This window comes from Sorex fumeus, unplaced genomic scaffold (genome assembly GCF_029834395.1).
Source record: "Sorex fumeus unplaced genomic scaffold, SorFum_2.1 ptg000063l, whole genome shotgun sequence".
NCBI lineage: Eukaryota > Metazoa > Chordata > Mammalia > Eulipotyphla > Soricidae > Sorex > Sorex fumeus.
Window position 1 is genome coordinate 9,318,332 of NW_026606120.1, and position 142,755 is coordinate 9,461,086.

Genomic DNA, 142,755 nt, shown 5'->3' on the forward strand with positions numbered 1-142,755 from the left:
GGGTTGGCAAACCAGCCCAGACAGAACTGGAGGTATTACTTGGCTGCCTCCACGTCCTTAGTGTCACTGATGTCCAGGGGCTCCCCCCAGGCGCAGCTCAATGAAATCCCCCACCAGCCGGTCAAAGAGAGAATGGAGGAGAGTGGAGGGACTAGGTGTGGCTGTGCCCCCTCCCCCACCTCCGTGGGCACCAGTCTGAGCTAGGACACCACGCTGTTTGCTGCACCAGGTGCTGTTGTAAGAATGCCAGGCTCAGGCTTGGGCCTGCAACAGGAAAAAGCACAGAGGTCTCTTCTGTGTGGTTTCACTCTTTTCCTTTTTTCTCCTTCACTCCCCTTTTTTGGTCTCATCCAGCGATGCTCAGGGCTTACTCCTGGCTCTGTACTCATTTATTACTTCTGGTGGTGCTCAGAGGACCATATGGAATGCTGGGAATCGATCGAACCCAGGTAGGCCACATGCAAGGCAAATGCCCTCCCCGCTGTGTTATCGCTCTGGACCCTTTTCTCTCTTCCCTTTCAAGCTTCCCCATTTTCTAAAGATCCCATTTCAGTCCTGTCATTCTCACACATCCCACTTGGCCCAACCCTGTTTGGTCTGGCTGCTGGAGGTGGGCACTCAAGGTCTGCCCGGGCTCAGCCGGCACAAAGGACCCTCTAACTTCGCTCGGGCTGGCTTTCTGCTTGTCTCTGAGTATTTTCTACAGGCACTCGATCGCTGGGGAAGATGTCGAGGGTCTGGAACAGTCTTGGTGTTGGAATCTAATCTTTCCTTTCTGCACAGTGTCTCCTGCTGCCCCATGGCCCTGCACAGCCCAACACCTGAGAGATTGGTGGAGGAGGAGGAAGCAGCCTCAGTTTCCCCTTGCCAAGGAGAGAGGAAGCCTCAGTTTTCTGTCTCCAGATGTTCCATCTCTCTGCCATCAGCCAGACACACATTTCACCGCCAAGGTTCTCTCTTAGCATTCCCGGGACTTCCCGGGAACATAAAACTCTGCCCTGGAGCTTAGGCTGATGGGGAAACAGAGATAATTGGCAATTAGGCCTGGAGGATTTGTTTTCCCTTGCCAGTGAAAAAGGAAGCCTCAGTTTCCCCTTGCCACATTTCCCTCACTGACCAGACACATAATTCATTGCCAATGTCCTGCCCCAGTGGTCCTGGAGATTTCCAGGACCATACAAATCTACCCTGGAGTCTAGACCGACAGGGACACTAAAATATGGGTCAAAGATGCCCAGAAAGATATAGACCGGCTAAACAGCATATACTTTTCTGGCAACTTTTCTAAAAACTTGTCAACCCCTAAGGACTGCTAGGAGCCTTTAGAGGACAAAACTCCCTTTCAACTCAGCGCTACACTAAGTTCCTCCCCACTTGGGAGCTTTTTCTTCTCTCTTCTACTTTCCATAAACTTCTACTTTCCAACTCTGAGTCTCAGCCTCATATTTTACTCAGTATTTTCATTCTTGAAAATATTTAAGAACTTGGGAGTCAAGAAGGAACACAGTGAGCCGCTGTAACCTGTCCAGTCCCACCTGGTCATCGCAAGGTGCTATAGGCGCTAAGGGGCAGTGGCTCCTGACCCAGGAGCATCACAAACCCCTGGGAGCTTGAGTGAAATGCAAATTCCTGGGCTCTAGTCTAGAGTTGAGTCAGAAACTCTAACCATGAGGCCCAGTAACCCTTTTTTTAAAGAGCTGTATTATTTCTGGGGCCGGAGTTATAGTACATGGGTGAGACACTTGCATTGCACGCGGCCAATGCTGCTTCAATCCCAGCACCCAGAAGTTCCCCAAGGCCCACCTGGAATGTGGAGTAAGCCCTGAGCACTGCTGCCTGTGGCTCCCAAATAACAAAGCTGTAATATTTTTTCAGTTACGTGTCAGGGATAGAAAATGTGCTCTTCCAGAGCTATATCTCCAGCCTTAAAAGCAACATTTTGACATGCTTCCTACATTTTTGAGAAGCACCTATGTGAGAACAGAGTATGCAGGCCACACCCCCCTCACAGAACACCCTTGTTCACTTTAGGAACCTTTCCCTCCTGGACTTTTTGCCTGTCAGAAAAAACTACCTAGACAAGTGCATCGTGCTGAAGTGGGACATCAGGGAAAGCTCTCAGGGTGCTGGGCAGGCAGTCAGCGAAGGGAGTCACACGGTTGGTGTAAACTCACAGTTGCAAAGTTAGCACTGGGATGTACTGGGCTGCTCAGGACCACAGTTAATCACGCTATATTGCGGGCGGCAGGGTGGTCCGAGGGCTGGAGCACATGAGGGACCCCAGGCTTGATCCTTGGCACCATGTAGTCCTCTGAGCACTGCCCAGGGTGACCTCCAAACACCAAAACAGAAGCAGCACTGGATCTGGCCAGAGCCAGACAGAGATGGCCGTCCTCCACCCTCACTGACGCCTCTGGCCCTGCACGCCACCCTGCTGCACCCTTGCAGGCAGACCCCGATACATTCCGCTCAAGTTGCCATACTCTTTCTCTACTTCCCACATTCCTTTGCTCCTTCCAAACCCCAGCTCTATCCAAGTGCTAGCTGCCAGCATCTGAGCGCGTGCCATTGGCGCCCTCGTTTCTGGCTCCCTCCTGGATAGAGGGACTTCACAGGTGGGTCCTCTGAGTTTCCCCCTGCATGGGATCCAGCCCCTTAGCTAGGCTGGAAGCTTTAGATCACGAGACCACACTAGCAGAGAGCGTGCGGGAGCGGACAGTTCATTAACAGCAGGAAGCCGAGGCACAGGAAGGCCAGCAGATATGCCCGGCCATGGCAGCCGACGAGTGAGAGAGTTCAATCCCTGGGACCCAGTGAGCTGGAACCAAGGTCGCTGCCCCCTCTACTCCATCTCAGCCTTCTGGACCCGGGCATCTCAGCTTTATGATGTGGTGTGTAGCCTGGTACAGGCCTGTCCCCGGCAGCATCAGACCTCGCACATGGACCCCTGTCTCATAGCCCTTTCCACCATTGTCTGCAGGGAGGGCAAATGGGCTGTGAGATGTGTGTGTTTGTGTGTGTATATGTGTGTGTGTGCATATGTGTGTTGTGTGTGTGCGTGTGTGCGTGTGTGCATCTGAGTGTGTGTGTATGTGTGTGTGTGTGTGTGTGTGTGTGCGCAGGGGAGTGAGAACAATCAGGTCCAGCTTTCCAGAGGTTCACTGAACTGATTCAGTGCTTCACCCTGTCCCCAAAGATCTCCAAGCACAGAACTGCAAAGTCATGGAAGTAGGCAGCCATGCTCACATTCTGCCAGCCACCGAATCTGGCCTGCAGCGCCTGAGAGAGTGGACAGAAGCTGGTCATTCTGTCTCCAAGAAGGACCCTGGAGCCAGCTGGCCCTGCTTGTATGAGAAACATGGGTGATGATGGTGACAGAGTGCAGCCAGAGGCACAGGCAGTGAGGTGCAGGTCTTTGGGCCTGAGATGTGAGGAGCCGTGAAAGAATGTAAATGTGGAGCTGAGGCCTGACAAGAGAGAGGCGAGGGTAGGTGCTTGCATTGCGCATGGCTGGTGCAGGCTCAATCCCTGGAACTTCATATAGTCCCTGAAGCCCACCAGGAGTGACTCCTGAACTCAGCGCCAGGAGCAAACCCTGAGCACTGTCAGGGGTGACATCAAAACAAAAATATTGAGAAAGAAACAGCAGTGGAGCTGAGTTGTGGGGGGAGTCAATGCAAATGATGGGCTGGGGAGGAGTCTATGCAAATGAGGGGCTGGGGGCTGGGGGCTGGGGTGCTGAGTAAGACTGAGGCAAAAATTTAGAAGTAACTTGGCAGGGGCCAGCAGGGAGGGTGTCTGCCTTGCACATGACTGACCCTGGTTCAATGCCTGGCATCCCACATGGTCCCGAAGCACTACCAGAAGTGATCCCTGAATGCAGAACCAGGAGTAAGCTCTGAGCACCTCATGGGCTCACAGCCCCAATCTGGGGGCACAGACAGATCCAGCTTCTGGACCAGGCGTACTGCTGCTGCCTGAAGGGGAAACGGAGGTACACAGCAGAAGTTTGATGAGGGAGGAACTAAACCCAGGCTCTGCCCCACCTGGACCAGCCCAGGAACCCAGTCCAGTGCAGCCTGTAGAGCTGAGCGCCTGGGCTGTACCTGCCCTCACATGCGGGAGGTTCCAGTGGTGGAGGGTCACTATTGGGGTGATGTTGATCCCCCGGCAGGGCATCGATGAGGTCTCTGTAGAGCCAGACCCCCTTCTCATTCACCTGCTTAACTGGTCGCGGACAAGCAGGGCTTCAAGGGCCGCAGGGCCCTGGTTCTTCCTGGGTTGAAGCTCCCCCCACTCCCTCCCTGCTGCCCCCATGGCCAGGCCCTCCCCGGGGTCTGTCACTGTTTCTCCTCCCCAAGTCACCTCGCAAAGCCAACAGGACACAGTGCGCCCCACGGACTGCAGGGATGCCGCCCTCCTCACCGCGGACACCCATGGGAAGGAATCAGGGCCAGGACACAGAGAATCGGTAATGGCCCACGCCCAGGTTCCTGAGCAGACCCACATCCTCCTGCAGAGATGGAGGGAGGAAGGAGATGGATGGAGAAGATGGGGGGGGTGGTGGGGAATGTTAGTATGGGGTGGTAGCACTGTCCACCCCACCACAGCTCACTCTGGCCGGTCTGTCCTCTTCAGGCCGGGGATGGGCTGGGCCCTGTAGGAAAGTGCCCCCCACCCTCCCTCTACCCCCAAGCACCCCCAGTCACATCCCTGAGCTTCTGGGGGCACTAACAAACCTGGCGGGATCTGCTGAGAAGTGAAGCCGGAGGGAAGCAAGACGCAGAGCAAGCAAGGTCTGGGCACTCTCGGGCCAGGTGAGGTCACCAGCAGGCAGTGGCCCAAGGCCCCAAGCAGGTGGACTCTCATCCTCCAAGGCCACACTCTGAAATCTAGGGTGAGCCCCAAAGCCACAGGAGTGGGGGTGTTGAGCAGGGCACTATGAGGGGAGTCTTAGCTGGACCACCCGAGCCTGTCTGTCCCCAGGAGTGTCATCCTCTCTCGCTCCTTCTCTCCTCCTCCTCCACCCCTCTCTCTCTGTCTTACACACACACACACACACACACACACACACACACACACACACTCATTCACCTGGGCCTTGTAGTAGCTGTCACCAGCCCCCTGGGCCTGCCCGTGTCCAGGAGGGCTCCCTGCCTTGCACCGGGTGAAATGGTCCCAGATGCTGGGCCCATCCCATCCTGGTCCCACGCGTCCTCCATCTGGAAGGCAGAACAGCCGACGCCCCAGGAGAAGCCCCAGAAGAGCAAAGACCCCACTTTGGACCCGTGGCCCCACTTACCCCCAAGGCCTGGCCCTCGGGGTGTGGCTCTCTGAGGGGGGCTGCCTATCTCCCAAAGAGGGCAGGAGAGTAAGGAAAGTGACTGTCACAGGCATGGCGTGTGCAGTGCGGGGGGGGGGGGGGCATGCCAGTGAGGGTCAGATTTGGGCATCACACATCAGCCTGTGACCCCACTGAGCCTCACACACCCCCTCTTCCTGCTGACCTGTAGCTCCAATCAGCATCTCCAGAGAGCTGCGCTGTGAGGCAGAGAGACAGACAGCAGGGAGGGCTCTGGATTCCATCCCCTGGACCCCATTTGGTCTAGTGCCCCCCCCCCTGCCAGTCTTGTCCCTGAGGACCTCTCTCCACTCTCCACAAATAAATGCATGAAAAATAAAATTGAAAAGACCTTAAGAAGCCTTTTCTTTCCTAGCCCCCACCTGGGTTTCTTTTTCCCATCCTCTCTGTCCAGAAGTTAAAATAACCAAACTCTCTAGCAAGCCGCAGATGGGACAAATGGGTGGACAGACAAGTGGACAGATGACCCAGGACGTAGAAGAAGGTCCCGTAGTAGAAGATGTCTCCTGGGGTTCCTGCCCTGGAGGTCCCCAGCCTACACACCAGCAGCAGCAGCACCCCCCAGAAGGGAGACCCCATGCTGGTTTCATGCCACCAGACCCTAGGCCACACCGGGGGAAAGCACAGCCACAACCTGGCTGCAAGGGTGGGCCCACATGGCGGCAGAGAGGACAGGTGGAGACAGGAACAAGGGGACAGGGGAACATGGCTGGGACCATTACTTCCGGTTTGGGACCCACATGCAGAGCTGAGGCTGGTGTTAGAAGGGGCTTTGGGGCTCCACATTAGGGGGAAAGCTCACGAACCCCAGGGCTGATGGAGAGTCGTCACAGAGCTGTGAAAACCCATCTCAAGGGCACTCCGGTCTGATGGCAGAGACGGCTGCACAGACATCCCCCCACCGCCCCCAGGGAAACCTGAGGGCAGGACAGAGTTGATGGACGCTTGGATTTCAGCCCTCAGCCCACCCCTCAGGTGTCAATCTGACAGTTTACCCCAGACAGCGCTGGATCCCAGGAGCCCAGACAGAGCACCCGCCTGCACTGGCCCTGACAGAAGGACCCTCAGTGCCCTGAAGTCTGTCGCCCAGGGTGTGGTCAGTGGCAGAGCCCCACAAAGAGGCCCAGGACTAGCAGGACGCTGAGTTGGCCGGCAGGGCCTGAGTCAGCAGCCCCAGACCTCACCCAGCCTAGCTGGTCATGTGTGACAAGGACAGGGTCAACTGCCTGGCTGCAGCAGCCCTGATGGGGGCTGCGGGTGTGACCTGCCTCTGAGCCCTCCACTCCGTCCCTGTCACTCCGTGCCCGCCCAGTCAGGACACCTGCTGCAGTATCTCCCCCCGGGGGTCTCAGCAGCTGCCCATAGGGCCACAGGCCTCCCCTCTCCTGTCTGCTACTCCCTGAACCTACACTCGACTCCATTTAATCAAGCTCGCCACATGGTTCTCTTACTGGGCAAGTCTTACCTCCTGGTGCTCAGTTCATTTCTTCCTACTCCTTTTTCAGGTCCTGGACAGCACCTCCTCCAGGAAGACTTCCAAGTTTCATCTTCCATCCCCACTCCCCAGCACGTTAGGTACTGCTGGCTTAGACTGGCGCCTCCAGATCAGCCACGCAGTCCCCGGAGGGCACAGACACACTTACCTTGTTCATACAGAGGCCCCAGTGCCAGGATGTAGGTGCCATCAGGAATGTGCAGCACCGTAGCACTGTCCTCCTGTTGTTCATCGATTTGCTTGAGTGGGCACCAGTAACATCTTCATTGTGAGACCTGTTGTTACTGTTTTTGGCATATGGAATACGCCATAGGGAGCTTCCAGGCTCTGCCTTGCAGGCGGGATACTCTTGGTAGTTTGTCAGACTCTTTGAGACGGACAGAGGAATCGAACCCAGGTCAGCCGAGTGCAAGGCAAATGCCCTACCCGCTGTGCTATCGCTCAGAACTTTGAGGTGAATGTCAATCATAAATCATTGCCCTGAACAGACACTTAAGGTCCAGGAGTTTGTATATGTGGATTGACAGGAAGCTCCAACACCCCCTGAGATGGAGGTGATTTCCAGCCTGAGCCTGGGCAGGTCTGCTCTGCTGTGACAGACCCCTGAGGTTGGCTACGGGCAAAGCAAACGCCCACCCATTGTAGTATCACTCCAGCACTAGCTATTTTAAGTTTTGCACTGTGGTTTACAGTGCTGCTCCTGGCAGGATTTCATAAATAACGTATTATCACCTTTCCGATGCTGGATATTTTTATCCCCTCTCCCACAAAAGTTTCCCGGTAACACATGCCATGGCCTACAGTTGTCGCTCTCACATTCTGTGGAACTCTGGAAACTCGAGGACCAGTGTCCAGGGTTGACCCCTCGAAGCTGCACAGGCCTTGATCCCTCCTGCACTCTGAATCCCTTTATTTCCCATCAGCTTGAATGGGTCTTACTCTAGAGGGGGAAAAGTCCTTAATATCTTCTGTCCTCTCCCCTCTCCTCAGCTCCAGTTTCCTTCCCTTCCCTTCCCTTCCCTTCCCTTCCCTTCCCTTCCCTTCCCTTCCCTTCCCTTCCCTTCCCTTCCCTTCCCTTCCCTTCCCTTCCCTTCCTCTCCTCTCCTGTCCCCTATTCTCTACTCTTCCCTGTGTTTGAATTATGTCAAAACTTCAGAGCATGGGGAAATTACTGAGAGTCAGCTGTAGTTTTCAGTCAGTTACAGAGCTAACTCCTGATCCAATAACTGACTTCAGTTGACAAATAGACTCTATTACTCCTCCTTCCTTTGTCTGATCCACACAGAGTCCATCCCTCCCCCACATGTGTCCACTGGCTGGCCCTGCCCTGCACCTTTCCTCTGCTTCTTCCCTCTCCACCCTATTTGACCTCCATCCCCTAAAGTCACTATTTTCTCCTACTTCACTTCTCCATAAGACATTCCCCTATATTCCTAGTTCAGGGCCCTGGGGCTCTTTTTCCTCCTTCTTCCTCCACCTCATCCTAGGGCTGAAATTTTAGAGTTGGTTCCGATGGAGTCACCAGCAGTAGAAGTGACAGAGAATGGGGATCAGTATCTCACTTCAGCACAGGGAGGGCACCGGTGTGTTTGTGTGGTTCACTCTGGGTCTGGATTGAGAACTGAAATCATGGAGTCTTTTTGTTTATTTGTATTTAAGTATTTTTTTATTAAGATCTTGTGGTTTACAATGCTATTAACAAGGATTTCTCACACACATGTTGTTTAATCTTTTTTTTTAATTTATTGAATCACCGTGAGATACAGTTACAAAGTTTTCATGATTGAGTTTCTGTCATACAATGATTGAACACACCTGCCTCCACCAGAGCGTGATATCCACCACCAAAGTCCCCGGTGTCCCTCCTGCCACCCCCACACCAACCCACCCCTGCCTCTGTGGCAGGCACCTTCCTTTCTCTCTCTCTCTCTCTCTCTCTCTCTCTCTCTCTCTCTCTCTCTCTCTCTCTCTCTCCTTTTGGGCCTTTTAATCACTCTTGAGCCAGTGCTCACGGTTAGGAATGAAGAGGAGCCCTCCAAGTGAATGTGTTTAGGGAAACTCTTCACAGCACCTGACACACGCTAGGGCTCCCCTTAGTGAGCACAGCCTGTCCTGTTGCTGAGAACCGAGAGATTCCCCTGCTGAGGGCACACCATTAACACTGAGTTTTCTTTCTCCATATGGGCACACAGGGGCGCCACTGCTCTGCTTGCTCCTATTTTGCAGGGGGAGGGCTGTGGTCTGACTCAGACTGAGACACTGACCTGGAGGAGGACATCCAGGATGAAGGTGCCTTCAGACCAGTCCTGCGGCCAAGATTTGGAGCTGGGTGGGGAGTAAAAGAAAGGAAACCTCTGGGACCTTGTGCTGTGTCTGGGATTCCAAAATGTCCTCAAAACCTCTTTCTCCAGCCCATGATGCCAAACCCAGAGATTGCAAGGGAAATTTCCTTCCACTCCCTGTTACTTTACTTAGGAACATTCTTCATTTTTTATCGCTACCACATTTCTACAGCTAATCATAGCACATCAGGAAAGTATCATGAATCTCCACACTATTTTGGATGTTACCTTATTCTTTTCTCTCCTCGGATACCATCCCAAGATCATGCACCCGGAGTGAGGTTCCAGTCATGTCTCCCAAAGGCTCCTCCAGCTGAGTTGGTCTCAGATTCTCTTTGTCTTGGATGACGTGGCATTGTAAGGAGGCTGCTCCGCTATATTGGAGAAAGCCCCTCAGTTTGGGTGTGGTGGCCAAGGCTAGGGGTATCAGAAGACCACAGACACAATGTCATTCTCAACAGCACTTCAGGGAGTGCAGGAGCCATTTGGTCATTAGTGATGATGGTCACCCTCACCCCCTGATGACGCATGTTCCTCAGTTTCTCTATATCAAGACATGTGTTTTCTTTTGTACATACAAATATATCTATTGTTGTAATTAAGGTTAAATATACCGTGTTAATATAGTTTCTGCATCTCACCACCACCAAAGTGCCTAATACCATCCACCATTTCCTTATGCTACTTATGTTATTAACATTAATTCTCCTCCTTCACCTAACCCACTCCCACAGATTACCTATGCTCTTTGTTTTCTTTCCCACACTGTTTCTTTAGAATAAATCCCTCTGTAATGCTCACAATAAGAACTGTTATTCAGGTTGTATGAAACTTTCCATTTTGTTTGTTTATTTTTGGGTCTCACCCGGCAATGCTCAGGGTTTACTCCTAGGGGGACTCAGGGAACCATATGTGGTGCCAGGAATTGAACCCCAGTCAGCTGTATGTCAGGTAAATACCCTACCTACTGCACGCTGGCCCTGACTTTAAGAATATTTTTAATTCTTCTGTATGTGATGTTTTTAAACATTACTTTAAATACCTTAAATTTTATGACACTTATAAAATATTTGTCAGATCATACTCAAAATGTAAACTTCCATTCTAGTCTATGGCCAATATTTTTTCACTAAAGTAAACTTTTATTTGTTTCTGCACAGCCAGGATGGACCCCTGCCTCCATATGTGGAAGGCCTGTGCCCTACTGTTGAGTCATATCACCAGCTCACAGAACTAGCTTAGATTTCCTGACTACAAGAGGAGGCTAGATTGAAGAACTAGTCCATTTCTATGCTAGAAAAAAAAAACTGTTGGGGACTTGATAAATAAAGGAGATGGACAAGTGGTTCTTGTGGGACTCCTTGGTTCTTTATGGGACCCTTATGAGACCTTCATGGAACCTTTCAACCCAGAATACTTGCACTATCAGTGGAATGTTGCCCTGGTGGGGGGAAGAGGGTGGTGTAGGGGAGGGTTCTGTGTCTGCTCTTTCTCTTCTTCCATTTCTGAAGAATCTCCCCTTGTGAAAGCCCATTACAAAGATGTTTTCCCCCCATGGTCTAAGGCCCTTGGATATGTAAAAGTCTATCTTGTATATTATATATAAATATTTTATTATATACAATTCTCGATATTTGCACAAAGAATGTTGTTCTGATGATCATGGATTCTAAGTAATAAATAAGATTCACAGAGAAAAGTCAGGGCTCAGTAGACAGGCTATGAATCCCTCATCGCACGCTTTTCGCTCCCATTTCTGCCTTTTTCTTAGTCCTCATGGAGTCCATGGATCAGGCCTGCTCATCTGGGGCTGGTCCCTGGAAAAAATGCAATATGGTTTTTCTTCAAAAGACTTTCTAGGACTGGTGAGATAGTATAACAGGTAAGGTGCTTGTCTTGCACCTTCCCAGAAATAGGTTCTATTGCCTGCCTCCCATCTGTTACCCTGAGCCAGGAGTAATTCCTAAGTACAGAGCCAGTGAGATTCACTGGGTATGAACCCTTGTCCCTTCCCGCCCCAAAGACTTGTTGTTAGCATTAATCTATTGTTGATATTACTCCAGTTGAAGTCATTTGCAGGCTTGAACTCTGCAGGAGATATTATAGAAGGTAAGGCACTTTGCCTTGCATGTGGCCAACACGGGTTTGATCCCAGGCACCACATATGGTCCCATGAACCTGCCAAGAGTGATCCCTGAGCACAGAGCCAGAGTTACAACAGAGCGCTGCTGGGTGTGGCCAAACCCCACCCACCCAAAAAAAAATCATCACCATCAACAATAAAAGGCTTTAACTCAGATTCCTCCCACGGCAAACCTGAACGCACAGAAGCATCTCTGGGCTCCTCAGGCATAACCTGAACGCACAGAAGCATCTCTGGGCTCCTCAGGAACTTGTAAGATTTAGCGAGATCCTGAAATGAAAACCATGGAAAATCCTGAGTCAGTCTCAGCCCTGAACACGGGGAGACAGTGTGACAGAGATCAGGTGAGGGAGCAGGTGAGAGGGCTAAGCCCCAGGCCCCAGGTGTGGCTCCCAGTGTCCCCAGGGTGGTGTTGGGGGCAGGAGATCAGTCCTGGGGATTCCTGGTCTCAGAGTTTCACTTCTCCCTCAGCAACCTGTGTCAGCGCCTTCTGCCCGGATACTCGTGACGCGTCCCCAGTCCTCACTCCCATTGAGCGTTCCTGTCTACATCAGCCAATCAGCGTTCGCGACGCTCCGGGTTCTCAACTGCCGGCAATGGCGATTGAGTCAGAATCCACTTGATTCCTTCAGTATGTGGGAGCCACGACTTCTCCTGCTGCTGCTTTCGGGGGCCCTGGCCCTGACCCAGACCCGGGCGGGTGAGTGCGGGGTCGGGAGAGTTCGTTGCGGGGAGAAGGGTGGGAACTTCCAGGTATTGATGTGCAGGACCCCCGAAAAGGAGTTTCCCCGGTTCTCTGCTCGGATGCCCCCCAAATGTTCGTCCTTGTCCCCCCAATCTTCAACTCCTCCCGCGCCCCTAAGTCTCGCCCTTCTCGGTCCCTCCCCGCTTTCCTGTCTCCCTCGCCCCCCATTCCACCTCCCCCCATCACCATGGCCCGGGGCGCGCGGGGTGGAGGGTCGGGCCGGGTCTCACCCCTTCCCCTCCCCCAGGCCCCCACTCCCTGCGCTATTTCTACACCGCCGTGTCCCGGCCCGGCCGCGGGGACTCCCGCTTCATCGCCGTCGGCTACGTGGACGACACGCAGTTCGTGCGCTTTGACAGCGACTCGGCGAGTCCGAGGATGGAGCCGCGGGCGCGGTGGGTGGAGCAGGAGGGACCCGAGTACTGGGAGGAGGAGACTCGGAGAGCCAAGGACCACGCACAGACTTTCCGAGTGAACCTGAACAACCTGCGCGGCTACTACAACCAGAGCGAGGCGGGTGAGCGCGGCCGGGCAGGGAAGAGCCAACACAGGGACGGGCCGGGTCGCCCAGAGGCGGGTCCGAGCGTCCCCGAGGCTGAAGGACCCCCCGCAGACCTTGACCCGGAGGCGCCGCGGGGACCGGCCCGGGTTTGAGTCTAATCTGTGCGGGGCGGGTCAGACTCTCACACCCTCCAGAGCATGGTCGGCTGCGACGTGGGGTCCGACATGCACCTCCAGCGCGGGTACTGGCAATACTCCTACGACGGCGCCGACTACATCGCCCTGAACGAGGACCTGCGCTCCTGGACGGCGGCGGCGGGCACGCAGGCTTGGATCAGCAGGAGCAAGTTCGAGCAGGCGGGTCAGGCTGAGTACAGCAGGAACTACCTGGAGGGGGAGTGCGTGCAGTGGGTCCGCAGATACCTGGAGAATGGGAAGGGCATGCTGCTGCGCACAGGTACTGGGGTACTGGGTCCCTGAGGGTAACGACCCCTGACCTTCCCTGGGAAGGGCGACTCCCCACAAGGGGGGAAGAAAGCGGGGTTCAGTGTCCAAATAGTGCCCCTTCCTCAGGAGAGGGACGGACCCACCTGGTTTCCATGTTCTGTACCACAGAGACCGGCCCTCCTCTCAGGCCCACCCTGTGTCCGCAGGACTGTGATGGACCCGAGTGTCCCTGGGGGAGGGGCGACCTCCTCTGAAATAACGAATGTGGGTTCCTGGACCCTGCAGCCATCTTCGAACTCGCTCAGGTCTCAGCTCTGACTCCTGCTTCTCTCAGTCTCTCACCCTCCTCCCAGGGCAGGACCAGAGTCAGTGTCTCCTGAGATACCCTAATCTCCTTCCCAAACCCTGTTCTAGAACTTTCCAAGGAATTAGGATTTTATCCAGTTTCTCCAGCCAAGTTTGTGTCTGCATTTTTACCTCCTTCTCAAACCAGTGATCCGTTCAACTCCATCAGGGAAGTGACCCAAAGTGTGAATTTTCTCATTTTTCCTCCTCAGAAGCCCCCAGAAGACACATAACCCACCACCCCTTTTCTGACCATGAGGTCACCCTGAGGTGCTGGGCCCTGGGCTTCTACCCTGCCGAGATCACCCTGACCTGGCAGCGTGATGGGGAGGACCTGACTCAGGACACAGAGCTGGTGGAGACCAGGCCTTCGGGGGATGGAACCTTCCAGAAGTGGGCGGCTGTGGTGCTGCCTTCTGGAGAGGAGCAGAGATACACGTGCCGTGTGCAGCACCAGGGACTGCCGGAGCCTGTCACCCTGAGATGGGGTAAGGAGAAGGACGGGGCACAGAGGCTGTTCTCAGGGGCATCAGGGTTGGCCCCTCTGGGAAACTGCTGAGGGTCAGGCTGAGGCTGGAGTCTGACCTTCTCTTTCTTCCTTCCAGAGCCCCCTTCTCAATCCACCATCCTCACTGTGGGCATCATTGTTGGCCTGACTCTTTTCAAGGTTGTGGTCATTGGAGCTGTGGTGGCAGTTGTGATCAGCAGGAAGAAGTGCTCAAGTAAGATAGGGAAAATGGGTGGTGGAAATCTGTTCAACCTGACAAGTCTTGAGTCTTGTCCCACTTTGGGGGTCCCCCCGTATTAGTTCTTCTGCCTCATTAGCAAGAGCACCACCCGCCCCTGTGCTGCTGCTCACACTCCTGTGTGTGCAGCTCTAAGGTTAACTCATGAAAGATACTTTCACCTCCATAACCTGGAGATGAACCAGGGTCCCAGAGTTCCAGATCACAGGGGCTGTCCCTGCTGAGTACAGACTGCCAGGAGGAGGCTGGTCAGTCCTGGGGTTCAGGCCTAGAGAGCTGCTCTGTGGCCGCAGGATCCAGTGCTCTCCCCGACTTCCCTGGATGTTTCCTTCCCGCAGGTGAGAACGGAGGACAGTACACTCAGGCTGCAAGTAAGTGTGGGCACAGCTGGGGTCCTGTAATCCTGGGGACAGAGATGGGAGCCCACGAGGAGCCCCCATACCCCTAGTTCCTCCTCTAGTCCCAACCCCTGTGGCTCTGACCTTATCCTGTTTTTTCCTCCCCAGACAGCAACAGTTCCCAGGGCTCTGATGAGTCTCTCACGAATTCTAGAGGTGAGACTCTGCAGGCTGGAATGGGCGGGATTGGGCAGAGGGGACAGGACTGGGTTTGGGGGTTCTTTGAGTGGGATGCTGGGAGCTTGCTCAGGATGTCACCACTTCTGTGACTCACCTGGGTCACTTCATTCTTCTCTCTTACAGTGTGAAACAGCTGCCCTACTGAGTTTCCTCACATCCCAGTGTTGTGACTCAAGAAATGCTGATTCTCTTTCTGCCCTGGAATCTGAGTGTGTCTGTTTTCCTGTCACACATTGTGAGGGGGAAGACTGGCCCACCCCTGCCCACTGGGCCCTCCCCACACTTACCTGCTTTCTCTTCCTGATGCTCTGGGCTGTGCCAGCAGAGACAGGACTCAGCCATCTCTATCTGCATTACCTTCTTGTTTTCCTGAATAATGTTTTTCCCTTACTGAAATAAGCCTCTGATTTGCATTTTTCTAATTCGTGTTTTGTGGGATTGAGGGTTAATAAAGGAAATCCCTGAAATTTGAGAAGGAACAAATGGAAATCCTGAGACCTTTCATGTGTTTTCTGATTTGAGTCTGTCCTAGATGTGACAGGAGAGGCTGTGAGTGGATGGGGGGTGGGTGTGGACAGACCGGTGCAAGGATGCAAACCTAGGATTTCTGACTCCTAGCCAGGTGACCTAGAAACCTAGAAACTACAGGGTAACATTTCTTCCACTCCCAGTTCCTTTTCTTAAGAACATTCTTCATCTTTTATCTCTACCATATTTCTACAGCTAATACGTTCATGTCAGGAGAGGATCACGAATCTCCCCACATTATATTTGGCTGTTACTGTTTTCTTTTCTCTCCTAGGATCCCATCCCAGGATCATGCACCCAGAGTGAAGTCCCAGTCGTGTCTCCAGAAGACACCTTCAGCTGAGTCGGGTCTCGGACTCTCCTTGTCTTGGATGACGTGGCATTGTAAGGAGGCTGCTCTGCTATACATCGGAGAAAGCCTCTCAGTTTGGGTGTGGTGGTCAAGGCTAGGGGTGTGGGAAGCCCACAGACACACAGTGTCATTCTCAACAGCACATCAGGGAGTGAAGGGGCCACTTGGTCATCACTAACAATTGTCACCCACACCCCTAGTTAGACACTTTCCTCAGTTTCTCCTTTTAAAGAAACATGTTTCATTTTATACACACAAACATTTATTGCTGTAGTTAAGGTGATATATTTAGTGTTAATGTATAGTTACTGCATCTCACCACCACCAAAGTGCCTAGTAGCATCCACCATCTCCTTATGTCATTTTTGTTTTTTACATTTTCTTCTCTTTCACCAACTTACTCCCCAAAGAGTCAAAACTTTTATTTGCCTCTTTCCCACACTGGTTCTTTAGAAAGAACACGAAGGGCTGCTCTGCAGGTTTTTGTGAAACATTCAATTTTGTTTGTTTGTTTTGATGTCACACCTGGCCATGCTCAGGGTTTACTCCTAGTGGGACTCAGAGGGACCATATGCGGTGCTGAGGATTGAAACTTGGTTAGCTGCGATGCAGGTAAACATCCTACTTGCTGTACTAATATTCTCTGGCCCTGTTCTTGAGAATATTTTCAATTTTCTTGGATGTGAATCATTTTTTTTTTTTTTTGCTTTTTGGGTCACTCCTGGCCATGCACAGGGGTTATTCCTAGTTCTGCACTCAGGAATTACTCCTGGTGGTGCTCAGGGGACCATATGGGATGCTGGAAATCGAACCCGGGTCGGCCACGTGCAAGGCAAACACCTTACCTACTATTGCTCTAGCTCCGGATGTGATTAATTTTTAAACTTTCATTTAAATACTTTAAATGTTCTGATGCTTAGAAAACACCTGTCAGATCATACTCAATTCTGATACTCCATTCTAGTCTAAGATCATCACCTATCACTTAACTAAATTGTATTTGTTATTTCACTACCAGGAGGGAACCCTGCTTGCATACATGGAAGGTGTGTAAACTCACACAAGAGGGGCGCGCGGCACCCCCAGCGGCGGCTCTATCTCTCCCGCCGCCCGCGTTCGGTAGTCTCACCCTTCTCCCACCCCGGAGAGGTCGATGGCAATGGTCAGGCAGAGGAAGGAACGAGGGCCAGGCTGGTAGGTATTAGTCGTAGTTTATTCTGATTCTCTCCTCATCTCTTCTTCTATCACTCCCCCATGCTACTTCATTCTCCTTCTCCATCCCCCTTTATCCTCCTCTTCCTTCTGATCCTCTCTGAACTCTCTTCTTCCTTCTGCCCCCTGCCCCACTCCTACAGTTAAATCCTACAGTACAGTTAAATCCTCTCTCCATGAGGAATTGGGGGAACAAATACACATAGGTGCGGTCACAATCAATAGGGGTGGAGATCAACAGGGGTAGAAATCTTAGCCTCAGGGAAGACCGCTCCTAGGACAGATCCTTCCTCAGCAGGAGGACCCACCCTAGAGCAGAATCCCATGGGCGTGCCTCTCCTCTCCTTGTCCGACAAGCGTACAAGAATATAATATAAATCATTTTGTATGGATACAGTAAAAAATATCTTAAACTTATAGAATTGCTCTCCTAGCGCCATCTTGATCTCAGACTACGGTGCTCAGGCCAGATAGTCTTTCCCACCCCTAGCAGGATCCTAGTCTTGTCGTTACCTTGGATCATGACAGCATTTGTCCATGATCAAACTCTTAACTTATAGTTAAGAATCGTGGCACTTTGGCCTGGCCCATTTCGCTGCCAGGGTAGCTCACTGCTTGCCCTGGGTCCATTCAGTCCCTCGTTGGGACCCTGCTTTTGGGGTGTTAGGAACTAAGGGCAACTGAGGCTTAAGTCGAGAAAGATGCCCGGGAGTGAATAATATTCAAGGCCAATCAAATCCTAAGTTACAAAGCATAATGTTAACGGTCTTCCTGTATCTATACAAAAAGGATATTACTTTAAGGTAAACTATTCATAAGGCATAAGGAGAGGAGAAAGGCAATATTTCACTCATACATATAAAATCATAGATTTCTTGGAAACTGATCTTACAAATTAACAAAGTCTGATTAAGGGGAAAGCTGATTAACTGGGTGGAAAGGAGAGCATAGGGAAGACTGTTTACATGTTTACATGTAAACACAATGGAAGTGGAAGTGCCTCTGGAGCACTGTGGTGGATGTAACCAGATTGATGGGTGTAACCAGATTAATGGGTGTAACCAGATAAAACCTAAGCTTCTTGAAGTACAGAGCAATGTTACCCAACAGAAGGCACATGCTTCACCACTGAGTCACATTCCCAACATCATGGAACTAGCTTCAGTTTCCTGTCTATAAGGGGATGCTAGATTGAATTTCTGGAATGTTTCTCAGTGTAGACTGCCTGTCCTGCAGATACGAGGGTATGAGCTTGACCCCTGGCACCATCTCATATGCCCGTGTGGTCCTGGTGGTACTGTCTTGTGTGATCCCGGCCTTATAACAAAGAAGGGCTCTATCTTTATTTTTTTTAATGTAGGAGTACTGCTATTTATTCAGCCACTGATTAGCTGATTGAATTGGGCATGAACTCCATCTTACTTTTTTTTTCATAATTTTATTTATTATTTTTTTCTGCTTATATTTATTTATTGAATCACTGTGGGAAAAGTTACTAAGCTTTCAGGTTTAGGTCTTGGTCACACAATGGTCAAACACCTCTCCCTTCACCAGTACTCATTTTTCACCACCAAGAGCCTCAATACAGCCCCCTCCTATCCCTCCCAATGCCTGTGAGACAAATGATTTCCACTTAACTATTCTCTACATTGATTACATTCATTATTTCGACAAAAGATGCACCATTATTGTTTAGAATTCCCCCCCCCCCCAACAATCAGAATTGCTGAAAAGGCATTGTGAAGTATTTTGTTTTCTATAGCTGGTTATGAGAATCATAGAATCTCACGTGGCCACAATAGTGGCCGTGCAATTTTGGATTTCTGCAAAGAGCCAGATAATTACGAGATTGGTTTCTGTGCGTCTTGTGTTATGGCTGTGCCAGAGAGCCGCTCGTGGGGGGCAACTCATGACCTCAGTAAGGTGCTACGGACGAGCTGGTACCGTCTCCCTTTCCATGAGACTGCAGTTGCCCCGTCACCGCCGGCTCAGACCTTGCTTTCTTATAAGCTCTGATGCAGTGGCCATCATCAGGCAGCTGATGCACTCGCCTCACAGGTACAAATTGACCTGCTGGCGGCACCACACCCCCAGAAGGGCTCTATCTTTAACACCAGAACCAAGTATGTAGGAGCACTACAACTAAATGATGTTATCTTCTGAGTACCACAACTAAAATGTGTGTGAACACTGCAAGTGTGTGACCCCAGCAAGCACCACAACCAAGTGTGTGATCACCAGTGAAGGCACCAACAGCAGTGACAACAAAGGGAAGAAAAGGGAGAGAAATAAATCAGCAAGAAGAGAATCTTGTAGACCACCTTCTTAAAAGCATCTGACCTTACAAGATGCCCAGGGGCCAGTGAGATGCCTTAGCTCAAGGGGCTGGAGCACAGACTGTGTTTGCTGCCAGCCCTGGTTCACCCAGACTGCGAGGTCCCCCGAACCCCCCTGAAAGCAGCCCCCAAGCACAGAGCCTGGAGTGGCCCTGAACACAGGAAGTTGTAATACCCCCAGCGCCAAACGACCAGACACAAAGAAAGGGAAAGATATCCCATACCAGCTCCATAGAAAATAGCGACCTGTGACATGAGGTAAAGGTCTGGTGTCCTTAGTGACAGTAACTGTATCCTCTCATCTATGGCTACTTAGTCTCACTTTCCCCTAGTCTGTCACATGTCCTCTCCAGGTGCCTCATGTGGGTGTCTAAGTCCAGCAGCATCCAGCCCTGCTCCCCCACAGGCCATTTCCCATCTGGTCACTCTCTCATCTGTAGGGACTGTCCCACCTCCCTCTTCCCTGTGCCGACCAGTAAGGTACTTCCCCATCTCCCACATTCATGAGATGAGTTTATTTCACTTTTCAGTACTTCCTTGGTTTTTGGTCACACCTGGCTGTGCTCAGGGATAACTCCTGGAGGAGCTCAGGTGACCATATGGAGTGTCAGGGATAGGACCCTGGTCAGCAGTGTGCAAGGCAAATGCCTTACCCATTTTCCTATCTGTCTATGGGCTAGAGCTATAGCACAGTGGTAGGATGTTTGCCTTGCACGCAGCCAATATGGCCGACCCGAGTTCAATTCCTTCACCCCTGTCGGAGAGCCCGGCAAGCTACCGAGAGTATCTCGCCCGCACGGCAGAGCCTGGCAAGCTACCCATGATGTATTCAATGTGCCAAATACAGTAACAACAAGTCTCACGATGGAGACGTTACTGGCACCGCTCGAGCAAATCAATGAACAACGGGAGGACCGTGACCGTGACCTGGTCCCTATATTCACTTTCACGAGAATAAACACAGAATAAACTGTGTCTCGGGAGAGAACAACTCCATTATCTCCCCACTCTCTCATCAGGACCTGGATGTTCTTTCGCAGCAGTGATTGGGCAGTACTAAGGCACATCTCATCCTTGGACAGAACTGGGACCTAAGTGTGTCAAAAGCTTCCAAGATATGGCACTGTTAATCCATGTCCTCTTCCACTTGCTGTCTCATGTCTCCATATTGGTGCCCGGATGCACCCCAGAACCCACCCATGAGAGCCTGGATCCTGCTATTCACTGTGCTGCTCTCCTAAAACAACTAGATTTTAGTCCATAGGTCACTTGATGTGTTTTTTTTTTTTTTTTTTTTTTTTTTTTTTTTTTTTGCGTCACAGCCGGCAATGCTCAGGGGTAACTCCTGGCACTGCACTCGGGAATTACTCAGGGGGACCCTATGGGATGCTGGAAATCGAACCCGGGTCGGCCATGTGCAAGGAAAACGCCCTACCCACTGTACTATTGTTCCAGCATCCAACTTCTTATTTTTTCCAATGGATATAAATAATGCTTTTAAAAGCCTAATACATCTACAAAGTTTGAGGTTCCAAATATTCATGCAACCCCCCATTTCTTGAAACAATCAGTTTTTTCTTGTATGAGATTTCTCATTGTTATCCAAGTTCACTATTTACAATTATGACACAATTATTAAAAATATCATTTGTATAAAGGGTATTGGGAGGATCCTCCCAGGATGGGAGAAGCATGCTGAAAGTAGACTATAGACCAAACATGATTGCCACTCACTGCCTTTCTTGCAAACCACAACACCCAATAGGAGAGAGAGAACAAAAGAGAATGCCCTGCCACAGAGGCAGGGTGGGATGGGGGGGGGGGGGGTGGGGTGGAAGGGATACTAGGATCCGTGGTGGTGGGAAATGGGCACTGGTGGAGGGATGGGTATTTGATCATTGTATAATTGAAACCTAAGCACAAACATTTGTAAGTCTACAACTGTATCTCATGGTGTCTCACTAATAAAAAAAATCATTTGTACATAATTTTTTCTGTATATATCAAGCAAAACAACGGATTAGAGCCAGAAGAAAATATGAAAATCCAGCTAGCTTCTGATAAGACAGAGAAGAAAGATAGTTGGAAAATGTAGCATGTACTCTTTCACAATTTATTCTCTGAATTATTTTTGTTTTTCCTTCTTATTTGGGGGTGGGATTCCTGAGCAGTGCTCAGGAGGCCTCTGAGTGAGCTCCAACGTCTCCAGCACCACACCTGGCAGTGCTCTGAGGCCCGTGGATGCCACACAGAACAAGGTTGCATTTTCCCCTTAACCCCTAAAATTAGGTTCCTTTTTTTTTTTTTTTTACTAAATCACAGTGTATTTAAACACTGCGATTTACTAAATTGCTTATGATACAGTTGTGTCAGGCAGTCAATGTCCCACACCTGTGTGTTTTTCCCTCCATCAAAGTCCCCATTTCCCACTGATCCCACAAACCTGCTCCATTAGCAGACACAAAATAGTTTACTTCATGTTGGTTGTTATAAAACACAATAAAACATAACTTTTTTTTGTTTCTTTGCTGTTTTTGGCCACACCTGGCAATGCTCAGACATTACTCCTGCTCTGCACTGAGGAATTACTCATGGGTGTGCTCAGGAGACCATATAGAATGTCGAGGATCAAAGCCAGTTGTCAGCATGTGAGGCAAATGCTCTATCTGTTGTATTATCACTTTTTATCTGCTGTATTATCACAATTTTTGACCCGCCCGAAATTTTTTTTCACAAATTATCCCGTTTGTGTGGGGGTTGTTACTAAGATGAATGGGATGGCATACACATGCTGGCTATCTGAGGTCACCCATGTTAGCTGCGATTTCAGCACACTTGGCTTCCTTGCTCATTATATTGGTTGCAGACACTTGCATCCCCATCCACTCCCAAGCACCCCCTTAGTAGGCACAAAATAATTTTATTTTATATTGCTGGCTACAATAAGAAATAATTAGCAAATAAGTCAAGAAACTCAATTTTTGATCATTGTTATATCTCACAATAGTATTACTAAGGAGTGATAGCACAGCAGGTAAGGCATTTGCCTTGCAAGTGGCCAACATGGCCAACCCGAGTTCGATTACTCCGCGCCTCTCGGAGAGCCAGGCAAGCTACCGAGAGTTATCTCGCCTTCTTGGCAAAGCCTGGCAAGCTACCCGTGACGTATTCAATATGCCAAACACAGTAACAATTGTCACAATGAAGGCATTACTGGGCCCGCTCGAGCAAATCGATGAACAACGGGGAGGACAGTGGCAGTGACAGTGACTATTACTAAAGTCATTGTCTGATGATTTACGGATCTCTCTGGTGCTGGTTGAGCATTCTATGCTATTGTGTTTGCTCATTGAGCTTGGTTGTCTTCTATGCAATTTTTTAATCAAATTTTCTGTGTTCCTATTGGGCTGTCAATATTGTAAAATTTGGAGGTGTCACTCTAGAAGCTGAAACAATTTGGTGGCTTGGCAGCTCAATGAGGTTCAGTTGTGGAGTTGATCAATTTCTATGCAGGAAAATGTTGAGTGTGGGGCAGTGGCTTCTGGAAGTTTCAGCAGGGGTGGGAAGCTGGGGGTTGGGAGGAATCTGCCCACCCCCATTCTGAGAAGGTCCCAGATTTGTGAGCCCTGACTGGTCTGCCTGGAAGATTCAGCAACTTGGCATTCTTTTCAAGATTAGTTTTGGAGCTGAGTCATTTCTAGGCTGGAAAAATAAACTAAAATCAGCTTTCTTTTCTTATTTAAGTATTTAATTTTATTCAGTAACATATTTCCAGCTGACAGTACATTTTTAAAAATTTTTCAAAGCACCATGGTTTCCAATGTTATTCATAGTGAGTTTTAGACATCCAATATTCCAGCACCAATCCCACGACCTGTGTCAGCTCTTCCCTCCACCAGTGTGCCCAGATTGCCTCCCATTCCCCTCCAGCTCACTCTCTTTACAGGCACCTTTTAAAGTGAGGTTGTCACTGGGACTAATATGGGTCCTGGATGGCACCCTAAAACCTTAAATGGATGCGAGGAAAATGAATAGAAACAAAATGTGAAATTTAGTAAAAGTCCATTACTGTTGCTTCTTCGGCCACAAGAATGCTCTACAATACATAAAATGAAACATATTGCGGAGTGAGATTGTGAGAAATATATGAGAACTCTGTGCCACCTTTGCAAGTTTTATGTAAGTGTAATATTACTAGAAAAAAATAGTCATGATATAAATAGCCTTCAGGAGAGATGTTCCAAGAGTTACAGCACCAGTTTAGCAGGTCCAGCCCCAGGTGTACAATCCCCAGAACTGCAAGTTGATCCACACACCACTAGGTGGCGCTCTCCCCCACTCATCAGATCATGAGTTTGGGCGGGGGATGTGGGTGAGATGTAGAGCACTAAAGTCAACTAGTTGTAGACTGAAGATTCTCTGCTCCATGGCAGGAAGCTTACCGGAGTCGGGGGGCTGGGGCAGAAGTTCAGTTATGACAGAGAAGGGGCCACTACGACAATGACAGTGGGATATGCTCAATGTGGGCAAGAACTGAGTGCTGAAAAAGAGACAAAGTGATTGTGCATTGTAAACCATAGTGTCCAGGGACTGGAGCAATCACAGAACCTTTGGGCATTTGCCTTGCATGTGTCTGACCCAGGTTCAATCCCTGGTACCCTATATGGTACCCCAAACACCACCAGGAGTAGTTCTTGAGTGTAGAGCCAAGAGTAAGCCCTGAGCAGTGCTCAGTGTGGCCCAACCCTCATCCCAAACATACAAACCATAGCACTGTAGCACTGTCCTTTTCTTGTTCATCGATTTTCTCGAGCGGATACCAGCAACGTCTCCATTGTGAAACTTGTTGTTACTGTTTTTGACATATTGAATATACCACGGGGAGCTTGCCAGGCTCTGCCTTGTGGGTGAGATATTATTGGTAGCTTTCTGGATTCTCCAAGAGGGGCGGAAGAATCGAACCAGGGTCAGCTGCACATGCAAGGCAAACGCCCTACATACCCGCTATGCTATCACTCCAAACTGTAATGCCTAAAAGAAAAGTGGGGTGGGTGCTGGGTGTCTACCACAGGGACAGGCTGGGAATGGGATAGGAGGAAAACTAGGGGCATTGAGGCTAGGAAGAAGGAGGAGGAGCAGGAGGAGGAAGAAGAGAAGGAGGAGGAGGATGAAGAGGAGGAGGAAGAAGAAGCAGAAGAAGCAGCAGCAGAAGAAGCAGAAACAGAAGAAGCAGAGCAAAAGAAGAAGAAGCAGAGCAGAAAGAGCAGAAGAAGAAGAAGAAGAAGAAGAAGAAGAAGAAGAAGAAGAAGAAGAGGAGGAGGAGGAGGAGGAGGAGGAGGAGGAGGAGGAAGAGGAGGAGGAGGAGCAGGAGGAGCAGGAAGAGCAGGAGGAGGAGGAGGAGGAGGAAGGGAAGACAGTGGAGGAGGAAGAAGTGGAGGAGAGGAAGAGAGGAGAGGTAGAAGAGAAAGAGGAAGAAGAGGAAAAAAGGAGGAAGAGGAGAAGGAGGAAAAGGAAGAGGATGAAAAAGAGAAGAAAGAGGAGAAGAAATAACAAGAAGCACTGACTTTATGTGAGGAAGTCCTGGACTCTGTTTCTGGAACTACAATGATCAATGAAATAAAAAAATAAAACCACAACCAAATTAATAAAAAAAACCCAAACAATTGTCCAAATAAAGGACTCACAGTGTACGTGTGGCAAACAAGAGCTGTTGTCTATAGTGTGTCAGGCTAAGGAGATGATGCGTTCAAAAGAAGTCTAATTTAGTAAGTGCCTTGAAATAGAGTGAACTAAAATTGACCGTTTTAATAAAAAAATTACCTCAGCGATTCTACAAAAAACTACATCATCTCAATGGGCCCACATCCACGGCTCCTGAAACTTTACACAGCACCACACAACATTCCATTACACAACTGACAACCCCAGGGTCTTTTTGGAATGGGGGCAGTTGAATTTCCCTCCCTTACAGCTTGTACCAACAGCCTCCACACACAAACTCTTTTTTCCCATTTATTTATTTTTTGGGCTGGAGCGATAGCACAGCGGGTAGGGCATTCGCCTTACAAGCGGCCAACATGGCCGACCCGAGTTCGATTCCTCTGCCCCTCTTGGAGAGCCCGGCAAGCTACTGAGAGTATTCGATATGCCAGACACAGTAACAACAAAGTCTCCAATGGAGACGTTACTGGGCCCGCTCGAGCAAATCGACGATCAACGGGAGGGCCTTTACCTTTTACCTTTATTTATTTTTTAAATTGAACTGCAATGATCTACATATTCGCAAACTTATTCATGATTAGATTTCACTCATGTAGTATTCCAACACCCGTCCTTTCCCCAGTGTACCTTTCCCACCAGAAGAAGAACATGTATTTGCCTAGACATTGGCTGAGGCTGAGTGGAAATGCACACTGGTGAAGGGTTGGATATTGAAACATTGTATAACTGAAATTCATTCCTAAACAGTACTGTAACTGTGTATCTCGTGGTGATTCAATAATTTTTAAAACGCAAATTAAACAAATAAGTATTTGTAATGCTTGTAAAATTGAAAAATGACAAGTTCCAGGGACAGGTGCTGAGACTCAGTTACCCATACGTGCTTCTTTACACTGACAGGAGCACGGAGAGCCTCAGCCCGTGTCCTCATCGCCTCTCTCACACGCATCCACCAATTGCCTGATGCTACAGCCACCTCAGTCTCCCCTTTGTTGCTTGTCTCAGTCACCTCAGACCCCCCAGATATCCTGTACTCTCATCTCAATCAGCTCTGCACACCCCATTCGGTTTCGGTTTCCTCTCACCCCTCCCCACTTCCTAAAGCTTCCCTAGAGGCCCTCAGATTCTGAGTTGGTGATTCACTCCTCCCTCCCCCCTCCCTGATTCTTGACTCAGGAGACTGCACACGTCAAGGCTCTGACAGAAGCCAACTGAGGCTCCTCTGAGGCTCCTCTGAAGTCCTTCCTCAGATGCTGAACCCTGAGCCTAGGGGTGGGGTGTGCCCATTCCCATTCTCACTAATCACCTTGTTTTCTACTTCCATGAGGAAACAGCACATTGAAGACACACAGGCCTACCCCACCCTCCCGTTTAGCTCCTGTGCCCTCAGGAGGAGCCTCTCTGTCCTGGCTCAGTCAGCACGTCACTGTCCCCTCTTGCCATGGTCCCCGAATCTCTTCTGCTGCACCTCCCCTCACAGTCCCTCCCAGCAAGGCTGTCATATCCTTCTTCACTTGATCATTTGACATCCCCTTACTCATTGATTTGCTTGAGCGGGCATCAGTAACGTCTCCATTTGTCCCTCTCACATGATAGTGTAGCCCAATATCCTTCTTAATGAACATTTTTCTCCCAGTTAGATTAATACAGGTAGGGCTCTGCGAATAAATGTACCAGATGCTCCTGTCTGGGTATAATTCCCATGCACAGATGTGGCTCCCCACTGCCCTGGGCCCACATTTCCATGGACTTCTTGCAGGTATTGCCAGAAACTAGGGAAGCGGGAGCAGCCAGTGACCCTTGCAGGCTACAGGGGACCCTGACACACTTGACTTCCTTTCTCTGTGATGGTGTTGGATGATTCCAGCACCTTCCATCTTGGTATCCTTAGAGACACTCAGATTTTCCTTTGCTTTGGTGAATCTTCCAACCTGGTCCTATTCCCTGCCCATTTTATTATAATCCCTGCTCATTTTATTCTAAATTGCAGATGTCTCTCCTGCTATTTGCATACTTAATTCGCCAATTTTCTGTCCCTTCCCTGTGATGCTGTGATCTTCATGCCTGAAGGGTCACACACAGGCTTGGCTGTGACGCCTGCCCCTGTGGCTGTGCTCTGGACTCGCACTCCTGACCATGGGGTCTGACAGCATTCAAGGTTTTGCTCACACACTCCTGGCCACAAAATTCCCAGGTGGGCAACGCTGTGTGAATCTGGGGTCCACAGAGCAAAGTTGTTAGGACCATGCTTGAGTCCTGGTGAAGACTCGGGATGAAACTCACAGCCTCACGTTTGCATGGCAGGTGCATTTTGCCTGTTTAATATTGTGCTGGTGTCTGCTCTTCATGGTTGTCTGAGCAGAGGCAGTGTCAGGAGAGGCCCAAACACAGGGCAAGGGTGGGGTTTGAAATTAGCTGACCTTCTGCCTGCTACACCTGGAGGGTGCTAGCCAGGTTAGTAGGCGGCCAAGGTGGCAGCTGAACTGTCTGCAGACTGGTGGTCACCTAGTCACGGCCATGGATCAGGAGGAAGCTGTGGGAAGTGTGATGTTGATGATTAGAACACGGTGCGTGGATTGGGTTCCTGCTAAGACAGTAAATTTCCTTGTGACTGCTAGGAAGCTCTCATGCCTGGAGAAGGATTCTGGGACCTGAGGGTTGTTCACAGTAGACTGTTGGCTAAGGATGAGACCCTGGGCAGCATTTTCCTGGGGGACTTTCCCAGCAGTGCTCAGCAGTCCCAGGCTGTTCCCTTGCAATTCTGACCTAATTGTTCAGAGCTCAGGTCAAATGATGAGAAGTTGGTGGGACCTTAGAGGGTTCTGGTTGGCCACCCCTGCTGATGCACTACGCAGTGCTGGGGATCAAACTTTGAGGCCGACATGCAAGGATAGTCTCCAGCCTTTGCACCATCTCTCTCAGCAGCATTGTATAGAGAGAAGTTTAGCTCTCTAGGGGAAGGCAGAGAGAATAGGTTCGCAGCTGAACACTAAATTGCGTGTGTTCCAGAACAGCAGATATATTTGGACACTCAGCTAAGAAGCAGTTATGGGCAAGACAGTTATGGGCAAGAGAGTGCAACAGTGGGAAATGTGAGGTTCTGTGAACTAGGACAGGTTATTCCAATGGATTCCCCCTCCATCCTCTGGGCACAGAGAAGCCTCATTCTTCTCCAGTTTAATCTTCATGGGGGTTGTGTCAGCTTTCCAGAATGTGCAGGGTTGGGCTGGAAGCACACCTGGTACTCCACCAACTGCAGCAGATTTTTCAACACTTAGGTTTAAACTATGAAGGTTGATAAGGTTTGGCAAGGCTGGCAATGGGTTTTCTGGAGGTAACAGAACAAAGATGGATTTTTTACTTTAATTTTTAATAAGACACCATGATGTATAAAGTTGTGAGGTTTGAATTTACCAAATACCCAACACTATAGAACCACCACTTTCCCCTTTGTAATGGGGTGCACAGTGGGACCCCTGTTCCATACATCTATCCTGACTAGCCCAATCTGAGCAGACGAAGGAAATAATAAAACTCACAGCAGAAATTAACAAGAGGGAAACCCATAAAACAATCCGAAAGATTGGTGAACCCAAGAGTTGGTTCTTTGAGAAAATAAACAAGATCGATAAATGTCTAGCAAGACTCACAAAGGGATAGAGAAAATACTAATAAATCGAATCAGAAATGAAAAGGGGAGCATCGGAACAGAAACTACAGCAATACAAAGAATCCTCAGAGATTACTTTTAGAAACATTAATGCCATGAAACAAGAGAACCTAAAGGAAATGGATACATTACTTGTCTCCTATAACCTACCGAGGCTGAACCAAGACCTGAAATACCTGAACAGACCTATCACCATCAAGGAAATTGAAACAGTGATAAAAAGTCTCCCCAAACACAAAAGTCCTGGCCCAGACCGATTCACTAGTGAATTCTTCCAAATCTTTAAAGAGGACTTATACCCAAACCTCTTTAAGCTTTTCCAGGAAATTGAAGTATCAGAAAATATCAGAAACAGTTTTCATGAAGTAAATATCACCCATACCAAAGCAGACAGGGATACCACAAAGAAAGTGAATTACAGGCTAATATCCCTGATGAACACAGATGAAAGATTCTCAACAAAATCCTAGCAAACAGAATCCAACGACTCATCAAAAAGATCATATACCATGTCCAAGTAGGATTCATCCCAGGGTTGCAAGGATGGTTAAACATTTGCAAGTCAATCAATAATTCATCATATCAATAAAAAATAATAATAAACCATATGATCATATCAATAGACGCAGAGAAAGCATTTTGCAAGGTCCAGTACCCCTTTATGATGAAAACTCTCAGCAAAATGGCTTTTGAAGGAACTTTCCTCAATATAATCGAAGTCATCTACCACAAGCCCACAGCAAGCATTGTTCTAAATGGGGTAAAACTAAAAGCCTTCTCTCTCAGATCGGGTACAAGACAAGGTTGCCCTCTTTTGCCACTCCTATTCAATATAGTACTGGAAGTTCTGGCCTTAGTAGTTAGGCAAGAAAAAGATATCAAAGACATATAGACAGGAAAGGAAGAGGTCTAGCTATCACTATTTGTTGATGTGAGGTCTTTAATCCTCTTTAATAATATACTTAGAAAACCTTAAAAACTCTACAGAAAAGCTCCGAGAAATAAGAGGTCTGTGTAGTAAAGACTACAAAACCGTAAAAACATTCAACACCTAAAATTTCCTGACTTTCTTATATACAGGTAACAACAGAGGAGAAAGAGACATTAAAAAAAAAAATCCCGTTCACAATAGTACTTCAGAAAATCAAGTACCTCAGAATCAGCTTAACCAAAGAGGTGGAGGACCTATTCAAGGAAAATTACAAAACACTACTTCAAGAAATAAAAGAGGACACTAGGAAATGGAGACACATCCCCTGCTCATGGACAGGGAGGATTTACATCATCAAAATGACAATATACTTCCCAAAGCACTATATAAATTTAATACCATCCCTATCAGGATACCCGAGACATTTTTCAAAGAAATAGATGAAACACTTTTGAAATTCATATGAAACAATAAATCCCCACAAGAGCTAAATCAATCTTTGGTAAAAAGAAGATGGGTGGCATCACCTCCTCCAACTTCAAACTGGCGTGTGCTGCTGTCTCCTGCGGAATGCTGCTTCCTCTATCGGATTCCACTCTCCAAATGTCCTGTAATTTTCTGCTCAATAGTCAGGCGAGGGGGACTGGTGCCACCAGCAGGTCAATCTGTACCTGTGAGGTGAGTGCATCAGCAGCCTGATGGCAATGTCAGACTTTCAGATACCCCAAAATTGCTGCTGTGCCTTTGGCCAGACCCCAAAAACTTGGGGCAAAGTTTACCAAGAAAGTAAATGGTCAAAAGTTAGGTATGTGGGAGACACACCCACAAACCACCTCCGGCTTAGCTATATAATTGGAGGCATGGCCTCTCTGGTTCCTGATCAATTTGCTTAATGGCATGATCCCAGAGTCTCAGAAACGAATCTCGGAACCCAAAGGCTTTTGGCAGAAATGCATCCTGTTCCTGCAGTAGGTTACTGGCGCTGGGCCACTCCAGGTGGGAATAGGTTTCATGCCTTGGTCTGTTCTCCCTGGCAGCCTGGTGACCACTATCCTCCAGAGGCCACTGGTCAGTCAGGTTTGGGCCTGCCGTGACAAGACACATGGGGCCTCACCACATGGGGGTAGAGCCGACTCTTTCTCCCCATCACAACGAGACCCCGAGTCGCCACCTACAAACGGCCTCTCTGGCTCCTGATCAAGCTGATTAAGAGCCATGATACCAGAGACTCAGAAACAAATCTTGAAACCCAGTGGCTTTTGGCAGAAATGTATCTGGACTGCATACAGGGTGGCTGCGGGCTCAGAGCTTATTGGAAAGCCAGGTATGAGCCGGCGGTGACGGGGCAACTGCAGTCTCATGGGAATGGGGTTGGTACCGGCTCATCCTTCATGTCCTACCGAGGTCACAAGTTGCCCCCCACAAGCGGATCTCTGGCACGACCATGGCCCCAGAGGCAAAAGGACTAAATCCAGAACCTGGCAGCTTGCGGCAGAAAAGTGAATGGACCATGCGTTAAACTACAGTGCCATACCTCCCCAGGAATGAAAGGGTGTTGCTCCCTTCCGCCTTTTCGCCCCCTGGCAGCAAGGTGGCCGCCACCTCAGAGCTTATTGGAAAGCCAGGTACAAGCTGGCGGGCCAGCGGTGACGGGGCAACTGCAGTCTCATGGAAAGGGGGGGGGGCGGTACCTGCACATCCTTCATGCCCTACCGAGGTCACGAGTTACCCCCCACGAGCGGCTCTTCAGCACGGCCATAACACCAGACACACAGAAACCAATCTCGTAATTATCTGGCTCTTTGCAGACATCCAAAATCGTGGCCGCATGACATTATAGGATTCTCATAACCAGCTATAGAAAACAAAATATTTCACAATGCCTTTTCAGTGATTCTGATTGTTTGGGGGGAAATTCTGAACAATAATGGTGCATCTTTTGTCGAAATAATGTAATCAATGTAGAGAAGAGTTAAGTAGAAATCATCTGCCTCACATGCATTTGGAGGGGTGGCAGGGGGGGGGGTATACTGGGGTAATTGGTGGAGAAAAATGAGTACTGGTGAAGGGAAAGGTGTTTGATCATTGTATGACTGAGACTTAAACCTGAAAGTTTAGTGATTTTTCCCACAGTGATTCAATAAATAATTATAAAAAGAAAAAAAATAAATAAAAATTTAAGGTGGAGTTCATGCCCAATTCAATCAGCTAATCAGTGGCTGAATAAATAGCAGTACACCTACAAAAAAAAAAAAAGGAGTCAGGCGAGGGGCACTGACAGACGAACCCAGGCAGGGGCTTCAGGTGCCTGCCTGGCTTGAGCTCCAGCACTAGTGATGCTTTCCTATGAAACCTACCTGTGCTTTATGGCACATCTTAGCGCCAGATGGTCTGCATATAGGAACAGAGCACACACTTTAAAAAAACCTGTTTAACTTTGTATGTGTAGTGCTGTGACTTAAACCCAGATATTCATTCGTGCAAGGCAGTTGCTCTGTCATCCAGTTGCAGCCTCAGGCCAAAAATTATAATTATTTAAAAATCAGAATGGTAGCTTAATATTTTCTCTTACTCCTGGCAGTGAGTTTCACTTCTTTGGAATGCTCCAATGCTCTTTTTTTTTTTTTTTTGCTTTTTGGGTCACACCCGGTGATGCACAGGGGTTACTCTTGGATCCCTGGCTCATGCATTCAGGAATTACTCCTGGCAGTTCTCAGGGGACCATATGGGATGCTGGGAATCGAACTTGGGTCAGCTACGTGCAAGGCAAACACCCTACCCTCTGTGCTGTTGCTCCAGCCCCTCCAATGCTCTTTTGTTGTTGTTTTTGGTCCACACCCAGCAGTGCTCAGGGGTTACTCCTGGCTCTGCACTCAGATATCATTTCTGCAGGTGCTTGGGGAACCCTATGAGATGCTGGGGATTGAGTCCTGGTCAGCTTGCAAGGCAAGCACCCTACCTGCTATACTATCACTTCTGGCCCCTAAAGCTTTTATAAAAAGATGTTTGATGCTTTCTCTATTAATAAAGTATTCATAAACAGATACTTCTTTTTCCTTTATTTTCATATTCTTGATAGTGATGACCAATTGCATCTGCAGAAACGCCTTGCAATAATGTTGAACTGGCTTGTTTCCCCAGGTGTGGTTTCTTACCAAGACCTGGTGAAATGCTTTACATTGATCATCCAGAGCCTCCAGCATGGGGACATTCAACCCTGGATAGGTGGTGGGTTCTGAAGTGTCTGAATGGTCTCACATACTGGCACAGCACATGGGCACATGGGTTTAGTCCAGCTGTTCCTGTGTGACAGGCTCCTCATCTGTAATGTCGAGGTAAGAACAGTGCATGCCCACCTCAGGGGTAAAGTAAAGAAAGTAAAGGCCCTCCCGTTGATCATCGATTTGCTCGAGCGGGCCCAGTAACGTCTCCATTGGAGACTTTGTTGTTACTGTGTCTGGCATATCGAATACTCTCGGTAGCTTGCCGGGCTCTGCGAGAGGGGCGGAGTAATCAAACTCGGGTCGGCCATGTTGGCTGCGTGCAAGGCAGACGCCCTACCCGCTGTGCTATCGCTCCAGCCAGGGGTGATGAGTGTAAAACTCTTCATGGCTGCTTAACCCTAGATGTGACACTAAGGGTTGTCTGTAACCTGGGGCATTTAAGTGATTGATAGTGTTCAAGAACTGAAATGCAAGTTTATAATTTTTTTTGCTCATCACACAATATATTTTGCTTCTTGGAAATTATTTTCATGTTGTTTTGTAATCTGACTTACAGCTTCATAGTGGGAGTACCAGTTCACTAAGTAAGCTCATCCATCAGTTTTACCATGGAGCTATGGATCCAGTGTCTCTCAGAGGGACCTTCCCCCATGCAGATGCTTCTGGAAATTGGGTTAGACAAACTAAAGAAGGATTATATCAGTTTTTTTTTAATAGGTAAGTTTCTTTACTGTTCAAAAGAAGGCATTATACTTGTCAACCATCGATACTCTCTGTTTTGTTTTTGACTGCATGGGACTGTGCTCAGGGCTTACTCCTAGCTCTGGGCTCAGGGATCACTCATGGCAGTGCTCAGGGATGCCAGATTGAACCTGGGTTGGCAGCGTGTAATGCAAATACCCTACTCTCTGTGCTATCAGTCTGGTTTTATCTTTTGATTTTCACCTAGTCATGATAGTTCTGACTTTTCTTCTTGCTCTCTGTGAAATAAGCAGTTTTCTTCTCTGAGTCCTGATTTTTCCCTCACTCAAATAATAAATTAAAGGTAACTTTATTTTCAGTTTTCAGTCAAACAATTTTTTAAATTTTATTTTTATTAAAAACACTGATTTACAAAGTTGTTCTTCATACAGTTGCTTCAGACATTTATTGTTTCAACACCACCAGTGTGACCTTCCCTCCACCAATGTTCCCATTTTCCCTCCCATCACCAATCTGCCCTCTTAGGCAAATAACAAATTTATTTTATAACAAAGGTAAAGGTAAAGGTAAAGGCCCTCCCGTTGATTGTCGATTTGCTCGAGCAAATAACGTCTCCATTGGAGACTTTGTTGTTACTGTGTCTGGCATATCGAATACTCTCGGTAGCTTGCTGGGCTCTCCGAGAGGGGCGAAGGAATCGAACTTGGGTCGGCCATAAATCTGCTTTATATTATTTGCTCCAATAAAGCTAAGAAATGGCCAATAGAATGAACAGAAAATAAATCAGTAAGAGCCAATTTGTGACTACTATATGATTTTTACCTATGTAAATAAGGAAAATAAACCCTTTGATACAATAAAATGTTCCTCCTCATTTACATAAGCAAGATTTCTGGAATCTAAGATATATTGCATTAAATCTTATTTTATATTTGGATCTCATTATGGTAATCATACCTTATCTGTCATTAACAAAACATTTTTAAAAAATCTGTGCTAATATATTTTGGAGTTTACATGAAATAGGTGAGGCCTACTTATGTAAATGCTTCTCCCACATTTTTCATAAGCACTATGTTTTGCAAACTTTGTGTAAACTCACACAAAGGGGGCACGGCACACAGCGGCAGTGGCTCTATCTCTCCCGCCGCCCGCGTTCGGTAGTCTTACCCTTCTCCCACCCTGGGGAGGTCGATGGCAATAGTCAGGTGGAGGAAGGAAGGAGGGCCAGGCTGGTTGCTATTAGTAGCAGTTTATTTCATTCCTCTCTCCATCTACACCAGTCTCTCTTGTCTGTCTCTGCTTCTGTCTCTGCTCCCCTCTGCCCAATCTACAGTCTCATTATATCTCTCTCCAAGAGGAATTGGGGGAACAATTACACATAGGTGTGGTCACAATCAATAGGGGTAGAAATCAACAGGGGTAGAAATCTTAGCCTCAGGGAAAGCCACTCCTAGGACAGATCCTTTCTCAGCAGGAGGACCCACCCTAGAGTGGAACCCCAAGGGTGTGACTCTCCTCTCCTTGTCCGACAAGCATATAAGCATATAGGATATAAATCATTTTGTATGGATACAGTAAGAAATATCTTAAACTTATAGAATTGCTCTCCTAGGGCCATCTCAATCTCAGACTACAGTGCTCAGGCCAGATAGTCTTTCCTACCCCTAGCAGGATCCTAGTCTTGTCATTACTTTTGGATCATGACAGCATTTGTCTATGATCAAACTCTTAACTTATAGTTAAGAATCGTGGCACTTTGGCCTGGCCCATTTCGATGCCAGGGTAGCTCACCGCTTGCCCTGGGTCCATTCAGTCCCTCATCGGGACCCTGCTTTTGGGGTGTTAGGAACTAAGGGCAACTGAGGCTTAAGTCAAGAAAGCAGATGCCCGGGAGTGAATAATATTCAAAGCCAATCAAATCCTAAGTTACAGAGCATAATGTTAACGGTCTTCCTGTATCTATACAAAAAGGATATTGCTTTAAAGTAAACTGTTCATAAGGCATAAGGAAAGGAGAAAGGCAATATTTCATTCATACATATAAAATCATAGATTTCTGGGAAACTGATCTTACAAATTAACAGAGTCTGATTAAGGGGAAAGCTGATTAACTGGGTGGGGAAGAGAGCATAGGGAAGACTTTACAGATAAACACAATGGAGTGGAAGTGCCTCAGGAGCACTGTGATGGGAGTAACCAGATAAACCTAAGCTTCTTGTGGAAGGACAAAGCAATGTTATCCTACAAAACTTGTTGGTGATGATTTGTTACAGGCATTCTCTATTCCAACACCAGTTCCACCACCATTGTCACTTTTGCCTCCAATTTTCCCACCACCCCTCAAGGGTGGGAAATTATACCTCCATAATAGGCCCACAGTAATTTACTTTATAGTGTTTGTTACGGATAAATTGCTAATGAAATGATCAAAATGTATTTCCTTAGAAGAAAATTAGTGTAAATTGTATCTCACCATGGAAACATTAGTCTTGTATGAGATTACTAAAATGTTGTTACAGATTAAGCCTTCTGTATTACTGTTTGGTTAGTCAAATGGGTTGCCTTCTGTGTTACATCCCATCCAATCTGGTCTGCTACTACTGGATAGTCAGTGTTGTAGAATTTGGAGATGTTGCACGGCCGCAAAGTGGCCTCACGCTCCAGGAAGTCCTGAATTTTTAACCAGGTGGATGTTTTGGGGTGTGGATGTGACTGCCTGGACTTCTGGAAGTATAGGGAGATGGGGGGAGGTAGTCCATTCCAACCTCCAGAAAGTTAGGAGATTTCAGTCACAAAGACCTGCATACCCGAATTCTCAGCAGTTTAATTTCTAGGTGAGACTTGGTTCTAAGACAGCGGAGTCTGGCCAGAGACATGGTGGAGATTTTTCAGTGTGGGAGCAAGTGGCTTGGGGGCTCTGTTTTGGTGGGGCACTGGACCAACTTGCCCCACTTCAGGGTGTCCCAGATATCTCAGCCTGATCGGGTGTCTGAGAACATTTTTTGTAGCAAGCTAATCTCTTCCAAAATTTATTTGAGTCTCTGGAGCAAGGTTGGTAGATGAGCTTACATGGTATCATAAGTGGTTCCCCAAACACTTTTAGATTTTATCAGATTATAAATTAGATTGCTTTGGGGCCATACCTGATAATACTCAGGGCTTACTCCTAACTCTGTGCCTGGGAATCACTCCTGGTAGGGCTCAGGGACCGAATGGAGTGTCAGAGATCAAACCCAGGTTGGCCAGGTTTGCCGAATACAAGGCAAGTGCCCTACCTGCCATACTATCTCTCTAGCCCCACACGTCTTATTTATATATGAACTATAAAAATTATTTCTTAGATTTCTTTATAATAGCATCTAAAACTTATTTGCATATATGTTTTTCTTGATAGGTCAAGAACTTGCCTCTTTGAATCATTTGGTGAGTATGTTTGATTTTTCTTTAGTCTTTGCATACATATATTGAAGACCTGTCATGTGGCAGCTGTGTCCTGGACCCTGGGATAGAAGTTGGACAGTCATTGTCCTTAATCACGACTATCTGGTACTCAGACAAAAGAATGGCCATTCCTTGGTCATTATGTGTACTCTACAAAAGTCTGGTACCAATATATAGTTGTACCCTGGAAAGCTGGTGGATATCTGGTCCTCAGAGTTTATTTTGTCATAGAATTGATGAGAAAGAAACACTTCCCACCAACATTCAGTTAAATGGTATTATTTCAAAACCCTTCTACTGTACTTTATACCTGGTTCTGTTCTAAGTTCATCTTCCAAGAACCTGCCAATGGTGCTGAGTGAGTCCTGATGTGCTCCCAGCAGCACTCGCCGATCTAAGGGAAGGCCTTCGTATTCTGACCCAAGTCTGTTAGATATAAAGGATTACTTACCAAAGAACCCGTTATGTTTTTTAAATGTATAATTCAAAATTTACCTCTGGGTTTTAGAGTCACAGTTCCAGAGGTGGGAATGTGTGCTCACGTGTGTAAGGATGTGTGTAGGCTTTAAGAGAGTGAGCGGAAGACTGGCCATACTGACACTGGACATTGAAAAAGGAGCTCTTTTCAGAAAACAAATTTAAGTATTAATTAATTTGACTTTATAAAACATAAGAGGGTCAGGGAGATGCTCACGGAAGGTCCAGCACCCAGTGAGCCCCTGAGCATCGCAGGGTGCAGCCTGAGACACCTGAGCATCAGACTGTGCTGCCTGGCTGAACATCACCAGCAGTGACCCCAGAGTCCATCCACCCCCACCCCACAGCACCACTGGAGGTGACGCCTTTTTTGTTTGTTTGTTTTTTGCTTTTTGGGTCACACCCAGCGATGCTCAGGGGTTATTCCTGGCTCTGCACTCAGGAATTACTCCTGGTGGTGCTTGGGGGACCATATGGGATGCCGGGGATCGAACCCAGGTGGGCTGCGTACAAGGCAAACGCCCTACTCGCTATGCTATCGCTCCGGCCCCAGTGACACCTTTTTTTAAATATTAAAATATGAAGGAGCCAGAGTACAGCAGGTAGGGCGTTGCCTTACACATGACTAATCTGGGTTCAATTCCCACCACCCCATATGCTTATGTGGTCTACTAAGCCCCGCTAGGAGTGATCCCTGGATGCAGAGCCAGGAATAAGCCCTGAGGACTGCCACCAGGTGTGACACCCCTCCAAAAGAAAAAGAAGATTGAGAGAGGTAGTACAGTATTGCCTTGTATGTGGATGGCTCCAGTTCAAGCCCCTACATCATTTAAGATCCCTTGAGCACCACCAGAAGTGATCCCTGAGCTTAGCAAGAAGCGTCTCAGCCCTGTTAGGTCTGGTCCCACCCCACAAATTTAGATGGCTACAGAGTAATTCAGAGGACCAGGCACTTGTATGTAGCCAACCCAGTTCTATTCCTGTCACCATATATGGTCCCCTTGAAATGCAGAATGAGGCTCTGGGTTTGATACCTGGCACAGTGCAGGGCTAAAGGTCGATGGATAGTGTCCCATCTATTCATAGGCCTGATGCCACTCAAGGGACAATGTGTAATGTGTGTTCCAGTGTTGGAAATCTTGAGACCATCATAGTATTCTTCCCACTAAATTCTCTAGTATTGTTTTTTGTTTGGTATTTCAGTCAGGCCTGATGGTGCCCAGGACTTACTCCTGACTGTGAGTCTCAAAAAAAAAAAATTGGTGTCCAGAGGTGAGGTAGGATTGGGGAGGAGGAGGGGAGGGCTACTGGGATCATTGATGGTGGAGAATGAGCACTGGTGGAGGGTTGGGTACTCGATCATTGTATAACTGAAACGCAAGCACAAAAGTTTCTAAGTCTACAACTGTACCTCATGGTGTTTCACTAATAAAAATTAAAAAGAAAAAAAAATCAGTGGCCAAGAGCCATTCCCTCGATAGAGGGACTAAAGACCAGTCTTTCTTAACCCCAGCAAGGTCCTTATTCAGTTACTTCCTTTTGGGTCATGGCAGAGTTTGTTCCATGACCATGTTCTTAATTTATTATACTTATAGTGCTTAGCTTGCCCCCTTTCGATGCCAGGCTAGGTTACAGCTTGCCCTGGGTCCATTCAGTCCCTTTGTCCGGACCCTCCTTTTGGGGGTGTTAGGGAGTAAGGGCAAGTGAGGCTTAAGTCAGGTAAATATGATGGATGTCCAGGAGTAAAAATTATTTGGAGTCAATTAACTCTCATGTTACAAGGCATAGTATCAACTGTCTTCCAGTGTCTATACAAAAAGGACATTGCTAAAACATGCAGGTAACATAAATCAAAGAGAAAAGCAAAAAAGCAATATAGGATTATTGGTGCCTGATGGAATTGGTGTGCCTCTGGGGCACTATTGTGGGAGTAACTCAATAAACCTAAGCTCCCTAAGGGAGGAGCAAGGACAACCCAATGTTATCCAACACTGAGCAAGCTCAGAGGGCCAGGGGTGTGGCATCCCCTAGGTCAGCCACCTGCAAGGCAAGAGCACCTCAATCCCTGCGCTCTCTCTCAGGTCCCTTTTTTTAGTGTGAGCTTTTAAAAAAAGAACTAGAAGACCTCAGCACTTTATGATCCTTAATTTAATTCGCCAAATTCCTTTTCCAAAGGGTTGTAGCCGTTTGCCAGTGATAACTGAGCGGAATATCATTGGTTACTTACTGCTCAGCTTCTTGTTACTTCGGGTTTACTCCTCTTTAGAAATAATCACTCCCAACAACCTAGCCAGAGTATGAGATGAAGAATCATCTTGTGGGTTCACTATGCATTCTTTCAGGGGTGCGATGGGCACTGGCCTGCTTGGGGCTCCTTGGTGAAGAAGTTCTGTGTTTACCAGAGAATATGTTTTACTCAAAGCGTCCTCAGGACTGGAGAGAGTCCTCAGTGGGCTGAGTGTTTGTATGCAGGATGTCCAGATTCCATTTCTGGCACCAGTAAAACTGAGCCCTGAGCACTGCTAATAAGACTGGCCCCAAAACAAACACATAATCTCTGTGAAAATTCTATTTATAGCTCACTTGAAGGATAGTATTGAAAGGTGGTAAATTCTGTCATATTTCGTCTCAGGAAATGAAGCGTCTAAAATTTTAGTGTTAGTTTTGTAGGCACCACCAGATTCTTACCAACGATTCGATTTGTTCTTTGCTTGCTTTGTTTTCGTTCCAGGAATATTTTCTTTCACCATCAGTAGATATACAAGAACAGGTTTATCATGTTCAAAAACTCCACCACATTCTAGAAATATTGGTCAGTTGCAAGCTTTTCATTCATCTTCAACATGAGCAGCTTTTTTCTTTAACACAGTAAGTACTATTTTATTCTTTAATTACATGAAAATAACTCCGGTTCTAAATCGTTACAGCTAAGGTATAAGATGTACCAGTTTTAGCACTTCCTAGCTTCCTGGAAGTTTTCTTGCACTGAATCTTGGGTTCTCGTCTATAAAGAGAATATATTGGGGCTGGATAGTACAGCAGGCACTTTCTCTGCACAGGGCTGACACTATTCCAGTCCCTGACACCCTATTATTGTCCCCCAAGCCTGCCAGGACTGTGGCCCAAAAACTAAACAGAACAATTTGAGCCAAGTTAACCATCTTGATTATATCAGTGTAGATCAAATACTGTTACTCTGTCAACAATATCGCTGTGATTGATGAATTTTCCTTTGCTGTCTTTGCGTCAGTGCCTGGGACCCCACACGTGGAGGCAGGAGTGTTGGGAATGGCCCTTATGCCTCGGGACAGTGCCAGGGACAGAAACCAAAGCCTCATGCTTGCAAAGGTGCCCTGCCATTGAGCCCCACCAAAGTTGCTATATTTGGGGGGGCAGCTGGAGTAATAATACAGTGGGTAAGCCTCTTGCCTTTCATCCAGCACCCCAGGTTCGATTGTTGGCATGCCGTAGGGTTCCCAAGCACTGCCAGGAGTGACCCCTGAGCGCTGATGAATATGGTCTCCAGAATAAGAGTTGCAGGCTCCTTCTGCCATGACTGCAGTTCGTCAGAGAAGTCTGTCTACTCCAGATTGCCAGTGTCCAGTTCCCAATGCGGATCTGGGCCTTGGCCTGGAACCCTTTATATCTAGGGAAAGAAGTCTGCCAGTCTTTTTCTAATCCAGACGTTGGCTCAGCTGTAAGGGGGAAAGCATGAAAGTCTTCCTGTTTGCAGAATCAAAAAGAACTTTTCTCCCTTAAGAAAGGGAGAGATGGGAGTGATGGCTGAGCGGGCTGAGCAGCTGCTTTCAGGAGCCCCCCAGTACTGCCGGGGAGCCAGAAACAAGACTGGAAAATTATATGTGTTGTATTACTCAGAAATCACGGAAATGTGTTTCATCTTCCTGGCCTCTTGTTTTTACACGTTTAATGTTTACTCAGGCTCACCCAAAAAAAAATTTTTGTTTGATGAATGTGCCTGTTCATTTTGAGCCAAATCATTTTGAGATCACTTGTGAAAGAAAACACGCATCTCTGGGTCCAGTAAGGGTCCGTGAGTTACTGCTTTCTTGTCTGGCCTGGAGTTTACTCTTACTGATGCGTTGGCCATTACTCAGTACAATGTTGCCCTTGTGAGCTTTAGACCACCAAAAGAGTTTGATCACCAAGTGGCTTGCTTTTCTAAAAGAAGTCTTTTCCTTTCTTTTTTTAAGATCCTGTGTAAAATATTACAAACAAAACCCTCTTGATGAGCAGCACATCTTTCAGCTACCCGTCAGACCAACCGCCGTAAAGGATTTGTACCAGAGGTAAATGGCCTGGTGACCCGTGTTTCACCTGGGCCTTGTGCGACCATTTCAGTGTTGGTTCCAGGGGGCTCTTTGTCTGGTGGGCTTCTCCTGCCTCTTCCCAGACCTTTCTCTGCTCGCCCTCTCATCTCTTGTCGTTCTCTCCCTTTGTAATCTCATCTAGACAGAACAGAAGGAATAGCAGGTTGGTAAAAGAGACAGAGAGGGAGTGATCCGGATAAGAGGGCAGAATGAGAGGTGTGCCTGTGTGGGCAGCAAGGGCCGTGATGACTCTGTCCTCCGCAGACATTGAGGAGCCACCGTGGGTGAAATCTCTCCTATTCAAATCTCTCCTTCCGGAGAAGGCAGCTGGAATAGAGAAGGGATCGCTAAGAAAAAGGTGGCTGGAGGAACCGGTCGGGATGGGAGATGTGTGCAGAAAGTAGATAAAGGACCAAACATGATAATCTCTCAGGCTCTGTATTGCAAACCATAATGCCCAAAAGTAGAGAGAGATTATGCGGAATCATGTCTGCCATGGAGGCAGGGGGAGGGTGGGAAAGGGGGGTTATACCGGAGATATTGGTGGTGGGGAATGTGCACTGGTGGAGGGATGGGTGTTTGATCATTGTGTGATTGTAACCCAAACATGAAAGCTTATAACTAACTCACGGTGATTCAATATAATTTAAAAAATAAAAAAAGAACAATAAGTAAACTTAATAAATAATAAAGTTGACAAATAAATAAATTTAAAAACCATGTGGTTTTGACCTGTATTTCTCTAATAGCTACTGTCATTAACCTTTTTTAATTTTCAGTGTAAAAAGTTTCTTAGCTAGCTATATAACCTTTTGATAGAAATGTTCCTTTAAGTCTTTAAGTACTTTGTCATTTGTCAAAGTCTTTTTTTTTGGGGGGGTCATACCTGGGGATGCACAGGGGTTACTCTTTGCTCTGCACTCAGGAGTTACTCCTGGCGGGCGGTGCCCAGGGGACCATATGGGATGCTGAGAATCCAACCCGGGTCGGCCGCGTGCAAGGCAAACACCCTACATGCTGTGCTATCTCTCCAGCCCCTGTCATTTGTCAAATTCTAATTCAGTTTTTTAAAAAATTTTTTCTTGAATTTTCTATATTCCATATACTTAAGCAGATAGATGACTTGCAAATACTTTGTCTTGTTCTGTGGGTTGGTTTTGCTTTCTTGGATGGCATCATATGAAAATACAACATTCTTGATTTTAATGAACTTTAACTGATTTTTTCCTTTAGTGTTCATACTTTGGTTGCCACATATAAGAAAAGACTGTATAACCCAAAGGAAAAATGATTTGCACCTTTGTATTTATTTTATTATTCACAATTAGTTTTTGATATATATGGAGTTAAATTTTGTATATGGCATGAGGATTTTTGTTCATATGCTTTTTTTTCTTCTGGGCATATCTAGTCATTTGAGCATCATTCTTCGACTAATGATACTTTGTAACATTTTATTAAAAATTAATCTGGGGGGAAGCGATAGCACAGCGGGTAGGGCATTCGCCTTACAAGCGGCCAACATGGCCGACCCGAGTTCGATTCCTCCGCCCCTCTTGGAGAGCCCGGCAAGCTACCGAGAGTATTCGATATGCCAAACACAGTAACAACAAAGTCTCCAGTGGAGACGTTACTGGGCCCGCTCGAGCAAATCAATGATCTACGGGAGGGCCTTTATGGGGGGAAAAAATCTCTTCTTCCTCCCTCCCTCTCTTCATTTCTCTCCTCGCTTGTCAGCACCCTCAGAGTTGCTTAGCACATGTCACCAGTGACCTTCAAGGGTGGGGAGATGGCTTCAGGGACTGATACTTAGGCTCTGTGTCTCCCAACAGCAGGTATGAGCTCTGAGCAACTCACTGGGAAGTGTTCCAGCCCTCACACCCCCACCCAAAGTGGGTTTGGTGGGGCCGAGGGGGGGGGGTAGTTCTCATGTAAGAACTAGTCCACCAATTCTCCTTCCTTTAATAAAGAGATTGTTAAGACTTCCACCATTCAACATTTGAACTTGGGCCGTCCATTATTCTGTCATGTAGACATCTCTTTGAATTCAACCTCTCACTCCACTCCCAAGACTGAGAATTCTCCTCCTCCACCTTCTCTTCCTCTTCTTCTTCCTCTTCCTCTTCTTCATCTTCTTCTCCCTCTCCCTTCTCGTCCCTCTTTCTCCTCCTCCTCCCACTTGGTACTGGACATTGAGCCAGGGCCTGGGACATGCGTGATGTGCTCTACCCCTTGAGTCACAGTCCCACTGAGAATCCCTCTCAAGTGCTTCCTTTGCCCGCCTCATCTGAGTTTTCACCGAAACTGTCCCCTCTGCTCTCTTCTCTGTGTGACTGATTACATTCCTGCTCAACACTTGACTTGCTTTGGGATTTCAATAGGTGACAACTCGCATCTCCATTGTGCTCCAGAGCTGACGGCCCAGGTCCCTGGGTGCCTGTGCAAGGTTTCAGCACCAGCACCAGTGTCCTGTAGACGTGCGGGCTCAGAACCCAAGACCCTTCCCGACACAGGCTCAGTCTCTGCTCAGGCGACCATTGCTAATCTTCACCTAATGCCCCAAACAAATTGGGGTGTGACATGTCACTCGCATTCCTTACGCCCCTGTATACAGTCGCCACTTCCTCCTTACAGACGCCTCACTCAGCGTCTCCTTACATGCCATCGTTGCCTGCTGTAGTGCCTGGTCTTTACATCTACATATGGAGGGTCAGGTGATCTTTTCTGTTTCACCTGCTCCTTGACCTTCCTGAGATCCGAATCCCCCGCTTCCTCCTATCGAAATGGCTTTCAGTTGCTTCAGTGCCCCCAGCCCTTGGGCCCCCACTACTGGCTTCTGCCCTTTTCAGTTGAGGACAGTGTCCATGCCCTCCCACGTCCACCGGGGCCTGTCCTCGCCCTGCAGTCCCCTGCTGAGCTCGGTCACCCTTGTCAGGGCCTCCTTTCCTCTGAGGCCAAGCAGGTTCCTCCCAGAATCTTCATTCCTATCCTAGTTTCCCTCCCTCTCATGACTCTGCTATTCTGTAGTTGCTGCTATTGTGGGGGTCGCTCCCAACAGTGTCTGGGTGGGAGTGGTCGGGGTTCTTGGGGTGCCCCGGCTCCCACGCAGGTCCGCAGCATGCTCTGCCCTCAAGCCTCTTCCTACGCCCTGTGACTGCGGTGGGGGGGCTTGGAGCTTTGTCACGCGGTGTAAAATGGAGGCAGTAGGGAAAGGGCATGGTTGGACCCCCCACTCCCAGCCCCAGCCCAACTTTGATCTTTTTTTCTTAGTGAGAAGCCACAGAAATGGAGAGTGGAAATAAATAGTGGTCACAAGAAGGTGAAAACTGTTTGGCAGCTGAGTGACAGCCTGCCTGTGGACCATCTGAACTCCCCCAGAGTCGGTAAGGAGGGTTTGTGGTACTGGAGGCTGGAGGTAGTGCAGCAGGTGGGGTATTTGCCTTGCATATAGCTGACCCAGGTTCCATCCCCGACACTCCATACGATCTGAGTATAGGGCCAGGAGTGAGGCCTGAACGTACCGCTGTGGCCCAAAAAAGAAAAAGGTTTTCCACTGGAAAATAAACAGTGATTATTTTTGATCATTTTTGTCACTCTCGTGCCTGGTTTTAATTAATTTTCCTGAACTCTAGGTGCACAGTGTATTTATTCGGGGTTGGGGGGAGCAGTAAATAGCACCCTCCTCATCCTGAATAGAGGGACAATCACTAGGGCCATGGGAGAGGGGTTAGCCAGCACATTACAGTAGGGCAGGGGGAGAGGTCACCCAGTGGAAATGCCACTTACTCCGTATATCCTGGTGGGCAGACTGAGCAGTGGTGAGACCCCCATCAGCTGGTTTCTAAGGCTCCCCCAACCTGGCCCATGTCAGTTAGAGATAGGTAAGGTCTTTATGTAACTAGCTCTCACCAAACTGCCCTCCTTCGGTAAGTCCCCCAAGAAGTTTAATACATATGCTGCTTCTCCATATGGAGCTGTCCTCTATGTGTAAGGGTCGAGTGAGGGCCTTCCAGTACTGCAAGGGTTACGCAAAATCAAATTTTAGCGGTTTAAGGCAAAATAGAAGACTTTAATGGCCCATACCAGTTTGCTGGGGAGTAACTGTAATTGATACTTGTAGAATTTCCAGAAAATATTTATTCTTTCTCCCCAAAAGTATATGTTGTGATATATATATGCGATCTGAAGAGAAACCAGAGTATATATGTATATATATGTATAAAACCTCCCTAAACTAGAAAGTCTGCCTCTCTGCTCAGATGGTTGAACTGTTAAGTCCTAAAGAAACTGGTGACGGTTCCATCTTTTCTATATAATAAAAAGGCAGGAAGCTCTAGAAAATTAGAAGTCAGGGCTGGAGAGATTTTAACAGCTCAAGTGCAAGTTCAGAAGGAGACCATATTCAGAAAATGATGAAACACTGATTTCGACTACCTTGTTTTGTGTCGGGGCCACACCTGGCGATGCTCAGTGGGTACTCTTGATGGTGCTGATTGAACCTGGTTTGGTTGCATGCAAGGCAAGCACCCTCCCTGCTGTGCTACCCCCAGGCCCTCAGCTGCTTTTGATTATTATAAAAGTTCATTTGTACTTGTGGTAGAAAAGCCAGTAAGTTCTGTGTTTCTTGTTACAGATTTTTCTGAGCTAACATTCAATGGTAGCTTGGAAGAGAAGATGTGCTTCACCACCATGATCACCAGCAGCCAAGTGCATTTCAAGTGAAGTTTGTGGGCGGGGCTTGTTCAAGGTAGTGTGTTCATTCTCGGGATACTGTGAGCTGTAGTCAGCACTCACGTTTGAATTCTTTCAGCAACAGAAAATCTCTAAGTTAAATCCATAAAATTTCTTTGAGGTAATTTATTGAGAAAAGGAAATTGAATTTAGCATAAGCAGGTTGGTTTTATTTTTTGTTCTTGTTTTTGTTGTTTTTGTCTTGTACCAGAGATAACAGGGGTTCAGGTATTTGCCTTGCATGTGATTGACCCATGTCCCCTGAGCACCACCAGGAGTCAGCCCTGAGCACTGCTGGGTGTGATCCCCAAAACTAAAAATGAACAAAAGTTTGTCTTAAATACAGAAATAATGAAGCTAAAGATGTATTTTTGAAAATAAGATTTGGCGATTTTTTTTTCCCCCAGCTCATCTCAGAAAAGGATCTAAGTGGATGTTCATTTACTTGGTATCCACCTAATGCTTTGCCCTGGTTGCCTGAATTTTGTCTATAGATAATTGATTGTCATGTATAGAACAGTACTGAGATGGTGATTTTTAGCTTAAGTACTGTTTCTGGGAAGATTTGGAGTGGAAAATAGTTCATAGAATAGTTTGTGACGATCCCTTTTTGCAAATTGAAAATAAATGCATAGTAGTAAAGGAGTCTAAGCAATAGTAGAGCGGGTTGCCACTTGCCTTGCACACAATGAATCCAGCTTCAATCTTGAGAATCCCATATGGTCCCCGATCTCTGATTGTAGAGCCAGGAGTAAGCCATGAGAATCACCAGGTGTGGCCCAACAACCCCCAAAAACCCCACTAAACAAAGACCCCAGGCATTGACTTTGAGAGGGGTAGTATTACAGATGACTTTAAGTTTTGGTTGCTTTTATTTTCTAATTCTTAAATCCTACTATCTGATCCCTCCTCTTCCTTCTCCTTCCCAGGAAAAAAAACAGAAAGAAAAAAAGTCACAGCAACTGAAAACAAATGTACATAAACACTCAGAGCAGAGCAGGAAATGGTGATGATTGTCCTCTACCAGCTGCCCCGAAAGCTGCCAAATGACCAACCTCTCAGGTGTGTCTCCGCAGGAGGAGCATCAAGAACACTGCAGCGAGCAGGACACAGAGGGTGCAGAGGGTCAGGATCATGATCTCAGTCACCATCTGCATGGGGCCCCGCAGAGCTTCTGAATGGGAAGAAGACCAGAGCTGAGCATCACTGCACTGCTTCATCTGCAAGCCTGACTCTGCCTGGGAAACTTAGAAGGATCCCTAAACTCTCTGCTTGGTGTTCTTTGCCATGAAAGCGAACCTGGTGGGGGCTTTGTAAAACATTTCTGAAGACAATGGGATAAAGGATGCCTGAACAGTTCTTCCTTTGATACTGTACTATAAAATCTAATGCGTGCAAGATTAGCATTTGTGTTGACCCTACATTAAACCAAGAATATTCATCTCCAGGTTCCATTCTGTACACTTTTGGTTTCCAAATTAAATTTTTTGTGGTGGTGCTAGAGACTTAGTACAGCAGGTAGAACATTTTTCTTGCACATGTAGGACCGGAGTTCAGTCCCAGCACCATATATGGTTTTCTGAACTCCTGCTAGGAGTAAGCCTTCAGCACAACTAGGGATGACCCCTCTTTTTTTTTTTTATGGTAACTCTTAACATAAGTGAGAAGAGTCACATGTGAACCTATTTTGTGCGTGTTAAGAGTGTGGACACTTAGATGCCAGGCCTGCTTTTCACTTCTGCCAGGGACCGTGTTCCCGGAACGAACAGCACTGGACCTATCCCGAGGGGTTCCTTGGCCGCGCGGTCATTCCCGCATCATGTCTGCAATAATTTCATCTTAGTTTGAGTGTAGCTCAGTTGTTTTGTTGTCTGAGTAGGGAAAAGGGGACAGTGGCCTGCTAGCCTGTGACAGTAGCCAAGTTGGCTGGATTTAGTTTAACACTTTCTACCATTGTGACATATTGAGTTAGTTGGATTTTTTTAAAAGAGAAGAAATGTTTCTGAATATCCTTAAAAGGAGGAAGCAGGGAGTATGGTGCTGCCAGCAGGTCAATCTGTTCCTGTGAGGCGAGTGCATCAGCAGCCTGATGGCGCCTTCAGACCTCCAGATACCCCAAAATTGCTGCTGTGCCTTTGGCCAGACCCCAAAAAAAGTTTACCAAGAAAGTAAATGGCCAAAAGTTAGGTATGTGGGAAACACCCACAAACCACCTCTGGCTCAGCTATATAATTGGAGGCAAGGCCTCTTTGGTTCTTGATTGAACTGCTTAATGGCCATGATCCCAGAGAGTCAGAAACGAATCTCGGAACCCAGTGGCTTTAGGTAGAAATGCATCCGGTCTCTGCAGTAGGCTACCGATGCTGGGCCAACCCAGGTGGGAATAGGTTTTGTGCTTTGGCCTATTCTGCCTGGCGGCCCAGTGGCCGCCATCCTTCAGAGGCCATCCTTCAGAGGCCACTGGATAGTCACATTTGGGCCACTGGATAGTCACATTTGGGCCCCCAGTGAAGAGACACACAGGGCCTCATGGGATGGGGGTGAAGCCGGGCTTGTCCTCCCCACCCCAACAAGACCCCAAGTCATCGCCCACGAACGGCCTCTCTGGCTCCTGATCAAGCTGCTAACGGCCTTGATCCCAGAGACTCAGAAACAAATCTTGAAACCCAGCGGCTTTTGGCAGAAATGTGTCCGGACCCCACAGTAGGTTTCTGTTGCTGGGCCACCCCAGGGGGGAAAGGGTGCTGTCCCTCTGCCTGTTTCCTTCTGCCCGGAGCCAGAGGTTCTTTGTCCTCATAGCTATTTCTTCGACGCTCTTGAAGGCGTTCCAAGCCACTCTCTTCCTCCTGCGCAGCTCGGGTGCCAGGTCATTTGTCATGTTAACTTCTCGACCTAGGTACACATAGCTGTTGCATTCGGAGATGGTCGTACCGTTGAGAGCGAATGGGGCATCAGGAACGAGGCTGTTTCTCATAAACATTGTCTTCGTGAGATTCAGCTGTAGACCAACCTTTCCACACTCAAAGTCGAAGTCGGCCAGCATTTGTGCCGCTTGGCTGAGGTTTGGTGTTATTAAAACAATGTCATCAGCAAAGCGGAGGTGGTGTAGTTGCCGACCATCTATCTTCACTCCCATTCCTTCCCATTCCAGCCGTCGCATGATGTTCTCGAGGGTGGCACTGAAGAGTTTCGGTGAAATGGTATCACCCTGCCGAACCCCTCTCTTGACACTGATGATTACTTTATTAGTTCCACTGTCGCTCAGCCGTCCGAGATGCCCCCCTCCAAATGTGCTTTAAATTGTACTAATGCCAGTATATGGACCCCTTCTGGGACATCAGAGGTCTCTCAGAGTTCATGACGTAGCTTCCCTAACTGCAAACAAGAAGCCCATGAGCCAGTCTCTGTTGCTGTTCCTAGCCCCACTGAGTTCACCCTAAAAGAATGTTTCTGAGACCTCTTAGAAAGGATTTCTATTAAGACATTCGAAATTATAATTTATATTTCTTGCTACAGCAGTAGAGAAGAAAGTTGATAGCAAACTCTGGGGGCTGGGGGCTGGAGCAGTAGTACAGCAAGTAAGGCTTTGCATGCAACTGACCTGAGTTCAATTCCTGGCACCCAATATGGTCCCCAAGCACTGTCAGGAGTAATTCCTGAGTGCAGAGTCAGGAGTCAGCCCTGAGCATTACTGGTTGTGCCCCACCCCCACAAAAAGGGGTGGGGGAAAGAGAAATACTACAGTGGGTAAGGCTGGCACACAGCCAATTTGGATTCAAGCCCTGGCACCCAATATGGTTCTCTGAACCCCACTAGGAGTGATCCCTGAGCACAGAGTAACTGAACAACACCAGGTGTGGTTCCACACCACAAAATAAAAGTTAAAAAAAAAGAAAGAAAATGTGTGGGTGTTGAAAATGGTAGGTTTTAAAGGATTATTTTAAATTATTTTTTGTTTGAGAGCCAGAGTCTGCAGTGCTCAGGCTTTTACTCCTGGCTTTGTGCTCAGGGATCACTCCTAGCAGAGGCTCTGGGAATCATATGGATGCCAGGGATTGAACCGGGGTTGAACACATGCAAGGTAAGTGCCCTATCCAGCTCAATTTTAAATTATTTTAAAATCTCAGTTTGGAACCAGTGGCATTTGTTTAGCTGTGCCTTTAGTAAGAAAAAGAGGAAAATTATATGGTCTGATTTGCTTAACTGTTTTCATATATGTTTAAAAAATAGTCTTTGTTTGCACTTAGAGTAACACTTCATTCCAAGTCTTTGTTGCCAGTATAACTAAAAGCCCACAGGCCCCCTGTGACCCAGTCATGCCCTAATGCTGTGTTGGGACTCAATTTCAAAGCCTGCTGATCCCATTCTGAACAGCAAAGGAAGAGGGGGTAGCTGGAGCAATAGCACTGCAGGTAGGGCGTTGCCTGGCATGCGGGTTCGATTCCCAGCATCCCATATGGTCCCCTGAGCACCTCTAGAAGTAATTCCTAAGTGCAGAGCCAGGAGTAACCCGGGTGTGACCCAAAAAGCAAAAAAAAAAAAAAAAAAAAAAAAAGAAGAAGAAGAAAAGAAAGAGAGGCTATGTGTTAGGGCGCAGGACCTCCAGCCAGGCTCTCACAACCCTGTCTTTCTCAGGCAGGCAGAGAAGCTGGCTGTCCAAATCAGCTCCCAGCCACCCTGCTCTCAAGCCCAGAGCCCCACCAGGCACTACCAACCCAACCTCTCTGGGGCTAGGGAAGCCGCTTACTGCGATGGTCCTCCTGTAGAATTCAACAGATGCCCGGGGGGAGCGCAGCATATTTCTGTTGTTCAAGTCAATGTAGAAGACTCTGGATCTTTCTGAGAGTCCTTTCACCCACTCCCACCAGGTCGCAATCTTTCCAGTAGCTGGGCCCGAGGTGCGAGGGGTGTTTGCGAGCAGTGATGTAGCAAGAAGGCCTAATCCCAGGAAGTCAGAGGAGCCTCTGATGAATCTCTTCTCCTGGTGCAAGAAACTCGGGAGCCTGGACGTGTCCAGCCCTTGTTCTGCACTCTTTCTCCCTAGTGGCAGGGAAACAGGAGAGGGACAGAGGGTTTCTCAGTCATTTTCTATGCCATAATCATGCCAGCATTCTGGCTAAAGCTGCTATGTCAATTCTGGGCTTTGGTATTCACTAACATGGAGAATCTTACTGATAGGTGAGCTCAGGTAGAAGGACCTGCATTGTGAAACCACCCAGGGATTTCTTAATTCCTGGAACCTCCCAAAAGCCCTGGAGCCTCCTCTAATCATGCATTTCTCCCCAGAATTCCTGTCTAGATCCACTCCAGGACACATGTTGAGTGCGTGTCCACTGTACTCCTCAGGAAGTATTTTCAATAAGCCCGTATCAGTCTGATTTCATTTTGGTCCCTGCCTTTTCTTCTAGTGAGCCCGTCCCAGACCTTGAGTTATCTTTTCCGTTCAAGTCAGTTTCACATTTGAATCCTTGGGTGGAAGGGGGCACAGCCAGCAGTGCTCAGGGCTTATCCTCTGGTTCTGTGCTCAGGGATCACTCCTGGAGGCACTGTAAAACCATCATTGGTGCTGGGGATTGAACCAGGGCCAGCTGAGTCCAAGGCATGCACCTAATCCACTGCAGTATCTCTCCGACCCTTGAATCAAACGTGATGTATTCAAGACATGCATCTAACAACTTAAGCGAAATCCCAAACTACACCTGACTCTATCCAGGAAAAAAACAATGGCAAGGGGTGGGAGTGATTGTGGAGAGATAGTAAATAGGTAGGATGTTTGCTTCTCACATAGCTGACTTGGGTTTGATCCCCAGCACCACATCTGACCCTCTGAGTCTCACCAGGAGTGATCCCTAAGTGCAGAGCCAGTATTGAGCACTGAGCATTGCTGGGTGAGGTCCAAAATAACAAAACAGAAAGTTCCATAATAGGATGTGGCTTGGCTCACCAATTTGGTCTTTTATAAGTTGGGGGTAGTCACCAGCATAAATGGGGTTGGCAAACCAGCCCAGGCAGAACTAGATGTAACGCTCGGCCACCGCCATGTCCTTAGGGTCACTGATGTTCAGGGGCTACCCCCAGGCGCAACTCAACGAAATCCCCACCAGCCCCTCAAAGAGAGAATGGAGGCGAGTGGAGGGACTAGGTGTGAGGTTGACTATGAGCAAAGCAGATGCCCCACAAATTGTAGTATCACTCCAGCACCAGCTATTTTCAGTTTTGCACTTTGATTTACAGTGCTTCTCCTGGCAGGATTTCCTAAATAACGCATTACCACCTTTCAGATGCTAGACTTTTTTTGTCCCCTCTCCCACAAAAGTTTCTCGGTAGCACATGCCATGGCCTACAGCTGTCAGTTTCACATTCTATGAAACTCTGGAAACTCAAGGACCAGTGTCCAGGGATGAGCCCTCGAGGCTGCACAGGCCTTGCTTCCTCCTGCCCTCTGGGTCCCTTTATTCTCCCATCATCGTAAATTGGTCTTACTCTAGAGGGGAAAAGTCCTTAATATCTTCTGTCCTCTCCCCTCTCCTCAACTCCAGTTTCCTTCCCTTCCTTTCCCTTCCTCTCCTCTCCTTTCCCCTATTCTCTACTCTTCCCTGTGTCTGAGTTATTTCATACTTCAAAGCATGGGGAAATGTCTGAGAGTCAACTATAGTTTTCCGTCAATTACAGAGGAAACTCCTGATCCAATAACTGACCTCAGAAGACAAACAGACTCAGTTACTCTGCCATCCTGTGTCTGATCCACACAGAGTCCATCCCTCTCCACAGGTGTCCACTAGCTGGCCCTTCCCCGCCCCTTTGCTCTGCTTCTTCCCTTTCCACCTCATTTGGCCTCCATCCCTAGGGCTGGAGCAATAGCACAGCGTGTAAGGCGTTCGCCTTACAAGTGGCCAACATGGCCGACCCGAGTTCGATTCCTCCGCCCCTCTCAGAGAGCCCGGCAAGCTACCGAGAGTATTCGGTATGCCAGACACAGTAACAACAAAGTCTCCAATGGAGACGTTACTGGGCCCGCTCAAGCAAATCGACGATCAACGGGAGGGCCTTTACCTTTACCCTAAAGTCACTGTTTCCTCGTATCTCACTTCTCCATGAGACATTCCCCTGTATTCCTAGCCCAGGGCCCTGGGGCTCTTTTTCCTCTTTCTTCCTCCACCTCATCCTAGGGATGAAATTTTAGAGTTGGTTCTGATGGAATCACCAGCAGTAGAAGTGACAGAGAATGGGAATCAATATCTCATTTCAGCACAGGAAGGGCACCAGTATGTTTTTGTAGTACACTGTGGGTTTGGGTAGAGCACTGAAGCCCTAGAGTCCTTATTTTTATTTGTATTTAAATATTTTTTATTAAGATCTTGTGGTTTACAATGCTATTAACAAGGATTTCTCACGCACATGTTGTCTTCTAATCACTTTTTTTTTCTTTTTGCTTTTTGGGTCACACCGGCTTTGCACAGGGGTTACTCCTGGCTCATGCAGTCAGGAATTACTCCTGGCAGTGCTTAGGGGACCATATGGGATGCTGGGAATTGAACCCGGGTCGGCCACATGCAAGCCAAACGCCCTACCCGCTGTGCTGTTGCTCCAGCCCTTCTTAAAAAAAAAAAATTTATTGAATCACCGTGAGATAGTTACAAAGTTTTCATGATTGAGTTTCTGTCATACAATGATTGAACAAACCTGCCTCCACCAGTGCGTGATCTCCACCAGCAAAGTCCCCAGTATCCCTCCTGCCACCCCCATCTCAACCCACGCCCTGCCTCTATGGCAGGCAACTTCCTTTCTCTCTCTCTCTCTCTCTCTCTCTCTCTCTCTCTCTCTCTCCCTCCCTCCCCTTTTGGGCCGTTTAATCACTCTTGAGCCAGTAGTCATGGTTATGAATGAAGAGGAGCCCTTCATGTGAATGTGTTTAGGGAAACTATTTCACAGCACATGACGCCTATAGGGCTCCCCCTAGTGAGCACAGCGTGTCCTGTTAAGGAGAGCCCAGATTGCCCTGCTGAGGAAGCACCATTAAAACTGAGTTTTCTTTCTCCATAAGGCCACACGGGGGCGCCACTGCTCTGCTCGCTCCTACTTCTCAGGGGCAGAGCTGTGGTCTGACTCAGGCTGAGATGCTGACCTGGAGGAGGACATCCAGGATGAAGGTGCCTTCAGAGCAGTCCTGGGGTCAGGCTCAGGAGCCAGGCGGGGAGTAGAGGAAAGGAAATCTCTGGGGCGTTGTGCTGTGTGTGGGGTTGCAAAATGTTCCCAGAACTTCTTTCTCCAGTCCATGATGCCAAACCTAGACACTAGAAGGGAACTTTCCTTCCACTTCCTGTTCCTTTTATTAGGAACATTCGTCATTTTTTTTTTATCACTACGACATTTATACAGCTAATAAGTCCATGCCAGGAAAGTATCATGAATCTCCACACTATTTGGATGTTACTGTTTTCTTTTCTCTCCTCGGATCCCATCCCAAGATCATGCACCCAGAGTGAGGTCCCTGTCATGTCTCCCAAAGGCGCCTCCAGCTGAGTTGGTCTCAGATTCACTTTGTCTTGGATGACATGGCATTGTAAGGAGACTGCTCTGCTACAATTGGAGAAAGACCCTCAGTTTGGGTGTGGTGGCCAAGGCTAGGGGTGTGGGAAGCCCACAGACACAGTGTCATTCTCAACAGCACTTCAGGCAATGCAGGAGCCATTTGGTCATCAGGGATAATGGTCACCCTCACTCCCTAATGACACACGTACCTCAGTTACTCTATTTCAAGACATGTGTTTTATTTTGCACATACAAATTATATCTATTGTTGTAATTAAGGTGACATGTACAGTGTTAATATAGTTTCTGCATCTCGCCACCACCAAAGTGCCCAATACCATCCACCATCTCCTTTCACTACTTATGTTATCCACATTAATTCTCCTCATTCACCTAACCCCCTTCTAAAGAGTACATATGTTTCTTGTTCTCTTTCCCATACTGTCTCTTTAGAATGAATCCATCTGTAACGCTCAAACTAAGAGCTATTTTTTAGGTTGTATGAAACTTTCCATTTTTTTTGGTTTATTTTTGGTCTCACCCGGCAGTGCTCAGGGCTTCATCCTAGAGGGACTCAGGGAACCATATGTGGTGCCAGGAATTGAACCCCAGTCAGCTGTATTTCGGATAAATAACCTACCTGCTGCACTCTGGCCCTGGCCTTAAGAATATTTTTAATTCTTCTGTATGTGATTTTTTTAAATACTCTAAATTTTATGACACTTATAAAATATTTGTCAGATCATACTCAAAATATAAAATTCAATTCTAGTCTATGGCCAATATTTTTTCACTAAACTAAACTTTTATTTGTCTCTGCACAGCCAGGATGGACCCCTGCCTCCGTATGTGGAAGGCCTGTGCCCTACCATTGAGCCATATCCCCATCTCACAGAACTAGCTTAGCTTTCCTGACTACAAGGGGAGACTAGATTGAAGAACTAGATCATTTCTATGCTAAAAAAAAAAACTGTTGGGGCCTACATAAATAAAGGAGATGGACAAGAGGTTCTTGTGGGACCACTTAGTTCTTTATGGGATCCTTATGATACCTTCATGGAACCTTTCAACCCAGAATACTTGCACTAGAGGTGGAATGTTGCCCTGGTGGCGGGGGGGGGGGGGGGGGGGGGGGGCGGGGCGAGGGGGGGAGGGTGGTGTACGGGAGGGTTCTGTATCTGCTCTTCCTCTACTTCCACTCCTGAAGAATCTCCATTCATGAAAGCCCATTACAAAGATGTTTTTCCCCCATGGACTAAGGTCCTTGGATGTGTAAAAGTCTATATTGTATATTATATATAAATATTTTATTATATACAATTCTTGGTATTTGCACAAAGAATGTTGTTCTGATGATCATGGATTCTAAGTAATAAATATGATTCACAAAGAAGAGTCAGGGCTCAGTGGACAGGCCGTGAATCCCTCACTGCATGCTTTTCGCTCCCATTTCTGCCTTTTTCTTAGTCCTCATGGCGTCCATGGCTCAGGCCTGCTCAGCTGGGGCTGCTACCTGGCAAAAATCTAATATGGTTTTTCTTCAAAGGACTTTCTAGGGCAGGTGAGGTAGTATAACAGTAAGGTGTTTGCCTTGCACCTTGCCAGAAGTAGGTTCTATTACCTGCATCCCATGTGTTCCCCTGAGTGCTGCCGGGAGTAATTCCTGAGCACAGAGCCAGTGAGATTCACTGGGTGTGACCCCTGGACCCCCAAAAGATATCCTGTTCACATTAATCTGTTGTTAATATTATTCCCGTTGAAGTCATTTTCAGGCTTGAACTCTGCAGGAGAGATATTACAGAAGGTTAGAAGGTAAGGCGCTTTGCCTTGCATGTGGCCAACACGGGTTTGATCCCTGGCACCACATATGTACGGTCCTGTGAACCTGCCAAGAGTGATCCCTGAGCGCAGAGCGTACAACTGAACACTGCCTGGTGTGGCCAAAAGCCAAAATAATAATAATAATAATAATAATAATAATAATAATAACAATAATAACTTCTGCCCCCGCGCCTGACTGTCCTCGCTCGCTGGGACCCCTTGGAGGGGAGCGGGTTGAGCTTTCCTCCCCGCCCCGACCAGGGCTCCGGCAGCCAAAGACTTCCAGGACCAGCTACCATCATGCTGAGACCACTCTCCGCACACATGAAGGTACTGGCAGAGGGACAAAGTCACGCGGGTTCCGGGGCCAAGATCTCCAAGCCTACTCGGATTTGGGCCGAGCATCCCCCACCCAGATCCTCCAAATTCCAGTAGGCAGGGGTCACACCCACCACCTGGCCCCCTGGCGCCGTGTAATCCCATCAACGGCCAAGACTCAGAGACTATAAAATCCAGCTCCTGGAACCGCGCGGCCGCATTTGCGGCCGCGCGACATCTTATCAGGACATCTTTTATGACATCTTATTATCTCATTCCTACTTTGGACAAACTGGCAGGTTACCGAATGTAGCCTGCCCACAGGGCAGAGTCTGGCAAACTCCCCGTGGCGTACCCAATATGCCAAATACCAGTAACAATGATGGGTCTCATTCTCCTAAAGAGCCTTGAATATAATCTCAGGGCTAGGATGAAGGAGACGTTACTGGGGCCTGCTCGAGGCAATCGACGAATAACAGGATGATTTGTGATTTGTGTGAATAATAACAATAATAATAATAATAATTCATCACCAACAACAGTAAAAGGCTTTAACTCAAATTCCTCCCACGGCAAACACTGATGGGCAAAACCTGAACGCACAGAAGCATCTCTGGGCTCTTCAGGAACTTGTAAGACTTAGCGAGATCCTGAAATGAAAACCATGGGAAATCCTGACTCAGTGTCAGCCCTGGACACGGGGAGACAGTGTGACAAAGATCAGGTGAGGGAGCAGGTGAGAGGGCGAAGTCCTAGGTCCTAGGTGTGGCTCCCAGTGTCCCCAGGTGGTGTTGGGGGCAGGAGATCAGGCCTGGGGATTCCTGGTTTCAAAGTTTCACTTCTCCCTCAGTAACCTGTGTGAGCGCCTTCTGCCCGGATACTCGTGACGCGTCCCCAGTCCTCACTCCCATTGGGCATCGCTGTCTAGATCAGCCAATCAGCCTTCGCGACGCTCCCGGATATAAACTGAGGGCAATCGCGAGGGAGTCAGAATCCACTTGATTCCTTCAGTATGTGGGAGCTGCGACCCCTCCTGCTGCTGCTCTCGGGGGCCCTGGCCCTGACCCAGACCCGGGCGGGTGAGTGCGGGGTCGGGAGGGGAGTTCGTTGCAGGGGGGAGGATGGGAACTTCCAGGCATTGCTGTGTAGGACCCCCGAAAAGGAGTTTCCCCGGTTCTCTGCCCGGATGCCCCCCAAATGTTCCTGCTTGTCCCCCCAACCTTCAACTCCGCCCGCGCCCCTAAGTTTCGCCCTTTTCGGTTCCTCCCCGCTTTCCTGCCTCCCTTCCCCCAATTCCACCTCCCCCCATCACCATGGCCCGGGGCGCGCGGGGCGGCGGGTCGGCGGGTCGGGCCGGGTCTCACCCCTTCCCCTCCCCCAGGCCCCCACTCCTTGCGCTATTTCTCCACCGCCGTGTCCCGGCCCGGCGACGGGGACTCCCGCTTCATCGACGTGGGCTACGTGGACGACACGCAGTTCGTGCGCTTCGACAGCGACTCGGCGAGTCCGAGGATGGAGCCGCGGGCGCCGTGGGTGGAGCAGGAGGGACCCGAGTACTGGGAGCGGCAGACGCGGATCTCCAAGGGCAACGCACAGACTTTCCGATTGAGCCTGAGCAACCTGCGCGGCTACTACAACCAGAGCGAGGCGGGTGAGCGCGGCCGGGCAGGGACGAGCCAACACGGGGACGGGCCGGGTCGCCCGAGGCGGGTCCGAGTATCCCGGAGGCTGAGGGACCCGCCCCGGACCCTGGACCTGGAGGCGCCGCGGGGACCGGGCTTAGTTTCGGTTTCGGTTCAGGATTAATCTGTGCCGGGCGGGTCAGACTCTCACACGTACCAGAGCATGTCCGGCTGCGACGTGGGGTCCGACGGGCGCCTCCTGCGCGGGTACCGTCAAGACGCCTACGACGGCGCCGACTACATCGCCCTGAACGAGGACCTGCGCTCCTGGACCGCGGTGGCGGGCACGCAGGCTTGGCAAACCCAGCAAAAGTGGGAGCAGGAGGGTGTGGCTGAGCACTGGAGGAACTACGTGGAGGGCAGGTGCCTAGAGTATCTCCGCAGATACCTGGAGCACGGGAAGGACACGCTGCTGCGCGCAGGTACCGGGTCCCTGAGGGTGAGGACCCCTGACCGCCCCTGGGTTGGGGGGGGGGCGACTCCCCACAAGGGAGGACATAAGGGGATTCAGTGTCAGAACAGCGCCCCTTCCTCAGTCAGGAGAGGGACAGACCTGCCTGGTTTCCATGTTCTGTACCTCAGAGACCCGCCCTCCCCTCAAGCCCACCCTGTGTCAACAGGACTGTGAAGGACCCGAGTGTCCCTGGGGGAGGGGCGACCTTCTCTGAAATGACGAATGTGGGTTCCCTGGACCCGGCAGCCATCTTCGAACTCTCTCAAAGATGGTCTTAGCTCTGACTTCTGCTTCTCTCAGTCACTCACCCTCCTCCCAGGGCAGGACCAGAGTCACTGTCTGCTGAGAGAGCTGAGCCTCCTACCCAAACTCTTTTCTAGAACTTTCCAAGGAATTAGGATTTTATCCAGTTTCTCCAGCCAAGTTTGTGTCTGGATTATTACTTCCTATTCCAAACCAATTATCCTGTTGAACCTCATCGTGGAAGTGACTAAAAGTGTGAATTTTCTCATTTTTCCTCCTCAGAACCCCCCAGGAGACACATAACCCACCACCCCTTCTCTGACCGTGAGGTCACCCTGAGGTGCTGGGCCCTGGACTTCTACCCTGCCGAGATCACCCTGAGCTGGCAGCGTGATGGGGAGGACCTGACCCAGGACACAGAGCTGGTGGAGACCAGGCCTTCAGGGGATGGAACCTTCCAGAAGTGGGCGGCTGTGGTGGTGCCTCCTGGAGAAGAGCAGAGATACACATGCCGTGTGCAGCACCAGGGGCTGCCGGAGCCTGTCACCCTGAGATGGGGTAAGGAGGGGGACAGGGCACAGAGGCTGTTCTCAGGGGAATCAGGGTTGGCCTCTCTGGGGAACTGCTGAGGGTCAGGCTGAGGCTGGTGGTCAAACCCTCTTCTTCCTTCCTTCCTTTCCAGAGCCCCCTTCTCAGTCCACCATCCTCACTGTGGGCATCACTGTTGGCCTGGTTCTCGTGGTCACTGGAGCTGTGGTGGCAGCTGTGATCTGCAGGAGGAAATGCTCAGGTAAGATGGTCGGGGACGGGGGGGCAATCTGTCCAACTTGGCAAGTCTTTAGTCTTGTCCCACTTTGGGGATCCCCCCATATTAGTTCTTCTGCCTCATTAGCAAGAGCACCACCGCCCCTGTGCTACTGCTCACACTCCCCTTGTGTGTGCCCTTCTCGAGTTTGATCATGAAAGATACTTTCACCTCCATAACCTGGGATGAACCGGGGTGCCAGGGTTCCAAATCACAGGGACTGTCCCTGCTGAGTGCACACTGCCAGGAGGAGGCTGGTCAGTCCTGGGTTTCGGGCCTAGAGAGCTGCTCTGTGGCCGCAGGATCCAGTGCTCTCCCCGACTTCCCTGGATGTTTCCTTCCCGCAGGTGAGAAAGGAGGACAGTACACTCAGGCTGCAAGTAAGTTTGGGCAAGGCTGGGGCCCTGCAATCCTGGGGACAGAGATCGAAGCCCACCGGGAGCTTCCGCACCCCTAGTTCCTTCTCTTGTCCCATCCCCTGTGGCTCTGACCTTGTCCTGTTTGTTCCTCCCCAGACAGCGACAGTTCCCAGGGCTCTGATGAATCTCTCATGAATCCTAAAGGTGAGACTCTGGAGGATGCAGTGGGCCAGATTGGGCAGAGGGGACAGGACTGGGTTTGGGGGTTCTTTGAGTGGCATGCTGGGAGCTTGCTCAGAATGTCACCACTTCTGTGACTCACTTGGGTCCCTTCATTCTTCTCTCTTACAGTGTGAGACAGCTGCCCTGCTGTGTTTCCTGACATCCTAGTGTTGTGACTCAAGAAATACTGATTCTCTTTCTGCCCTGGGATCTGAGCGTGTCTGTTTTCGTGTCACACACTGTGAGGGGGGAGACTGGCCCAGCCCTGCCCACTGGGCCCTCCCCACACTTACCTGCTTTTTCTTCCTGATGCTCTGGGCTGTAGCAGCAGAGACAGGACTTAACCATCTGTATCTGCGTTAGCTTCTTGTTTTCCTGAATAATGTTTCTCCCTTACTGAAATAAGCGTCTGATTTGCATTTTTCTAATTCCTGTTTTGTGGGATTGAGGATTAATAAAGGAAATCCCTGAAATTTGATAAGGAACAAATGGAAATCCTGAGACCTTCCATGTGTTTTCTGTTTTGATTGAGTCTGTCCCAGATGTGACAGGAGAGGCTGTGAGTGGATGGGGGAGGGAGGGGGAGGGACAGACTGGTGCAAGGATGCAAACCTAGGATTTCTGACTCCTAGCCAGGTGACCTGTCCAGTTCCAGGAGTATAAACAGAGGCTGAAAATGTGGGTAAGCAGCTGGAATGTTGTCTCTACCTGACACTTTCCATCATAGATGCATAGAGATCAAATGGAGATTCGGGCACTGGAGTGACAGGTTTCACACAGGTGGCTCCATCCTATAGTGCGTGTAAGTTGTTGGGTCACAAAGTTTAAGCTACAAATTGGCAATCACCCTAATAATCTTTCCTCAAAACCTCTTTGATAGAAATAAAATTAGAACGGCATATGGAACTAGAAAGTCCAGGACACATAGAAGACCTTTTCATCCAAGCCCACATGGTAGGATAAATGGTCACTGAGTCAATGAATCAAGTGCACAGGATAAAACAACATTTCTTAGGGTTTGCATCCTGGTAAGTGTCCCAAGGAGTAACTTTCCCACAGGGGAGAACAGCCAGGAGTCGTCGACAATGTCAACTAGGAACAGGAATTTGCGTGGGGTGATCAGTGCTCTATCTCTGCTGGGTTTGAGCAGCACAATACTTTAGAGGGTCCCTGTTCAGCACTGGGAGCTGGTTGGGTGAACCCAGTGTCTTAAGACAACCCAGAGCTGGTGGGGGCTCCTTCACTCAGTGTCACTCAGACACTGGTGTGCACATCTCCTTGTGGTTCCAGACAATGGCTGGTCAAGCATCTCTCCTCTCCAAATCTCAGTCTCCAAGCTCTATCTCGGGGCAGAGATCTGAACCCGCTCAAATAACAACTCTGTCTTCATCTGACATTTTCTAACACTGGGGGAGAGGCTCCCGAATGCTTCACCAATAACAGTCTTTGTTTATTTCCTACCTCCTGTCAATATGGTTTTAACAATAAACAAGATATATATGATTGGTCATTTATGTTCATATATTGTTATAGATATTTTTAATATTAGCATGAAATAGACGGTATAACATCATTTGGGGGCAAGAGCAGAAGGTAGGTTGTTTGTTCTGCACGCAGCTAATCTAAGTTCAATTCCTAACACCCCATATTGTCCCCCAAGCCCACCAGGAGTGATCCCTGAGTACAGAGACAGGAGAAAAGCCTGAGCATCGATGGGTGTGGCTCCCCAAAAAATGAAAAAATAGAAAGAAAGAAAGAAAGAAAGAAAGAGAGGGGCTTGAGCGGTAGCACAGCGGGTAGGTCGTTTACCTTGCACACGACCGACCCGGGTTCGATTCCCAGCATACCATATGGTCCCCTGAGCACCACCAGGAGTAATCCTGAGTGCAAAGCCAGGAGTAACCCCTGAGCATTGCCGGGTGTGACCCAAAAAGCAAAAAAAAAAAAAAAAAAGAAAGAGAAAAAAAGAAAGAAGGGAAGGGAGGGACGGAGGCGGAAGGAAGGAAGGAAGGAAGGGAGGAGAAAATCAGCATCATCTGAAATTTGAGAAAATAAGCCCCTAACTGCAATTGAGATCCTAGACTGGAATTGCTGTTCCTGCAGAGATGATAAAACTCTAGCTAAGAGAAACAAGTTCACTGTCTCTGATAATTCTCCTTTAAATATTTTTTTTCCTAAGGGGGTATAGTGCAGACAGCAGGTCAATCTGTACCTATGAGGTGAGTGCATCAGCAGCCTGATGGCGCCTTCAGATTTCCAGATACCCCAAAATTGCTGCTGTGCCTTTGGCCAGACCCTCCAAAATTGGGGCAAAGTTTACCAAGAAAGTAAACGGCCAAAAGTTAGGTATGTGGGAGACACATCCACAAACCACCTCCAGCTCAGCTATATAATTGGAGGAATGGCCTCTCTGGTTCCTGATCGAACTGCTTAACAGTCATGATCCCAGAGACTCAGAAACAAATCTCGAAACCCAGTGGCTTTTGGCAGAAAAGCATCCCGTCCCTGCAATAAGTTATAGGCCCTGGGCCATCCCAGGTGGGAATAGGTTTCGTGCCTTGGCCTGTTCCCCTAGCGGCCCAGTGGCCGCCATCCCCCAGAGGCCACTGAAAGTCAGGTTTGGGCCCACAGTGACGAGACACGCGGGGCCTCACGGGATGAGGGTGGAGCCGGCCCTTCTCTCCCTGTCCCAACAAGACCCTGAGTTGCCACCAACGAACGGCCTCTCTGGCTCCTGACAAGCTGCTTAACGGCCATGATCCCAGAGACTCAGAAACAAATCTCGAAACTCAGCAGCTTTTCACAGAAATGCGTCTGGACCGTGCAGTAGGTTACTGTTGCTGGGCCACCCCAGGGGGGAAAGGGTGCTGTCCCTCCGCCTGCTCCCCCTTGGTTGCTTAGTGGCCACTATCTGCCAGAGTCCACTGGACAGGCAGGTTTGGGCCCACAGTGATGAGAAACACAGGGCCTAACGGGATGGGGGTGGAGCCGGCGCTTTCCCCTCCATTGCAATGAAACTGCAAGTTGCCACCAACGAATGGCCTCTCTGGCTCCTGATCAAGCCGTATAATGGCCATGATCCCAGAGACTCAGAAACAAATTGGGGAACCCAGCGGCTTTTGGCAGAAAGGCGTCAGGACTGCACAGTAGGTTACTGTTGCCGGGCTACCCCAGTGGAGAAAGGGTGCTGTCCCTCCACCTGCTCCCCCTTGGTGGCTCGGTGGTCGCCATCTGCCAGAGACCAATAGACAGTCAGGTTTGGGTCTTTAGTGAGGAGACATGCGGGGCTTCATGGGATGAGGGTGGAGCCGGCCCTTTCCTTCCCACCCCAACGAGACCCCAAGTCACCACCCATAAAGACCTTTCTGCCTCCTGATCAAGGTGCTTAACGGCCATTATCCAAGAGACTTAGAAACAAATCTCGGAACCCAGCAGGTTTTGGTAGAAATCCCTCCAGATTTAATTGTTAAAATTTTGGAATTTCAAAATCGCGTGGCCACTGCTGCAGCCATGCGACATCATATGTTTTTCATAACCAGCAATAGAAAACTAATTGTCTACTGTTGCTTTTTCAGCAGATCTGAGTGTTGCAGGAACATCCCAAATAATAATGGTGGTCTGGTGTCAAAATATTGAATGTAATCAAAGTAGAGAGAGAGTAATGTGGAAACCATCTGCCCCACAGGTAGGGGAAGGGTGTGGGATGGGGGTATTCTCGAATTTTTGGGTGGAGAATTGGCACTGGTGAAGGTACGGGTGTTTCGTTGTATGACCGAGACTTAAACCCGAAAGTTTTGTAACTGCTGCTCTCACAGTGATTCAATAAATAAAATTGAATAAAATAAAAAATAAAAAATATTTGTTTCTATTTATTAAAGAAACATGATTTATAAAGTGGGCTGGAGAGATAGCACAGCGGTAGGGCGTTTGCCTTGCATGCAGCCAATATGGCCAACCTGAGTTCGATTCCTCTGCCCCTCTCGGAGAGCCCAGCAAGCTACCAAGAGTATCTCGCCCACACAGCAAAGCCTGGCAAGCTCCCTGTGATGTAATCAATATGCCAAACACAGTAACGAGTGTCACAATGGAGACGTTACTGGGCCTGCTCGAGCAAATCGAGGAACAATGGGAGGACCGTGATTTATAAAGTTACTGTAGTTAATATTTATACACCAATCTCTCCACCAATGTCAGCTATAATTCTCCTTTGGAAACAAGACACTTCTTTCTTTTGGAACTAAAACCACTGAAGATATATTTATTTATAATCTTCAGTTATAAGCTGAGATTTTAAAATAGACCCATAATCATCAGGCTATCCCTCCACTCCTTAGGTTGTTTTTCCTGTGCCCTTTAGAAATGGTGCGTGGAGAAAGGAACCATAGGGCTCCCCTCTCCTCTCCTCTCTTTCCCTTCCCTTCCCTTCCTTCCCTTCCATGCCCTTCATTTTCCTTCCCTTTCCTTCCATTCTTCTTCTCTCTTTCCTCTCTCCTCTACTCTTCCCTCTGTGTTTGAGTTATATGACACAACTTAAAGTATGGCGAATCGAAGTATGGGGAAATGCCTGAAAGTTAACTGTAATTTACCAGTGAATTACAGAGTAACTCCATTTCTCATAAGTACCCTCCAGGCAACAAATTCACCCCTACCCATTGCTTCCTGTGCCTGATCCTCACAAACCCCATCCCTCCTCAGAGGCGTCCACTAGCAGGCCCTGCCCTGCCCCTTTCCTCTGCTTCTTTCCTCTCCACTTTATTTGGCCTCAATCCCCTAAAGTCACTATTTCCTCCCTCGTTTACTTTTTAAAATGAGCCATTGCCTGTATATTCCCAGTCCAGGGCCCTGGGGCTTTTAGCCTCTTTTATTCTCCACTTCATCCAAGGACGGAAACTTAGAATTCAGAATTGATTCCAGTGGAATCAGCAGCAGCAGGAATAAGTGACAGAGGCCTGGAGGTCAATTTCTCATCTGAGCACAATGAGGGCACCAAAATGCTTCTGGGGCTCACTCTGGCTCTGGGTAGCAGCAGTTATGAACTGAAGTTGTTGTTGTTATTGTTGTTGTATATTTTTAATTTTTTAAAAAAATTTACTGATTAAGATTCGTGGTTTACAATTTTATTAACAAAGATTTGTCATGTACATGTTGCTTAATCACACTTGAAGCCAGCGCTCACATTTATATAGAGGAGGAGCCTCTGTGTTTAGGGAAACTATTCAGACACAGGGATTGATGCTTGATAGGGCGCCCCCTGGTGTACACAGCCTGTTCTGTTGCTGGGAGCCTTGGAGAGCTCCCTGCTAGGAAGCATAATTCGGAGTGAGTGTCTTTCAGCGCTATGGCCACACGGGGGCGCCGCTGCTCTGCTCCCTCCTACTTTGCAGGGGCGGGCTGTGGTCTGACTCAGGCTGAGATGCTGACCTGGAGGAGGACATCCAGGATGAAGGCGCCTTCAGAGCAGTCCTGCGGTCAGAATCGGGAGCCGGGCGGAGAGTTGCAGAAGGGAAACCTCTGGGGCCTTGTGTTGTGTCTGAGGTTCCATCATGGCCCCTTAGCCTCTTGATGCCAAACCTAGAAACTACAAGGGAACTTTTCTTCCACTCCTGGTTCCTTTTCTTAAGAACATTCTTCATATTTTATCTCTATCATATTTTAAAGCCAATAAGTCCATGTCAGGACAGGATCACGAATCTCCCCACATTATATTTGGCTGTTACTGTTTTCTTTTCTCTCCTAGGATCCCATCCCAGGATCATGCACTGAGAGAGAAGTCCCAGTCCTGTCTCCAGAAGACACCTCCAGCTGAGTCAGGTCTCGGGATCTCCTCATCTTGGATGACATGGCATTGTAAGGAGGCTGTTCTGCTATACATCGGAGAAAGCCTCTCAGTTTGTTGTGGTGGTCAAGCCTAGGGGTGGGAAGCCCACAGACACAGTGTCATTCTCAACAGCACATCAGGGAGTGGAGGGGCCACTTGGTCATCACTAACAATTGTCACCCACACCCCTAATTAGACACGTTCCTCAGTTTCTCCCTTTAAAGAAACATGTTTTATTTTATACACACAAACATTTATTGCTGTAGTTAACATGATATGTGTAGTGTTAATGTACAGTTACTGCATCTCACCACCACTGAAGTGCCTAGTAGCATCCACCATGTCCTTATGTTATTTTTGTTTTTTGCATTTTCTTCCCATTCACAAACCTATTCCCCAAAGAGTCAAAACTTTTCTTTGCCTCTTTCTCTCACTGGTTCTTTAGAAAGAATACTAAGGGCTGCTCTGCAGGTTTGTGGAAATATTTAATTTTGTTTGTTTGTTTGGTGTCACACCTGGACATGCTCAGGTGTGGGACTCAGGGGCACCTTACGCGGTGCTGAGAATTGAACCTTGTCAGCTGCATGCCAGGTAAATATCCTACTTGCTGTACTAATATTCTCTGGCCCTGCCCTTGAGAATAGTTTCAATTTTCTTGGATGTGAATAAATTTTAAACTTTACTTTAAATACTTTAAATGTTCTGATGCTTAGAAAACACCTGTCAGATCATACTCAATTCTGATACTTCATTCTAGTCTAAGATCATTACCTTTCACTGAACTAAATTTTATTTGTTTTTGCACTACCAGGAAGGAACCCTGCCTGCATCCATGGAAGGCACATGCTCCATCACTGAGTCACATCCCCAACCTCATGGAACTAGCTTCGCTTTCCTGTCTGTGGGGGAGGCTAGATTGAATGTCTGGAATGTTGCTCAGTGTAGACTGCCTGTCCTGCAGACACGTGGGCGTGGGCATGAGCTGGACCCCTGCCACCATCTCACATGCCTCGTGTGGGCCTGGTGGCACTGTCTTGTGTGATCCTGGACCCATAACAAGGAAGGGTTCTATCTTTACCACCACAACCAAGTGTGCAGGACCTGTACAACTAAATGATGTTATCTTCTGAGCACCACAACTACAATGTATATGAACACTGCAAGTGTGTGACCGCAGCAAGCACCACAACCAAGTTGTGTGTGAGCACCAGTGAAGGCACCAACAGCAATGACAACAAAGGGAAGAAAAGGGAGAGAAATAAATCAGCAATAAAAGAATCTTTTAAACCACCTTCGTAAAACCATCAGACCTTACAAGATGCCCAGGGGCCAGTGAGATGCCTTAGCTCAAGGGGCTGAAGCACAGGCTGTGTTTGCTGCCAGCCCTGGTTTACCTAAACTGTGAGGTCCCCGAGCACCCCTGGGAGCAGCCCCCAAGCACAAAGCAAGGAGTGACCCTGAACACAGCAAGGTGTAGTACCCCCAGCACCAAACGACCAGACACAAAGAAAGGGAGAGAGAGCCCACACCTGCTCCACAGAAAACAGTGACCTGAGACATGAGGGAAAGGTCTGGTGTCCTTAGTGACAGTAACTGTAGCCTCATATCTTGGCTACTTTATCTCACTTTCTTCTCTTTCTTCTAGTCTGTTCCATGTCCTCTCCTGCTGCCCCATGTGGGTCTCTAAGCCCAGCAGAGTCCAGCCCTGCTCCCCCACAGGCCATTTCCCATCAGATCACTCTCTCACCTGTAGAGGCTGTTTCACCTTCTCTACCCTGTGTCAACCAGTAAGGTACCTCCCCATTCCCCACATTCATGAGATGATTTTGTTTTATTTTTTATTTACTTTCGTGGTTTTTTAGCTTCACCTGGCTGTGCGCAGGGATCACTCCTGGCAGAGCTCAGGTCACCATATGGAGTGTCAGGGATAGAATCCTGGTCAGTGGTGTGCAAGGCATGTCCCTTACCCATTTTCCTGTCTGGTCCCTATATTCACTTTCACCCAGAATAAACTGTGTCTCAGGAGAGAACAGCTCCATCATTTCCCCACTCTCCACATCAGGATCTGGATGTTCTTCTCCTTCCCAGTGATGGGGCAGGACGGTAGTCCTGCTCGACTAAGGCACATTTCAGCTTGGGACAGGACTGGGACATAATAATTAAAATCACTGTCATCACTATCACTGTCCTCCCATTGTTCATCGATTTGCTCGAGCGGGCCCAGTAATGTCTCCATCGGAGACTTTGTTGTTACTGTGTTTGGCACATCAAATACATCACGTGTAGCTTGCCAGGGTCTGCCGTGGGGGGCGAGAGACTCTCGGTAGCTTGCCGGGTTCTCCGAGAGGGGTGGAGGAATCGAATTGGGTCGGCCATGTTGGCTGCGTGCAAGGCAAATGCCCTACCACTGTGCTATCGCTCTAGTCCAATAATTAAAATAAATAAGTCAAAAACTTCCAAGACTGGTCACTGTCAGTTTATGTCCTCTTCCTCCTGCTGTTTCATGCCTCCCATACTGGTGCCCGGGTATCCCCAGGGTCCAACCATGAAAGCCTGGATCCTGCTGTCCACTGTGCTATTCTCCTAAGACAACCAGTTTTTAGTCCATATCTCACTTAATTGACTTCTGATGTTTTACAGAGGATGTAAAGAATGCTTTTAAAAGCCTAATACATCTACAAAGCTTGAGGTTCAAATGTTCATGCACACCCTCCCTTTTCTTGAAACTACCAGTTTTTTCCTTTTATGAAATCTCTCATCATTATCCAAGTTGAATATTTATTTTGACACAATGATTAAACATACCATTCCTACATACTTAATTTTTTCTGTATATGTCAAACAAAACAATAGATTAAAGGCAGAAGAAAATATGAAAATCCAGCTAGCTTCTGATGAGACAGAGAAGAAAGATACTTGGAAAATGTTGCATGCGCTCTTTCACAATTTATTCTCTGAATAAGTTTTGTTTTTCCTTCTCATTTGGGGGTGGGGACTCCAGAACAGTGCTCAGGAGGCCTCTGAGTGAGCTCCAAGGTCTCCAGCGCCACACCTGGTAGTGCTCTGAGACCCGTGTGTGCCGCACAGAACAAGGTTGCATTTGCCCTATAACCCCTGAAATAGATTTCTAATCTTTTTTTTAAACTTTATTTAAGCACCATGATTTACAAAATTGCTTATAATACAGTTGCATCAGGCAGTCAATGTCCCACCACCTGTGTGTCCGTCTCTCCATCAAAGTCCCCAGTTTCCCACTGACCCCACAAGGCTGCTCCACTAGCAGGCCAAAATAGTTTACTTCATGTTGGTTGTTATAAAGCACACTAAAACATATTTTTTTGTTTTTTCTGTTGTTTTTGGCTACATCTGGCAATGCTCAGACATTACTCCTGGCTCTGCATTCAGGATTTACTCTTGGGTGTGCTCAGGAGACCATATAGGATGCCAAGGATAAAAGCTAGTTGTCAGCATGCGAGGCAAATGCCCTATCTGCTGTATTATCACTTTGGTCCCCCCAAAATTTTTTGCACAAATTATTCCATTTGTGTGGGGGTTGTTACTGAGATGAATGGGATGGCATACACATGCTGCCTCTCTGAGGCCCCACATGTTAGCTGTGATGTCAGCACACTTGGTTGCACTGCTCACTATTTTGGTTGCAGGCACTAGCATTCCCACTCACTTGTAAGCATCCCCTTAGTAGAGAGAAAATAATTTTATTTTATATTGCTTGTTATAAAAAGAAATTATCAACAAATAAGTCAAAAAAGTCAATTTGTGATAACTGTTATATCTCACAATGGTATTACTAAAGTCATTGACGATTTATGGATCTCTCTGGTGCTGGTTGAGCATTCTGTATTAGTGTGTTTGTTCATTTAGCTTGGTTGTCTTCTATACAATTTTCCTATCAATTTTTCTGTGTTCCTACTGGACTGTCAGTACTACGAAATTTGAAGGTGTCGCTCTAGGAACTGGAACAATTTGATGGCATGTCAGCTAGATGAGGTTCAGTTGTGGAGTTGGACCCTTTCTATGCAGGAAAATGTTGAATGTGGGGCAGTGGCTTCTGGAACTTTCAGCAGGAGTGGGCAGCTGGGGGTGGGAGGAATCTGTCCACCCCCACTTTGAGAAGGCCCCAGAGTTCTGAGTCATGACTGGTCGGCCTGGGAGATTAAGCAATGTGTCATTCTTTTCAAGATCAGTTATGGAGCTGAGTCATTTCTATGCTGGAAAAATAAACTAAAATCAGTTTTCTTTTTTTGTATTTAATTTTATTCACCAGCATATTTCCAGCTCACAGTGTTTTTAAAAAAATTTTTCAAGCACCATGGTTTCCAATGTTATTCATAGTGAGTTTTAGACATCCAATATTCCAGCACCAATCCCATGACCTGTGTCAACTTCCCTCCACCAGTGTAACCAGATTGCCTCCCATTCCTTCCAGCTTGCTCTCTTTACAGGCACATTTTAAAGTTAGGTTGTTAAAGTTTGGATCTTTTGATTTTAGTATTGTTGGCTCTGGTTTGGATGCTTAGTTCTATAATTCCTTAATACCATCAATGTACATGAATCCCCTTGACATGGCCCCCATTTCTTCTCATCTGACTCTTCTCCCCCTCCCCTCCACTCTATTTCTTTCCTTCTTCTCCCCATACTCTGGGGCCAAAGGTGATCTGGGATTCCTCCCTTTAATACATTGCACTCCCTCATCCAGTTATTCTAAATACCACATATAAATGATATCATCCTGTGTTTATTCTCCTTCTTTCTTCACTTAACATGATGTCTACCAGTCCCATCTATATTGCTGTGAATTGCATGATTCCATCATTCCAGGCAGCTGTGTAGTGCTCTATTGTGTGTATATACCATGCCTTCATGATCCACTCATCTGTTGTTGGACGTCTAAGTTGTTTCCAAATCTTAGCTACTGTACTGAGAGCTTTAATGAATAATGGTGTGCATACATTCTTTTGAGTGAATGTTTTTCGGTTCCGCGGTAGAAACCAAAAATTGGAACTGCTGAGTCACATGGGAACTTAGTTATGAGTTTACTGAGAGTCCTACATATTGTTTTCCATAGGAGTTGAACCAGAGAACGTTTCCAGTAGCAGTAGATGAGCATGCCTTTACCACCACAGCCCACCAACGGACACTGTTCCTAGTATTTTTGATAGGTACCATTCTCATTGGTATAAAATGATATCTCATTGTTGTGTTGATTTTTATTTCCCTAATAACAAATGATGATGAGCCTTTTTCATTTCCTCTTTTTCAGATTTTTTTTTTACTCGTTGTTTTAAACCCTGGAGAATGTATGAAGACACTCCATCCCTTATGACTGAAGAAAAACGACCACACCCTGAACCTCCAGAGCTGGGCGATCTGATCAGACCCCACAGATGTGACACCATGTGATGGCAGAGAGAAAGGGAGCCCCAAATGCCAGTGAGCTGAGGAGTCACCTGGATGGTTTCGTAAATGTCAGAGAATCTTGCTGGAGGAGAGTCTGGGTTTATAAACATGGTTGGAGGTGAGGTTGCCAGTTTCAGACCCATTTTAGAAGGAAGGACATAGACCAGAATACCAGTGACTGTGCTCACTACTCCTGCCCCTAGTTTGGACCTGGGAAATAAGTGACACCTGCACTCCAGGCCCCACATGCTGATAGAGACTTGGAGAGGCCTGAGTATGCAACAAGCCCAAAGCAGTCCTGGGGTTACTCTAGATGGGGAATCACTGAGTCATTCACCAGAGAGCAGAGAGTGTTGGGGTGGGGGTGGAACTTAAAATACAAGCTTAAATATTTTCTTCTGGAAAGAAAGAGGCAAGAGACCCCTGTGCTGAAGAATCCTGTTTGTTTCTCTTCGTGGGGTTTGACCATTGGAATTAGGACGTGGGTATGAGCTCAGCAGCAGGAAAATGTCTGGATCTATTTCCTAGCTGGATTTCTTAATAGTGCAAACGATGGATGCCAGATTTTTCTAGTATCAGATTTAGTAAAGGCCTAGAGAGACCTGAAATGTGCCTGCGCATCAGGTAACACATGGTAGTAATACATGCAACATACAATATAGATATACTCAGAGCAGACATTGCATACATGAAGATATCAGTGTAAATATGTGGATGTGGTCATCATGGTGACACAGAGCAGGCTGGAGGCCACACAGGAGCAGAACCAAACATCCTCTCTCGGTCACCCTCTCACAGGACACGCTGTCCCTGCTGCAGATCACAGAGGTCACTGCCCACACCCCTGAATCTCTGACAATGGACACTGGGCCCTGAGCGAGGACGGCTGTCACTGCTGCTTCTGGACAGTGAGAACACTGTTGCCACTCACCACAACGACAAATGTACCCACACTGTCCCAGGCTCTCTGTCTCCACATCCTGAGTCAGAGTTCAGCATGTGGTCAACTGCCAGTGGGACTCATGTCATGTCCAGTGCAAGAACGTGGGGCACAGTGGGGTTTCCTCTGTCTGGGAGGGAGGGTCTCTGCCTCCAGCCCCATATAAACTCCTCTCAGAGGGGGAGGGTGCAGGATCTGAGGATGGGGGTAGAGAGTGAGGAATGGGGAAACAGACAAGTTTCCATTTTCTGAGATTTATTAGAAATTTCCTCTCGTCCAATGTGTCTAGAAGCTCCCCTGTGCCTGTCCCACATCAGAGATAAGGGCTGTGGGACACGTGACTTTCCCTCACTTCACAACCCCAGTCAGGAGGCTCTGAACTGTGGACTTGTCAGTGCAGCGTCACTCACACACCGGCTCTCAGGAACCTCCAGCACTGGACTCTGCTGAGTTTAGAGACCTACATGTGGCAGCACGAGTGGACAGGAATCAGACTAAAGTGCAACAAAGTAACCATAGACACGAGAATACACTTACTGTTACTAAGCACACACAGAGTTTCTCCCACATCCCAGGACACTGTTATCTGTGGAGTCCCTGTAGGATCTCTCCCTTTTGCTGTCAGTTCATTGGTGTGGGGAGGTACCACACCCTGCAGCACCCTCAAAACATCAGTGTCATCAGAACAAGCAATATCTGAGAAACTGTCATAGAGAGATGTCACTGGGACTAATATGGGTCTTGGGTGACACCCTAAAACCTTAAATGGATGTAAGGAAAACTAATAGAATCAAAATATGCAGTTTAGTAAAAGTCCATCACTGTTGCTTCTTCAGCCACAAGAATGCTCTGCAATAATGTAAGATTGAAACAGTGGAAATTGTGAGGAATATATGGGAACTCTGTGCCACATTTGCAAGTTTTCTGTAAGTCTAATAGTACTTGAAAAAAATTAATCATGATAAAAAATAGCCTCAGGGGAGATGCTCAAAGACCTAGTGCGCCAGTTTTGCATGTCAGTCCCAGGTGTCCAATTCTCAGAACTGCAAGTTGTTCCAAGTACCACTAGGTGTCGCTCTACCCCACTCACCAGATCATGAGTTTGGGCGGGAGATGTTGGATGAGGGGCTGGAGCGATAGTACAGTGGTAGGGCGTTTGCCTTACAAGTGGCCAACATGGCTGACCCGAGTTCGATTCCTCCGCCCCTCTCGGAGACCCTGGCAAGCTACCGAGAGTATCTCGCCCGCACAGCAGAGCCTGGCAAGCTACCCGTGATGTACTCGATATGCCAAACACAGTAACAACAAGTCTCATGATGGAGACGTTACCGGGCCTGCTCAAGCAAATCGATGAACAACAGGAGGACCGTGAGGAGGACCCTGACCGTGAATGTTGGATGAGAAGTAGAGCACTAAAGTCAACTAGCAGTAGACTGAAAGTTCTCTGCTCTATGGTAGAAAGTTTACCTATTTAAGAGTTGGGGGGCTGGGGCAGTCCTGTTATGAGGACAGAGAAGGGGGTCACTATGACAATGACAGTGGGATATGCTCACTATGACAATGACAGTGGGATGTGCTGAAAAAGAGACAAAGTGATTGTGCATTGTAAACCATAGTGTCCAGGGAGCAATCATAGAATTGGAGCAATCATAGAACCTTTGGGCATTTGCCTTGCATGTGTCTGACCCAGGTTCAATCCCTGGCACCCCATATGGTCCCCCAAGAACCACCAGAAATAGTTCTTGAGTGTAGAGTCAAGAGTAAGCCCTGAGCAGTGCTGGGTGTGGCCCAACACTCACCCCAAACATACAAACTGAAGCACTGTAGCACTGTAGCATTGTCCTGCCCTTGTTCATCGATTTGCTCTAGTGGACACCAGCAACATCTCCATTGTGGTTGTGTTTGGCATATTGAATACACCGTGGGGAGATATTTTCTGGAGCTTGCTGGGCTCTCCAAGAGGGGTGGAAGAATCCACCGCATGCAAGGCAAAGGCCCTACCTTCTCTGCTATTGCTCCAAACCGTAGTGTCTAAAAAAAGTGTGAGGGGCTGGGTGTCTGCCACAGGGGCAGGCTGGGAATGGGATAAAGGGGAAACTAGGGGCATTGAGACTAGGAAGAACAACGAGGAGGAGGAGAAGGAGGAGGAGGATGAAGAGGAGGAGGAGAAAGAAGCATAACAAGCAGCAGCAGCAGCAGAAGAAGAAGAAGAAGAAGAAGAAGAAGAAGAAGAAGAAGAAGAAGAAGAAGAAGAAGAAGAAGAAGAAGAGGAGGAGGAGGAGGAGGAGGAGGAAGAGGAAGAGGGGGAGGAAGAGGAAGAGGAGGAGGGGGAGTTTGAAGAAGAGGAAGTGGAGGAGGAAGAATTGGAGGAGAGGAGAAGAGGAGAGGTAGAAGAGGAAGAGGAAGAAAAGGAAGAAAGGGAGGAAGAGGAGGAGGAAGATGAAGAGGATGAAAAAGAGAAGGAAAAGGAGAAAAATAACAAGAAGCATGTGAGGAGGTCTTGGATTCTGTTCCTGGAACTGCAACAAAAAATGAAATAAAAGATTAAAACTATAACTAGCACTGTAGAACTGTCCTCCCGTTGTTCATCAATTTGCTCGAGCAGGCCCAGTAATGTCTCTATTTTGAGACTTGTAGTTACTGTGTTTGGCATATTCAATAAGTCACGGGTAGCTTGCCGGGCTCTCCAAGAGGGGCAGAGGAATCGAACCCGGCTTGGCCGGGCTGGCTGCACGCAAGGCAAACACCCTACCACTATGCTATCACTTCAGCCAGAAACTATAACTAACCAAATTAATTAAAAAAAAAAAAACAATAGTCCAAAGGGCTGGAGCAATAGCACAGCGGTAGGGCGTTCGCCTTACAAGAGGCCAACATGGCCGACCCGAGTTCGATTCCTCCGCCCCTCTCGGAGAGCCCGGCAAGCTACCGAGAGTATTCAATATGCCAAACACAGTAACAACGAAGTCTCCAATGGAGACGTTACTGGGCCCGCTCGAGCAAATCGACGATCAACGGGAGGGCCTTTACTTTTTTAATAGTCCAAAAAAGGAGTCAGAGTGGTTCTTGTGGCAAACAAGAGGTGTTGTCTATCATTTGTCAGGCTAAAGAGATGATGCATTCAAAAGAAGTATAATTTCATAAGTGCTTTGGAATAGAGTGAACTAAAATTGACCATTTTAATACAAAAAATTACCTCAGCCATTCTACAAAAGAACTGCATCATCTCAATGGGCCCAAATGCATGGCTCCTGAAATATTACACACTGCCACACAACATTCCATTGCACAAATGACAACCCCAGGGTCTTTTTGGAATGGGGCAGTTGAATTTTCCTCCCTTACAGCTTGTACCAACCGCCTCCACACACAAACTCTTTTTCCCCACTTATTTATTTTTTAATTGAATTGCAATATTCTACATATTTGCAAAGTTATTCATGATTAGATTTCAGTCATATAGTATTCCAACACCCGTCCATTCGCCAGTGTCCCTTTCCCACCAGAAGAAGAGGTGTTTGCCTAGACATTGGCTGAGGCTGAGTGGAAATGCACAAGATGAAGGGTTGGATATTGAAACATTGTATAACTGAAATTCATTCCTAAACAGTACTGTAACTGTGTATCTCATGGTGATTCAATAATTTTAAAAATGCAAGTTAAACAAATAGTATTTATAATGCTTGTAAAATTGAAAAATAAAAAGTTCCAGAGATAGGTGCTGAGACTCAGTTTCCCACGTGTGCTTCTTTACACTGACAGGAGCACGGAGAACCTCAGTCCATGTCCTCACCGCCTCTCTCACACACATCCACCAATTGCCTGATGCTACAGCCACCTCAGTCTCCCCTTTCCTTCTTGTCTCAGTCACCTCAGACCCCCCAGATATCCTGCACTCTCATCTCAACCAGCTCTTCACGCCCCATTCAGTCTCCTCACCCCTCCCCAGTTCCTAAAGCTTCCCCTGAGCCCCTCAGACCCTGAGTTTGTGGTTCACACCCCGCCCGATTCCTGACTCAGGAGACTGCACACTTCAAGGCTCTGACAGGACCCAACTGAGGCTCTTCTGAGGCTCTTCTGAAGTCTTTCCTTAGGATGCTGAACCCTGAGCCTAGGGGTGGGGTGCGCCCTCACCCCTCCCCGCTCCCCCATTCCCATTCCCACTAATCACCTTGTTTTCTACTTCCATGAGGAAACAGAGCACATTGAAGACACACACGCCCACCCCCACCCTCCCGTTTAGCTCCTGTGCCCTCAGGAGGAGCCTCTCAGTACTGGCTCAGACAGCACGTTAACTTTCCCCCCTGCCATGGACCCCGACCCTCTTCTGTTGCACCTCCCCTCACATTCCCTCCCAGTAAGGCTGTCATCTTCTTCATGAACATTTTTCTCTCAGTCAGATTAATATTGGTAGGGCTCTGCGAATAAATGTACCTGATGTTCCTGTCTGGGTATATTTCCCATGCACAGATGTGGCTCCCCACTGTCCTGGGCCCACATTTCCATGGACTTCTTCCAGGTATTGCCAGAAGCTAGGGAAGCCGGAGTAGCCAATAACCCTTGCAGGCTACAGGGGACCCTGACACACTTGACTTCCTTTCTCTGTGCTGGTGTAGGATGATTCCAGCACCTTCCTTCCTGGTCTCCTTACAGACACTCAGATTTTCCTTTGCTTTGGTGAATCTTCCAACCTGGTCCTATTCCCTGCCCATTTTATTATAATCCATGCCCATTTTATTCTAAATCACAGATGTCTCTCCTGCTATTTGCATACTTAATTCGCCAATTTTCTGTCCCTGCCCTGTGATGCTGTGGTCGTCATGCCTGGAGGGTCACACACAGGCTTGGCTGTGACACCTGCCCCTGTGGCTGTGCTCTGGGCTCACACTCTTGACCAAGGGGCCTGACAGATTTCAAGGTGTTGCTCACACACTCTTGGCCACAGAACTCCCAGCTGGGTGACACTGTGTGGTTCTGGGGTCCACAGAGCAAAGTTGCTACGTCTGGGCTTGAGCCCTCTTGGAGACTCGGGATGAAACTCACAGCCTCACGTTTGCATGGCAACTGCATTTTGCCTGTTTAATACTGTGCTGGCGTCCGCTCTTCATGGTTGTCAGAGCACAGGCGGTGTCAGGAGAGGCCCAAAGACAGGGTAAGGGTGGGGTTTGAAATTAGCTGACCATCAGCCTGGCACACCTGGAGGATGCTAGCCAGGTTAGTAGGGGGCCAAGGTGGCAACTGAACTGTCTGCAGACTGGTAGTGACCTGAGTCACAGTCAAGGATTGGGAGGAAGCTGTGGGAAGTATGATGTTGATGATTTGAACGGGGTGTGGGGAGTGGGTGCCTGTTAAGACAGTAGATTTCTTTGTGGCTGCTAGCAAGCTCTCATGCCTGGAGAAGGATTCTGGGACCTGAGGGTTGTTCACAGTAGACTGTGGCTAAGGATGAGACCCTGGGCAGTATTTCCTGGGGACTTTCCCAGCAGTGCTCAGCAGTCTCAGGCTGTTCCCTTGCAATTCTGACCTAATTTTTCAGAGCTCAGGTCAAATGATGAGAAGTTGGTAGGACCTTAGAGGGTTCTGGTTAGCCAGCCCTGCTGATGCACTATGCAGTGCTGAGGATCAAACCTTGAGGCGACCTTATACATGCAAGGATGGTCTCCAGTCTTTGCTCCATTTCTCTCGGCAACATTGTATAGAGAATTTAGCTCTACAGGGGAAGGCAGAGAGAAGAGGTTGGCAGCTGAACACCAAATTGTGAGTGTTCCAGAACAGCAGAGATATTTGGATACTCAGCTAAGGAGCAGTTATGGGCAAGACAGTTATGGGCAAGACAGTGAGATGGTGGGAAATGTGAGGTTCTGTGAACTAAGACAGGTTATTCTAATGGATGTCCCCCTTCATCCTCTGGGGATAGAGAAGTCTCATTCTTCTCTAGTTTTATCTTCATGGGGGATGTGGCAGTTTTCCAGAGTGTGCAGGGTTGAGTTGGGGGCGTGCCTGGTACTCCACCAACTGGAGCAGATTTTTCAACCCTTAGTTTTAAACTATGAAGGTTGATAGGGTTTGGCAAGGCTGGCAATGGGTTTTCTGGAGGTAACAGAACAAAGATGGAATTTTTTCTTTAGTTTTTAATAAGACACTATGAAGTATAAGGTTGTGAGGTTTGAGTTGACCAAATGCCCAACACTAGAGCACCACCACCTTTCCATTTGTTATGGGTGGGCAGGGCCAGATCAGAGGTGCCGTGGCCCCAGGAGCAGGTGTTATAGAGGATTTTGCAGGTGTTGCAGCATTGGATCATCAGAGGACTCGCTTTATATTTCCCTACCTCCACCTCCTCCCATAATTTTCAATCTAAGAGGACAGTAGATTCACTGGCATGTCTTTCCATGTTTTGTCTGCTCACCAATATTTTATCCTTAGATGTGTAGAGGAAGTTATCCAATACCTGTCTTTTTTTCTATAACTTACTTTGCATCACAAATTTTCTTAGTTTTCTTCCATTTTCTTACAAATCAAATTTTCATCTTTTTTGTAGCTGTGTTCAGCTGTACTCTCTTATGCAAACAATCTATCTTCTTTATTGAATTTCCTATCAATGGGCACTTTGATTCCATATTTTAGCACTGTAGCCCTGTCCTCCCATTGTTCATTGATTTGCTCCAGCGGGCACCAGTAATGTCTCCATTGTGAGACTTGTTGTTACTGTTTTTGGCATACTGAATATGCCACGGGAGCTTGCCAGGCTCTGCCATGCAGGCAGGGTACTCTCGATAGCTTGCCAGGCTCTCCAAGTGCGGTGGAGGAATCAAACCCGGGTCGGCTGTGCGCAAGGCAAACGCCCTACCCACTGTGTTATTGCTCCAGCATATTTTAGCTTAAATTATGCTGAAATAAGTATTCAGGTTATATATAATTTTCATGTGTGAGTACTTCATGTGTTAGAATTTCATGAGTTGGGGCTGGAGCAATAGCACAGTGGGTAGGGCATTTGCCTTGCATGCGGCCAACCCGGGTTCGATTCCCAGCATCCCATATGGTCCCCTGAGCACTGCCAGGGGTGATTCCTGAGTGCAGAGCCAGGAGTAACCTCTGTGCATCACTGGGTGTGACCCAAAAAGCCAAAAAAAAAAAAAAGAATTTCATGCTTTATCATTTTCATATTCTTTGGATAGATGACCAAGTTCAAGCTGCTGAAAGATTTTGTAGTAATTTTTTTACTATCAAGTTGTAGAAATTCATTTTATAAATTTATTTTATAAAACAACCTATGGTTGATTAAAAGGGAATGCATAGTTAAATAGATACTTGAGGAAAGATGTGGAAAATGGACTGTACATGCTCTAAAGTAACAATGCTTCAAACTGGTATAAAAGGCAAAAATTTTTCTATTAAAATGTAGAAGTAATTGCAAAACCCTAACTGTATAAATGTACCAATATAATTGAACTTTGAAATAAGAAAATCCAAATGCTAAGTGAAAGAGTGAATTAACCTGGAAGAACACTTAACAAATTCCCATGCACTCCTGAAAATAAAAGCAAAATTCAAAACAAATCATTCAGCTAGAATTTTTTTTTAATTAAAAAATTTTTTTAATAGTGAGACATCATGAGGTACAGTTGCAGACTTACACATTTTTGTGCTTGGGTTTCAATTATACAATGATCAAATACCATCACTCCACCAGTGCCCACTTCCCACCACCACGCATCCCAGTATCTCTCCTACCCCCCCATCCCTCCATCCCACCCTGACTCTGTGACAGAGCATTCCCCTCTGTTCTCTCTCTCCTTTTGGGTGTTGTGGTTTGCAAAAGAAACATTGAGTGGAAATCATGTTTGGTCTATAGTCTACTTTCAGCATGCTTCTTCCATCCTGGGAGGGTCCTTCCAACACCTTTATTTGGTGTTCCCCTCTTTATCTGAGCTCCCTTTTCCCCTAGTATGTGTGGTTGGCCTACAAGTCATGGAGTAAAATTACTGGTACTAATCTCGGTCATTCTTGGATATGAGTTTCCTATTTTGTTACTTTATGTTCCCCAGATGAATGCAATCTTTCTATGTCTATCCCTTTCTTTCTGAGTCATTTCGCTTAACATGATACTTTCCATGTAGTACCACTTGTATGTGAATTTCGTGACTTCGTCTTTTCTAACAGCTACATAGTACTCCATTGTGTAAATGTACCAAAGTTTCTTTAACCAGTCATCTGTTCTTGGGCACTCAGGTTTTTTCCAGATTCTGGCTGGAGCGATAGCACAGCGGGTAGGGCATTCACCTTACAAGCGGCCAACATGGCCAACCCGAGTTCGATTCCTCCGCCCCTCTTGGAGAGCCCGGCAAGCTACCGAGAGTATTCGATATGCCAAACACAGTAACAACAAAGCCTCCAATGGAGACGTTACTGGGCCCGCTCGAGCAATGATCCACGATCAACGGGAGGGCCTTTACCTTTACCTGGCTATTGTAAAGAGTGCTGCAATAAACAGGCAATTGCAGATGTCACTTCGACTGTACTTTTTTGTCTCTCTGGGATATATTCCCAGGAGTGGTATTGCAGGATCAAATGGGAGCTCAATTTCTAATTTTTTGATAAACAACCATACTGTTTTCCAAAAGGGCTGAACCAGTCGGCATTCCCACCAACAGTGAAGGAGTGTCCCTTTCTCACCACATCCTCGCCAATACCGGTTGCTTTTGTTCTTGTGGATATGTCAGCTAGAATTTTGACATTTGAAATATTTTAAATAAGTTTTCCATAGTGCAAGTGGTTCAGGTATCTCTTCTAGTATATTCAGGTCTTTTTTTTTTTTTTCACAAAGATAGTTCCTTAAGACTTGTTACCTCTCTTCCTCAGATCTGAGGGCAAGTGAGGCTCATGGTTTACCCATCTTCCACAAACTGTGCTGTTATTCCCTCAGAACCCTTCAGCTCAGACCTGGCTAGAACTCAGAGTCTTCACTAGCAATGTTGACAGGTCAGGCAAACTTCCCTCCACTCAGTTTTGCTGTAAAAGTTCTCAATCAAATGCGACTGTTTTTACACCAAGCCACTGCAATTCTAGAGTCCAGATCATGGAGTTTGGAGGTGCCCAAGGAAGTTATTTATTCTTTTCTTGGTCTGTGATTGTTCAGCCTTCATTAGTTGTCCCTCTAGTCTCTGCACAGTCTTCTTCGCTGGCTCTACCACCTTCTAGATCTTTGCATCCTTCATGACCTGGGCATCAGCCTTAGCACGCTTTAGATCTCTCTGGGCATCTGCTAGCTGGTCCTTCTTAGCATCAATCTTAGATGGCAAATTTATCATGGACTTCTCAAAAGTTTTAGGTGGTACTCTGACGCATACAAAGAGTGATAACAGCGCAAATGGCTCAGTTCTAAGAAAGGTTCTTTGCTGGGATATTCTCATTCAGAGCTGTAAGTTCTTTTAGCTGTTACTGTACCTCCACAGAGGCATTGCAAGTACCTGTCTATCAAAAAAAGATCATCCTCATGCTGTTTGTTTTCCATGAATAGTTGTAGGGTTTAAAAACTCTTCATTTATAACAAAGGAAAATTTTTATTATGTCTAACTGATTCCTCCCCGAGGAGGTCAAATTGTGTCCATTATTCACAGAGAGAGCTGCCCACAGACAAAGGCCCAAGAGGCAGAGTCTTGCTCCCTTACTCCATTGAGTCACTCCTGCCAACATAATGGAGTTTATTTGATCATCCTACACTGACACAGAGTCTTCCCATTCTTCTGTCACTGCCTTTCCTGGCACTTTCCCCTACCTCCTGACAGACACACTCAGTATTTCTCTGTCTGGAGGTGGGGCTACTTGGTCTGCTTTGCTCTTTCCTAATTTCCTGATGTCCAGGGGCTGTTTTGTGGCAGAGGGTCCAGAGTGAAGCATTCCAGTTCCAGTGGTGCCTCAGAGCAGAAAGTGCCTTGCTGGGCTGGTTCTGCATTATTATTGCAGGAGACACGGCAGGAGGTATAAATGCAGTGCTCTTTATTTTTATAAGAACCCAATTCCTTGAATCCAAATGCCCTCCCTCAAGCAGGGATTCCATCGTTCTCTAAGTCACACAGCACCATGGCCAAGAGCTACTTCACCTGGATCTGTCGGTGTCACCAATAGGCAGATTTGCTTGCTAGGAACTAGAGGGATGATCAAACTAGGTGCAGGATGTGGCTGCAAGTCTCTCCAGTTATATGTTCTTTTTTGATTGCATCAATTTTAAGACATTCTAGTGCTCTCTCTCCCTACACAAACAAAATGTGAAGATGTATCTTCAACAAAAGGTTTTTTTGTCACTGACAGAAAAATGTTTAAAAACCAACTGTCAAGTCTGAATTACACTCAGAAACTGTTCATCTATGCTGGATTATTGTTCACTCTCTTTTTTGTTTAATCACAGTGAAATTGCAAAAGTACTTATGATTTGGTTTCAGGCATACAATGTTTCAAGACTGATCCTCTTATCTCTACTAAAACCCCTTGACCTCCAGACAATTTGCCTCTCACCCACCAGTCTGTCTCTACGAGGGGAAGGGATTGGGGGAAGCTTTAAGGGGGTTTTGTTTTGTTTTGTTTTGTTTTGGCCACAGGTACTCCTGGCTTTGCACTCTGGAATTGCTCAGAGAATCATACGTGATGAATCTGGGATCAAGCTCTGGTCAGATGCATGCAAGGGAAATGTCCTACCTGCTGTACTAACACTCTGGCCCCAACATTTTTTGAAGTTTTGTACTGTTGTTGACAGTGTTTCTGCTCATAGGTTTTCATAAACAACATGTTGCCACCTTTCATATGCTAGCTTTTGCTAAATTCACCTCTCCAGCAAAAGCTTCCCAGTAGCAGTGCCATGGCCCACAGCTATTGTTCTCACATGCTGTGGAAATCTGGAAACTCAAGAACCAGTGCCCAGGGCCAATGCCTCCAGGCTGTACGGGCCTTGCTCTCATCTCTGGGTCCCTTCATTTTCCCACCAGCATTAAGGGGTCTTATTATAGATGGAAAAAATCCTTAATATCTTTCCTCCTCTTTCATTCCCTCCTGTTCCCTTCCCTTCCCTTCTTTCACTTCCCTTGCCTTCCCTTTCTCTTTCTTTCCCTTCCTTTCCCTTCTCTTCCCTTCCCTTCCCTTCCCTTCCCTTCCCTACTCTTCCTTTCTCTTTCCTACTTTTTCCTTCCCTTCCCTTCCATTCCCCTCCCCCATCTACTCTTCCCTGAGTGTTAGAGTTATGTCACACTTCAAAGTATGGGTAATTGCCTGAAAGTTAACTGTAGTTTATCAGTCAATTACAGAGCTAACTTCTGCTCTAGTATTATCTTCCAGGTGACAAACACATTCTATTACTCCTGAGCTTCCTTCCTGATCCACAGAGTACCCATCCCTCCCCCACAGGTGCCCACTAGTTGGCCCTTCCCTGTCCCACTCCTCTGCTTCCTCCCTCTCGACATTATTTGGCCGCCATGTCCTAAAATCACTATTACCTCCCTATCTCGCTTGTCCATCAGACATCCTCCCCCCATCCCTGCCCTGGCATATTCCTGGTTAAGTGCACCAGGGCTTTCTCCCTCCTCCTGCAAATAATTCTAGGAATGGAAAATTTAGACTTGATACAGATGGAATCAGCAGCAGCAGGAGTAAGTGACAGAGATCTGGGGATCATTATTTCATCTCAGCACAGTGGGGAAAAAGTATGCTGTGGGGCTCACTCTGGCTCTGGGTAGAAGCAGTTATGACCTGGAGTCGTTCGTGTATATTTTTTTTATTTAAAGAAAGTTTTGGTTAATTTTTTTGTTTGCAATACTGTTAACAAGGATTTCTCATGCACATGTTGTTTAATCATACTGTGAACCAGTCCTCAAGGTTATGAATGAGGAGCAGCCTCTATATGAGTGTATGTGTTTAGGGAAATTATTCTCATGGAGAGCTCCCAGCTAGGAAGCGCAGTTGGGACTGAGTTATCCTTCTGCGCTATGGCCACACGGGGGCGCCGCTGCTCTGCTCGCTTCTACTTGGCAGGGGCGGGGCTGTGGTCTGACTCAGGCTGAGATGCTGACCTGCAGGAGGACATCCAGGATGGAGGTGCCTTCAGAGCAGTCCTAGGGTCAAGATTGGAAGCAGGGCAGAGAGTTGCGGAAGGGAAACCTTTGGGGCCTTGTGCTGTGCCTGAGGTTCCACCATGTCCCCGGAACCTCTTTCTCCGGCCGGTGAAGCCAAACCTAGAAACTACCAGGTAAATTTCCTTCCACTCCCTGTTCTGTTCCTTTTCTTCGAAACATTCTTCATCTTTTATCGTTATTACATTTCTACGGCTAATAAGTCTATGTCAGGGCAGTATCACGAATATCCACACCATATTTGCATGCTATTGTTTTCTTTTTTTCTCCTAGGATTCCATCGCAGGATCACGCACTCTGAGTGAGGTACCAGTCATGTCTCCCAAAGGTTCATCCAGCTGAGTTGGGTCTCAGACTCTCCTTGTCTTGGATACGTGGCATTGTAAGGAGGCTGCTTTGCTATACAATGGAAAAAAGCTGTCAGTTTGCTTGTTGTGGCCAGGATAGGGGTGTGGGAAACTCACAGACACAACAGTGTCATTCTCAACAGCACTTCAGGGTGTGTAGGAGCCACTTGATTATCACTGATGATGGTGACCCTTACGCCCTGATGACACATGTTCCTCAGTTTCTCTTTTTGAGACATGAATTTTATTTTATACATACAAACATATCTGTTGTTGTAACTAAGATGACATGTATGCTGTTAATGCATTTTCTGCAACTCACCACCATCAAAATGCTAATACCATCCCCTGTAGGATGACATTGCTTTGTCCTTGTTCCCTTTCTCCACTAGGAGCTTAGGTTTATCAGGCTACACCCATCACAGTGCTCCCAAATCACTCCCATTCCTTCGTTTATCTGTAACCACTTCTCTATGCTCTCTTCCTCAACCAGTTTATCAGCTTTTCTTCCCTAATCAGTATCTTTTCATTTGTAAGGTCAGATCCTTCTTGGATACTGAAATTGTATTGTAAGTTAATATTGCCTTTCTCCTCTCCTTATGTCTTTTGAATAGTTTACTTTAAAGCAATGCCCTTTTTGTACAGATACAGGAAGACCATTAATATTATGCTTTGTAACTTAGGATTTAATTGGCTTTGAATATTATTCAGTCCCGGGCATCTGCTTTCTTGACTTAAGCCTCAGTTGCCCTTGGTTCCTAACACCTCAAAGCAGGGTTCCAACGAGGAACTGAATGGACCCAGGGTAAGCGGTGAGCTACCCTGTCATCGAAATGGGCCAGGCCAAAGTGCCACGATTAACTATAAATTAAGAGTTTGATTATAGACAAATGCTGTCATGATCCAAAAGTAACGACGAGACTAGGACCCTGCTAGGGGTAGGAAAGACTATCTGGCCTGAGCACTGTAGTCTGAGATCGAGATGGCCCTAGGAGGGCAATTCTATAAGTTTAAGGTATTTATTACTGTATCCATGCAAAATGATTTATGTTATAATATGCTGGAGCGATAGCACAGCGGGTAGGGCGTCTGCCTTGCACGCAGCCAACATGGCCAACCCGAGTTCGATTCCTCTGCCCCTCTCGGAGAGCCCGGCAAGCTACCGAGAGTATTCGATATGCCAGAAACAGTAACAACAAAGTCTCCAATGGAGACGTTACTGGGCCCGCTCGAGCAAATCGATGATCAATGGGAGGGCCTTTACTTTTTTTTTTTTTTTTATGCTTATATGTTAGACAAGAAGAGGAGAAACACACCCAGGGGAATCCGCTCTAGGGTGGATTGACCTGATAATGAGGATCTGTCCTAGGAGCTGATGTCCCCGAGGGAAAGAATTCTACCCCTATTGATTGTGATCGCACCAATATGTAATTGTTACCCCAACCCCTCATGCTTTGGGATTTAACTACACTGAGCAAATCAGTGAACAAAGGGAGTGTAAGGTCCCTTGGGACCCCGAGGGAGATTCCAGAGTTAAAACTCTACTAATTAGTAACTCTCCCTTTCCTATCCCCTCCCTAGTAGAGCCTTAGCTGTGAAGCCCTTCCTTATTGGGATGTAAATTCTGAAACCATTTGTTGACTCTTCCCTGCTGGGATGTAAATTCGGAAACCATTTGTTGGCCCTTCCTTATCTGTTACCTCTGTTAGGAACTTTCCCCTTATCCGCTTCCACCGAATCAAAGGTAGCCAGGTGATAACCAAATGTCCAAGTTACCAGATGCCCACTAGCCACAATGCCTATGTACGTAAATGCTGATCTTTGAAATCTATAGGCTAAGGAGTGATATACTTTTAAATGGATTGGTTAAGAAAGTATATGTTGTTACAAATCTATTGGCTATGAAATGCGCGGGCTTTGAAGGCCTATATAAAATTCCCTTTGAAGAAGTTCGGGGTCTTGCCTCACCTATCTGACCTGCGTGTCTGTGTAGGCGGCTCGACCCTAGCTAGCCAGTCTTACAATAAACCTTGCTTGCTCTTTGCAGTCTCTGGAGTCTCTTTGTCGTTAAAGGGAGATCACGATCCGTGTCCTAACAGGAGGACAATGCTACAGTGCCAGGGACTTTATGGGGTGCCTGCAACCAAACTCAGGTGAGCTGTGAGCAAAGCAAACGTCCCACCCACTGTACTGTCACTCTGGCACCTGCTATGTTAAGTTTTGCACTGTGGTTTACAATGCTGCTCCTGGCAGGATTTCATAAATAACATATTACCACCTTTCAGATGCTGGATTTTTTTCCCCCTCACCCACAAAAGTTTCCCCGTAGCACATGCCATGGCCTACAGTTGTTGGTCTCACATTCTGTGGAACTCTGGAAACTCGAAGACCAGTGTCCAGGGCTGAGCCCTCGAGGCTGCACAGGTCTTGCTCCCTCCTGCCCTCTGGGTCCCTTTATTTTCCCATCAGCGTAAATGGGTCTTACTCTAGAGGGGAAAAGTCCTTAATATCTTCTGTCCTCTCCCCTCTCCTCAGCTCCAGTTTCCTTCCCTTCCTCTACTCTCTTTGCCACTATTCTCTACTAGTCCCTGTGTTTGAGTTATGTCATACTTCTAAGCATGGGGAGTTGCCTGAGAGTCAGCTGTGGTTTGCCAGTTAATTACAGAGCTAATTCCTGATCTAATAACTGAACTCAGATGGCAGATGAACAGACTCAATTACTCCTCCTTCCTTTGTCTGATCCACACAGAATCCATCCCTCCCTGCAAGGTGTCCACTAGCTGGCCCTGCCCTGCCCCTTTCCTCTGCTTCTTCCCTCTCCACCTTATTTGGCCTCTATCCCCTAAAGTCACTATTTCCTCCCATTTCACTTCTCCATGAGACATTCCCCTATATTCCTAGTCCAGGGCCCTGGGGCTCTTTTCCTCCTTCTTTCTCCACCTCATCCTAGGATGAAATTTTAGAGTTGGTTCCGATGGAGTCACCGGCAGTAGAAGTGACAGAGATCTGAGGATCAATATCTCATCTCAGCATGGGGAGGGCACCTGTATATTTGTGGGACTCACTCTGGGTCTGGGTAGAGCATTTAAGGCCTGTAGTCATTGTTGTTTACTTGTATTTAAATATTTTTTATTGATTAGGATCTCGTGGTTTAAAATTCTATTAAATAAGGATTTCTCACTCACATGTTGTTCACTCACTTTTAAAAAAAATTTATTGAATCATCGTGAGATACAGTTACAAAGCTTTCATAATTGAGTTTCAGTCATACAATGATTGAACACCCATCCCTCCACCAGTGCGTGATCTCCAACACCAAAGTTCCCAGTATTCCTCCTGCCACCCAAACTCCGTCCAACACCCTGCCTTTCTAGCAGGCACCTTCCTTTTTCTCTCTCCCTCTCCTTTTGGGCCATTTAATCACTGTTGAAGCCAGTGCTCATGGTTATGAATGAAGAGGAGCCCTCCATGTGAATGTGTTTAGGGAAACTATTCACAGAACCTGACGCCCTAGTGAGCACAGCCTGTTTTGTTGCTGAGAGCCCACATTCTCCTGCTGAGGAAACACCTTTAAACCTGAGTTTTCTTTCTCCATATGGCCACTCAGGGGCACCACTACTCTGCTCGCTGCTACTATGCAGGGTTGAGGCTGTGGTCTGACTTAGGCTGAAATGCTGGCCTGGAGGAGGACATCCATGGGATGAAGGTGCCTTCAGAGCAGTCCTGGGGTCAGTGGGGAGCTGGGCAAGGAGTAGAGGAAAGGAAACCTCTGGTGCCTTGTGCTGTGTCTGAGTTTCCATCATGGCCCCAGAACCTCTTTCTCCAGGCCATGATGCCAAACCTAGAGACTCACTTAAATCACTTAACTTCCCGTTAATCGTCGATTTGCTCGAGCAGGCGCCAGTAACGTCTCCATTTGTCCTTGTCGCGTGCTAGTGTAGCCCAGTGGCATCTGTTCGCTCCGGGAACATGAAGGGCCTCAAACCGATCGTTCATGATCTTGAGGAAGAAGTCTGACCATCTGGTAGGTGGGCGGCCACGCGGTCTTTTGACATCCCGTGGAATCCAGTCGGTAACAGCTCTAGTCCAGCAGTCGTCTTTAAATCTCATTACGTGACCAGCCCATCTGATTTTCGACACCTTGGCAAATGAGACAGCGTCCCTGATTCTTGATCATCGACGGATGTCAGAACTCCGGATTCTTTCTCTCATTTGAGTGAAACGTAGACACTACAAGGTAGTCAAACCTAGAGACTACAAGGTAACATTTCTTCCACTCTCTGTTCCTTTTTCTTAGGAACATTCTTCATCTTTTATCTCTACCACATTTCTCTGGCTAATAAGTCCATGTCAGGACAGGATCACGAATCTCCACACTATATTTGGCTGTTACTGTTTTCTTTTCTCTCTACAGGTCCCATCCTAGGATCATGTACCCAGAGGTAGGTCCCAGTCATGTCTCCCAAAGGCGCCCAGCTGAGTAAGTCTCAGATTCTCTTTGTCTCAGATGACTTGTCATTGTAAGGAATCTGCTCTGCTATACATTGGAGAAAGCCCCTCAGTTTGGGTGTGGTGGCCAAGGCTAGGTGTGTGGGAAGCCAACAGACACAGTGTTATTCTCAACAGCACTTCAGCGAGTGCGGGAGCCATTTGGTCATCATTGATGATGGTCACCCTCACCCCCTGATGACACACGTTCCTCAGTTACTCTATTTCAAGATATGTATTTTATTTTGTACATATAAATACATCTCCTTGTTGTAATTAAGGTGACATGAACAGTGTTAATATAGTTTCTGCATCTCACCACCACCAAAGTGCCTAATACTATCCATCATCTTCTTATGCTTCTTATGTTATTCACATTAATTCTCCTCCTTCACCTAACGCACTCCCAAGAGTACCTATGCTTGTTCTCTTTCCCACACTGTCTCTTTAGAATGAATTTCTCTATAACACTCACACTAAGAACTATTCTTCAGGTTGTATGAAACTTTCAATTTTGTTTGTATATTTTTGGGCCCCACCCAGCAATGCTCAGGGCTTACTCCTAGTGGGATTCAGGAAACAATATGTGGTGTCATGGATTGAACTCTAGTCAGTTGTATGTCAGGTAAACACACTACCTGCTGTACTCGGGCCCTGGCCTTAAGAATATTTTTTAATTCTTCCATATGTGACGTTTTTAAGCATTACTTCAAATACTTTAAATTTTATGACACTTATAAAATATTTGTCAGATCATACTCAAAATATAAAATTCCATTCCAGTCTATGGCCAATATTTTTTCACTAAGCTAAACTTTTATTTGTTTCTGCACAACCAAGATGGACCCTAGATTCCATATATGGAAGGCCAGTGCCCTACCGTTGAGCCACATCCCCAACTCACAGAACTAGCTTACTAGCTTTCTGGACTACAAGAGGAGCCTAGATTGAAGAACTAGACCATTTCTATGCTGAAAAAAAAAAACTGTTGGGGACTAGATAAATAAAGGAGATGGACAAGAGGTTCTTGTGGGACCCCTTGGTTCTTTATGGGACCCTTATGAGACCTTCATGAAACCTTTCAACCCAGAATATTTGCACTAGGGGTGGAATGTTGCCTTGGAGGGGGGGCGGGGGCATAGGGTGTAGGGGAGGGTTCTGTATCTGCTCTATCTCTACTTCCACTCCTGAAAGAATCTCCCCTCAGGAAAGCCCATTATAAAGATGTTTTTTCCCCATGGACTAAGGTCCTTGGATGTTTAAAAGTCTATCTTGTATATTATATATAAATATCATATTACATACAGTTCTTGGTTTTTGCACAAAGAATATTGTTCTGATGATTATGGATTCTAAGTAATAAATAGGATTCATGGAGAAGAGTCAAGGCTCAATACATAGGCTTTGAGCCCCTCACCGCATGCTATTCGCTTTCATTTCTGCCTCTTTCTTAATCCTCATGGCATCCATGGATCAGATCTACTCAGCTGGAGCTGGCCCCTGGCAAAAATCTAATATAATATTTTCTACCAAAGACTTTCTAGGGCTGGTGAGGTTGTATAACAGGTAAGGTGCTTGCTTTGCACCTTGCCAGAAATAAGTTCTATTTCCTGCATCCCGTATGTTCTCCTGAGCACTGCCAGGAATAATTACTGAGTACAGAGACAGTGAGCATCACTGGGTTTGACCTCTGGCCACCCAAAAGATTTCCTTTTAGCATCAATCTGTTGTTAACATTATTCCAGTTGAAGTCATTTTCAGGCTTGAACTCTGCAGGAGAGATATTACAGAAGGTAAGGCGCTTTGCCTTGCATGTGGCCAACATGGGTTTGATCCCTGGCACCACATACGGTCCCATGAACCTGCCAAGAGTGATCCTTGAGCACAGAGCACAGAGCCAGGAGTTACAACTGAGCACTGCCTGGTGTGGCCAAAAGTAAATAATAATAATAAAATAAAATAAAACATCACCCTCAACAATAAAAGGCCTTAACTCAGATTCCTCACTTGGCAAACACTGATAGGCAGAACCTGAACGCACAGAACATCTCTGGGGTCCTCACGGACTTGTAAGATTGTAGCGAGATACTGATATGAAAACCATGGAAAATCCTGAGTTAGTTTCAGACCTGGACACGGGGAGACAGTGTGACAAAGATCAGGTAAGGGAGCAGGTGAGAGGGCCAAGTCCCAGGCCACAGGTGTGTCTCCAGGGTGTTGGGGGCGGGAGTTCACGCCTGGGGATTCTTGGTCTCAAGAGCTTCACTTCTTCCTCAGCGCATTCTGCCCGGATACTTGTGATGCGTCCCCAGTCCTCACTCCCAGGCGTCCCTGTATAGATCAGCCAATCAGCGTCCGCGACGCTCCTGGTTATAAACTGAAGGCAATCGCGAAGGAGTCAGAACCCACTAAATTCCTTCAGTATGTGGGAGTCACGACCTCTCCTGCTGCTGCTCTCCGGGGCCCTGGCCCTGACCCAGACCCGGGCGGGTGAGTGCGGAGTCCGGAGGGGAGTACGTTTTTTGCGGGGGTGGGGAGGGGGGAGAGTGTGGAAACTGCTAGGTATTGATGTGCAGGACCCCTGAGTAGGAGTTTCTCCCTTCCCTGCCGGGATGTCCCCCCAATTGTTCCTCCTTGTCTTCCCAACCTTCAACTCCTCCTGCGCCCCTAAGTCTCGCCCTTCTCGGTCACTACCCCCTTTCCCGTGTCTCAACCCCCTTCCTTTTCCCTCACCCTGGCCCAGAGGCGCGCGGGGGGCCGGCCGGACCGAGTCTCACCCCTTCCCCTTCCCCAGGCCCCCACTCCCTGCGGTATTTCTACACCACCATGTCCCTGCCCGGCCGCGAGGACTCCCGCTTCATCACCGTCGGCTACGTGGACGACACGCAGTTCGTGCGCTTCGACAGCGACTCGGAGAGTCCGAGGATGGAGCCGCGGGCGCCGTGGGTGGAGCAGGAGGGACCCGAGTACTGGGAGGAGGAGACGCAGATCGCAAAGGGCAACGCACAGTGGTACCGAGTGAACCTGAACACCCTGCTTGGCTACTACAACCAGAGCGAGGCGGGTGAGCGCGGCCAGGCAGGGATGAGCCAACACAGGGACTGGCCGGGTCGCCCCGAGGCGGGTCCGAGAGTCCCCGAGGCTGAGTGACCCTCCCCGGACCTTGACCGGGAGGCGCAGCGGGGACCAGGCTCAGTTTTCGTTTTCCGTTTGGGGTTAATCTGTGCGTGGCGGGTCAGACTCTCACACCCTCCTCCAGAGCATGGTCGGCTGCGACGTGGGGTCCCACGGGCACCTCCTGCGCGGGTACTGGCAATACTCCTAAGACGGCGCCAAATACCTCGCCCTGAACGAGGACCTGCGCTCCTGGACGGCGGCGGCGGGCACGCAGGCTTGGATCAGCAAGAGCAAATTCGAGCAGGCAGGTTGGGCTGAGTATGACAGGAACTACCTGGAGTGGCAATGCGTGCAGTGGCTCCGCAAATACCTGGAGAATGGGAAGGCACGCTGCTGCGCGCAGGTACCGGGTCCCTGAGAGTGAGGACCCCTGAATTCCCCTGGGCGGGGTCCACTCCCCAAGAAGGGGGACATAGTGGGGTTCAGTGTCAGAACAGCGCCCCTTCTTCCTTCAGGAGAGGGACAGACCTGCCTGGTTTCCATGTTCTGTACCACAGAGACCCGCCCTCCCCTCAGGCCCACCCTGTGTCCTCAGCACCCTAAAGGAACTCAGTGTGTGGGGGGGGCAACATTATCTAAAATAATGAATGTGGGTTCCCTGGGACCCCGCAGCCATCTTTGAACTCCCTCAGGTCTTAGCTCTGACTCCTGCTTCTCATGCTCACTCTCCTCACAGGGCAGGAGCAGAGTTAGTGTGTCCTGAGAGACCCTAACCTCCTTCCCAAACCCTGTCCTAGAACTTTCCAAGGAATTAGGATTTTTATCCAGTTTCCAGCCAGGTTTGTGTCTGGATTTTTACCTCCTATACCAAACCAATTATGCTGTTCAACCCCATTATGGAAGTGACCCAAAGTATGAATTTTCATATTTTTTCCTCCTCAGAAGCCCCCAGAAGACACATAACCCACCACCCCTTCTCTGACCGGGAGGTCACCCTGAGTTGCTGGGCCCTGGGCTTCTACCCTGCCGAGATCACCCTGACCTGGCAGCGTGATGGGGAGGACCTGACCCAGGACACAGAGCTGGTGGAGACCAGGCCTTCTGGGGATGGAACCTTCCAGAAGTGAGCAGCTGTGGTGGTGCCTTCTGGAGAGGAACAGAGATACATATGCCATGTGCAGCACCAGGGGCTGCCAGAGCCTGTCACCCTGAGATGGGGTAAGGAGGGGGACAGGGCACAGAGCCTGTTCTCAGGGTCATCAGGATTGGCTGAGGGTCAGGCTGAGACTGGGGTCTGAACTCTCCTTCCTTCCTTCCTTCCTTCCTTCCTTCCTTCCTTCCTTCCTTCCTTCCCAGAGTCCCCTTCTCAGTCCACCATCTTCACTCTGGGCATCATTGTTGGCCTGGCTCTCCTCGGGGTTGTGGTCACTGGAGCTGTGGTGGCAGCTGTGATCTGCAGGAAGAAACGTGCACGTAAGATGGGGGAGGGGTGGTGGGAATCTTTCCAGCCATGCAAGTGTTGAGTCTTGTCCTAATTTGGGGGTCCCGCCATATTAGTTCTCCTGCTGCATTAGTGGGAGCACCATCCGCCTGTGCTGTTGCTCACACTCCCCCTGTGTGTGCTGCTCTCAGGTTTGCTCATGAAGGACACTTTCACCTTCATAAGCTGCAGATGAACCAGTTCCCAGGGTCCCAGGTCACAGGGACTGTCCCTGCTAAGTACAGACTGCCAGAAGAGGCTGGTCAGTCCAGGAGTGTGTCCTTCCTGCATGTTTCCTGTTCCTGCCCTCAGTCTTCAGAGTTCTGAGGCTTCCCTGGGGTCCGGGCTTAGAGAGCTGCTCTGTGGCCTCAGGACCCAGTGCTCTCCTCAACCTTTCCTGGATGTTTCCTTCCTGCAGGTGAGAAAGGAGGACAGTACACTCAGGCTGCAAGTAAGTGTGAGCAGGGCTGGGGCCCTGCAATCCTGGGGACAGAGACCAGAGCCCACAGGGAGCTCCCGCACCCCTAGTTCCTCCTCTAGTCCCAACCCTTGTGGCCCTGACCTTGTCCTATTTGTTCCTCCCCAGACAGTGATAGTTCCCAGGGCTCTGATGTGTCTCTCACAAATCCTAGAGGTGAGACTGGAGGCTGTGGTGGGTGGGACTGGGCAGAGGTGACAGGACTGGGTTTGGGGGTTGTTTAAGAGGGATGCTGGGCGCTTGCTCAGGATGTCACCACTTCTGTGACTCACCTGAGTCTCTTCATTCTTTTCTCCTACAGTGTGAGACAGCTGCCCCACTGGGTTTCCTCATGTCCCAATGTTGTGATTCAAGAACTGTTGATTCTCTTTCTGCCTTGGGACATGAACGTGTCTTTTGTCCTGTCACACACTGTGAGGGGGGAGACTGGCCCATCCCTGTCCACTGGGCACTCCCCACACTGACCTGTGTTCTATTCCTGATGCTCTGGGCTGTACCAGCAGAGGCAGGACTCTGCCATCTCTATCTGTGTTAGCTTTTTGTTTTCCTGAATAATGTTTCTTCCTTACTGAAATTAGCATCTGATTTGAACTTTTCTAATTCCTGTTTTCTGGGGTTGAGGGTGAATAAAGGAAATCCCTGAAATTTGAGGTGTAACGGTGGAAATCCTGAGACCTTCCTTCCATGTGTTTTCTATTTTGATTTGAGTCTGTCCCAGATGTGACAGAAGAGGCTGTGAAGAGATGAGGAGGACAGATCTGTGCCCAGTCTATCTCTGTCTGAGCCACTGTGGGCTCTGATGTGGTCACTCATCTGCCTGGGTCATTTTTCCTGCTCCTTGTCCTGGTCCTTCAGTAGCATCTCGTCCCACAGGCCCTTGCTTACAGGGACTCACGACATACCCGGCCTCCTCCTGTCCCAGGACCGTGGGAAGCGAGGGCTTCTGTGCTGGTTAGTCTAGGCTCAGGCCTGAGTCTGCGCCTCAGTCCCTTCTGAGTGTTTCTTTATTGCTTCTGTGCAGGAGGCTGCCTGTTCTCTTGTCCACACATTTATAGCTTATTCTTTCAGTGTGTGTCCCCATCTCTGAGCCTCAAGAGGCATTTGCCTGTCACTGTTCCCTCAAGGCCCAGCATGTCCCTGCAAACAGGAGTCTCTGTGGGATCAAGAGATGAGTGTTCATACTTGCCATGTTGGAATTCACCCCTCCCACTCACCAACCCTGAAGCTCTAGGAACCTTAGTGCTGTCTGTGATCTGAGTTCATGGATTTATAAATTACTCTCATTTACCTTCAGACTTAGGGGTTAGAAAATGAGATCTATAAACCCAAGATCCTCTTCTCCTAAGAGGGAAAGTACTGTGTGCTGTGGGATGCCAGTGTGGGAGGGAGGTAAAGTGAGGATGAGAAGCACTTGTGAGAAAAGTGAAGGTGACATCGATGTCACTTGGAGTAGATATTGTGGCTATCACAGCGTAGCATGTAGTTTGAGGTCGCATGAATAAGACAGTGTCTCTACCATGGTCTGCACTGATCATCTACCCTCTGTGCAGATATGGAGATGATATTTTGGTGTCTATCAAACAACAGAAAATGAAAATCAGGCAAAACTTACCAGCCCTTGAGATGTAGTAGGAAGAGACAAACTTACACTGGAAATATAATAACCAAGGCAAGTTTTCTGGTTTGAATTTAGTAATTTCTCAGGGGAAGAGGACCCATTTATAAGTGTGTAGGGACTGGGACAGTGGATGTTTTCCTTGCACCGTCAGTGTGGCTCTACAGGAAGGCAACCTTTGAGGAAATATGGAAGGATGTGAGGGATTGTCTGTGTGGGTGTCTGGGGCCAGGCAGGAAATGTCAGAGTAAATGCATCAGGGCAGGTGAGAGTCTGTGTCAGGGAAGAGAAGGCATCAGTGTGGCTGGAACAGTCACTGAGGTGAGGTCGTGGTGGCATCAGGTCACGAGGCTGCCATGATTCTGGAAGATTTGACTTTTATCTAAGAGAGGCAGCGACAGGCAGGTGTGGATGAAAGTTTAGACTGGTGCGATTGTTTTTGTACCATCAGTCTGGCTGCTGTGCAGATGGACAGGTGAGGGGACAGTGAGCTGCAGGGAAGTAGGAAACTGGTGAAGATTTCAGGGTAGAGATGTTGGGGGCTTTGGGGTGTGAACAGGTGAAATAATAGAAGTGACTGGATTCCGCAGGCATTTGAAGCTGGACTTTACAGCGTTTCCTAATGTGTGGAATCTGGGTTAGGAGACAGGAGTCAGGGCGAAACCCCAAATGTCAGGATGTGCAAGTGGAAGTATGGGTGCTTCCACTGGGCTCAAGGGAGATTTTGGAAGAAGATCACTAAGACAATGACACTATAGGGTCCAGGTGAGTGGGTTACAGCTGAGACCTGTCAGAAATGCAGGTGATGTTGGCACCTGGACAGAAAAGTCTGGATTCAGATGGGATGTCTGGCCTGGGTAACTGACTGCAACAGTGATATTTAAACGCTGAAGAACATATGAGTACACTCCAACACTGATGACTGAAGAAAAACAGCCACACCCTGAACCTCCAAATCTGATTAGACCTCACAGGTGTGATACCATGTGGATGGCAGAGAGAAAGGGAGCCCCAAATACCAGTGAGCTGAGGCGTCACCTGGACGGTTTCTTCAATCTCAGAGAGTCTGGCTGGAGGAGAGTCTGGGTTTATAACATGGTTGGAGGTGAGTTTGCTGGTTTCAGCCCCATGTTCGCAGGGAGAATATAGACCAGAACACCAGTGACTGTGCTCACTGCCCCTGTCCCCAGGTGGGCCCTGGGAAATGAATGACACCTGCGCTCTAGGCCCCACATGTTGACAGTGACTTGGGAGAGGCCTGAGTATGCAACAAGCGCAAAGCAGTCCTGGGGTTCAGCTACATGGGGAATCACTGAGTGATTCACCAGAGAGCACCCTGGGTGGTGTGATACTTAAAATACATGTTGAATTATTTTCTTCTGGGAAGAAAAAGGCAAGAGATCTCTGTGCTGGATGATCTTGTTTGTTTCTCTGTGTGGGTTCCAGTCATTGAAATTAGGAGGTGGGTATGAGCTCAGCAGCAGGAAAATGTCCGAATCTATTTCTTAGGTGGTTTTCTTATTAGTGAAAACAATGGATGGCAATTTTTTTTAGTAAAGGGCTAGTGAGACCTGAAATGTAACTGTGCATCAGATAACATATGGTACTAATACACGTAACATACAATACAGACATACACAGACATACACAGTGCAGACATGGCATATATGAAGGTATCAGTATAAATATGTGGACATGGTCATCACAGTGACAGCAAGCAGGCTGGAGGCCACAAGGGAGCAGAATCCACCATCCTCTCTCGGTCAACCTCTCACAGGATACACTGTCTCTGCTGCAGGTCACAGAGATCACTGCCCACACCCCTGACTCCTTGATGCTGGGCACTGGGCCCTGAGTGAGGACGACTGTCACAGCTGCTTCTGGACACTGAAGACACTGCTGCCACTCACCATCATGACAAATGCACCTGCACTGTCCCAGCTTCAAAGCCACCATGTCCTGAATCAGAGTCCATCATGTGGTCTCCTGTCACAGGGCTCATGTTGTGTCCAGTGCAAGTACGTGTGGTGGGGTTTCCTCTCTCTGGGAGGGAGGGACTCTGCCTCCTGCCCCATGTAGACTCCCCTCATGTGGGGAGGGCACAAGGTCTGAGGATGGGGGGTGGAGGGTGAGGAATTGGAAGAAAAAAACAAGTTGCAGTTTTCTGAGCTTTATTGGAGTATTTCCCCTCATCAAGTATATCTAGAAGCTTCCCCGGTCTCTCCCCCATCAAAGACTAGGGCTCTGGGGATTCATTACTCATATGCTCTCAGCAGCCTCCTCCGCGCCCGACTGACCCAGAAGGTGACACTCGGGCCTCTGCACTGAGTCTGGATGGAAACAGACTTTAGGGCCTCACCTGGAAAGAGTTTTTTTGCATGTAGAAAACTACAAGTAATTTGTTGTCATAGGTGGAGTGTGGTGGCTTTCAATACTCCCCACATCCTTTGCCAGTGAGAGTGGAGACAATCCCCTCTCCCGAGGGTGGCTAAACTTGCAGGCTCACTCCTCATAGACAGAACAAAGCCCGGGTGATGTGCAGCTCCCAGAAGAAGGCTGACGAGGCCCTATAAGCCCTGCCTAGTCTACGCTCCTGGTCACTCATGGAGATCAGTCACCGTGTAGTGTGGACACATCTCAAGGCACCAGGTGGCAGGGAACTGAGGCTTGTCTCCAGCAGCACATGGATGAGCTGTGAAGCTCTGAAGCAGACCCTTCCTGCCAGAGACCCAGAGTCAGAGCTACAAGCCTGACCATACAGGGTCCCCCAAGAGAGACCAGTGAGTCTATGTTAGTACATTTCCCAGGAAGTTTGGAAATAATTAATTAATTAATAATAATTAATCTTTGGTAAATAGAGGATCAGTCTGGTGGGTTCTCCTTAAATAGAGGGCAGAAGAAATTGATTGATATATTTAAATTGTGATATAAAAAATCTTCCAACAGTACCTCAGACGGATCAACCAGATGCCCAGAGCTGTGAGCTTGGATGAACCTAGATCCCCTTGTAAAGTCCTACTGTGCATCCCAGAATCTGGAAACAGGCCTGGCCCCCTAGGGCACAAAGACCTTGTTCTCCCTCCCCTGGATGTTCTGGGTCTGGAAGGAGGGAGATCCCTTAACCACCTGGCCCTCTTTGTCTTCTGTTTCCTTCTCTCACTCTGTGTGTGTGTGTTTGTGTGTGTGTGTGTGTGTGTGTGTGAGAGAGAGAGAGAGAGAGAGAGAGAGAGAGAGAGAGAGAGAAACAGAGACAGAGAACATCTCTGAAATTACAGAAAAATACCTACAACTTAGTATTCCTGATCAATCATAGAGTCCACATCTCTACTACCACCTCCCAGGTGAAAATAGAATCTCTCCACTCCCCAGATACCCACAGCCTCTTCCCTCAGCCTACACCCCTGTCAAGTTATCCACGCAGCTGACTCTCCCCTGCCCCTTACCTCTCTGCTACCCACCCACACTGCTCTGAGTTCTACCCCATGATGTCCCTATTTACTGCCTTTTGTTACTTCTCTAGGAACCCCCATCGCCATCTCACTATCCACCCTGGACACTTCTGAACCCCTCCCCACACACGAGGGTTGGAGAATCCAGGGTTGGTTCCCAGGAGAAGGCACCTTCCTGTCTAGAAGCAGAAGAGAAGTTGTAGTCACTCTACTGTTGAAGGCACCCACTGAGTTTTTCATTTCATCTACCGAATCTTTTATTAGCGACACTTCTGTTTGTAGCTTTCTTATTTCTGCTCTCATTTCTTCCTATATTTCCTTGGCATTTTATACCACTGTTTCTTTCATGTCCTCCTTTAATTGACTGGATGTCTGTTCCACCATTTCTTTGAGTTCATTGATCATCATCAGTATTTCATCTCTGAATTCTTTATCAGAGAGATCATATTTGTGGGTCATCCCTACTGAGGCATCTGAAATATTTTTTTTATCCACTCCTTGTGGTGAAGATTTGCTCTCTTTCTTCATGTTGTTTTGCTAGTATGGAGATAGGACCCTCCAGCTCACTATCAGTGTACTCTTCTCACAGCGAGAAAGGGTTCTGGAGGAGTTCGGTCAATGATGGTCACCTTTTTCCCTTTCTAGAATACTACCTTCCTCTTTGGCGCTCCTCTGTGACTTATGTGAGGTCTCTACTGAAGCTTCAGGGTGTGTGTTCTTTTATATTAGGCTTATTCAGTTTCTTGTGTTCACCATTATTTTGGTGAGATTGGAATAGGCTACTGGACAATTGGCCTAATGTGATTGGAATGACCAGGATGTTCTCCTCAGTATTAAATAATGGAGATTGAGATGTGAGTCCAGACCACTGGGAAGGGGAAAAATAACTTCGGCTGCCCAGAAGGCCACACCCCATGCCGCCGCATGGTAGCTGTGAGGAAGTTGACCACATTGGTGCCAGAGCAGAATTAAAGTCTCACTTCTGATGCAGTCCTAACACTTGTCGGGAGAAGCCCTCTGGCCCGGGTGCTGGGGGGCACCTTGGCTGAGGGGGGAGGTGTTCTTGCAGTTCCCTGATGATTTTTTTAAATGTTGTTTCGGAAAGAATCCATATTAGGGCATCAAATTTTTGCGTGCTTCAGCTAACTTGCAACATTGCTTTCTGTAAAACTGCTTGGCTGCTTTGCACCTGGGGGAGAGGGGACTTGGAAAGTGAACAGGGCATAACTTCTTTCTAAACCAAGTGTGACAGGATTCAGGTGTATTTACTATTCCTGAAATGTATTGTCTTAGTAAAGCACCCTGCAGACTTGGGTAAAGGATAACTCAGGATGAGGTGGTTGGGGGAAGTTGCCCTTTCCTGGAGTGTATTGTCTCACTAAAGCACCCTGCAGACTTGGGTAACTCAAAATGTGGATGGTCAAGGGAGATTACCTAAGGCTTAATGATTCCGGCTATAACCTTGCTTGTGCTGACAATCGATGTATGTAAATGCTGATCTTTGAATCTATAGGCTAAGGAGTGAGGTACTTTTAAATGGATTGGTTAGGAAAGTATGTGTTGTTACAAATCTATTGGCTATGAAATGTGCAGGCCTTGCTGTAGCGGCCAGTGAAGGCCTATATAAGATCCCCTTTGAAGAAGCTCAGGGCTCTCAGTCACTACCCACTCTGGGCTATGCTGTGGAGCCCCAGCATGCTGGTCTAAATAAACCCTGTTTTTACTCCTGCAGGAATTGTGTCTATCTGGTCTCTCCGCGCCTCCCAGGGCTAGGGAACTCCCAATCCCAACAGTTTCTTCATCAAATTTTTGTCCCTTTATCTCTTTTCTTCGTTTTGGCAGCCTAGTTCAGCCTTGAGATTTTATCAGCCTCTCCTTCCTCATCCTTCTTAATACAGCCGTATTGATGGCTCTTTCAGGGTCAGGGGAATGAGACCCATTGTATTTACTGTTATTTTCTGTTTTTGGCATATCGAATATACTACAGATATCTTGCCAGGCTCTGCCGTATTATGAGAAATGGACTCCAATGTTTATGAGAAACGAACTCTTCCTTATGTTACATTTGCTTTCAATGGAATGAACATCTCCGAATCCAATAGTTATGTATATACCTAGGTCAAGAACTCAACATGATGAATGACCGGGCACCTGAGTTGTGCAGGAGGAAGAGAGCGACTTGGAACGCCTTCAAGAGCATCGAAGAAATAGCTTAGAGGACGAAGAACCTCCAGCTCCGGGCACATCTCTTCAATTCCACTGTTCTTCCTGCATTAACATATGCCTCAGAGACCTGGGTCCTATGAAAACAGGGTGAGAATGCTATTCGGGTCTCCCAAAGAGGAATCGAAAGAGCTGTGCTTGGAGTATTAGCCTCACTCAAGTGAAAGAAAGAATCCGGAGTTCTGACCTCTTTCGACGATCGAGACTCAGGGACACTGTCTCGTTTGCCAAGGCATCAAAAATCAGATGGGCTGGACACGTAATTCGATTAGGAGACTACCACTGGACTACAGCCATTACCGACTGGGTTCCACGTGATGTCAAAAGATCAAGTGGTCGCCCACATATGAGATAGTCAAACTTCTTCGTCAGGACTCTGAACGATTGGATTGAGGCTTTTCATATTCCTGGAGCAAGCAGATGCCATTGGACTACACTAGCACGCGACAGGAATGAATGGAAATGTTACTGGCACCCACTCAAGCAAATCGATGAGTAACCGGATGTCAAGTGATCAAGTGTCTTTTATCAGAGACTCCACTGATTCTTATATTTTCCCTCTTGAACTCATCACATAATTCTCTGGTAGGCTTTTGATTACTTTTGACTATTTTGCACCTTCTGCCATGTGGGCGGGATACTGTTGGTAGCTTGCTGGGCTCTCCAAGAGGGATGGAGGCTTTTGGGGCAGCTTCAAATCGCCTTTAAAGGTGTTTCCAGTTAGGCATATATGCGGCCAGGATACTCTCAGTAGCCTGCTGGGTTCTCTGAGAGTGAGAACTAGAGATTAAGAGGTTGCATTCATTTTTTTTTTTTTGGCCCTCCCGTTGATCGTCGATTTGCTCGAGCGGGCCCAGTAACGTCTCCATTGGAGACTTTGTTGTTACTGTGTCTGGCATATCGAATACTCTCGGTAGCTTGCCGGGCTCTCCGAGAGGGGCGGAGGAATCGAACTCGGGTCGGCCATGTTGGCCGCTTGTAAGGCGAACGCCCTACCCGCTGTGCTATCGCTCCAGCATTCATTAAAAAAATTAATAATTTATTCTTATATATTTCACAGTAACAGGTCTCATGATGCAGACATTACTGGGCACCCTTGAGCAAATTGATGAACAACGGCAGGACAGTGCTACAGGACACTTTCCGGACACTTAGGCCGGGACTCATGCAGGGTTGAAGCCCCAGAGAGCCAGGGGAGCGGAACTCTGTGACCTCGAACTCCAGGCTCAACGGACCCGGGAGCAGAGATCCTCTGCCTGCTCCCAGCAGCCTGGCAGACCTCCATTACCTCCACTGCCTTCATTAAATATATTATTATATATTTAATATATTATGCAATTCTTATTAATAATAAACAAATTATTTATTAAATATTAGTATTAACAATATAATTAATAATGTTAAATACAGGGACACTGGGAGCAGGCAGAGGATCTCTGCTCCTGGGTTCGTTAAGCCTGGAGTCTGAGGTCACAGAGTTCCGCTCCCTTGGCTCTCTGGGGCTTCACCCCTGCATGAGTCCCGGCCTAAGTGTCTGGAAAGTGTCCTGGAGCGCGTCTGTGGCTGGGTAGTGGAGGTAGTGGAGGTAATGGAGGTCTGCCGGGCTGCCAAGTGATCAATATTAAATAAAACAAACAAACACTGTCCTCCCCTTGTTCATAGATTTGCTCAAGCGGGCTCAGTAACGTCTCCATTTTGAGACTTGTTGTTACTGTGTTTGGCATATTGCTGGTGAGATACTCTCGGAATCTTGCCGGGCTCTCCACAAGGTAATAAATAAATAATTTATTTAAACAATAAGTAAATGAAGAAAAGACTTTGTGTGTGGGGTCTGTTAGGACAAGCTGTAAGGAAGGGGAATTCAACTGCCCCCATTCCAAAAAGACCTTGGAATTGTCACTTGTGCAATGGAAATCTGTGTGGCAGTATGTAAGGTTTCAGAAACCACGGAGCTGAGCCCATTGAGATGATGCAGTTCTTGTGTAGAATCACTGAAAGGTTTTTTAAAAATAATTAAAATGGTCAATTATATTTCACTCTATCCCAAGGCACTTACTAAATTATACTTCTATAGAATGCATCATTTTCTTAGTCTGACAAACAATAGATGGCAGCTCTTGTTTGGCACATATATATCCTGAGTTAATTTTTGAAATGTTGTTTGATTTTTGATGCATTTGGTTAGTTGTAGATTTAATTTTTTGTTTCATTGTTCTTTGCAGTTCCAGGAACAGAATCCAGGACCTCACTTACAAAAAACTAATATTTCTTGCTCCTTCTCCTTTTGCTTCTCTTTTCCTTCTCCTCTTCTTCCTTCTCTTTCCTTTCTCTTCTTCTTCCTCTTCTTCTTCCTCCCCCTCCTCCTCCTCCTCTTCCCCTCCTCCTTCTCCTCCCCTTCCTCCTTCCCCTACTCCTCCCCTCCTCTTCCTCCCCCTCTTCCTCCTTTTCCTCCTCTTCCTCCTCCTCCTCTTCCTCTTCCTCTTTCTCTTCACTTTCTCTTCCTCTTCACTCCTCCTTCTCCTTCTCTTTCTTCTTCTTCTTCTTCTTCTTCTTCTTCCTCCTCCTCCTCCTCCTCCTCTTCCTCCTCCTCCTCTTCCTCTTCTTCTTCTTCTTCTTCTTCTTCTTCTTCTTCTTCTTCTTCTTCTTCTTCTTCTTCTTCTTCTTCTTCTTCTTCTTTTCTTCTTCTTCTCCACTACCAATGGCCCCAATTTCCCTCCGATCCCACTCTAAGCCTGCCTCTGTGGCAACACCCAGCCACTACCACCACTATTATTACCTTTTAGGCAGTATACCACCCTGAACGCGCCTGACCTCATTTGATATCTGAATGTTTTAGGCAGTATGGTTGGTTTGTTTTGGGCTCGGGGATGGACCACACCTAGTGGGGCTCGTGAGCTTTCCCCCTAGTGTGGAGCCCCAGAGCCCCCTCTGATACCAGCCTTGTCTCTGCATGTGGGTCCCAAACTGGAAGTAACAAACCCAGCCAGTTTCCCCATGTCCCCCCCCCCCCCCCCGAGTCCCTCTCCCCACTGTCCTCTCTGCCACGTGGGCCCAACTGTCAACTGTGCTTTACTCGGGCGTGGCAAAGGGCCTGGTGGCATGAAGCAGCGTGGGAGTCCCCCCTCTGTGGAGTGCTGCTGCTGCTGGTGTGCAGGCGGGGGGCCTCCAGGACAGGAACCCCAGAAGGCACCTCCTACTATGGGACCTTCCCATGGGGCACATCCTGGAGGGTTATTCAGCTGCATTTATCAGTGTCACCAATGGGAAAATTTACTTCCTAGGGATGGGGAGATGGTTGAACTGGGGATGGGAGTGTGTGACTGCAACACAACAAGTACTATCTCTCCAGCACTATAGAGATCTCTCTCTCTATCTTTCTTTCTTTCTTTCTTTCTTTCTTTCTTTCTTTTGCTTTTTCAGTCACACCCAGCTATGCATAGGGGTTACTCCTGGCTCTGCACTCAGGAATTACCCCTGGCGGTGCTCTGTGGACCATATGGGATGCTGGGAATCAAACCCGCGTCAGCCACATGCAAGGCAAATTGCCTACCCACTGTGCTATAGCTCCATCCCCAAGTTCTTTCTTTTTTTAATACACCACTTTAAAGACATTCTGCCACACTTTCTCCCTACACAAACAAATATGGGGATGTTGCTTTAACAAGAGGATTTTTGTGTCACTGACAGAGAAATGTGTAAGAATCAACTATCAAGTCTGTACATTACACTCAGAGACTGTTCATCTGTGCTGCAACATCTTTTCTTTCTTTTTATTTAGTGACTGTGAATTTACAAAGTTATTCATGATTTGGTTTCAGGCATACAATGTATCAACACGGATCCTTTCACCAGTGTCCACTATCTCCTCCAATTCCCCCATCCCCCACTGACACCCCCAATGACTCCCACCATCAGTCTGCTTCTAAGAGTGGCACTCTTCTGGGCCACACCTGACCCTACTCAGGGATTGCTCCTGGCTTTGCACTCAGGAACTACTCCTGATGGTGATCAGGGGACCGTATGGGGTGCCTGAGATCAAACCCAGGTCGGCTGTGAGCAAAGCAAATGCCCCACCCACTGTACTCTGGCGCCAGCTACTTTAAGTTTTGCACTGTGGGTTAGAGTGCTCCTCCTGACAGGATTTCATAAATAGCCTATTACCATCTTTAATATCTGGATTTTTTTATTCCCTCTCCCACAAAAGTTTCCCTATGGTGGCACATGCCAAGGCCTACAGCTGTCGCTCTCACATTCTGTGGAACTCTGGAAACTCGAGGACCAGTGTCCAGGGCTGACCGTTGAGGCCTCACGGGCCTTGCTCCCTCCTGCCCTCTGGGTCCCTTTATTTTTCCATCAGCGTAAATGGGTCTTAGTCTAGAGGGGGGAAGTTCTTAATATCTCTGTCCCCTCCCCTCTACTCAAATCCAGTTTCCTTCCCATCCCTTTCCTTCCCTTCTCTTCCCTTCCTCTCCTCTCCTTTCCCCTATTCTCTACTCTTCCCTGTGTTTGAGTAATGACATACTTCAAAGCATGGAGAAATGCCAGAGAGTCAAGTGTAGTTCACGAGTCAGTTACAGAGCTAACACCTGATACAATAATTAACCTCAGATTACAAACAGACTCTATTACTCCACCTTTCTGTGCCTGATCCACACAGAGTCCATCCCTCCCCCCACAGGTGTCCATTAGATGACCCTTCCCTGCCCCTTTCCCAGCCATTTCCTCCCAGCCCCAACAAGACATTGAGTCGCTGCCCACGAATGGCCTATCTGGCTCCTGATCAAGCTCTTAATGGCCATGATCCCAGAGACTCAGGAACAAGTCTTGGAACCCAGCAGGTTCTGGCAGGAATTCCTCCAGATTTTATTGTTAAAATTTCATAATTCCAAAATTGTGCGGCCACTATTGTGGCCATGTGACATCATATGTTATTCATAATCAGCAATAGAAAACAAATTGTCTACGGTTGCCTTTTTGGCAGATCTGTGTGTTTTGGTGTGAAATCTCAAATAATAATGGTGGATCTGATGTCGAAATATTGAATGTAATCAAGGTAGAGTGAGAGTAATGTGGAAATCACTGCTCCACAGGTAGGGAGAGGGTGTGGGATGGGGGGTATACTGGGGTTTTTGGTGGTGGAAAATGGGCACTGGTGAAGGGATGGTGTTTTATCATTGTATAACTGAGACTTAAACCAAAAGCTTTGTAACTGCTCTCACGGTGATTCAATAAAAAATTTATAAAAAGGGGAAAAAAAGTAAGGTGGAGTTCATGCCCAATTCAATCAGCCTAATCAATGACTGAATAAATAGCAATACTCCTACATTAAAAAAAAATTTTAAAATAAAGCTTCTAACTCATTGCTGGGTTTTGGTATTCACTAACATGGAGAATCTTACTGATAGGTGAGCTCAGGTAGAAGGACCTGCATTGTGAAACCACCCAGGGATTTCTTAATTCCTGGAACCTTCCAAAAGCCCTGGAGCCTCCTCTAATCATGCATTTCTCCCCAGAATTCTGTATAGATCCACCCCAGGACACATGTTGAGTGCATGTCCACTGTATTCCTCAGGAAGTATTTTCAATAAACCCGTATCAGCCTGATTCCTTTCTTGGTCCCTGCCTTTTCTTCTAATGAGCCGGTCCCAGACATTTCAGTTATCTTTTCTGTTTAAGTCAGTTTCACTTTTGAATCCTTGTGTGGAAGGGGGTACAGCCAGCAGTGCTCAGGGCTTATCCTCTGGTTCTGTGCTCAGGGATTACTCCTGGTGGCACTGTAAAACCATAATTGATGGCGAGGATTGAACCCGGGCCAGCTGAGTCCAAGGCAAGCACCTTATCACTGCAATATCTCTCTCCAGCCCTTGAATCAAACCTCATGCTTTCAAGGCAGCATACAACCACTTAAGTGAAATCCCAATTTATACATGATTCTATCCAGTAATCGAACTCGGGTCGGCCATGTTGGCTGCGTGCAAGGCAAACACCCTACTGCTGTGCTATCGCAAGCAGGGCTGGTGCGATAGCACAGTGGTAGGGCGTTTGCCTTGCACACAGCCAACATGGCCGACCCGAGTTCGAGTCCTCCACCCGTCTTGGAGAGTATCTCGCCTACATGGCAGAGCCTGGCAAGCTCCCCGATTCGATATGCCAAACACAGTAACAACAAAGTTTCCAATGGAGACGTTACTGGGCCCGCTCGAGCAAATCCACGAACAATGGGAGGGCCTTTACCTTTACCTTTTACCTATCCAAGAAAAAAAAATGGCAAGGGGCAGGGGTGATTGTGGAGAGATAGTACAGTGGGTAGGACGTTTGCTTTGCACATAGCTGACTTGTGTTTGATCCCCGGAACCACATCTGACCCTCTGAGCCTCACCAGGAGTGATCCCTAAGTGCAGAGCCAGTAATCAGCACTGAGCACTGCTGGGTGAGGTCCAAAATAATAAAACAGAAAGTTCCATGATAGGATATGGCTTGGCTCACCGATTTGTTCCTTCATGACTTGGAGGTAGTCACCAGCATAAGTGGGGTTGGCAAACCAGCCCAGACAGAACTGGAGGTATTACTTGGCTGCCTCCACGTCCTTAGTGTCACTGATGTCCAGGGGCTCCCCCCAGGCGCAGCTCAATGAAATCCCCCACCAGCCGGTCAAAGAGAGAATGGAGGAGGGTGGAGGGACTAGGTGTGGCTGTGCCCCCTCCCCCACCTCCGTGGGCACCAGTCTGAGCTAGGACACCACGCTGTTTGCTGCACCAGGTGCTGTTGTAAGAATGCCAGGCTCAGGCTTGGGCCTGCAACAGGAAAAAGCACAGAGGTCTCTTCTGTGTGGTTTCACTCTTTTCCTTTTTTCTCCTTCACTCCCCTTTTTTGGTCTCATCCAGCGATGCTCAGGGCTTACTCCTGGCTCTGTACTCATTTATTACTTCTGGTGGTGCTCAGAGGACCATATGGAATGCTGGGAATCGATCGAACCCAGGTAGGCCACATGCAAGGCAAATGCCCTCCCCGCTGTGTTATCGCTCTGGACCCTTTTCTCTCTTCCCTTTCAAGCTTCCCCATTTTCTAAAGATCCCATTTCAGTCCTGTCATTCTCACACATCCCACTTGGCCCAACCCTGTTTGGTCTGGCTGCTGGAGGTGGGCACTCAAGGTCTGCCCGGGCTCAGCCGGCACAAAGGACCCTCTAACTTCGCTTGGGCTGGCTTTCTGCTTGTCTCTGAGTATTTTCTACAGGCACTCGATCGCTGGGGAACATGTCGAGGGTCTGGAACAGTCTTGGTGTTGGAATCTAATCTTTCCTTTCTGCACAGTGTCTCCTGCTGCCCCATGGCCCTGCACAGCCCAACACCTGAGAGATTGGTGGAGGAGGAGGAAGCAGCCTCAGTTTCCCCTTGCCAAGGAGAGAGGAAGCCTCAGTTTTCTGTCTCCAGATGTTCCATCTCTCTGCCATCAGCCAGACACACATTTCACCGCCAAGTTTCTCTCTTAGCATTCCTGGGACTTCCCAGGAACATAAAACTCTGCCCTGGAGCTTAGGCTGATGGGGAAACAGAGATAATTGGCAATTAGGCCTGGAGGATTTGTTTTCCCTTGCCAGTGAAAAAGGAAGCCTCAGTTTCCCCTTGCCACATTTCCCTCACTGACCAGACACATAATTCATTGCCAATGTCCTGCCCCAGTGGTCCTGGAGATTTCCAGGACCATACAAATCTACCCTGGAGTCTAGACCGACAGGGACACTAAAATATGGGTCAAAGATGCCTAGAAAGATATAGACCGGCTAAACAGCATATACTTTTCTGGCAACTTTTCTAAAAACTTGTCAACCCCTAAGGACTGCTAGGAGCCTTTAGAGGACAAAACTCCCTTTCAACTCAGCCCTACACTAAGTTCCTCCCCACTTGGGAGCTTTTTCTTCTCTCTTCTACTTTCCATAAACTTCTACTTTCCAACTCTGAGTCTCAGCCTCATATTTTACTCAGTATTTTCATTCTTGAAAATATTTAAGAACTTGGGAGTCAAGAAGGAACACAGTGAGCCGCTGTAACCTGTCCAGTCCCACCTGGTCATCGCAAGGTGCTGAAGGCGCTAAGGGGCAGCAGCTCCAGACCCAGGAGCATCACAAACCCCTGGGAGCTTGAGTGAAATGCAAATTCCTGGGCTCTAGTCTAGAGTTGAGTCAGAAACTCTAACCATGAGGCCCAGTCACCCTTTTTTTAAAGAGCTGTATTATTTCTGGGGCCGGAGTTATAGTAATGTAGGTGAGACACTTGCATTGCACGCGGCAATGCTGCTTCAATCCCAGCACCCAGAAGTTCCCCAAGGCCCACCTGGAATGTGGAGTAAGCCCTGAGCAATGCTGGGTGTGGCTCCCAAATAACAAAGCTGTAATATTTTTTCAGTTACGTGTCAGGGATAGAAAATGTGCTCTTCCAGAGCTATATCTCCAGCCTTAAAAGCAACATTTTGACATGCTTCCTACATTTTTGAGAAGCACCTATGTGAGAACGGAGTATTCAGGCCACACCCCCCTCACAGAACACCCTTGTTCACTTGTTCACTTTCCCTCCTGGACTTTTTGCCTGTCAGAAAAAACTACCTAGACAAGTGCATAGTGCTGAAGTGGGACATCAGGGAAAGCTCTCAGGGTGCTGGGCAGGCAGTCAGCGAAGGGAGTCACACGGTTGGTGTAAACTCACAGTTGCAAAGTTAGCACTGGGATGTACTGGGCTGCTCAGGACCACAGTTAATCACGCTATATTGCGGGCGGCAGGGTCGTCCGAGGGCTGGAGCACATGAGGGACCCCAGGCTTGATCCCTGGCACCATGTAGTCCTCTGAGCACTGCCCAGGGTGACCTCCGAACACCAAAACAGAAGCAGCACTGGGTCTGGCCAGAGCCAGACAGAGATGGCCGTCCTCCACCCTCACTGACGCCTCTGGACCCTGCATGCCACCCTGCTGCACCCTTGCAGGCAGACCCCGATACATTCTGCTCAAGTTACCATACTCTTTCTCTACTTCCCATGTTCCCCTGCTCCTTCCAAACCCCAGCTCTATCCAAGTGCTAGCTGCCAGCATCTGAGCGCGTACCATGGGCGCCCTCACTTCTGGCTCCTTCCTGGATAGAGGGACCTCACAGGTGGGGCCTCTGGGTTTCCCCCTGCATGGGATCCAGTCCCTTAGCTAGACTGGAAGCTCTAGATCACGAGACCACACTAGCAGAGAGTGTGCGGGAACCAACAGTCCATTAACAGCAGGGAAGCCAAGGCACGGGAAGGCCAGCAGATGTGCCCGGCCATGGCAGCCGATGAGTTCAATCCCTGGGGCCCAGTGAGCTGGAACCAAGGTCGCTGCCCCCTCTACTCCATTGCAGCCTTCTGGACCCGGGCACCTCACCTTTATGATGTGGTGTGCAACCTGGTACAGGCCTCTCCCTGGCAGCTTCAGACCCGGAATGTGGACCCCCGTCTCATAGCCCTTTCCACCATTGTCTGCAGGGAGGGCAACTGGGCTGTGAGATGTGTGTGTGTCTGTGTGCATGTGTGTGTGTGTGCATATGTGTGTTGTGTGTGTGTGTATGAGTGTGTGTGTGTGTGTGTGTGTGTTCAGGGGGGGGTGAGAACAATCAGGTCCGGCTTACCAGAGGTTCACTGAACTGATTCAGAGCTTCACCCTATCCCCAAAGACCTCGAAGCACAGATCGGTGAAATCACAGAAGTAGGCAGCCATGCTCACATTCTGCCAGAGGCCAAATCTGGCCTGCAGCGCCCGAGAGAGTGGACAGAAGCTGGTCATGGAGGTGGCCGTTCCCGCTTGTGTGAAAAACACGGGTGATGACGGTGACAGAGTGCAGCCAGAGGCACAGGCAGTGAGGTGCAGGGCTTTGTGCCTGAGATGTGAGGAGCCGTGAAAGAGTGTAAATGTGGAGCTGAGGCCCGACAAGAGAGAGGCGAGTGTAGGTGCTTGCGCTGTGCATGGCTGGTGCAGGTTCAATTCCTGGAACTTCATACAGTCCCCAGAGCCCACCAGGAATGACTCCTGAACTCAGAGCCAGGAGCAAACCCTGAGGACTGTCAGGAGTGACCTCAAAACAAAAATATTGAGAAAGAAACAGCAGGGGAGCTGAGCTGTGGGGGGAGTCAATGCAAATGTGGGCTGGGGGCTGGGGACTGGGTTGCTGAGAAAGACTGAGGCGAATACTTAAAAGTAACTTGGCAGGGGCCAGCAGGAAGGGCGTCTGCCTTGAATGTGACTGACTCTGGTTCGATTCCTAGCATCCCACATGGTCCCCGAAGCACTACCAGAAGTGATCCCTGAATGCAGAGCCAGGAGTAAGCTCTGAGCACCTCATGGCCTCACAGCCTCCATCTGGGGGCGCAGACAGATCCAGCTTCCAGACCAGGCATGCTGCAGCTGCCTGAAGGGGAAACGGAGGTACACAGCAGAACTTTGATGAGGGAGGAACTAAACCAAGGCTCTGCCCCACCTGAGCCAACCCAGGACCCCAGTCCAGTGCAGCCTGTGGAGCTGAGCGCCCGGGCTGCACCTGCCCTCACCTGGGGGAGGTCCCAGTGGTGGAGGGTTACTATTGGGGTGATGTTGTCCCTCAGCAGGGCATCGATGAGGTCGCTGTAGAACCAGACCCCTTTCTCATTCACCTGCTCGGCTGGTCGCAGACAAGCAGGACTTCAAGGGGCGCAGGGCCCTGGCTCTTCCTGGGTCACAGCTCTCCCACTCCCTGTCCTACTGCCCCCATGGCAAAATCCTCCCTGGGGTGTGTGGCTTTTCCTCCTCCCCAAGTGACCTCGCAAAGCCAACAGGACACAGGGCACCCCACGGGCTGCAGGGATGCCGCCCTCCTCACCGTGGACCCTCATGGGAAGGAGTCGGGGCCAGGACATGGAGAATCGGTAGTGGCCCACGCCCAGGTTCCGGAGCAGGCCCACATCCTCCTGCAGAGACAGAGGGAGGAAGGAGATGGATGGAGAAGACAGGGGGGGATGTTACTATGGGGGGCAACACTGTCCACCCCGCCACAGCTCACTCTGGCCGGTCTGTCCTCTTCAGGCGGGGTATGGACTGGGCCCTGTAGGAAAGTGCCCCCCACCCTCCCTCTGCCCCCAAGCACCCCCAGTCACATCCCTGAGCTTCTGGGGGCACTAACAAACCTGGCGGGATCTGCTGAGAAGTGAAGCCGGAGGGAAGCAAGACGCAGAGTGAGCAAGGTCTGGGCACTCCCGGGCATGGGGAGGTCACCAGCAGGCAGCAGCCCAAGGCCCCAAGCAGGTGGACCCTCATCCTCCAAGGCCACACTCTGAAATCTAGGGTGAGCCTCAAAGCCACAGGAGTGGGGGTGTTGAGCAGGGCACTATGAGGGGAGTCTTAACTGGACCACCGCAGCCTGTCTGTCCCCAGGAGTATGCCTCAGTCATCCTCTCTCACTCCTTCTCTCCTCCTCTCTCTCTGTCTCTCTCTCTCTCTCTCTCTCTCTCTCTCTCTCTCACACACACACACACACACACATACACACTCACTCACCTGGGTCTTATAGTAGCTGTCACCAACCCCCTGGGCCTGCCCGTGTCCAAGAGGGCTCCCTGCCTTGCACTGGGTGAAATGGTCCCAGATGCTGGGCCCCTTCCCATCCTGGTCCCTCGCGCCCTCCATCTGGAAGGCAGAACTGCCCATGCCCCAAGAGAAGCCTACGAGCAAAGACCCCACTTTGGACCCATGGCCTCACTTATCCCCAAGGCCTGGCCCTTGGGGTTGTGGCTCTCTGAGAGGGGGCTGCCTATCTCCCAAGGACGGCAGGAGAGTAAGGAAAGTGACTGTCACAGGCGTGGCGTGTGCAGTGCAGGGGGAGGGGGGCATGCCAGTGAGGGGCCGACCCAGGCATCACACATCATCCTGTGACCCCACTGAGCCCCGCCCCCCTTCCTGCTGACCTGTAGTTCCGACCTGTAGTATCTCCAGAGAACTGCGCTGTGGGGCAGAGAGACAGACAGTGGGGAGGGCTCTGGATTTCATCCCCAGGACCCCATTTGGTCTGGTGCCCCCTGCCAGTCTTGTCCCTGAGTACCTCCCCCCACACTCCCCAAATAAATACATGAAAAATAAAATTGAAAAGGCCTTAAGAAGCCTTTCGTTTCCCAGTCCCCACCTGGGTTTCTTTTTTTCATCCTTTCTGTCCAGAAGTTAAAATAACCAAACTCTTCAGCAAGCCTCAGATGGAACAAATGGGTGGACAGACAAGTGGACAGACCGCCCAGGACGTAGATGTACCCTGCGGGAAGGTCCCGTAGTAGAAGGTATCTTCTGGGGGTCCTGCCCTGGAGGTCCCCAGCCTACACACCAGCAGCAGCAGCACCTCCCAGAAGGGGGACCCCATGCTGGTTTCATGCCACCAGACCCTAGGCCACACCTGGGGAAAGCACAGCCATGTCCTGGCCGCAAGGGTGGGCCCACATGGCGGCAGAGAGGACAGGTGGAGACAGGGACGCGGAGGCCAGGGAGAACCTGGCTGGGGCCGTTACTTTCGGTTTGGGACCCACATGCAGAGCCGAGGCTGATGTCAGAGGGGACTTTGGGGCTCCACACTAGGGGGAAAGCTCACGAGCCCCAGGTCTAAAGGAGAGTCGGCCCAGAGTTGTGAGAACCCACCTCAAGGGCACTCCAGTCTGATGGCAGAGACGGCTGCACAGACATCCCCCCCCACCCCCCGGGGAAACCTGAGGGCAGGACAAAACTGATGGACGCTTGGATTTCTGCCCTCAGCCCACCCCTCAGGTATCAGTCTGACAGCTTACCCCAGACAGCGCTGGATCCCAGGAGCCCAGACAGAGCACCCGCCTGCACTGGCCCTGACAGAAGGACCCTCAGTGCCCTGATGTCTGTCGCCCAGGGTGTGGTCAGTGACAGAGCCCCACAAAGAGGCCCAAAACTGGCAGGACACTGAGCTGGCCGGCAGGGCCTGAGTCAGCAGCCCCAGACCTGACCCAGCCCAGTTGGTCATGTTCGACAAGGACAGGGTCAACTGCCTGGCTGCAGCAGCCCTAATGGGGGCTGTGGGTGTGACCTGCTCCTGAGCCCTCCACTCCATCCCTGTCACTCCCTGCCCAGTCAGGACGCCTGCTGCAGCATCTCCCCGGGGGTCTCAGCAGCTGCCCATAGGGCCACACGCCTCCCCTCTCCCACCTGCTGCCCCACTCAACTCCATTTAACCAAGCTCAGCACATGGTTCTCTCACTGGGCAAGTCTTACCTCCTGGTGCGCAGTTCATTTCTTCGACTCCCTTTTCAGGTTTTGGACAGCACCTCCTCCAGGAAGCCTTCCAAGGTTCGTCTTCCATCCCCACTCCCCAGCACATTAGGTACTGCTGGCTTAGACTGGCACCTCCAGATCAGCCATGTAGCCCCCGGAGGGCACAGACACACTTATCTTGTTCATACAGAGGCCCCAGTGCCAGCATGTAGGTGCCATCAGGAATGTGCAGCACTGTAGCACTGTCCTCCTGTTGTTCATCGATTTGCTTGAGTGGGCACCAGTAACATCTTCATTGTGAGACTTGTTACTGTTTTTGGCATGTAGAATACTCCATGGGGAGCTTCCAGGCTCTGCCGTGCAGGCAGGATACTCTCGGTAGCTTGCCAGTCTCTCCGAGACGGACAGAGGAATCGAACCCAGATCAGCCGAGTGCAAGGCAAACGCCCTACCTGCTGTGCTATCGCTCAGGAATGTGAGGTGACTGTCAATCATAAATCATTGCACTGAACAGGCACTTAAGTTCCAGATGTTTGTATATGTGGATTGACAGGAAGCTCCAACACCCCCTGAGATGGAGGTGATGTCCAGCCTGAGCCTGGGCAGGTCTGTTTTGCTGTGACAGAGCCCTGAGGTTGGCTATGAGCAAAGCAAACGCCCACCCATTGTAGTATCACTCCAGCACCAGCTATTTTAAGTTTTGCACTGTGGTTTACAGTGCTGCTCCTGGCAGGATTTCCTAAATAACGTATTATCACCTTTCAGATGCTGGATTTTTTTTTATCCCCTCTTCCACAAAAGTTTCCCCGTAAAACATGCCATGGCCTACAGCTGTCACTCTCACGTTCTGTGGAACTCTGGAAACTCAAGGACCAGTGCCCAGGACTGACCCCTCCACGGCTGCACAGGCCTTGCTCCCTCCTGCACGCTGGATCCCTTTATTTCCCATCAGCATAAATGGGTCTTACTCGAGAGGAGAAAAGTCCTTAATATCTTCTGTCCTCTCCCCTCTCCTCAGCTTCAGTTCCCTTTCCTTCCCTCCCCTTCCCTCCCCTTCCCTCCCCTCCCCTTCCCTTCCCTTCCCTTCCCTTCCCTTCCCTTCCCTTCCCTTCCCTTCCCTTCCCTTCCCTTCCCTTCCCTTCCCTTCCTTTCCCTTCACTTCCCTTCCTCTCCTCTCCTTTCCTCTATTCTCTACTCTTCCCTGTGTTTGAGTTATGTCATACTTCAGACCACGGGGAAATGCCCGAGAGTCAACTGTAGTTTGCCAGTCAATTACAGAGCTAACTCCTGGTCCAATAACTGACCTCAGTTAACAAACAGACTCTATTACTCTGCCTTCTTTTGTCTGATCCACACAGAGTCCATCCCTCCCCCACATGTGTCCACTAGCTGGCCCTGCCCTGCCCCTTTCCTCTGCTTCTTCCCTCTCCACCTTATTTGGCCTCCATCCCCTAAAGTCACTATTTCCTCCTATCTCACTTCTCCACAAGACATTCCCCTATATTCCTAGCCCAGAGCTCTGGGGCTCTTTTTCCTCCTTCTTCCTCCACCTCATTCAAGGGATGAAATTTTAGAGTTGGTTCTGATGGAATCACCAGCAGTAGAAGTGACAGAGAATGGGGATCAGTATCTCATCTGAGCACAGGGAGGGCACCAGTGTGTTTGTCGTTCACTCTGGGTCTGGGTAGAGCACTGATGTCATAGAATCCTTTTTGTTTATTTGTATTTAAGTATTTTGTATTAAGATCTTGTTTTTTACAATGCTATTAACAAGGATTTCTCACACACATGTTGTTTAATCTTTTTTTTAAAAAAATTTTTATTGAATCACTGTGAGAAACAGTTACAAAGTTTTCATGATTGAGTTTCTGTCATACAATGATTGAACACATCTGCCTCCACCAGCACATGATCTCCACCACCAAAGTCCCCAATATCCCTCCTGCCACCCCCACGTCAACCACCCCTGCCTCTGTGGCAGGAACCTTCCTTTTTCTCTCTCTCTCCTTTTGGGCCGTTTAATCACTCTATTTTTTTTAATGGGCTGGAGCGATAGCACAGCGGTAAGGCGTTCGCCTTACAAGCGGCCAACATGGCCGACCCGAGTTCGATTCCTCAGCCCCTCTCGGAGAGCCCGGCAAGCTACCGAGAGTATTCGATATGCCAAACACAGTAACAACAAAGCCTCCAATGGAGACGTTACTGGGCCCGCTAGAGCAAATCAACGATCAACGGGAGGGCCTTTACCTTTACCTTTACGTTTCTTTCTCCTTATGGCCACACGGTGGCGCCACTGCTCTGTTCCCTCCTATTTTGCAGGGTTGGGCTGTGGTCTGACTCAGGCTGAGATGCTGACCTGGAGGAGGACATCCAGGATGAAGTTGCCTTCAGAGCAGTCCTGTGGTCAGGATTTGGAGCTGGGTGGGGAGTAGAGGAAAGGAAACGTCTAGGACCTTGTGCTGTGTCTGGGATTCCAAAATGTCCCCAGAACCTCTTTCTCAGGCCCATGATGCCAAACCTGGAGACTGCAAGGGAAATTTCCTTCCACTCCCTGTTACTGTACTTAGGAACATTCTTCATCTTTTATCGCTACCACATTACTACAGCTAATAAGTGCATGTCAGGAAAGTATCATGAACCTCCACACTATTTGGATGTTACTGTTTTCTTTTCTCTCCTTGAATCCCATCCCAGGATCATGCACCCGGAGTGAGGTCCCAGTCATGTCTCCAAAGGCGCCTCCAGCTGAGTTGGTCACAGATTCTCTTTGTCTTGGATGACGTGGCATTGTAAGGAGGCTGCTCTGCTATACATTGGAGAAAGCCCCTCAGTTTTGGTGTGGTGGCCAAGGCTAGGGGTATCAGAAGCCCACAGACACAATGTCATTCTCAACAGCACTTCAGGGAGTGGAGGAGCCATTTGGTCATTAGTGATGATGGTCACCCTCACCCCCTGATGACGCATGTTCCTCAGTTTCTCTATATCAAGACATGTGTTTTATTTTGTACATACAAATATATCTATTGTAGTAATTAAGGTTAAATGTACAGTGTTAATAGAGTTTCTGCATCTCACCACCACCAAAGTGCCTAATACCATCCACCATCTCCGTACGCTACTTATGTTATCCACATTAATTCTCATCCTTCACCTAACCCACTCCCAAGAGTACCTATGCTCCTTGTTCTCTTTCCCACACTGTCTCTTTAGAATGAATCCCTCTGTAATGCTCACACTAAGAGCTTTTTTTTAGGTTGTATGAAACTTTCCATTTTTTTTGTTTATTTTTGGGTCTCACCCGGCAGTGCTCAGGGCTTACTCCTAGGGGAACTCAGGGAACCATATGTGGTGCAAGAAATTGAACTTCAGTCAGCTGTATGTCAGGTAAATACCCTACCTGCTGCACTCTGGCCCTGGCCTTAAGAATATTTTTAATCCTTCTGTATGTGATGTTTTTAAAGTACTTTAAATACTTTAAATTTTATGACACTTATAAAATATTTGTCAGATCATACTCAAAATGTAAAATTCCATTCTAGTCTATGGCCAATATTTTTTCTCTAAACTAAACTTTTATTTGTTTCTGCACAGCCAGGATGGACCCCTGCCTCCATATGTGGAAGGCCTGTGCCCTACCCTTGAGCCATATCCCCAACTCACAGAACTACCTTAGCTTTCCTGACTCCAAGAGGAGCCATTTCTATGCTGAAAAAAAAAAACTGCTGGGGACTATATAAATAAAGGAGATGGACAAGAGGTTCTTGTGGGCCCCCTTGGTTCTTTATGGGCCCCTTATGAGAACTTCATTGAACCTTTCAACCCAGAATACTTGCACTAGAGGTGGAAAGTTGCCCTGGTTGGCGGGGGGAGGGGGGGAGGGTGGTGTAGGGGAGGGTTCTGTTTCTGCTCTTCCTCTACTTCCACTCCTGAAAGAATCTCCCACTGAGAAAGCCCATTACAAAGATGTTTTTCCCCCATGGATTTGTAAAAGTCTATCTTGTTTATTATATATAAATATAAATATTACATACAATAATCGGTATTTTCACAAAGAATGTTGTTCTGATGATCATGGATTCTAAGTAATAAATATGATTCACAAAGAAGAGTCAAAGTTTAGTGGACAGGTTGTGAACCCCTCACTGCATGCTTTTCGCTCCCATTTCTGTCTCTTTCTTAGTCCTCATGGTGTTTTTGGATCAGGCTTGCTCAGCTGGGGCTGGTCTCTGGGAAAAATCTAATATGGTTTTTCTTCAAAGGACTTTCTAGGGCTGGTGAGGTAGTATAACAGGCAAGGTGCTTGCCTTGCACCTTGCCAGAAGTAGGTTCTATTGCCTGCATCCCATATGTTCCCCTGAGTGCTGCTGGGAGTAATTCCTGAGTACAGAGCCAGTGAGATTCACTGGGTGTGACCCCTGGGCCCCCAAAAGCTATCCTGTTCGCATTAATCTGTTGTTAATATTATTCCCGTTGAAGTCATTTTCAGACTTGAACTCTGCAGGAGAGATATTACAGAAGGTAAAGCACTTTGCCTTGCATGTGGCCAACACGGGTTTGATCCCCGGCACCACATATGTATGGTCCCGTGAACCTGCCAAGAGTGATCCCTGAGCACAGAGCACAGAGTCAGGAGTTACAACTGAACACTGCCTGGTGTGGCCAAAAGCCAAAATAATAATAATAATTATAATAACAATTCATCACCACCAACAATAAAAGGCTTTAACTCAAATTCCTCCCACGGCAAACACTGATAGGCATAACCTGAACGCACAGAAGCATCTCTGGGCTCCTCAGGAACTTGTAAGATTTAGCGAGATCCTGGAATGAAAACCATGGAAAATCCTGAGTCAGTCTCAGCCCTGGACACGGGGACACAGTGTGACAAAGATCAGGTGAGGGAGCAGGTGAGAGGGCGAAGTCCCAGGTCCCAGGTGTGGCTCCCAGTGTCCACAGGGTGGTGTTGGGGGCAGGAGATTAGTCCTGGGGATTCTTAGTCTCAAAGTTTCACTTCTCCCTCAGCAACCTGTGTCAGCACCTTCTGCCCGGATACTCGTGACGCGTCCCCAGTCCTCACTTCCATTGGGCTTCGCTGTCTAGATCAGCCAATCAGCGCCCGCGACGCTCCCGGCTATAAACTGCTGGCACTCGCGCGGAAGTCAGAATCGGCCTGATTCCTTCAGTATGTGGAAGACGCGGCTCCTCCTGCTGCTGCTCTCCGGGGCCCTGGCCCTGACCCAGACCTGGGCAGGTGAGTGCGGGGTCGGGAGTTCGTTGCGGGCGGAAGGGTGGGAACTTCCAGGCATTGCTGTGCAGGACCCCCGAGAAGGAGTTTCTCCGTTCTCTGCTAGGGTTGTCCCCCCAAATGTTCCTCCTTGTCCCCCAACCTTCAACTCCTCCAGCTCCCCTAAATCTCGCCCTTCTCGGTCTGTCTCCACTTTCCCGACTCCCGAATTCCCTCCGTTTCCCTCACCGTGGGCTGGAGCGATAGCACAGCGGTAGGGCGTTTGCCTTGCACGCAGCCAACATGGCCGATCCGAGTTCGATTCCTCCGACCCTCTTGGAAAGCCCAGCAAGCTACCGAGAGTATCTCGCCCGCGCGGCAGAGCCTGGCAAGCTCCCCGTGAGGTATTCGATATGCCAGACACAGTAACAACAAAGTCTCCAATGGAGACGTTACTAGGCCCGCTCGAGCAAATCGTTGAACAACGGGAGGACAGTGACAGTGATTTGTCCCTCACCCTGGAAACGGGGCGCGCGGGGCGGCGGGTCGGGTCGTACCGGGTCTCACCCCTTCCCCTCCCCCAGGCACCCACTCCATGAGGTATTTTGAATTCGGCGTGTCCCGGCCGGGCCGCGGGGACTCCCGCTTCATCGCCGTCGGCTACGTGGACGACACGCAGTTCGTGCGCTTCGACAGCGACTCGGCGAGTCAGAGGATGGAGCCGCGGGCGCCGTGGGTGGGGCAGGAGGGACCCGAGTACTGGGAGGAGAGCACGCGGAGAGCCAAGGGCACCGCACAGATTTTCCGAGCGAACCTGAACACCGCGCTACGCTACTACAACCAGAGCGAGACGGGTGAGCGCGGCCAGGCAGGGATGAGCCAACACGGGGACGGGCCGGGTCTCCCGAGGCGGGTCCGAGCGTCCCCAGGGTTGGGGGACCCGCCCCGGACCTTGACCGGGAGGCGCCGCGGGGATCGGCCCCGGTTTCGTTTTCGGTTCGAGTCTAATCTGTGCGGAGCGGGTCAGACTCTCACACCTTCCAGAGGATGTATGGCTGCGACGTGGTGTCGGACGGGCGCCTCCTGCGCGGGTACGACCAATACTCCTACGACGGCGCCGACTACATCGCCCTGAACGAGGACCTGCGCTCCTGGACGGCGGCTGAGGGCACGCAGGCTTGGATCAGCAAGAGCAAGTTCGAGCAGGGGGGTGAGGCTGAGTACAGCAGGAACTACCTGGAGAATGACTGCGTGCAGTGGCTCCTCAGACACCTGGAGCACGGGAAGGACACGCTGCTGCGCGCAGGTACCGGGTCCCCGAGGGTGAGGACCCCTGACCGCCCCTTGGGGGGGGACTCCCCACAAGGAGGAAGAAAGTGGGGTTCAGTGTCAGAACAGCGCCCCTTCCTCAGTCAGGAGAGGGACAGACCCGCCTGGTTTCTGTGTTCTGTACCACAGAGACCCGCCCTCCCCTCAGGCCCACCCTATGTACACAGGATCCTGTAAGAACTCAGTGGGGGGTTGCGGGGGCGACCTCCTCTGAAATAACGAATGTGGGTTCCCTGGACCCTGCAGCCATCTTTGAACTCCCTCGGGTCTTAGCTCTGACTCCTGCTTCTCTCAGTTGCTCACCCTCCTCCCAGGGCAGGACCAGAGTCAGTGTGTCCTGAGAGACCCTAACCTCCTTCCCAAACCCTGTTCTAGAACTTTCCAAGGAATTAGGATTTTATCCAGTTTCTCCAGCCAAGTTTGTGCCTGGATTTTTGCCTCCTATTCCAAACCATTTATCCTGTTCAACCTCATTGTGGAAGTGACCCAAAGTGTGAATTTTCTCATTTTCCCTCCTCAGAACCCCCCAGGAGACACATAACCCACCACCCCTTCTCTGACCGTGAGGTCACCCTGAGGTGCTGGGCCCTGGGCTTCTACCCTGCCGAGATCACCCTAACCTGGCAGCGTGAGGGGGAGGACCTGACCCAGGACACAGAGCTGGTGGAGACCAGGCCCTCAGGGGATGGAACCTTCCAGAAGTGGGCGGCTGTGGTGGTGCCTTCTGGAGAGGAGCAGAGATACACGTGCCGTGTGCAGCACCAGGGGCTGCTGGAGCCTGTCACCCTGAGATGGGGTAAGGAGAAGGACGGGGCACAGAGGCTGTTCTCAGGGGCATCAGGGTTGGCCCCTCTGGGAAACTGCTGAGGGTCAGGCTGAGGCTGGGGCTGACCTCTCCTTCCTTCCTTCCCAGAGCCCCCTTCTCATTTCACCATCCTCACTGTGGGCACCATTGTTGGCCTGGTTCTACTCGGCACTGTGGTCACTGGAGCCGTGGTGGCAGCTGTGATCTACAGAAAGAAACGCTCAGGTAAGATGGGGGCGGTGTGGTGGGAATCTTTCCAGCCATGCAAGTGTTGAGTCTTGTCCCCCTTTAGGCTTCCCCCTATATTAGTTCTCCTGCCCATTAGCAGGAGCACCGCCCGCCCCCGTGCAGTTGCTCACACTCCCCCTGTGTGTGCCGCTCTCAGGTTTGCTCATGAAAGACACTTTCACCTCCATAAGCGGGAGATGAACATGGGTCCCAGTGTCCCAGGTCACAGGGACTGTCCCTGCTGAGCACACACCGCCAGGAGAAGGCTCCTCAGTCGTGGAGCATTTCCTTCCTGTGTGTTTTCTGGTCCTGCCCTCAGTCCTCAGAGTTCTGACGCTTCCCTGGGGTCCGGTCCTAGAGAGCTGCTCTGTGGCCTCAGGACGCAGTGCTCTTCCTGACCTTCTCTGGGATGTTTCCTTCCCCTAGGTGAGAAAGGAGGACAGTACACTCAGGCTGCAAGTAAGTGTGGGTAGACCTGGGGCCCTGGAATCCTGGGGATAGGGATTGGGAGCTCCTGCACCCCTAGTTCCTCCTCTAGTCCCAACCCCTGTGGCTCTGACCTTGCCCTGTTTGTTCCTCCCCAGACAGCGACAGTTCCCAAGGCTCTGATGAGCCTCTCTCGAATCCTAGAGGTGAGACTCTGGAGGCTGGAATGGGTGGGATTGGGCAGAAGGGACAGGACTGGGCTTGGCAGTTCTTTGAGAGGAATGCTGGGAGCTTGCTCAGGATGTCACCACTTCTGTGACTCACCTGAGTCTCTTCATTCTTTTCTCTTACAGTGTGAGACAGCTGCCCTGTTGGGTTTCCTCACATCCCAATATTGTGATTCAAGAACTGCTGATTCTCTTTCTGCCCTGGGACCTGAGTGTGTGTCCTGCCACTTAGGGTGATGGGAGAGACTGGCCCACCCCTGCCCACCGGGCCCTCCCCACACTGACCTGCGTTCTCTTGCTGATGCTCTGGGCTGTGCCAGCAGAGACAGGAGTCACCCGTCTCCATCTGTGTTAGCTTCTTGTTTTTCTGAATAATGTTTCTCCCTTACTGAAATAAGCATCTGATTTGCATTTTTCTAATTCCTGTTTTGTGGGATTCAGGGTTAATAAAGGAAATCCCTGAAATTTGAGAAGGAACAAATGGAAATCCTGAGACCTTCCATGTGTTTTCTGTTTTGATTTGAATCTGTCCCAGATGTGACAGGAAAGGATTGAGGGCGGGGCAGGGGGGTGGGGTAGACCTGGGCCCAGTCTGTCTCTGTCTCAGCCACTGTGGGTTCTGATGTGGTCACTCATCTGTCTGGGTCATCTCTCCTACTCCTTGTCCTGGTCCCTCAGTAGTACCACATCCCACAGGCCCTTGCTCACAGGGACTCAGGTCACACTTGGCCTCATCCTGTCCCAGGACCGTGGGCAGTGAGGACTTCTGTGCTGGTCAGTCTAGGTTCAGTCCTGAGCCTGCTCCTCAGCCCCATCTGGGTGTTTCTGTGTTGCTTCCATGCAGGAGGCTGCCTGTTCTCTTGTACACACATTCATAGCTCATTCTCTCAGTTTCTGTCCCCATCTCTGAGCCTCAGGAGGCATTTGCCTCTTACTGTCTCCTTCAAGGCCAGCCTGAACCCTGCACACAGTAGCCTCTGTGGTATCAAGAGATGAGTTTTCAGAGTTGCCATGCTGGAATTTAGCCATCCCATCTACTTTCAAACTTAGGAGTTAGAAAATGGGATCTTGAACCCAAGATCCTCATCTAAGAGAGAAAGTGCTGTGTGCTGTGGGGTGCCAGTGTGGGAGGAGGTGAAGTGAGGGTGAGAAGCACTTGTGAGAAAAGTGGAGTGACATCGATGTCACTTGGAGTAGACATTGTAACTGCTACAGCACAGCATGTCGGTTGATGTTGCATGAACAGGACAGTGTCTCTACTATACTCTACACTGATCATCTATCTACCCACTGTGCAGATATGGCGATGATATTTTGGGGTCTATCAAACAACAGAGAATTAAAATCAGGCAAAACTAAACCACGATGCCCAATAGTAGAGAGAGAGTATGGGGGAAATTATCTGCCATGGAAGCAGGGGGAGGGTTGGAAAGGGGGGACATTGGTGGTAAGAATGTTTGCTGGTGGAGGGATGGGTATCTGATCATTTTATGACTGAAATTGAAATATGAAAGTGTGGTTTGTTTGTTTTGTTTTTTATAAAGTAGTTCACAATATTTCATTACATTTAATATTCAAACACCAATCCCACCACCATTACACCTTTTCACTACCATATTATGGGTGTTTCTATCCCGAATTCCAATCCCTGCCCCAAAGCAAAACCAAAATAATATATTTTGTATTGTTTGTTACAAAAAACGAATGAAAATGCTACAAAAAAAGTATCCTTAAAGGAAAGAGTGTGGAGATTGAAACATGAAAGCTTTGTAACTGTATCTCATGATAATTCAATAAAAAAGAAAAAAAATAAGAAAATCAGGCAAAATTTATCAGCCTTTGAGATTTAATATGAAGGGACAGACTTACGGCTGAAAATATAATAACCAAGGCAAATGTCCTGGTTTAAAATTGGTAATCTGTGGGTAACGGGACCCACTTATAAGAGTATGGGGACTGGGACAGTGACCGTTTTCCTTGCCCTGTCAGTGTGGCTCCACAGGAAGGTGACCTTTGAGGAAATATGGAAGGATGTGAGGGACTGTCTGTGTGGATGTCTGGTGCCAGGCAGGAAATGCCAGTTTGAATGCACCAGGGCAGGCAGGAGTCTGTGCTAAGGAAGAGTAGACAGCAATGTGGCTGGAGCAGTCACTGAGATGAGGTCCTGGTGCCCTCAGATCACGAGGCTGCTATGACTCTGGAAGATTTGTCTTTTATGGAAGAGGGGCAGCTACAGGCAGGTTTGAATGAAAGTTCAGGCTGGTGCGATTGTCTCTGGGTCATCAGTCTGGCTGCTGTGCAGATGGACTGGTGAGGGGACAGTGAGCTACAGGGAACTGGGAAACTGGTGCAGATTCCAGGGAAGAGATGTTGGGGGCTTTGGAGTGTGAACAGGTGAAACAATGGAACTGACTGGATTCTGCAGGCATTTGAAGCTGGACTTTACAGCATTTCCCAATGTATGGAATCTGGGTTTGATCCTGGCACCCTGTGTGGTCCCCCGAGCAATGCCAGGACTGATTCCTGAGTGCAGAGCCAGGAGTAAATTCTAAGCACTGCCCCAAAACAGAGATATAGTAAGGGAATAATAACTGTCAAAATAGAACTGAAGATTTTGTCTATAGAACAGAACTTACTTGGAGGGGGAGGGGTCTTTGGGACATGGCAGAGGGAAGTGGGGTCTCTGGTGGTGGGTGTGGGGTGGGAGTGATATTATACATGAAAAGTATGAGTAACAATATTGTAAACCCATGTGCCTAAATTAAAATGTCAAAAAAGGGGGTAGGCTAAAAATGTTTAAAATATTCTTTAAAAACATAAGGGGGTATGGTGCCGCCCGCAGGTCAATCTGTACCTGTGCGGCGAGTGCATCATCAGCCTGATGGCACCATCAGACTTTCAGATACCCCAAAATTGTTGCTGTGCCTTTGGCCAGACCCCAAAAACTTGGGGCAAAGTTTACTAAGAAAGTAAATGGCCAAAATTTAGGTATGTGGGAGAAACGCCCTCAAACCACCTCTGGCTCAGCTATATAATTGGAGGCATGGCCTCTCTGGTTCCTGAGCAAACTGCTTAACGGCCATAATCCCAGACACTCAGAAATGAATCTCGGAACCCAAAAGTTTTTGGCAGAAATGCATCCTGTTCCTGGAGTAGGTTACTGGCGCTGGGCCTCTCCAAGTGGAAATAGGTTTCGTGCCTTGGCCTGTTCCCTTTGGCGGCCCGGTGACCACCATCTTCCAGAGGTCACTGGACAGTCAGGTTTGGGCCTGCAGTGACAAGACATGCGGGGTCTCACCAGATGGGGGTGGAGTCAGCCCTTTCCTCCCCATCCCAGGGAGACCCTGAGTCGCCGCCTACAAACAGCCTCTCTGGCTGCTGATCAAGCTAATTAATGGCCATCATCCCAGAGACTCAGAAACAAATCTCAAAACCCAGCAGCTTTTGGCAGAAATGCATCTGGACCACATACAAGGTGGCCGCCCCCTCAGAGCTTCTTAGAAAGCCAGGTGTGAGCTAGTGGTGACAGGGCAACTGCAGTCTCATGGGAAGGGGGGTGGTACCGGCTTGTCCTTCACGCCCTACCGAGGTCACGAGTTGCCCCCCCACAAGTGGCTCTCCGGTACAGACATGGCTCCAGAGGCAAAAGGACTTAATCCAGAGCCCGGCATCTTGCAGCAGAAAAGTGAATGCACCATGGGTTAAACTACAGTGCCATGCCTCCCCCGGAGGGAAAGGGTGTTGCTTCCTTCCACCTTCCCCCACCCCGCCTCCCTGGCAGCAAGGTGGCCGCCACCTCAGAGCTTATAGGAAAGCCAGGTATGAGCCGGTGGTGATGGGGCAACTGCAGTCTCGTGGGAAGGGGGACAGTACCGACTCATCCTTCACTCCTTACCGAGGTCACAAGTTGTCCCCCACGAGCGGCTCTCTGGCACAGCCATAACACCAGACACACAGAAACCAATGTCGTAATTATCTGATTCTTTGCAGAAATCCAAAATCACAAGGCCACTATTCTGCAATTCTGACCGTAGTTGGATCAGCAATTCTAATTGTTGGGGGGAAAATTCTAAACAATAATGGTGCATCTTTTGTCGAAACAATGAATGTAATCAATGTAGAGAAGACTTAAGTGGAAATCATCTGCCTTACAGGCATTGGGAGGGGTGGAAGGGGGGTATATTGGGTTTCTTGGTGGTGCAAAATGAGTACTGGTGAAGGGAGAGGTGTTTGATCAATGTATGACCGAGACTTAAACCTGAAAGCTTAGTCACTTTTCCCACAGTGATTCAATAAATAAATGGAAGAAGAAAAAAATAAAATTATGAAAAAAACCCATAATGTAAGGCCTTCTCCCCCACTCCAACGAGACCCTGAGTTGCTGCCCCTAATGGCTCCTCCGGCTACTTACTGAGCTCCTTAACGGCCATGATTCCAGAGGCACACAAAGCAATCTCAAAACCCAGTGGCTTTTGGAAGAAATCCCTCCAGACTTAATAGTTGAAATAGCTGTCCTCCCATTGTTCATCGATTTGCTCAAGCGGGCCCAGTAACGTCTCCATTTTGAGACTTGTTCTTACTGTGTTTGGCATATTGAATATGTCACGGGTAGCTTGCCGGGCTTTGCCATGTGGGCGAGATACTCTCGGTAGCTTGCCGGGCTTTCCAAGAGGGGCGGAGGAATCAAACCCGGCTCAGCCAGGCTGGCTGCGTGCAAGGCAAACACCCTACCATTGTGCTATCACACAGCAGTGATAGCAGCCATGCGACATTATTCACTCTTCATAATCGGCAATCAAAAACAAATTATTTAATGATGCCTTTTCGGCAGGTCTTGATTGTTGGGGAAAATTCCAAATAATAATGGTGGGTCTCTTGTCGTAATATTGAATGTGATCAAAGTGGAGAGAGAGTAACTTGGTGATCATCTGCCACACAGGCAGGGGGAAGGGTCGGATGGGGGCATACTGGGGTTTTTGGTGGTGGAAAATGTGCACTGGAGAAGGGATGGATGTTTGATCATTGTATGACCGAGACTTAAACCCAAAAGCTTTGTAACTGTTCACACAGTGATTCAATAAAAATAAAAAAATGAAAGAATCTGAGATTAATTCTAATCTACTTTAAAAACAAATTTTAAATTTGTCTTCAAGTACAAGTATTTATATGCACTAGTTTTGGTTAAATTTGCATATATTTATCAGATCCCTGAAATGTATATCTAAATATTATTTTATGGAACTTATTGCAGACTAATAAAAAATATATTTAGGAGTGATAAAAAAAAACATAATGTAAGGGCCAGAGAGATAGTTCGGGGGTAGGGTAATTTTCTTGCACACATCCGACCCAGGTTTGATCCCTGGTATCCCATATGGTTCCCTGAGCCCACCAAGGAGTTATGAGTTATGAGTTCCAGAGTAACCCCTGAGCACTGCCAGGTGTATCCCCAAAACAACAACAAATGCCACCCCACAATATATGAGGAACAGCTGTGCAACTGCTGCTCTATATTAAGGGACAGGGACCCGGGAGTCTCCTAACTGTGCTCTGGGGCTGAGGGGCCCCTCCCAGAGATAACAGGTCAGTCTAGCAGATGGCTCAATTCTAGGTCCAACAACTCAGTGTTTCTGGCGCCCTGAGGTGTCTCAGACCACCGGAATCAGCTTGGGAGCTTCCAAAGCGACAGCCTGGGATCAGGGTGCATTTTTTATATGTTAGTCACTCTCTAGCACAAAACCCAGTAATGAGCACAGCTTATTGGAATTTAAGAAGTTTATAGAAGGGGTTGGAGTGAGAGCACAGCGGGTAGGGCATTTGCCATGCACGCGACTGACCCGGTTCAATTACCAGCATTCCATATGGTCCCCTGAACATCGCCAGTAGTAATTCCTGAAGGCAGAGCCAGGAGTAACCCCTGTGCATCACCGGGTGTGACCCAAAAAGGCAAAAAGAAAAAAGAAAAAGAAAAAAAGAAAGTTTACAGAAGCTTTTGCTCAAGAAGGATAGAAAAAGATAAGAAGGAAAACCCTTACAACATGTATAACTTATATTCTATTCCCCTTTACCAGAGGGGAATAGAACTCTCCCTTCAGTGGTTCATTTAAATTCTTTTTGTTTTATTGCCTATTAAATGTTCCTGGTATCATATATGATGAAAAGGGGATATGTTTTGAGGAAATAAGAGATACATGAGTGGCAGAAATATAAATTTCCCAGTAAAAAGAGGAATAACTGGTTACAGTCACGGTCCTCCCGTTGTTCATCGATTTGCTCGAGCTAGCCCAGTAACGTCTCCATTGGAGACTTTGTTGTTACTGTGTTTGACATATCGAATACGTCATGGATAGCTTGCCAGGCTCTGCTGTGAGGGCGAGATACTCTCGGTAGCTTGCCGGGCTCTCTGAGAGGGGCGGAAGGATCGAACTCAGGTCAGCCATGTTGGCCGCTTGTAAGGCAAACGCCCTACCGCTGTGCTATCGCTCCAGCCCACTAAAGTAATATAAGGCATATTTCATATTTTAAAAATATTCTCACATTGTTCAATGAAAAATTTGTTCAATGTATTATAAAAAGATAATAATAGCATCTTTACTCTCAAGGATGGCTAATAAAATAGTAAAGAGAGCTTCAATTGGGGTAAATATAAAAATTGTATTCTAGTCAAGCCTCTTAAAGAATTGAATGAAAAGTTGATATTTCTGTGTATATTTTGATAACTACTTTAAAAACAGCAGACTTGTATAGTTAATTAAATGCTTACACACTTCAATCTCAAGAAGAGGACTTTTTAATGGTCTGTATCTTGAAGAAATTTATGTATTCTGTGTCTTTTTATGTTCCGAGGATCAATTCTTCTCCAGTGTCAAAAACGGCATGATAAGATTTAAAGATGACCGCTGGACTAGAGCTGTTAACGACTGGATTCCATGGGATGTCAAAAGACCGCGTGGCCACCCACCTACCAGATGCTCAGACTTCTTCATCAAGATCATGAACGATCGGTTTGAGGCTCTTCAAGTTCCTAGAGCAAACAGATGCCATTGGGCTACACTAGCACGCGACAGGGACAAATGGAGACATTACTGCCGCCCGCTCGACCAAATTGCCAATTAACGGAAAGTCAAGTGATCAAGTGATCAAGTGTCTTTTTATAGCAAGGTTGAGAAAAGCAGGTGAGTAATGTGTGCTTTTAAATAACTTTGTTATAAAATACTTTAATAGAAGCTTTATTTAAAAGAATGTCACTGTTTGTGTGTACATATACATATGATTTTTGAAATATAGAAGAGTAAGGATCTTGTCTTTATCTTTTAAGTTCGATCACTTGACCACTTGACTTCCCGTTAATCGTCGATTTGCTTGAGCGGGCATCAGTAACGTCTCCATTTGTCCCTGTCGCATGCTAGTGTAGCCCAGTGGCATCTGTTCATTCTACGAACACGAAGAGCCTCAAACCAATCGTTCAGGATCTTCATGAAGAAGTCTGACCATATGGTAGGTGGGTGGCCACATGGTCTTTTGACATCCGGTGGAATCCAGTCTGTAACGGCTCTAGTCTAGCTGTTGTCTCCAAATCCCATTACGTGTCCAGCCCATCTGATTTTCGAAGCCTTGGCAAAAGAGACAGTGTCCCTGATTCTTGACCATCAACGGAGGTCAGAACTCCGGATTCTTTCTCTCATTTGAGTGAAACGTGATACTCCAAGCATAGCTCTTTCTATTCCTCTTTGGGAGACCTGAATAGTGTTCTCATCCTGTTTTCCTAGGGCACAGGTCTCTGAGGCATATGTTAATGCAGGAAGAACAGTGGAATCAAAGAGATGTGCCTGGAGCCAGAGGTTCTTCGTCCTCTTAGCTATTTCTTTGATGCTCTTGAAGGCGTTCCAAGTCGCTCTCTTCCTCCTGCGCAGCTCGGGTGCCAGGTCATTTGTCATGTTGACTTCTCCACCTAGGTACACATAACTGTTGCATTCGGAGATGGATGTTCCGTTGAGAGCGAATGGAGTTTCAGGAACGAGGTTGTTTCTCATAAACATTGTCTTCGTAAGATTCAGCTGTAGTCCGACCTTTCCACACTCACGGTCGAAGTCGGCCAGCATTTGTGCCGCTTGGCTAATGTTTGGTGTTATTAAAACAATGTCATCAGCAAAGCGGAGGTGGTGTAGTTGCCGACCATCTATCTTCACTCCCATTCCTTCCCATTCCAGTCGTCGCATGATGTTCTCGAGGGTGGCACTGAAGAGTTTCGGTGAAATGGTATCACCCTGCCGAACCCCTCTCTTCACATCAATAATTACTTCTTTTAAAATGGTGAGATCCTGGTAGTGAATCCATAATACAGCTCATGGAGGATCCTGATGTATTGAGTTTGAATTCCCTGATTGGCTAGGGCTTCAATGACCGCTTCTGTCTCAACAGAATCAAAGGCCTTTTTTAAATCAATGAACGTTACACAGAGCGGCATCTTGAACTCCAGAGAAACCTCAATGAGCTTGGTTATCATGTGGATATGGTCGATGGTGCTGAATCCTTTGCGGAACCTGGCTTGCTTGCATGGTTGTCCTTCATCTAGTGTTCTGCCAGTCCTATTCAGGATGACTCAAGTGAACAACTTGTAGATGACAGACAATAGGCAGATCAGGCGATAGTTGCCAAAGTCCTTGTCAACACAAACTTGGCCATCAGCATTGATTCATTCGAATGCTTAACAACCCAAATTGGATGTTTACATTTGAATAGATGTGGCTCACTGCCGGCAGTTTCTATCTTCGTTGTCTATGCACCAACATCCAATTACGATAAAGGAGAAATTGAGAAGTTCTACATGGAGCTGGAGAAGTTCTATAAAGAAGACCACACCTGAATGCCGGCTGGTCCAACCCTTTTGGAAAACAGTATGGACGATTCTCAAAAAATTAGAATTTGATCTCCCATTTGACCCAGCAATAGCACTCCTGGGAATATATCCCAGAGAGGCAAAAAGGTATAGTCGAAGTGACATCTGCAATTGTTTGTTCATTGCAGCACTCTTTACAATAGCCAGAATCTGGAAAAAACCTGAGTGCCCAAGAACAGATGACTGGTTAAAGAAACTTTGGTACATTTACACAATGGAATACTATGTAGCTGTTAGAAAAGATGAAGTTATGAAATTTACATACAAGTGGTACTACATGGAAAGTATCATGTTAAGCAAAATGAGTCAGAAAGAGCGGGATAGACACAGAAAGATTGCATTCATCTGGGGAACATAAAGCAACAAAATGGGAGACTAACACCCAGGAATGGCTGAGATTAGTACCAGGAATTTTGCTCCATGACTTGGAGCCCAGCCACATGTGCTAGGGGAAAAGGAAGCTCAGATAGAGAAGAGAGCACCAAATAAAGGGTGTTGTGAGGATCCTCCCAGGGTGGGAGAAGCATGCTGACCAAGCATGATTGCCACTCAATGCCTCTTTTGCAAAACACAGTACCCAAAAGAAGAGAGAGAGAACAGGGGGAATGCCCTGCCAAAGAGGCAGGGTGGGACGGGGGGATGGGTTGGGAGGGATGCTGGGACCCGTGGTGGTGGAGGATGGGCACTGGTGGAGGGATGGGTACTTGATCATTGTATAACTGAAACCCAAGCACAAAAATTTATAAGTCTATAACTGTACCTCATGGTGTTTCACTAATAAAAAAAAGGTAAAAAAAAAAGGAAGACCACACCTTCTACAAGATCACGGTTCACGGTTCACGATCCCCCCGTTGTTCGCCGATTTGCTCGAGCGGGCCCAGTAACATCTCCATTGTGAGACTTGTTGTTACTGTGTTTGGCATATCGAATACATCACGGGTAGCTTGCCAGGCTCTGCTGTACGGGCAAGATACTCTCGGTAGCTTGCCAGGCTCTCTGAGAGGGGCGGAGGAATTGAACTCGGGTCGGCCATGTTGGCGCTTGTAAGGCAAACGCCCTACCACTGTGCTATAGCTCCATTGTGGGTAATTTTAATGCCAAGATAGGACTGAGAAGATCAGCCAAATAACTTCACATCGGGACCCATGGCTTAGAATGGACGAACAGGGTGAGAGAATGTCTGAGTTCAGCATGTCAACCAAGACCATCCATGGTAACTCAAGATTCCAGAAGGCCGAATCTAAACGTTGGACATGGGAGTCTCCCGGTGGACGATTCCACAATGAAATAGACCACATCATATTCAATCGACAGTTTTGCCTGACCAATGTCGCTGTTGTCCCAAAATTCCAAATGGGATCGGACCACCATCTCCTTCATGCAAAATTCTGCTTCACAGAGCAGGGAGAAAGGGCTGCAAAGTTTAAGAAGAGAACTCCCAGAATGACCACCAACTGGGAGCTCTATGGCACTATTGCGGCAACATGGGAAGATGCCATTGTTGTCAATATTGACAAGGAATACAGTCGACTGGTCCAGCACCTCCATGATTGTGCAAGGAACGCCAAGAGAGAGATAGCCACAAAAAAAAAACTGTCTTCAAAAACTCTTGAGCTTATTCGCCAATGTGGTTTGGCGCATGCCTCAGGCAACTGCAAGCAAATGTCCGAGTTCACAAAGCAGTGGAGAGATGTGATCAAGGATGACCTCAAAGAGAGAAGAGCAGAAGTGCTGGTAGATGTGGCAGAAGCCAGGAAAAGTATTCGTAACGCCCGCCTGTTCTTCACCAACTACAAGACCAAGATGACTGCCCTCCGATGTCCTGATGGATCTATCACATCTTCCAGAAGGGCAATGGAGAAGATTATCCATGACACCAAATTCCACAGGATGGATATGTCGTTCCCAATGTTCTCCCTTCCGAAAGCCCAGGACCATAGATGATCTTTTTATCCAAGCCTACAAAGGTATGAAAAGTGTAGGAAAAAAATCCATTCACTGAGTGAATGAATCAAGCGAACAGGTTCAAAAAACACTAATAAACTCCTTAGGGTCTGCATTTTGTTCAGTGTTCCATGGAACAACTTTCCCCCCAGGTTGAACAGTCAGAAGTCGTTGACAATGTCAACTAGGAACAGGAATTTGCATGGGTGATCAGTGCTCTGCCTCTGCTAGTGTGAGCAGCACAATGCTCTGGAGGGTCCCTGTTCAGCACTGGGAGCTGGATGGGTGAACCCAGTGTCTTAAGAGAACCCAGAGCTGCTGGGGGCTCCCTCACTCAGCATCACTCAGTCTCCTCTGTGTGCACATCTCCTTGGGCTCTCAGACAATGGCTGGTCGAGCATCTCTCCTCTCCATCTCAGTCTCCAAACTCTTTGTCAGGGGCAGAGATCTGAACCCCCTCTCACAACAACTCTGCCTTCATCTGACATTTCTAACACTGGAGGAGAGGCTCCCGAATGCTTCACCAAAAGCAGTCTTTGTTCATTTCCTGTCAATATGGTTTTAGCAACAAACAAAATATATATGATTGGTCATTTATGTTCATATACTGTTATAGATATTTTTGATATTAGCATGAAATAGCCTTATAACATCATTTTGGGGCCAGAGAAGCAGGTAGGGTGTTTGCTCTGCACACAACTGATTTGAGTTCAATCTCCAGCACCCCATATGGTCCCCAAGCCCACCAGGAGTGTTCCCTGAGTACAGAGCCAGGAAAAAGGCCCAAGCACTATTGGGTGTGGCCCCAAAAAACTAAAAAACAAAGAAAGAAAGAAGAAAAAAGAAAGAAAGAAAGAAAGAAAGAAAGAAAGAAGGAAGGAAGAAGAAAATCAATATCATCTGAAATTAGAGAAAATAAGCCCCAATCTGCAACTTTGATCGTAGGCTGAGCTTGCCTTTCCCGCGGAGATGATATGACTCTTGCTAAGAGGAACCATCACCATCTCTGATGATTCTCCTTTTAAATTTTTTTCTATTCATTAAAGAACCATGATTTATAAAGCTACTATAGTTAATATTTCATCACCAATCTCTTCATCAATATCATTTATCGTTCTCCGTCTTTGGAAATAAGACCTTTCTTTTGGAACCAAAACCACTGAAGATATATTTACTTATACTCTTGAATTTTACCTGAAATTTTAAAATAGACCCATAGTCATCTGACTATCCCTCCATTCCTTCAGTTGTTTTTCTTGTGCCCTTTATAAAGGGTGCATGGAGAAAGGAACCATAGAGCTCCCCTCTTCTCCCCCTTCCTTTCTTCTCCTTCCTCCCCCCTCCTTTCCCTCCCCTTCTCTTCCCTTCCCTTCCTTTCTTCCCTTCCATTCCCTTCCCTTCTCTTCCCTTCCCTTCCATACCCTGCCCTTCTCTTCTCTTTCCTGCCATTCCTCTCTTCCCCTTTCCTGTATCCTCTGCTCTTCCCTATGTGTTTGAGTTATACAACATATCTCAAAGTATGGGGAATCGAAGTGCGGGAAAATGTCTGAAAGTTAACTATAGTTTACCAGTCAATTACAGAGCTAACTCCTGCTCTAATAATTATGAACCAGACAATAAATTCACCCTTACCCATTGCCTCCTGTGCCTGATCCTCACAAACCCCATCCCTCCCTACAGGCGTCCACTAGCAGGCCCTGCCTTGCCCCGTTCTCTGCTTCTTCCCTCTCCACTCCATTTGGCCTCCATCCCCTAAGGTTATTATTTCCTCCCTCCTTCACTTTTTTAGTTAGAGATTCACTGTATATTCCCAGTCCAGGGCCCTGGGGCTTTTAACCTCTTTTATCCTCCAATCCATCCTAGGGCCCAAAACTCAGAATTTAGAATTGATTCCAGCGGAATCAGCAGCAGCAGGAATAAGTGACAGAGACCTGGAGATCAATATCTCATCTCAGCACAGTGAGGGCACCAGTACACTTGTGGGGCTCACTCTGGCTCTGGGTAGCATCAATTATGAACTGAAATTATTGTTATTGTCGTATATTTTTAATTTAAAAAAATTATTAAGATTTGTGGTTTACAATATTATTAACAAAGATTTGTCATGTACATGTTGCTTAATCACACTTGAAGCCAGTGCTCACAGTTATAAATGAGGAGGAGACTCTATGTGAGTATGTTTAGGGAAACTAGTCAGACACAGCACCTGACGCGGGATAGGGCGCCCCCTATTGTATACAGCCTGTCCTGTTGCTGGGAACCCTGGAGAGCTCCCTGCTAGGACGCACAATTCGAACTGGGTGTCTTTCAGCGCTATGGCCACACGGGGGTACTGCTGCTCTGCTAGCGGGGCTGTGGTCTGACTCAGGCTGTGATGTTGGCCTGGAGGAGGACATCCATGGGATGAAAATACATTCAGAGCAGTCCTGGGGTCAGGCTCGGGATCCGGGCGGAGAATCGCGGAAGGGAAACCTCTGGAACCTGTGCTGTGTCTGAGGTTCCATCATGGCCCCAGAGCCTCTTGATACCAAACGTAGAAACTACAAGGTAACTTCCCTTCCACTCCCTGTTCCTTTTCTTAGCAACATTCTTCATCTTTTATCACTCTACCACATTCCTAGAGCTAATAAGTCAGGACAGTATCACGAACCTCCGCACTATATTTAGATGTTACTGTTTTCTTTTCTCTCCGAGGATTCCATCCGATGATCATGCACCCGGAGTGAAGACCCAGTCATGTCTCCCAAAGGTGCCTCCAGTTGAGTTGGGTCTCAGATTCTCCTTGTCTTTGATAACATGGCATTGTAGTCATTGGGTTCCTGGACGAAGCCCAGGGTTCACCCAAAGGAGCCTGGATCTCCACTGACCATGTCCACCCTTTAATTCTCCTCAACACCAGCAGTTTTGAGTTCATATTTCATTTTCCAAACTCATATTTTATTTTTCACTTAATCACTTAATCACTTAATCCCCGTTATTCATCGATTTATTCGAGCGGGTGCCAGTAACGTCTCCATTCATCCCGGTTGCGTGCTAGCGTAGCCCAATGGTATCTGTTCGTTTTAGGAACATGTAGAGCCTCAAACCGATCATTTAGGGTCTTGACGAAGAAGTCTGACCATCTTATAGGTGGGCGTCCACGTGATCTTTTGATGTCTCGTGGAATCCAATCAGTAATGGCTCTAGTCCAGCGGTTGTCTGTAAACCTCATTACATGTCCAGCCCATCTGATTTTTGATGTCTTGGCAAATGAGACAGCGTCTCTGATTCTTGAGCGTTGACGAAGATCAGAACTCCGGATTCTATCTCTCATTTGAGTGAATCGTGATATTCCAAGCATAGTTCTTTCGATTCCTCTTTGAGAGACCCGAATAGTGTTCTCATCCTGTTTTCGTAGGGTCCAGGTCTCTGAGGCATATGTTAATGCAGGAAGAATAGTGGAATCAAAGAGATGTGCTCGTAGCTGGAGGTTCTTTGTCCTTTTAGTTATTTCTTCAATGCTCTTGAAGGCATTCCAAGCCGCTCTCTTCCTCCTGCGTAACTCAGGTGCCAGGTCATTCATCATGTTGATTTCTCGACCTAAGTATATATAACTGTTGCATTCGGAGATGGTGGTTCCGTTGAGAGCGAATGGAGCGTCAGGAACAAGGCTGTTTCTCATAAACATTGTCTTCGTAAGATTCAGCTGTAGTCCGACTTTTCCACACTCACGGTCAAAGTCCGCAAGCATTTGTGCCGCTTGGCTGATGTTTGGTGTTATTAGAACGATGTCATCAGCAAAGCGGAGGTGGTGTAGTTGCCGACCATCTATCTTCACTCCCATGTTTTCCCATTCTAGTCGTCGCATGATGTTCTCGAGGGTGGCACTGAAGAGTTTTGGTGAAATGGTATCACCCTGCCGAACCCCTCTCTTGATATGGATGATTACTTCTTTGTAGAATGGTGAGATCTTGGTAGTGAATCCGCAATAGAGCTCACGAAGGATCCTGATGTATTGAGTTTGTACGCCCTGATTGGCTAGGGCTTCCATGACCGCTTCCGTCTCAACAGAATCAAAGGCCTTCTTTAAATCAATGAACGTTAGACAGAGCGGCATCTTGAACTCCCGAGATACCTCAATGAGCTTGGTTATTGTGTGGATATGGTCGATGGTACTGAATCCTTTTCGGAATCCAGCTTGTTCACATGGTTGTCCTTCATCTAGTGTTCTGCTAATCCTATTCAGGATGACTCGAGTGAATAGTTTGTAGATGACAGACAATAGGCAGATTGGGCGATAGTTGCCAATGTCGTGGATGTCTCCTTTCTTGTATAGTAGTACAGTCTTGCTGGTTTTCCATTGGGATGGAACCTTGCATTCAGACAGGTAGCGTGTGAAGAGTCGAGCTAATGTATTGATGAGTACTAATGGTAAGTTCTTCAGGTGTTCAGGTCTGATCTTGTCTGGGCCAGGTGCTTTTTGTTTCTTTACCGACGAGATGGCATGTTGGATTTCGGAAGGGAGAACATTGGGAACGACATATCCATCATGTGGTATGTGGTATGTGGGCAAGTGGATGTGGCTATTAAAGAGATCTGAGTAGAAGTCATGAATAATCTTCTCCATTGCCCTTCTGGAAGATGTGATAGATCCATCATGATGTCGGAGGGCAGTCATCTTGGTTTTGTAGTTGGTGAAGGACAGGCGGGCATTACGAATGTTTTTCCCAGCTTCTGCTGCATCTACCAGTACTGCTGCTCTCCTGTTTTTGAGGTCATCCTTGATGGCTTTTCTGCACTGTTTTGCCAGTTCGGACGTTTGCTTGTGGTTGCCTGAGGCACGTGCCACGCCACGTTGGCGAATAAGTTCAAGAGTGTTCGAAGAAAGACGGTTTTTTGTGGTTATCTCTCTCTTGGCATTCCTTGCACAATCATGGAGGTGCTGAATCATTCGATCGTATTCCTCATCAATGTTGTCAATGACGGCATCTTCCCATGTTGCTGCAACAGAGCCAAAGAGTTCCCAGTTGGTGGTTGTTCTGGGAGTCTTCTTCTTAAACCTTGCATTCTTTTCTCCTCGTTCTGTGAGGTAGAATTTTGCACGAAGAAGACGGTGGTCTGATCCCGTTTGGAATTTTGGGACAACAGCAACATCGGTTAGGCAAAACCGCCGATTGAATATGATGTGGTCTATTTCATTGTGGAACCGTCCATCGGGAGACTCCCATGTCCAACGTTTAGATTCAGCCTTTTGGAATTGTGAGTTACCATGGAAGGTTTTGGTTGACATGATGAACTCAGACAGTCTGTCACCTTGTTCGTTCCATTCCAGGCCATGGGTTCCGATGTGGAGTTCATCGACTGATCTTCTTGGTTCTATCTTGGCATTAAAATCACCGACAATGATCTTGTAGAAGGTGTGATCTTCTTTATAGAATTTCTCCAGCTCCATGTAGAATTTCTCAGTTTCTTTTTCACCATAACTGGATGTTGGTGCGTAGACAACAAAGATAGAAACTGCCGGTAGTGAGCCACATTTATTCAAGTGTAATCGTCCGATTCGGGTTGTTAGGCATTCAAATGAATCAATGCTTGTGACTAATTTTGTGTTGACAAGGATACCGACACCACCGACGCCTCTTTTATCACATGTTCCAAGGAACAGTTCTTCTCCAGTGTCGAAAACAGCATGATGGGATTGATGTCTTCTCGTTTCGGTCAGATAGTTTTTATTTTTACCAAATGGAAAAAACATGTCGATTCAAAATTCTAATACTTCTACAAGTTTGAGGTCCCCAATATTCATGTACCCCATTTCCTGAGGCAACCCGTGTTTTCCTTTTAAGCGACTCTCTCATTGTTATCCAAGTTGACTGTTCACAATTAACTGTCACAATTGTTAAAAATATTCCTATGTATTTGTATAAAGTTTAATTATTTCCATAAACATCAAACAAAACAAAAGATTAAAGGCAGAAGAAAAAATCCATCTATCTTCTGATGAGACAGAGAAGATAAACACTTGAAAAGTGTAATAGGTAAAGGATCTCCTTTTTTACAACACCCTTTATTGTTGTAATCATTTTTTTCCCTTTCCCTTCTAATTTTGGAGTGGAAACTCCTGAGTGCTCAGGAGGACTCTGAGAGAGTCCCCGGGTCTCCTGTGCCACATCTGGAGGTGTTCTGGGGACCAGGTGGTGTCAGATCGAATCTGGTTTCATGGACCAATTAATCCCTGGAATAACTTCTATTTTTTTGAAACTTTATTTAGGCACCGTGATTTACAAAGTTATTCATCATACAGTCGTTTCAATACAATGTTCCACACCAATTCTACCACCAGTGGAACCTTCCCTCCCCCAAAGTCCCCAGTTTCCCACTCATCCCTTAAGCATGCTCACTTAGCAGCACAAAATAGTTTATTTCATATTTCTTGTTATAACACATGCTAAAACATAAATTATTCCTGCATTCAGAATTCCCTTTGTAGTGCCAGTTTTTCTTGAGGTGGAGGTGAATGATGGTATGGCACATACGTGCTAGCTCTCGGAGGTTGCACAGGCATGCTGGCTCTTTGAGGTTGCACACATGCTCTGGCACTCTGAGGTTGCACATGTTAACTGTGGTGTCAGCACACTCGGCTGCACTGCTCGTTATTTTGGTTGCACACACTGGCATTCCCACTTCCCCAAGTCTGCCCCCTTTGCAGGAAACAAATAATTTTCTTGATCCAATCCAGGTATCCGCCTTACCTGGTGCAGGGGTCCTTCCCGGGGCTGCGGGACTGAAAAGACCCACGCAAAGCCGGTTTCTAAGGTCAAGCTGCCTGCGAGGGACTGGAACCAGTAAGCAGAAGGCCCACGGGAATAGCCCTTTCTCCTCCTCCCATTCAATCCAGGTATCCTCTGTGTTAGTGTGTACCGTGTGCACTTGCGCATGCCTCCCACGTGCTCATGTGTGCTATGTGTGCTTGTGCCCTGCTCATGCGCTCATGTGTGCTATGTGTGCATATGCACTCTGCCCACCTGCCCATGTGAGCTATGCGCACTTGCAGAACCTGCCCATGTGCTCGTGTGTGCCACGTGCACTGTGCGCTTGCGTGCCCCGTCCAGGTGCTCCTGTGTTCCAAGTGCACTTGTGCGCTGCCCATGTGCATGGGCGCAGCTCCAGAGCACCCCAACCTAGGTTCCGGGGAGTCAGCTGCGGTGCCCAAGGGGCGTTCAGGGTGCAGGGCTAGCTCTTCCTCCGGCCGGGTGGTGCCCCTGTGGCCCCTGCTGTCCATGGAGACCTGCGACTCCTGGGTCCTATCGGACCCTGCTAGGGACAGCCAGAGTGGCCGTCAGTGCTTCGCTAGGGACTTACACAGAAGGTGAAACTGGGCAGATGGAGAACAGCTCTCAAAAGTCAGGGCCAGAGGGAAAGTGCAGCAGGGAGGGCGCTGGCCTTGCCTGCAACCCACCTGGGGCCGATCCCCAGCACCTCCTATAGCCCCCCAAGCTCGCCAAGAGTGATTCCTGAGTGCAGAACCGGAAGTAAATCCTGAGCAGCGCCGGGTGTGCCCCCCATCCCAATAAATGGTCGAGACAACAACAGGGGTCTAAGGAGATTCCTGGACAAGCACCCCCACCCCTGCAGCCCGAGGTGTGAGTTTTGGCCCTGCCAGTGTGTCCCTCTTGTGACCTGCAGCTACGTGTGTGTGAGCCTCAACTAACATGGGAAGCCCCGGTGGGCACCGCCACTAAGAATGCCCGAGAGTGGTCATCACAACATAGAGGGAAGCAGATGGAGAAGGAAGGAAGCGCACTCATTCCTATAGTATCCGAAGTAGGGAAAGATAAGCCCGCTTTGCACCCTCCCCTCCCTATCTTGGGACCTTTGTGACAGCTGGTTGGTCACACAAATCTGACTGTGCATGTGTACTTACAGAGTTTGGTTTGGTTTTCTGTGTCATTTGTAGCTACAGAGGGGACACAGGTTTGCACCTTGCTTTTTCATTGTATAGTTGGGCATCTTCCTGAGGCTCGCCCCAGTGTGACCCCGTTTGAATACTTTCCTAAGGTCTCAAGGATGTCCCATAGGTGATCTGCCTGGTTCCTCCTGGATGGATGTTTCTTTTGCACAATGCTCTGCTCTCACAGGGA

At 48.1% G+C, this 142,755-nt stretch overlaps 3 protein-coding genes, 1 long non-coding RNA gene and 2 pseudogenes across 5 annotated transcripts; 5 read left to right on the forward strand and 1 right to left on the reverse strand.

Annotated features, from left to right (window-relative positions):
• Positions 1–11,936: 11,936 nt before the first annotated feature.
• Positions 11,937–14,924, forward strand: LOC130035204 (patr class I histocompatibility antigen, A-2 alpha chain-like). The gene is made up of 8 exons (XM_056126767.1): positions 11,937–12,042; positions 12,335–12,604; positions 12,767–13,045; positions 13,593–13,868; positions 13,986–14,102; positions 14,465–14,497; positions 14,633–14,680; positions 14,828–14,924. The coding sequence occupies exons 1-8, from the start codon at positions 11,976–11,978 to the stop codon at positions 14,830–14,832; spliced, it is 1,095 nt and encodes a 364-aa protein (XP_055982742.1). The 5' UTR covers positions 11,937–11,975; the 3' UTR covers positions 14,833–14,924.
• A 21,841-nt stretch (positions 14,925–36,765) lies between these two features.
• LOC130035223 (uncharacterized) lies at positions 36,766–46,332 on the forward strand. Its single transcript, XR_008794222.1, has 5 exons — positions 36,766–36,806; positions 40,033–40,169; positions 41,513–41,608; positions 44,900–45,012; positions 46,263–46,332. It is a non-coding gene; the product is annotated as an uncharacterized LOC130035223 (long non-coding RNA).
• A 4,758-nt stretch (positions 46,333–51,090) lies between these two features.
• On the reverse strand, positions 51,091–112,022 carry LOC130036098 (lactase-like protein; annotated as a pseudogene).
• On the forward strand, positions 58,015–61,291 carry LOC130035210 (patr class I histocompatibility antigen, A-126 alpha chain-like). 2 transcript variants are annotated; one of them, XM_056126776.1, is made up of 8 exons: positions 58,015–58,110; positions 58,413–58,682; positions 58,857–59,135; positions 59,693–59,968; positions 60,093–60,200; positions 60,563–60,595; positions 60,731–60,778; positions 60,926–61,291. In XM_056126776.1, exons 1-8 carry the CDS (start codon positions 58,044–58,046, stop codon positions 60,928–60,930), a joined length of 1,086 nt encoding a protein of 361 aa, XP_055982751.1. In that variant the 5' UTR covers positions 58,015–58,043; the 3' UTR covers positions 60,931–61,291. The 2 variants fall into 2 exon arrangements, with proteins under 2 accessions (XP_055982751.1, XP_055982752.1); XM_056126777.1 differs by lacking the exon at positions 60,563–60,595.
• On the forward strand, positions 92,314–95,307 carry LOC130035811 (patr class I histocompatibility antigen, B-2 alpha chain-like; annotated as a pseudogene).
• Positions 112,023–120,733: 8,711 nt separating the features above from the next.
• LOC130035215 (class I histocompatibility antigen, Gogo-B*0102 alpha chain-like) lies at positions 120,734–124,286 on the forward strand. Its single transcript, XM_056126784.1, has 8 exons — positions 120,734–120,804; positions 121,362–121,631; positions 121,805–122,083; positions 122,627–122,902; positions 123,020–123,136; positions 123,566–123,598; positions 123,724–123,771; positions 123,919–124,286. The coding sequence occupies exons 1-8, from the start codon at positions 120,738–120,740 to the stop codon at positions 123,921–123,923; spliced, it is 1,095 nt and encodes a 364-aa protein (XP_055982759.1). The 5' UTR covers positions 120,734–120,737; the 3' UTR covers positions 123,924–124,286.
• The last annotated feature ends 18,469 nt before the right edge of the window (positions 124,287–142,755 follow it).

Excerpts from the sequence above, each read along its gene's own strand:
- LOC130035215 (XM_056126784.1), top strand. The coding sequence starts at position 120,738 with ATGTGGAAGACGCGGCTCCTCCTGCTGCTGCTCTCCGGGGCCCTGGCC. Across the intron at positions 121,632-121,804 it reads CTACAACCAGAGCGAGACGG|ACTCTCACACCTTCCAGAGG; the intron begins GTGAGCGCGGCC and ends GGAGCGGGTCAG. Across the intron at positions 123,599-123,723 it reads ACAGTACACTCAGGCTGCAA|ACAGCGACAGTTCCCAAGGC; the intron begins GTAAGTGTGGGT and ends GTTCCTCCCCAG.
- LOC130035210 (XM_056126776.1), top strand. The coding sequence starts at position 58,044 with ATGTGGGAGCTGCGACCCCTCCTGCTGCTGCTCTCGGGGGCCCTGGCC. Across the intron at positions 58,683-58,856 it reads CTACAACCAGAGCGAGGCGG|ACTCTCACACGTACCAGAGC; the intron begins GTGAGCGCGGCC and ends CGGGCGGGTCAG. Across the intron at positions 59,969-60,092 it reads GCCTGTCACCCTGAGATGGG|AGCCCCCTTCTCAGTCCACC; the intron begins GTAAGGAGGGGG and ends CTTCCTTTCCAG.
- LOC130035204 (XM_056126767.1), top strand. The coding sequence starts at position 11,976 with ATGTGGGAGCCACGACTTCTCCTGCTGCTGCTTTCGGGGGCCCTGGCC. Across the intron at positions 12,605-12,766 it reads CTACAACCAGAGCGAGGCGG|ACTCTCACACCCTCCAGAGC; the intron begins GTGAGCGCGGCC and ends GGGGCGGGTCAG. Across the intron at positions 13,046-13,592 it reads GGGCATGCTGCTGCGCACAG|AAGCCCCCAGAAGACACATA; the intron begins GTACTGGGGTAC and ends TTTCCTCCTCAG.